This window comes from Calypte anna, chromosome 14, assembly GCF_003957555.1.
Source record: "Calypte anna isolate BGI_N300 chromosome 14, bCalAnn1_v1.p, whole genome shotgun sequence".
Lineage (NCBI taxonomy): Eukaryota > Metazoa > Chordata > Aves > Apodiformes > Trochilidae > Calypte > Calypte anna.
This window is the reverse complement of record NC_044260.1, coordinates 7,054,367-7,176,910: the sequence shown is the minus strand read 5'-3', so window position 1 is coordinate 7,176,910 and position 122,544 is coordinate 7,054,367. Positions and strand designations below refer to the sequence as shown.

At 38.5% G+C, this 122,544-nt stretch overlaps 3 protein-coding genes across 3 annotated transcripts; 1 reads left to right on the top strand and 2 right to left on the bottom strand.

The window, feature by feature from the left end:
• Positions 1-891: 891 nt before the first annotated feature.
• Positions 892-26,759, bottom strand: TECPR1 (tectonin beta-propeller repeat containing 1). Its single transcript, XM_030459931.1, has 25 exons — positions 26,549-26,759; positions 23,843-24,075; positions 22,002-22,184; positions 21,380-21,502; positions 20,581-20,706; positions 18,948-19,122; positions 18,752-18,852; positions 17,244-17,345; positions 16,709-16,854; positions 15,372-15,892; positions 14,362-14,507; positions 13,284-13,439; positions 12,640-12,789; positions 11,851-12,008; positions 10,485-10,612; positions 10,102-10,204; positions 9,345-9,441; positions 8,880-8,959; positions 8,508-8,564; positions 7,010-7,184; positions 5,552-5,687; positions 5,066-5,158; positions 4,268-4,374; positions 3,687-3,806; positions 892-2,972 (listed from the first exon to the last, which is right to left on the bottom strand). The coding sequence occupies exons 2-25, from the start codon at positions 24,071-24,073 to the stop codon at positions 2,775-2,777; spliced, it is 3,612 nt and encodes a 1,203-aa protein (XP_030315791.1). The 5' UTR covers positions 24,074-24,075; positions 26,549-26,759; the 3' UTR covers positions 892-2,774.
• A 3,693-nt stretch (positions 26,760-30,452) lies between these two features.
• BRI3 (brain protein I3) lies at positions 30,453-42,530 on the top strand. The gene is made up of 3 exons (XM_030460008.1): positions 30,453-30,745; positions 32,332-32,449; positions 42,140-42,530. The coding sequence occupies exons 1-3, from the start codon at positions 30,580-30,582 to the stop codon at positions 42,270-42,272; spliced, it is 417 nt and encodes a 138-aa protein (XP_030315868.1). The 5' UTR covers positions 30,453-30,579; the 3' UTR covers positions 42,273-42,530.
• Positions 42,531-43,745: 1,215 nt separating this feature from the next.
• Positions 43,746-81,841, bottom strand: BAIAP2L1 (BAR/IMD domain containing adaptor protein 2 like 1). Its single transcript, XM_030459920.1, has 14 exons — positions 81,742-81,841; positions 73,302-73,377; positions 70,181-70,267; positions 53,023-53,084; positions 52,856-52,927; positions 52,399-52,536; positions 51,004-51,156; positions 50,387-50,554; positions 49,498-49,648; positions 48,125-48,332; positions 47,777-47,851; positions 47,268-47,433; positions 44,999-45,039; positions 43,746-44,513 (listed from the first exon to the last, which is right to left on the bottom strand). The coding sequence occupies exons 1-14, from the start codon at positions 81,790-81,792 to the stop codon at positions 44,438-44,440; spliced, it is 1,524 nt and encodes a 507-aa protein (XP_030315780.1). The 5' UTR covers positions 81,793-81,841; the 3' UTR covers positions 43,746-44,437.
• Positions 81,842-122,544: the final 40,703 nt, after the last annotated feature.

Here is a 122,544-nt window from a genome sequence, read left to right as displayed (position 1 = left end):
CGGCTGCACCGGGAGGTCGGTGTGTGGGGAGAGGAGGCTCTGGCTGCACGGCCGGGGAGGCCCAGCAGCTCTGCGGCCCTGCAGCGGCACCGTGCCGACCCTCTGCCCCAGTGATGGGTGCTGCTGCCCGGCTGCGGTCTGCGGAGACCGCCTGGAGCCTCAACCCCGCCGTGCAGCAGCGGTGGCCTCAAAAACCCCAGCCGGTTGTTGGGGAAACTCCTTCCCTGGAGGTGTTCATAGACTGACTGGACGTGGCTTGGGGCACCTAGATGGTTGCTGACACCAGAAAGAGTTGGACGAGGTGACTTTCTGAGGTTCCTTCCAGCCTAAATTCAGTGGTTCTTGTGTCGTACAGTAAATAATAAGTAAGCACGTGTAGATTACGGTTTTGGTTTGGGTTTTTTTTTGGTAGAATTCTTTAAAGGTCATTAGTCTTCTAGATCAGTGCATTCTAAGGGAGATATAAGAATCTTCAGATTCTAAATGTCATCCTTCAAATGTTTTCGTTGTGTAGTTGTGTTTGAATTGCTGTTTGATAACTTTGGCAGAGGAAAGAAACCAGTCAGTTGGAAAAACAGTGTTTTAACAGTGCCATTGGAGAAGAACAGCACATCCCTTTAAAAAACAATTTGTGATACTACTGTTACACTGCTTGTGGCAGTCTGTTTCTGACAGGACATCCTGCAAACAGAGGTGTTAAGCCAGAAAGGGCATGTAATATCCAGCAGAGGAGATACTTTAAGATTACCCCTGCTCTGAACAGTCATCCTTTATGATAGTGAGGCATTGGACATAGGCATTTCAGTGGAATGGCAATAGTATGGTATTTTGCAACAAAGTGCTACTTCCTTGGGCATGTCAAAATGGATTTCATCAAATGCATTTTTTTCTGATAAATTACTTTTATTTTTCAAAATTACTTCAACTTAAAGTCACTTTTCCTTATTTTAACTAGCCCCAACAATGACATTTTATTTTTAAATTAAATAATTTTCTAAATAGTAGTTTCAGAAGGCAGGTATTTAGTATTCAAACAGTTTATAATTTATGTTATGCTCACTTAAACCAGTATTTTTACAGTAGGTCAAACTTGGCAATGTCGGGAAAAATGCAAAGGTAGGTTATAAAGAGTATTGTATGAAATCAGTTTGATTGTTGGACATGTAAACACTGACTATTAACAGAAAAAACTTTTTTATATGATGCAATGAAAACACAATCCTAACAATTCTCAAAAAATACATGTAGTAAAGTTTCTTATTTGGACAAGATGCTGTGCAAGTTATGCAAAATCTATTACGGCAATTAATGCAAACATATTGTTTATGGTACTCTCAAAATGTAAGTATAAACCAGAAATCTCTCATCCACATACTGGAAAGATCAACAGGTTTGGGGTTTTTTTACCAGTAAAGCATCTTGAATCTTCATTCACATTTGGACTTTGCAACAGTGCTTTCCTTGGCATTAAAATACCAAATATATTCTTTTAATACGTGCAAACAGAAGTTTTACTTCTACAAATACAGTACTGAGACCACACCACACTTCTCATCATATAAAAATAACTCCATGTACAGTCACACAGGGAGAAAAAATGATTGTAAACTGCTGCCAGAGAAAAAACCTGGTGCCTTCCTGAAGGTATTGGGAGTGGCTTTTACAACACTTCCCATGGGCTGGATTTCAAATAATAATTTCACATCACAGTCCAATTATAATAGATAAGACAGGAAGAAAAAGCTGTTTTTGAGAATAAAAAGTGGTTTCTTGTTGAAGAAGGGATAGATCAATCATTTAGTAAATCCAAAGTGCTTCGTTCTGAACCCGTGTTAGTCTATACTGGCAAACTCAACTGATATTGATAAAGTAATTTTGCATTCTTACCACTGTGAAAGCAGAATATGATTCAAGGCCTCCTCTTACCTTTTCAACTATGAAAGCATAATGTGCAATGACCTCAAACACAGCCTAACTCCTCAAGTGTGTGGTGCCTTCCAACCTCATGAGGTAGGCACCTGTATACCTTAGCTACCACAGGTAAGAATGAGAGACAAAACATCATTTACCATCATTTGGGCTGGTAATTTAGAATGAGACTTTGTCAGGTAATTAGACTGAAAAGGACCATGCCCTCCAAATAGTCTTGCTGAAACCAGCAGTTCCACTTCTTGTTTAAGATATTGCTCAGTGTGAGCAAATACAGCAAAAAATGGCCCTTGCTGGTAACTGCACCCTAAGCTGAGCTGTATAGAATTTGACTTTACTGATAGAAGCAAGAATAGCATGACCCAGGCTCCATGCCTGTGTAAGCAAGACTGACATGAGCAGAGTTATGTGCGTGTGTGCTTGCACAAGCAGTCCTCTTATGTTTGCCTGTAATTCATTTAAATAGATATGACATCTTCATCTCTACTCAAATATAAATCCAAAGAGTAGTGTGCAAAGCGTGTGAACAGGAACTGTAATATTCACAAAAAAAGAAGGAAAGATGTTCACATTTGTATGGCTGTGTAGCAGCTATGGTGAAAGGTCAGATGGTAGCTAAACAACTTGCCTGCTTTCACAAAACTCAACTGACTCTATCCAGTCACATTTTACTCATGATGTAGTAGAGGAGATCAGTATTTAAAATACTCCATTGCAAACTCCCGTTCAGGGAAATATATTAGTAGCACAAAAAGGTCATGTTTTTCGCTCCAGGCAATAGACATTTAGCTTCTTTTTAAATTATACTGACTGCAGCATGTTTGCAACATGTAGCTGGTGACAACTTAACAGTTAACAGAATGTCTGTCCAATTCTTCACTTTCACTGACCATCAGAGGGGCTTTAGAGTGTTCTGTTTCCCCTTTACCCTCCTCATCTTCTAAATCCTTTGACACTGCAGGGTTTTCATCAGAAGTGTCATGTGTAGCAACCCGAGATGCTTCAGTTGCATTTCCCCTGACTGTAATGTGCTCCCATCCACCCTGTAAAAGATTGATTAATATAAAAGGAGAAACAAGTACAATATCTGATATGATGCTTTATGCACACTAGTTTTACAGTATTTATTATGGGGGTATTTATACAGTATGTATTCATATAATTCCAAGTAATTCTGCTCTGGGCTGAATCAGAAAACAGGCTCCTTGTAAAACAAAGCACAACCCAACGTACCTCCCTGACAGTGAGGTATGTAGGTAGTAACCTTGAGAATTATTTTTATTCAGGGAATTGAGATTAGTAGGGTCAGGTATTCATAACAGAACCATCACAGGTTTTCCATCAACTTACAAGGGGTCAAAACCTGGAAAGAGCCTTGCTCAAAACATTGAAGGTAATACAGGGAACAGTAATGATGAACAGTCATATGCAGACTAGGAAGGAATCAATTTTTTAGAAGATGGTACTTATTTTACTATTTTTTTCCATTATAATGCTTAAAGTACCTATTTAAAAGTAATACTTATCAAATATAAGTAAATTAATTCCCAGCTTTAATTGCATAACGCATTACATTAACTTTAAAAAGGAGCCTAAAACTTAATAATAAATGTCAGTTTCCTGCAGGTATGAGCAAGGTCTAAAGCTTTCCTTTAGAAAGCTGTCCAGCTGGAGCAGGATGGCACTTTCTTTTCTAAGTATGTCTGTGGGTATTTGGATATACATCCTCTAGGCAGTACTATGTCCCCAGCACTTACCCCAATACCATAATCCCATGATTGGCCTTTAGGTTCCATTGGCTGAACACCTGTCCGATGGCAGACTGTCCCACAGCTCAAACTGTGACTTCCTTGCACTTTGTCAGCTATCACCCAGACCTCAAGAAAGCAAAGAGGCAATAAAAGGTGCTCTTTCCATACAGGAACTGTCTGACCACTTTCAGAAATCAGTCTTGATCTTGAACAGGCCAAAAATGCTCTAATTTAGTCAGAGAGATACCCCAAAAATGAGCTAGATAGCAGTATTATCATTAAAACATCGCAAAACAGAAAGACTTCAGGAAAGAGATTAAGCATATAAAATAGCCATGTTAAAAAAAAAAAAAAAAAAAAAGAAAAAAATTAATGAGGCTTTTCACAGCAAAGGGCTGCTGGCTATACTACCGTTTCATGGGCATGATTTGTATCTTGCTATCAGCATTCCAGCATTTAGACAGTGCTGTTGTGGAATAAATAAAACTAAACAGAAAGAGTTCTGAAGAAAATTGAATTTAAATACAAAGGCATGTAAAGCATAATTTAAAATAAACTAATGAAATATAAGAAAGCTTAATACACACCTGGTCCAAGGGTCCTACGGACATTTTACGGATATTATTTGAAACATGATCCCAAGTAGATCCTTGAGGGTAGCTTGGTGTGATACCTTGCCGGTACCAAAGATTACCTATAAAATAAATAGTCCTGGTTACAGCTCAGGAACTGCACTTTGTATAAAGTGCTAGTAAACAACAGAACAAATCAGTTGTTTATACTTTCTGTATTCTGTGGAAATGCATAATGGTTTTGACTAATTTGTGGCTGGAAAAGAAGTTCCTACTTTGGAATTTGTATTCCTAAAGGCAGTCTTTATAACTTTTCTGAAAAAACAGGAAATACTTTGTTTTGCAAAGTTTCTTGGGAAAAAATGTTCACATAAAGAACTATGCACTAAAGAAATAAATGATATTAAGATCTCTGAGAGAGACAGGTGTAAAAGCCTTGTTTCTGGGTGCTTCGTTATTCAATGACTCAGAACAGGAAGGTATTCTCTTTGCATGTTTTAGGGTTTCAGACAAATCTTTCTATGCAGTTCTCATCTTTTGATATTCATCCATCTCCTCCCCCTGCCCCAAAACAGTAGCATTGATGCTGGATTGTTAGTATCTAGGGCACCATCAGATGTAACAAAACTCATGTCTTCAAAAGGAGTAATTAAGTGGGCTACCTACTACATATCTTTGAACATGAAATATTACTCTTCATGGAGCAGCAGTCGTCTGTCTGCAGCTCTAATTTAGCCTCTCCTTTTTACATCAATCTGATGGATACTGATTTGGTTTTTGCCACACTGGTAAATAATATTAAGAGATCCTTACCATTTTTATCCAACACAAACACAGACGTTCGTCCTACTGAGACTTGTTTTAGTTTTTGTTTTTGAGGTGAAGGAATATGGTACCAACAGTCACCTAGAAGTCAGAAATACTTGAGTAAAACATTGAAAAAACAGAATTATGTATGAGAAGTCTTGGAAATGTCTGCAGCTGAAATACAGAGCTGTGTAAGAAAGCTGTTAATGACATTGCATTCAATATATTTTTAATAGCTTGTTTTTAGAAACAAAAACTTTAAATCACACAAATGAAGAGCAAATTCACTGCTTTGATTCACTGCTAATGAGTATAATGAGTATTCAGTGCTATGATTATAATGATTATAATGAGTATAACAGTGTGCACTGTTTTGCACAGCTATTGCTTAGGACTCTGCTAAACAGTTTTGTCATTTTCAGACAGGGCGGTGTAATTGAGCTTACATAATGCAGAAGATGAAGATTGTACTAAAAAAGTAAAAGTACTCACCTGCAGGTTTTTTTGGAGACACTGAACCCCGATAGAAGGCAGAACCATCTCTAGCAATAGCCCACACTTGGTAAAATGCTCCAATTGAAATGGAAATGAAGGGCTGATCTGTTCCCACATGCAGCCAGGATGTTCCCTAATAAACCATGAAAGATGAATGGAGAAGCAATAGTTAAAAACTCCACAATAAAACATTGTTGGTTATTGCCATATAGTGAAAATCCTAGACAGTGAAAAAGACCCTGGGGTGTTATTCTTATGTAACTTTACTACTGAACAGAAACACGAACCTCAAAGGCATTTGGATGATTCTCAAGGATGTTTGGGGATGCAACTCTGAAAATAGCTACGTATACTGTAAGAGGGTCTTTCCTTTTGAAATCACTGTAATTTAGGCACCTCCATGTCCCTGAATAGCTGAACTAGAACCTTTTAAAAAAAATTAATAATCCCTTGGTTTTGATTACACAGAACAAGTCTCACAGAAATCAACTGATCTGGAGCTTCAGAGCTCAGAGACAGTAATTCTAGTTCTTGCTACTGCAGTGCCTTACAGAGCTGTGTAAAAAGAGAAAAAAAAAAAAAGAAAAAATCTACACATTTTTAACCTCTTGCCATATTTCTCCAAACATCTCGAAGTATACTGTTAAATTGTTTTTCCTGTTGTAATTATGGCTTAAAATCAGTGTCTATCAACCCTCAGATGGTGTTTCAGCATGTATGTATTAGTAGGAAGTATTCGTATGGCAGTTATTGGACTCCTTGTTCCTTTCTGCATACCTTCGGTATACTGAACATTCATTCGTTATTTCTGTCCCAATCCATGAAAAAAAAGTCAAATCTGCAGATTAGCCCACACCCACCTGTCTTAAATAAGCTATAAGATATCCATTGATATTGATGGCCACTATATTTCAGGCATTGGAATGGGCTGCCCAGGGAAGTAGTGGATTCTCCGTCCCTGGAGATATTTAAAAAGAGACTGGATGTGGCACTGAGTGCCATGGTCTAGCAACCGCAACGGTGGTTCAAGGGTTGGACTCGATGATCTCTGAGGTCCCTTCCAACCCAGCCAATTCTATGGTTCTATGATTCTATATTGGGACCATACTTGAGAGAAATTCTACCCCTCAGCTGTTTAGATACACACATTATCAATAGTTTAAACAAATAAGGAAAGGAACCGTGCTATCAGTGCAGAAAGTGGAAGTACTTCACAAGGAGACAGAGGTCCTGAGAAGAAGGTTCCTGCAAGTGACAGGGCACAAGCTAAAGTAAACCTGCAGCAGAATTGCTGCTTTAAGAATGCAGGGAGCAAACTGTTACACTTTCAAATCTGGGACATAAAAGGGAAAAAGATACCATGGTGCATTGAGGGCATGGCATGATTGTGTGTATGTACTTGCAACATACATGAAATACATCAACAAGGCAATACAAATAAAGAGGGAGCCTTACAGCTGGGTTTTGCTGTGTCACTCCAAGCCTGCAGAGCACGTCGCCTTTGTCACTGATTGCCCACAGTGCTACTGCTTCTTCATCATCTGCATCTGAACTGGGAATTATGGAGATGTCCCACAGGGTCACAGGAGGCACTTCCAGCCATGGCCCATTGGTGACTATCTTACATTTTCTGAAGCAAAAAAACCCCACACTAGTCAGAAGTACATACTTGCTATAACTGAATTTGTTTCCTGGTTCATTGTTGACTTCAAGTATCAAGTTTTGAATTTTTGACATACATAGCTTTTTTTCTCACAGCTTTTGATTTTAAAAAGTTACTTTACAAAATCAAGACCACCCAAGAGGTCTGTAGCCTAGCTGTCTAAAACTCACCGGGCAAACAGCAAGAATGTTTGACCCCCAAATTCAGTTTGCTCCTTCCCCTGTCTTGGATAAGGGAATAATTTTAGAAGCATTTTTTTGATTGAGCTTTTTAGAAAGTTATGTAGCATCCTGAGGTAGGCAGAGATAAGGCAGATTATTCTGGAAATTTTTCTATTTCTTCTCTGGAAAATGCAAGGAAGTCATGCTATCTATTAGGGAAATTATGTTAGGTTCTATCGTGCCAACAGCAATTTCCTTGTATGAATAATACCCTAAAAAACTTGGGACATTCCTCCTTCCTCCAGTTTTGAAAAACTGTATCCTATTTGTTTTCAGTTTTCAATTGATAGTTAAAACTAGAAGAAGTATTTAGGCTTGAGGGAGTTTCTCATATCCCTTATTTTAAGCCACCATTTTGATTGACTGGATGCTGTTTGCTTTCTGGCACATCCTGTAACAACAACACTGATGCTTAAAGACTTTACTTCAAATGTTTTTGTACAAGGGCCAAAATACCACCCTTGTAGTCTAAGTAACATACAGGGCAATGTGAAACTGTAACTTCTCAGCAATTTGTTAGTATAGCTGTTAGATACTCTACCACAGAAACATAGAAAAGCCGGAAAAACAGCAAATGCACAGAGTTTCACTGCTTAATAGAACAGACTAGAATATAGTGGCAGTTTGCTGTTTTCCAGGTTCCACCAGAATACTGTGTACTGTGATTTAAATGGGATTGGGATTATCTATTGCCTACTCTGCAGTATGCAGACTTCACATGTTAAGATTATTAATATAAAAGATGTATTACCAGTTGCTAAAATGGTCTAGTACGTGGTACTACGATTCTTTAATAATTTAACATAAGGAAAATCAGATATAGAATAGCTGTCTGACTTTTATCTATGGATCCCACAAGTTCAAATAGGGTATCTACCTGTATTGGCTTAAGACTAAAGCCTCAATGCTAAAGATTATCAGCATCTCTATTGGAAATAGGACTGTTTAATGCAGGTTTATTTACTAATACTTTTGTTGATGGGGTGAGGAGAATCTTCCCCTCATAACTGCAGGAGACTTTAAGGGAACACTTGGCATTTAAGTTGGAAACAAAGTCTTAGTTCCTCACCTCGCCCAGCGCCTCCTTCGGACAAAGTCTTTCATTGTCTTGTGACCATGGTAGGACCTACCAAAATAGATTGAAAAAAGTTTCATGAGGCTGCCAGAGCAACCTCAATGTCAATGCCAGCCTGAGAGCACTGTCTCTGGATCTGCCCACCAACCATCCCTGCTGACTTTAAAATGCTTGGACTACAAGCTCACCTTGCTGCCTAACCTCCCCACAGAATTTCAGCATTACTATCCCCATACAAAGAGGGAAATCAGGGCACACTTGCTCCTGTTAAAACACTGTTAATGTGCTGAATAGGAAAGAAGAGGTAACGAGGACTTCAGTATTGCATTTGCCTGCTAGAATTTTAGGTAGAAGGTATCTCCTTACGCTGGGAAGTCTGATGCATACTGCCAGCCTTCCCGATCAGTTCCTCCTGAAGTGTTGAAGTCAATGTACCAATCAGACACCTATTGTCAAAAGGAGACAGTAAGAATAACAAGCACAATCAACAACTAATGTATAATAACAATAACCTCTTCTGCTATTTCACTCAACTTTTGGAGTGCAATGACCTTCTAATACCTGCAATACAAATTTATACAGAGGTTCCCAAGTCTTCTCAACGGGAGAGAAAAAGATTGCAACAGAAGTCAAAGTCCCACTAAACAAAAAATCCCACTCAAAGCTTAACATTCTTTTGATGATGAAAGATTATTGCTATCATATAGCTGGGGAAACCAAGGTTCAAGCTTACAACAGATCCACAAAGAAAATCTGTGTCACTTGAGCCCAAGTCTTGTACTTGCTAATCTTTTCCTTCTTAGTAAAAAGACTTTTAAGACAAAAATTTACCCAAGACCACTGTGGAGAAGGAGGTTTGGTATTGACTTTTGTACATTCCTGCAGGCCAGAGGCATCACTCCACATGTATCTGTCCGTGGGCAGACCTCTGTGGTGAAACAGTGTACAAGGAATTCAAGGTCATTTACAACAGGAAATTTCAAAGGTGAGGGAAGAAAAACCTATTTGTAGTGCTTCCTACCTTCATACATGAAGCAATCTTTTTTGTCATTAATCTCTATTTAGAAATGAGTGATGAAGATAGTAGGAAAGAATCTTCACAATTGCTTACAGTTACACCAAACTTCACAGCCATATAAACTTTTCTTTGTAGAGTGATATTCCTCAATACTGTTTAAAATTGCAAGGCAAATCCTGAGTTTCTCATATATTTGAATGTTTTTTCAATACTTCTATTCAAATATAATACTCAGGGACCCAATGTATTTAGCACAATATGTATATGAGTATATAGATCTTAATAAGAACTTTGCTGTATGGCCTTAATGATGCTGCAAGCAGGGGTTTTGTGCACTCATCAAGCACAAATTTGTAATGTTTTGCTACAAATGCAGTTAGAATTGGTAATTACAAAACCAGAAAATTGAGAAACACTGCTCCTTTAATTTCAGGTTAACAATAAATGTTGGAGGAGACTACAGATAGAGTAACTGTAATAACTATGCTGAAAAACTAGAATAAACCCCTTGTTTCTTTTGACAGTAGTAAAAAATTACAGTAAATAAATACAATCAAGTGAGTAGATAACCTGCTGCTGTATCCAGTGACTGGGTTCCACCGTTGGTTCTCATAGATGTAAACACATTTCACATCTGACTGGGTATAAATGTTATCAGCACTACTGGCCAGTCCTGTGAGAAACAAATCATTTGGAATATGGTAAAGCTAATCTTTAAAGACACTACATTTAAAATTCCAATAGCTACAGTAATATTGCTGATTATCCTATTTCTCACTCTTAAACTGAAAATACAACTATAAAACTGCAATACCAATTCCTTCCTAATGTGTGGCACTGTGTAACTCTACATGTTAGGCTAAAGGAAGGACAGCTGAAATACCTTCAGCAGCTAACCCAGTCAGGAAGATAAGTAAGAAATGCACATACCACAGTAGACCAATTGTCCATACCTTGAATGAAGCCACCTCCATATCCACCAGTATAAACCCAAGCTGTGTGATCATATCCTATGCCCCACACTATGCCTCGGTTATTGCACTCTATCATTCGAAGATGACCTCCAACCTGACGCCAAAACCTGCCAGAAAAAAGACAACAGACATGTAGTTTGTCTTCACTACACCACAGGCTCTCCCCTCCTACAATGCAACAATCTCAAGGACATACAGCTTGCTTGTTTGATGTCTGTGCAATCTCTAAGTTAAGGCAATTGTCACTTGAAAGCATTTCCCTCTGAACAACTACCAGAAAGTCAGCTGGAAGGAACCTGTCTGCCTCCACTTGGAACTTTCAGTCCTTGAAGTATTTTAATATCGTTTTATTTTTTGGCTTGTATTTTATACTTATATGCTTTTTTTAAACACTAGTTTAAAACACTAGATCTTGCTAGAATCTTTCAGTCTTAGTGGCCATCAATTGTCTCAGCTTTAGCTTCATCCTCATTAAAAAAAAATCTACGACTTACCTTTATCTAACAAGAAAACAAATAATTTATATATATGCCAGAAAGGCTGGTAAAAGCAAGGGCTCCCTATTCTCCTAGTCTTTGCAGGTTAATCCTTTTCTGAGGCTTCACAAAGCCAGCTGGCCATGGTACGTTTATGGGGAAGAATGGGGAAAATAAACAGATTGTAGAAGATTATTTTGGCTATCAGAACAGCAGGAGATCATCTACGTCACAGATCTCCCATACTACATGTAAGAAAACATCAGCTCTGTGGTTTTTCAGATGTTGAAGCTGTTCTACCCTGAAGAAAAATGACTACAGGATTTCTCAGGTATTATTCAGACACTTTGTGCAAGTATCTTGGAATTTTAATTGAAGATTGGTCTTTAATCCACCAGTTCTGAGGCTGGTATTTTTTTTTTCTTTTTTTGCTTGAAGAGTTTGCAGCACTACATTGTCCTAGTTGCAACAGAAACTGTAAAGGAACTGCTTTTGTCTACGAGGACTATGAGGACTGGGAACTTCAGATTTCCTGACAGATGAAACTGAAAGTTCAAATTACACTACAATTACAGTGATTAGATTTACTTTTAGTCTTGACCATCTCTTAATTAAAATAATTATAGCCTTAAAGATGCAATCACAAGAAAAAGGGATCTCAATGGCAAAGACGTTTGAAATTGCATGAATAGGTCCAGCATCTAAGAATTAAAATATGATCTGGTGAATGTCTTCAGATGTAATTATGAATATGAAGGCAACCATTAAACTATACTGTGACAGCCCATCATAGCCACTGAGTTGATCTGAAATGCAGTCTTTGCTGGATGGCATCCCAAGCAGAAAGAGCAGCTTCTAAAACCTCTTACATTTGATCACAAGGCATCAGCTGTGGTCCAGCCTCCAGTTCAGGACTTGGCTCACTAACAAAGATGTCTCCTTTACAAGTAACTGACCAAATGGCATGGTGAGAAGGAGGGCCTTGAATCTGTCTGCTTTCACAACAAGACATGTTCAGCAAAGACAGCTACAAAACAAGAAGCAGAAAAACAAAATCTTGCCTTTACGTTGAGAACAAAAAAATCCATAGAAGCTTCAGTATTACAAAACCAAGTTTTTACCTTTGTGGGTTCTTACAAATCAGCAAAGTGAATTAGCAGCTTTTTCTCAAAGGCAGAGAAATTCAGTGTTCTAGAAATGAACACAATCACTGGAACCAGAGTGGTTTGCAGTGTCTGATCATTATGAAGCGTCTCAAGTTTTCCATTGCTTCAGTGTATACAAGCCTGCCTGCCCATACCTAAGACTTGCTACAATGGTGAAAACACTTAACAGTTCTACCAGTGCAGAAGAACAGTAAGTGAATTAAACTCCTCGGTAATGTGCAGCCTAATCAATATCTGGAGATAAAAAGGGGAGGAAAACCAGCATTGGTTCTAATGTGGGCAACTGCAGCAACAGAAAGTGTGGAAACTCCAGAGGAGACAGGAAGCATCAGGTGCCTCTAAATAAATTGGAACAGACTTTTTAAATACCTAAATTGTAGAACAGGTAAGTAGCATAGATACTGTAAATGTAATGCTGAGATTTCAGAGAACTTTCAGCTTTTATGTTTTACTTCAGGTTGCCAGCTTGAAGTGAAAAATTCACAGAATTACCCAGTCATGCATTTCTTGCTCTGTTGTGGCTGCCAGGCGGATTGGCCATCGCTGCTTGGTCCTTTCAGGTGTATACAGTGCAAAAGAGTGTTTGGCTTCATTCAGAACTTCCACTATAATAGTGACTTCATTCAGGAACACGTGGATATACTAAAATGAGAGAAAAAAGAATTGTGACTAGGACAAACTCGGACACCTTCCTCAGTGCCAGCATTTTTGCACTTCAGGAACTCCTGTAAAGCATAGCAAAGAATTGATTCTTGGTGCAGAAGGAATTGGGGCTCTATTTCCAGTCCTGCACTACCAGATTCATACTGCTCATATGTATTAACTATGAAAACCCTGGCCAGCCAAGCTCAGCTCTTTCTTCACGACCAAGAACACTGTGAACTTCCAAAGGAATTCCTTATTGCATGGTTTAAACAATGTGGATGGCTGCTGACTGTGTACTTCTGACATAGCATCAACACAGCTACAGCTTAGAAAAGCCTGCAATTTGCTACTGCCCTGACTACATTTGAATTTGTTCCCAACACTTAGAACAATAACATACCATAATTTTCCTCTCTTAAGAAAACTGTTCTACTTTCAAGGGTTTTCCTTTGCCTAATGCAATGCTCTCAAGGGTTTCCAGCTGAACATACCTTTTTCTCCTCATGATACATGTAATAGATGAACAGGATGCTGTCACGCATTCCATCACTCCCAGTGAACTGCTCAAGGGCAACTCGAACATCCATCCATTTATGTGGCTTCCAATTCCTCCACCATTGCAAGGTCCCAGTTTTAACCCAAACTGACTGCAATGCAAACACAGATTTACAGGAATAAGGAAACTGTATGAATCTTTTTATTTCTCCCAAATGCTGTTTTTGTGACCACAAGAAATCTGCTGCAGTTTATTCCGTACTGAATCAGTTGTCAGTTGTCAGTATGTCAGTGTTCACAACGCTGAAAGCAAAATGAAATCTCACAAAACTGGACAGAAAATCACTGAAATAGGATGTGTACATCAGTATTCATGTTTTTCCTCTACAAGAATGCAATAGCACACAAAGAGGAACCTATTCTAGCATGCTCCTTGTTATAACAATTTCTGTCTGGCCTTAAAGACCCTTGACACAATCTGTTAAAAACTGATTAAACTCTGAGATTTTAAGTGTTTTTAATCAAATTATATAATGTGGCAATTACCAATGAAGGGACCAAAATATGAATGAATCTGAAAAGAGACAAGGAGTCATAGCAAAGGGAGCATTATTCAGAAGTGCTGCTATTGATGTGTTTACATTATGGCTTTATTTATGCAAGCTGCATTAATGCCTTAATGGTTATAGAGAGCGAAAGTTCACCTACTTGAGCCACTGTTTCAACTAAGAAGCCTCATCTTCTGGTGGAATAATTCATATAATGCTCTACTGTTGCAAATGTTTCTCTGCTTATTTGAGGTTTCATTGTACTCAAATAACACTGACCAATATTTGCTCCTATACAAAACTATCAGCTAACATTTTTAGAAAGACTGCTGCTCCATGTCTGATAAGCTGCTAGTTTCTAACAGGGAGCTCAGGCAGTGATAATCCAGGAAGTCACAGACAGAAATAAGGACAAGAATATAAAGCTGGCAGTTAAGCTTGGATCAGTACATCAGAGATATATTACTGATGTTCAGCATCACTAGATGTGCTTAGCAGATAAGATATAAATGCCCTCATTGCTTACCTGCTCTATAGCCTGTTCATAGTGCCTAAAATTCTCCAGTTCTCGCTTTGTCCTTTCACTGAGCTGTTGAAAAATCTGCTTTCGCCAGGCTGCTGTCTGTGCTGGGGTGATAGACAGAGACAGAGATTGCACAGAGGATGACAAACCTAGAACAGAATCCAAACCAATAAACTCTGGTGAGCTTTGAATACAGTTATGTCAAAGGTAAAACACTGCTTTGAACACTGGACTGAATCAACCCAGTCTAACATGACTTTTCTAATTATTATACTTTGGAATCAATGTATTACAGTCAAACGCCATAACTGATGCATAGAAATAGGACCACAAGATGATTACATAGAATCTTTCAAAGCTATAGTGTTTGTTGTGAGTTTTGTCACTGTACTACAAGATAATTAGGTAATAGAATGCACTAAGTTACACTGTCATTAAATACTGGGATGCCAAAGTTCATGGTTAGTTTTGAAAACAGTTATATTCCACTGTCTTTCAAGAATATGAATTCCAACCCCACTCAGTTATCAGCAGGGCTTCTTTGCACAATGCCTCTTGAGGAATTTCCCTATCTTACCCTTCTCTCAATAGGAAAGAGACAGTTATTTGTGGAAGTGAGGCAGTTAATTGTGGCATCTGCATCTCTCAGCAGAACCTTTTCACTGCTCTCAGTTACTGTTCAGTTGCATTACGTGTTTTTTCTAAATCTGTATTTACATTGCAATTAAAGAGAGATGCAGACCCAGCACAGATTATTTTACAAAATTCTTACAGAAACTCAGAGAAAATATCACTTTTACATTTCTGTATCTCAGTCCTGACATGCTTTGCAACAAAATATTCATGACACTGCCCTCAGACATGAAGTGTATTAACAAACTGCAGTAACAGATAATTGGTTATCAGACATTTAGCACTATGGTTTTGTTCAAAAAACCAAACCAACGTTCTTCTTAAAGAGCATACTGAACTGTGATTGGGAATTAGTGTCTGTTGTGGTGACTGGACAGTACCTGATGGAGCACTGAACCATTTTAGTGGGCTGTGCAAATCTACAAGACAGCCTCCCCCAGACACCCAGGCCCACAGCGGGTGCTCATCGGCTCCATACTGTTCTTCAGCTCCCACTGGGAACACACCGAGGGAAGCCAGGCTGGATGTTTCTGCAAAGGTGCTGACAGACAGGACTGGATGCTTTTGGGCCTCCTTCAAGTCAATGTTTGTCCAGTGCAGTTCTGCAGAAGAATTTGGGTTTGCAGATTTATGCACTTCAGTATTAGGTTTCTCATTACAAGTTGAAGTGACAGCAGCTTCTCCTTGATCAGAGTCCAGAAGATCCACACACAGATTTGGGTGTATTTCTGCTGTCTGGTTGCCTGTGCTGTTACCACTGCTGGCTGCAGCTCCCATCGGGGGGGTGTTGGCAAGGTTCATGGGTACACTTGGAAGCTCTGTATCAGAGGAAGTATCTGCATCACCCTGAATGACTGCGTTTGTTTGGTTCTGAATATCATCAGTAAAGAAACAGCCAGCACTGAAGGACAAACAGATAATTAATTATCATTCAGAGCATTCTAAATTAGCACAGGCCTTAGCCCACAGACATACAGAAATCAACCTAGCATTTCAGCTTTAGGGAGAGAAACATCAGACTTCTTTTTTAAAGGTCAAACTCTAGTCTTCCAACACAAATCCAGTTTACTAAATCTGAAATACAGAAGATACATAATTGATCTTTTCAGTCATTCAGTGATGTTGGCTGCCTGCAACTCTCAGGAAAACACTGAAGCAATACCACATTTTCTGAATATGAAAAAATACATTTTTAAAAGCCCATTATTAACTTTATGATTGTTGTTGCTAGAGTAGGCTTCTACTCAGAGCACACTGACTCAAACCAGTAGCTTCTGCAGCACTCACAATTTCATTGGTGTGTCTTGCAGCAGCCAAGAGGCCAGGAGTCAGTGGGGAGTTACTGATTTAATCTAAGAAAGGAGATGTACAGTGACATTCAGGAGAAGGCTAATTCCTAAGCAGAGTTCAGACTCCCTCATGATATTTCAAAGGTAGCATTTTCTCTTACTAGAGACTAATTCCAGATAGTTCCAGAGAAACACACTTTACTGGAAGCATGTGGTGAATTCCCAAGTGGGAGCTTCAGTTTCTGCTCCTGAGTGCAACAGCTGCTGCTTATTGTTAATGGCAAAAAATGCAAATACTTTTGGCATACAAAATGGTTAGCGATGGCTTCTCCAGTTCCCCTTGACTGTCCTATTTGAATGTAAAGAAGTATCTCCTAGCATTGAAACTCTTTGTTTACAAAGTTTCCAAGCAGATATTTTCTAGCTACCTGAGCAGACTGGTGGAGCTCCCAGTCTGAGATCTGTCACTGTCCCGGCCAGATACAATTGCTTTCCATGTCTTCCCACTCAGCTCACTTGGTGTGACACCTTGACGAAAATAAATTGCTCTGTCATCACAGCCAATTCCCCACACCTAGGGAAGGAAAGGGCATGGTGAAGGAAATAGCATGAGATCCAGGCAGATACAGAAAAGGTGCAGGGGTTGAAAATTTAGCACAAAAATCAGCTGGACATCATATTTCCTTTTGTGTTCTTCCTTAACGCTGATACTGTAGATTCAGTATAAAATTCTGTACCATGCAGAAAACCAGTTTGCACCTGAATGTGCCATACAAGAGACATGCTGGCTGTTATGTCCTGGTGTAGATTTCAGTCACACTCTCCTTCCTATAGCACATCAAGCACATGGACCTCTTGTTAAGCTGTGCATACTGGCAGTGCTGACAGACCTCACCACATGTGAACACTGCCTGTGCAAAGGGGAACACAAATATCCTCACAACTGGTATACAGCTGTCTTACCTGGTTACTTAAGCCTACAGTTACCATCATCATTTCTCCAAACATTTCAATCCAGCTTGTCCCACAAGGATTATGAGAATTCACTCCTCTTCTAAACCACACCTACAACAACAACAGCAGAAAGTCTAAATTTTCCTCCTTCTGCATTAGCAGGCAGGCAGCTGGAATTTGGTGCATTACTCTTGATCTCCAATATTGTTTTGCTGCATTGCCTTAAGAAGTCACCTAACCTCCCTAGGTCTTTATCAGGTAAAGATAAAATCATTCTTTTAATTGCAGTCAGACTGTATGTCCCTGTGATCAGCTACAGCCAGAAGGGGCCACAAGGAGACTTTTTGTTATGACTTTCTATGACATAGTTTGCATCTTAGCCACTGGAAAAGTATTGCTATTACATGTCAACTGTAGGCTATTCTTGGTGACCCTGAACAGACTTTTAAGTAGTGTTCCTGTGTTCACACCCCAAGAGTAGGGCTGATGGAGGCAACTGTCAGAGGGATCTTTTCAGTGGTATAGCTCTTTGAATTGTCTCCCCTTAAATTAGTTTCTAGCAATCAGAAAATGTCTGTGGGCTGAGTACCTGGAAAAATCTTCCATCTGTATTTAGCATATGGTCATATAATGGCAAGCAGCTACTTGAGAAGTTGGTAGAATCATGTAATAGACAGTGTACTTGACCATCCTGTGTCAGATCTGAAGAAAACCATGCCAGCTTATCCACATCTATTATAGTGGTTTTATTTGGCAGATGGAGCAGACTGGACACTGTGTTACTGTGGCTTAGCTGACAGGTACTTATTAAAGCAATTAAACAATTATTTAAACTGCTACCATAGACAGAATTCATCAACGTTTTTAATTCAGGATGAAGGGGTTTGATTACTGTGAGCACAAGAGCACTCTAGTACACTCTTCAGGACTTTAATCTCCCTGTGACGCAGCAATCCTTTGAGTTCCTTCCAACCTGAGATGTTCTGTGATTCTAAGTTAAAAGCCCAAGAATACACACAGAAAACCTACAGATAACTGATATGTCACTTAATAAATACAGAACTCCTACATTAAAAAGCTGACCAAGAGGGAACAGTTAACAGTGGGAAGATAAAAAATAGAAAGACACAGAGAAGTGTAGATTAAAATATTCCCCATCCTGATTTTCATGTTACCTTCAGGCTATGTGGCAACAAGACTGCACAGCTAGGAGTCCCTTCAATTTCAAGACTTAATATCCCCACCCACCTGCCACACCTGTCTGACTTGGATTTAGAAAATTTCTTCCAAGAGAAAATCAGAAAGTCTCTCTTAAATTAAAAGCCACTACACATATCACAAACTGCACAGTATTCCCATAACAGCAAGGGGGACTGGAATTCCCCAAACCATGGAGATAGTGAGCACAACTCCCCTGTCTTTCCTATGAAAGTGATACACCTGTGTTTGAGAAAAGCAGATACAAAAGGGGAGGTAAAAATCCCCCCAAAACAGAACCAGAGTATGACCCCTCTTACTTTTTTATCTTTTGTAACACACCACACCACATCAACACCCACAGAGACGTGCATAATCCCATTTTCAGAGCTTGGAGACTCCACAATACTCCAGGAAATTCCTACAAGACACAAAACACAGAAGACATTATAGGTTGGTTTCTTATTCAACACTGCACAAATCAAAGGAACTTCAGCTAAATTTAAACAGCTTTACCTTGAGGGTTATTTCTGTCAATTCCTTCTCTCACAATAGCTTGGCCTTCCCAAAGTGTTGCCCAAAGGAGGTCATATGGTCCACAGCTGATCTGTACAACTTCACCAGGAGTGGTGATTAAGGACCATGTGGAACCTTCTGGATTGTGATGGCAGACATTTTCTCTGTACCATACCTAGGCAAGTTTAAAAAAACCAAACAAATGAAACTTAAAAAAATATTTCTACAACAATGAAACCATTGAGACAAACTGGAAAGAAAAGTCCTCCTGTAACAACAGGGTTTTTTAATGCAGTGTATGCCCTTTGACCTTTTAAAGGTATTTTTTGATGCTGATTATGCAGTTAAAGACTATTTCCTTATGTACTAAGGGAGGAGGCTTTTGTACAGACCAGCTTTCATCCTGGAAGCAAATCTGGATTGGGTACAGTAACCTATTGCTGCAACTTCTGTGTATATTTAAACATTCAAAACCACTTCATTGTATTTCAGGGCATGTTACATAAACCAAGGATGAACAAATACGTAACACAAAAATGGTACTGTTAGATGATAACCTGACCTCACTTTCACTAAGCAGAGCTTGCTACAATATGGGTAAAAAATTCCACTCTCTGTGCAGCCTTCACTGAAACCCAGTCCATTTGCTAGTCTTGGTTCTACTGTCAGTGGACTTTTCTATAGACAACAGCCAAACCAGGAAGGTCAAACAGAAAGCAGCCTGTGGTAGTCAGTCATATGAGTGCTCCAGAACATGACTGCTGAGTGCTAAATTGTCATATTTAAAAAGACTTTACTCCTCTGGGGACTTTCACTTGAGAAATGAAAGCATCTTACAGTGTCAGTCAAGGATGCCTGTAGAGTGGGATGCTTGTCCCTTATTACTGGGAAGTATGAGGCAAAGGACATTCTACTTTAAAGAATTTAGCCAAGATTTCTTGCCTCTCCAGGTAGTGCCAAGTATGACTGAAATCTCAGGTTATCTGTTAGAACTATTACTTTCTTCCCTGTGAGACCATAGGGCAGAAATTTTGTAAGAACAGGAATGTCAGACACATGCTGTAGGGATGAAGGAAGGAAAGCAAGAATCAAATCTCTACAGCACTAAGCAATAGAGAAGAGACTTTATGGTAGGCCTACAAACCAACTAACCAAACAAAAAAGGTTTATAATTTTAAATAGAAGATAAAACATTCCAGAGCTGGATTCCACTCTGCTAAGTCAGGAGGTTGTAATTTTATGATAAATAAGTCTTAGAAAATAATTTTGTAAACGTCACTGAATCATTCCTGACTTCACCACCAAGACAAGGCACAGTGCTTTTTAAGAATCTTTATCAGGTTTATCTCTTTGTTACCAGTGCTCTGCATTCTGGGCATTTTTCAGGATTACTCAGCCCAGGTTTTTAAGATTCACAAATTGATAGAGGTTCACAGATTCCATAACACAGCAATGAGATATTAAGCCCTTCAATTTACAACACTAGGTTGTAATGTAGTCCAAAAACAGCTTTTGCACGAACAGCCTATTTCCTTACCCACATAAGGCAGTAACAAACCTTCCTCATTTTAAAAGCACTTAAGACCTTTTCAGTAGTAATTTATATTAGAAAACCTAAAGAACATGCACATACCCTTCCTTGTAAAGAAACTGCCCATACTGATAAGCGGCCAAGAGGCTCATCGGTGATTTCCCATCCTCCAATGGAGATATCATTGAAAGGGTCTGGCAACTGCTCTGGATCATCATGTGATACAATCTGAAGCAAAGAGAAAGGAAGTTTGGGAAGAGAAAAAGAGACACCACAAACAGATAAGTGATCTGGCTCATGGCCTAACTTGTTTCTTTTAGATTGGTTTATGCATCATTCAATAAAGAAGCTGAGCATGGAAATTCTTCCTCTTGTTCAAGGCTGTGCACACAAAGGGAGGGGGAAACACTGCAGAGGCAGCATGAAGAAGTCTCTGTTTCATCCCATAAATAAAGGGAGTTTTTACTCACAGAACAGTGCATCCAGATGTTCTCTGAACTGGAAAGCTGGAACATCACAAATTGCAATTTTTGTACATTCTTAGAATGGAAAAACCATTCCTGAAGAATAGTTATTTATACAGATAAGCAATACAGCTGGTGAATGACAGTAGACAGGTGCTACCTCGAGAGAGAGCATTTTGTCTAACAACTAAGGGAAGGTAAAAAGTTGGTTTGAAATTTGCAAAGGAGATGAGCATCTCCAACTGCATCACCATGAGATCTGGCATCTTATTACCACAGGTTTCTATGAAAAATCCCAGCCTCCCATTTATGCTTACAAGTCAGAAGTTAAGGAACCCAGGTTCAGCCTACACAGCACTGATAAAATGAGTTTCCCTGCACTTATAATTTACTATTTCAGGAAATCAGTTTATTTAATATTTTAAAGAGAAAAAAACCTTTGCCCAGACATCTCGTGATTTGTATCTCCTGTATCTGATCCACCTCCTGCGTCTGACACAAGAATTCCATTTCTTGTCCTTTGTGTAGGTGCTGGGGAAGTCTATGGCATAAGTCCAGCCCTGCAAACAGAGGTATTCTTTTATGAACATCAGAACCAAGGGAAAGCTTGAAATAATAACTCAGAGCAATTCTGCACAAATCTCTCCTACAAATACAAGTTACTGTGCAAATCTACGCAACCTTGATTAACAGATCAGCTAATTCCATGAATAATTTATGAATCATGTCCAAATTCCTCTGTAGAATATACACAGAACAAACAAGATACAGTAAAGTATTTACTTTCTTCACAGTAAAGATCTTACATAACAATGGCATCCAGTTGCCAGCACTTTGTGGCATGATCAAAAGTAAAAAGCTTCTATAGAAGCTCCTATAGACTCAAAAGCCTTTAAACAAGATCATTCCTTGTGTTGTGTTGTATTATAGTTGAGCTACTTCCCAGAAAGAAGTAGCTGTAAGAAGTTTAGTGCCTTTTATTTTTACAGACCATTTACACTTTTATTTTACAGACTAAGGATTCCCAGAACAGATCTCTTTTTGGTATTGTTCACCTACCCCTTTCTCTGTTGGTTCCCCTCCAATATTTTCATCCACATACCAGTCAGACTCCCACTCCCAGTGTGGTGAGGGCAGTGTGAAACTATCAAGCTGCTGATGTTTTAGCCCGCTCACATCACTCCACTGCCAGCGGTCACTGGGCAGTAATTTCTCACAAAAGCCACCAACAGGATTCCAGCGCTGCCAAAAATAGTAAATTAAGCATTTTATTTGAGATCACATCATCTCATTGTACATCTAGTCCTAGATGATGCGTGTATTCTTTTTCTGCAGGAGAAGAGGAATAAATTACGGGGCTGCATTGAGAAAGCCCTGAGCTAACAAAGCTTTGGAGGAAGCGTTTCAGGTATCTAAGGGCTGACTGCAGAGCTAGACCCAACCCAGTCACTGACAGCCACATAAATAGGAACATCTGACGATATATTTTACTACTAGCAGTGCCATTTTCTTTGGCATTATGATAATGCTGCACACATGGCCTTGGGATCTCTAATTTATTCCCCATGAGAATGATGACTAGCTTCTTGCACTAGAAAAATAGCAGTTTCTTACCAGATACCACGTCAAGATAATTGCATCAGTAAATCTTCTTACATTCTGGTTTGGTTTTTTTTTTTTCTGAATTTGGCTTTACTCAGCTACAAAGCAAATAACTTGCTGAGGTTTTCACCAATCTGTTTGGTTTTTTTTTTCTTCCACCACACTCTTACCTACTGTAGAAATACTGGCAAAAATTGTCATGTAATACTGTCTTACATTTTAGGGCACATGGAAAATTAATGCTTTAAAATATTTCTGTAATTTTGATGCAATATATTATTTACTCTTTCTAATAACCTGGCTAAACTGCCTTGCTCATTATCTGTAAACTGAGGTTAATTTTGGGTTTTTTGGTCCTGATGAATATTTCCTTTTGGGCTTTCTAGTATTTTGTTTTCCATTTTTTTTCATAGCCTAGAATTAACAGAAATTTTAAAATAACAAGTAAAATGAATTTTAGAGTTTTGCATTTTTAAAGAACATGTTTACCTAAAAAAACCCAGAGTCTTAAATAGCTGGAAAGTAGTATCAATATCAACTACTGTGTAAAATTAGGTTTTTGAATTTTTATTTGTGTAAATACATTTGTCATTTCTCAATTAAGATTTATTCCATTACCTGTTAGAAACCACAGAAATGTGGTCAAGAAAATTCTTCAATTTTCTCTCTCAAATAACTTTTACTTACCTTAAAAACAAAAATTTCCTTTAAAACACTATTTCATAGACACTCTTTTGCAGTGCATTACACAGGAAGGATCATCTTAACATTTCTGTGCAGAAAGGCTGGAAACATTGTACTTCAATGGAGAAATATGCCTGGGTTAAAGAAGTCTTTGAAACACTACAAAGAATATTTTTTTTAAGAATACTGTATTTCTGGTAACATTCTTTCTTGCTTGACTGTTACACTGGGCATCCTTCTAAGCAGACTGTGTATTTGTCACCAAGAAAAGAAAAACATCAGGTGAAACAGGTGAACATTTCAGTCTGAAATGGCTCATACAAAACAGGCCATAGTACACACTGGCATTGCTTCTGGTAAGAGCAAGGAAGTAGAACCTTCCATTGGGAATCAAAACATTAAAAGAATAACCTGCTATTTGGCACACATACACACTTCAGAAACACCTGATAAAAAAATGAAAACAAATAAAACCAAGCAATCTTCCTGTGAGAAAAAACAAAACAAAACAAACAAAACCCAAACATGCAGAGACAGCTGATGCATGGATTTGTTATCATTCCTTTCTGACCTGTACCTGGCAGGACAACAGAAGCAACCATCACACATCGTACCTGATTCTCATAGGTTTCTTCCTGGTATCGAATGGGAACGTCACCCGAGAGCACGTAGGTGTACACCTGATGATCACAGGCTATTCCCCAGCAGCACTGTTTGACAGCAGAGACCCGTTTAAATTCCAGCTGTGTGTCCTTACAGAGCTCCCAGTACTGGCCAACAGTAGACAGAGTGTAAACCCTCCCAAAAATGTCAACGGCCCACAAAAGTGAACTGGGCATGGCCATGTCTGAAAGGCAAGAAGGGGCTATTAATGGAAATGACACTTTTAATGTAAATAATGACCTTTTAAAGAGAGCCCATACAAAGCTGGCAGAGCGATCTCTTTCAGTCAGAGCAGTTATACCTCTCCGAAGGCTCTGAAAATCTGTGTGAAACACCTTGCTACAGGCACACTATTGTCCATCCTACAGGAGCTCACATTAATAGGACAGCTTTGACAGGGTAAGGACAGAAGTCAACACTAAACTGAGATGAAGTGGAATAGACCATGCTGTATCAGAAGGCTTCGCTCTGAAATGCTGATATAGTGCTATAAAGCATTATATATTATATTATAAAGCTACAAAGCTCCACAAAGCCCTAATATTTTCCAGTATCTCTTCCTCATCTTCTTCTTGGCATATGCCAACATAGCTACACAAGCACAACAGAAAAGATGTGAAAGAAATCTTCTCCATAAGCATGCATCTACTTCTAATCCATGGACACATTACTTGCCTGCCAGGAAACAACTTTCCAAAGCATTCTGGTGACCACTTTGGGATCTTATCTTTAATATACATAGGTGTGGCATTTATTTAAGTATACAGAGAGTGTGGTTTGACAGCAGAGATCTGGTGGGTGCCATTCCAGTCCTGTCACTTAATAACCTGCCATTTCTGGGTACTGCAGCCCTACCCTTCATGGAGGGGTCAGCATTTCATGTGAAGTGGTTGTATGTCAATCTTTTTAGAAGTCTGAAAGGCAGGCCTGAGTATTTCTGTCACTTGGCCTTCTGGGTGCCATTAAAGTGAACAAATTTTGGTTGTTCTGTATGTCTGACAATCAGAACTACTGATAAATATTTTGACTTTGCCTCCAGTTCTATGAACAATGCAGTGGGGTACTAGGAGGGAAAAGGCTGAAAAGAGGACTTGGAGATATGAGCAGAGAGAAAAGAGGAATTTTTGCTTGGATTCAGTGTGGAACACTGATTCTTCATTGTCAAAATGCAACTGTGCAGTGTACACAAGAGCTTAAGGAGACTTGTGTGCCTGTGTTCTGGCTGAGAATAAGCAGTGGTGTAGAGGGACCAACTGGTACAAATGTATTTGAACAGCAGAGGTGAAACTGTATAGAATCTATGTCAAAATCAGCATAGTGAGTTCACACGGGATCCCAGGGAGGATATTTCAGAATTCTTTTATTTCTAGAACTGCTGCTGCTAAGTACCAAAATGGATCCACCAAGTGAATAACAGGAAACAGAAAGAAAATTTATAGCAGCAGGGAACAAATGAGGCCAGTGGAATGTCAAGAGCAAAGTTCTCCTGTTAGCTGTGGCAGAATAACCACAATGAATCTTCCAGGTTTTTTTCTGTTGGTGTAGTTGGAGCAGCTAGCTGTTCATCCTCTTCAAATCCAAAAGGCTTTTTCTACATTACTGTAAGTAGGATAATAAGGAAAAGATGGAGTGAAAATGAGATGAAAATTATCATGTGAGTAGCACTGGGAAAACAAAGGCTTCAGCATTAGCACTTAAAATTTTGCAAAACAGTCTTAATAACAGAGAAAATGTTGTGCATTTAACCATAAGCAACAAGAGTGCCAGTGAGACTGGAGTACACACAGAAACACAGATAATGCAATGAAGGTATCTACCAAGCTAAAAAATACATAGAAGTTGATGCTAAGGTGTGTTAAAGGTGGGCAAATATGTAAGTGAAGGCCTATATGTGGAATGACAGCCCAAGCAGGCAGAAAAGTACCTGGAAGACCAGTGAAAGTCCCAAAGATTATGAAGTTAGGAAAATATATACATGTGACAGAATTAAGATAATCCAGGCAGATGCAACTGGATTACCTCCATTTCCACGGCACACACTTGCCCAGCTGATCCCATTCTCGTACGAAGCAGACATGGACGCGCGGCTTTACATCCGCGTAGACCCCAAAGGGCTTTCCCAACTTACCGAAGCGTCACGGGCACCCGGGAATCCCGCGGTGCGCAGCGAAAGGCGGGCAAGCTCTAAGGCCCCCGTGGGGCGGGCGCCACCTGCGCGGGGCTGGGGCCCACCGGGCATCCCCAGGCCGACACGGAGGGTGGTCAGGGCGCTCATCGCCCTCCTCCACCCCGCTTCCACCCAGAAAGGACCCGATCAGCTGCGGGCAGAAGACGGCAGCAGGGTCTCCGCTGACGGCGGTGCAAACCCGCTGGCCAAAAACGCCCTACGGAACCCCTCACGCCTTCCCCGGGGGGGGGGGGGGGGGGGGCTGCGAGAGGTGCCGGCACCTCCCCAAGGCCCTGCCTCGCTCGTCCCGGTGACACCGGAGCTGGCGGGGGTGGGGAAGCAGCAGGGACACCCCGAAGGGCTGCGCGGGGCCCGGCAGCGGCCCTGTCACCAGCCGCGCTTCCCTGCCCCACTCCCGGCGGCTGGACCGCTGATAGCGAGCGGCTCTGCCAGAGCCCATCCCACCCCTGCCCCCCGGCTCTCCCCTCACCTGTCTCCCGCGGGCCGCGCCTCTCCTCGCCGATCCCGGCGGAAGGACCCCGCGCAGCGCAAAGACCCCGCGCAGCGCTCCGCGCTCCTCGCCCGGGCAGCCCAGCGGAGGCAGCCGCGATCCCAGTGGCTGCGCCGCCGCGCGACCGTTCCAAGCGCCGCCGCCATTGGGCGGGGAGGAGCCGCGGCCGCCGCCTCCGGACGCGCGGGGTCGCTCTGCCCGCGCAGGGCAGCGGCTGAGGGGGCAGCGAGGACGGAGCAGCTAGTGGGGGGGGGAGCCCCGGGGACACTTCAGCCGCGGTGGCTCCGCAGCGAAACTCCCGTCGGGCCCGGGCCAGCGCTGCTGCGCGGCTGCAGCGTCGTGGGGCTGGCCCGGGCTCCGCGTAGGTGCGGGCGGGGGTCATCCCAGGTCCCCAGCGTTGGGGGAGCGCCGGCGCCGTTTCTGAGGTGAAACCACCAGATCCCAACCCCCCCTTCTCCCAGTCAGGCTGCTGCGCCCAGAGGGTGAATGATTACAGTCGGAGTTAGGAAAAACAGGGGTTGCCTGAAATGGTGTTTACTCGTGATGCATCCGTCATCAAAGGGTTCAGAGGAAAGCAGGAGAGGGACTTACGAAGTGATAGGACAAGAGGTAATGGTTTTAAGGTTCCCCTCCCCTGGAAGAGGGGAGATTGAGTTTAGGCATTAGGAAGGTGATTTTCTGTGAGGATGGTGAGACACTGGCACATGTTGCTCGGGGGAGTTGTGGATATGCCATCCCTGGAGGCGTTCAAGGCCAGGTTGGATGGGGCTTGGAGCAACGTGGTCTAGTGGGAGGTGTCTGCCCACGCAGGGAGGTTGGAGCTGGGTGATCTTTAAGGTCCCTTTCAACCCAAACCATTCTGTGACTTCATGTGTTGTGTGAATTTTAAGGAAGGAGGCAGCATCATGGTAGCAGTACAGTAGTAGTCCTACCCAGAAAGACACCAGAGGTGCCGCTTAACATTTTTTGCAGGTCACTGTGTGTTTGCCATGCTACAAAATGATAACCTCTCTTTGAAAGTGCTTGCTTAAAAATCTCAGCGTTTGCCATCACATTTCTGTTCATTCTGAAGTGATTCAGAAAATCTAACAAGAATTTCTATGCCTGTCCATTCAGCTAACCAAATGTGAAAGAGATCTGCAAAGAAAAATTGTCTGAGATCTTTTTTTATCTCAAAGGGGCAGCAAAGAAGGGTGGAAAAACAGTTTTCTTTCATTCAAGGCCTTTTTCAAAGGGAACTGGCAGATAATCATGGAACCATCCTGAAGAGTTTCTAGTTGTTAAAGAGAATACACACGCCTTGTTCTTGGTTCGTGGTTGAGATGGTTTTGCTGTGCAGAAGGTTGTGGTTCAGAGGATTAATGTACACAGTAACTTCTCTAGAATGATGGTCATGTGAGGTGAAACCATTCTGTTTGGGTTGACTCCCTTGGAGTCCCAGGACACTTGAATCATGCTGCTGGGGTTTGGTAGCTTGTGCAGACTGGTGCCTACCTCAATACAGAATTTTTGCTACCTATTAGTGTTTCGATGGTTTGATCATTGTAGTAAAACGTATAAAAAAAAGACCAAGACTGTTTAAATGCTGGGATCCAAATAATTTATATTGCAAGGTTTGTAGGGGTTGTGACTGATAGATTTGACATGTATTCAATCTAGTTGCGATTTAAGCAGGTGGAGACAAGACTTCTGTTTTCAGTGGCAACTGGATTGCAGAATAATTTAAAGAGCATTTTCTGGGATTTTTGAACCACAGTCCTATAATGTTACAGGATGGCAGCATGAATGATTGATTATGCAAGAAGTTAGTGTGGTAAGTCATTTACAGCCAGTATAGTTTTCTTATGCTTAAGAATGATCTTAAAAGTCAAACCAAGTGAACCTAGGCAAGGCTAGAGTGCTCAGAAATTAACTTGTGGGTTTTAAAATCTCTTGTTATTTCAAAAGACTTTGCTCTGTCCGAAGCACAGTAGATTTTTTAGAATCCTGTTTCAATGTTTTGTGGCTTTGTCCTCATGTAGTCAGAGTCAGTTTGTGTGGGTGACTTCCCTACTGTCAGCTCTTCCACACTTTCCCAAATCTCACTTCTTTAAAAGGAGGATTTTTCTTCATCACTTGACACACATTTTAGGGAAGTCTCTTTTCCCTAATGAGGAAGGTCTGCCTTGCCTTTCTGCCTTAAGATTTTTATTTCAAAAACCTCATTAATATTTATACTATTACAGTTACAATAAGCAAAAGCTTTCTTCAGAGTAGCACGGTCTGTAAATGTCACTGCAAACCGTGAGCAGTGCTCCTTCCAGATGAGTCAGGCACTGCAAACTGGGGGGAGGAGGTGGAAAGCAGGAGGGCAGGGTTCCTCTCACCGTCATGTGATGCTGGCACTGGCTTGGATTTTGGGTCGTGAAGTCTCAGTCCATATGTATTTCAAGATTTTGTTTGATTTTGAGGCAAACTGTCTAATCTCTTGCCTTTATGTTTTCTTCCCCCTCTCTGTGAAATGGGGTTAAGCCTTCCCTGCTGCTCAGGGGTGCTGTCATGGGAGCTGCTGTTTGCCATGGTGACAGGGGCTGTGTTGGTACCTGCAGTGAAGGACAAACCTGTGCATATTTAGAACACAGAAGTTCTGCTGAATCAGACAGCTCAAGAATTGAAGTGTGGAGGGCAGAGGCTGGAGGTTTAATGGTAATAAAAGACATTTGAGAAAATTTCAGCATCTGGCCTGTCCAGCCATTGAGAACTTGGATTTCAGCAGCAGCTCTGGAACTCATTTGTTTAGTTTGCTGTGCAGGAGAAAGCAGCAACCCTCTTACCTTTCTTTTACTTTAGTGTTCATTGAAACCATGTAAGATACTCTTTATTCCTCAGTCTTTTTCAAAAACTTCCTCCTTTTACAGCATTCCCTTTCTGTGCCACTGTCCCTAGAGCTTGTTTTTCACTTTTAACACTCAAGTGCTACTCTTCTCAGTGGGGACCTACGAGTTTGCAGAAGTCACTGCAGAACTCTGCACTTTTTCCTGACGTTTCTTGACTTTTTCTCAGGCTGGGGGCACAGGACATATATAAAGACACACACACAGTCTCACTCCCTTTCCATCTTCCCAAAGCTCAGCTGAAGTCATTTGGATACTACGATTCAGAGCCGCTCTGGGCATTATTACAGGTCAAAAATTGCTAATATTTTCTACGCCTCTGTTAATGCTCCCGGGTTCTCCCCGCGTTCAGACCCTCCCGCTGCACCCGGCTGAACCGAGATCTGCGACCAAGCCCACGAGTCCATCCTCGTCCTGTTCGGCCGGCCAGTTTCCAGCAGGGATTGCATTACGGGAGAGGAGCACTTGAAGGGAGGGCGTGCGGAATGGGGCCTCGGCGAGCACGTTAAAATCTCATTACCGGTTTAATGAAGAAACCATCTACAGGCCCGGCCGCTCGCCGTAGCGTGCAGCAAGCAGCCTGTCCCGCTGGCTGCGGCTCTCCCCTCCGCACCCCTTCAGCAGGCGGCGGGCACCGCACCCTCCCAGCCCCGCTGCAGTCACAAGGCCGGGGGTGACGGGGGAAGGAGCGGCGGCTGCCGGGACGCGGCCCCTTTAAGGCCGAGGGTTTCCTGCGCCTCCCGGTGACTCCCCCCGCGCCGTTGGGGAGCGGCGTCACGTGGGGCGCGGTCTTGTGACCGCCCGCGAGCGCAGCAGCCGGGGCCGCCGAGCGGGGAGGGGCCGCCCGCGCGCCAGGGTCCGCTCCGCCGCCTCAGACCCGAACCCCGCACCCCTCCCGCACCCTTCCCCAACCCCCGCATCCCAACCCCGCGCCGGTCCGGCCCCGGATGCGCGTGCAGCCGCCACTAGGGCGCTCGCGCCGCTGCTGAGGTCCGGCGCCCCCGGGCGGGGCGGAGGGGAGGGGCGGCGCCCGCCAAGTTGGGCGCTAAGGCGAGGGCGCCGCTTCCTCCTCGCCCTCCCGGCCCTCGCCGCACGGCTGCACGGGCAGGCAGCAGCTCCGCCGCCCCCCCCCCCAGCATGGACAACAAACCCCTGCTGCAGGACCGGCCCCCCGCCTACAGCCCCGCTGCCCAGGGCGCGGGCTACGACTACGGGCAGAGCAACTACGGCGCCATCCCCCCCCCGCAGCCCGGTTTCCAGCCGCCCCCACCCTACCCCTACCCGGGCGCCGCGGCTGCCGCAGGTGGGTCTGAGGCGGCGGGGGAGGGCTGGCTGCTGGCTATGAGGGGGGCGAGGGGCTGCCGGCGTCTGCAGGAGAGCTTGAGCCCCGCTCCCCCCTTCCTTGGGACGGGAGGCGGCTCTGGAGAGGTTCTCCCCCCGCGGGGGATCGGAGGGGGCGGTGCTGAGGGTGCCCCGGGGCCGCAGGCCGGCGGCGGGCTCTGGGAGGGCCGTGGCCTGCGGTGCTGAGGGGCTGCTCGGCAGAGCGGGAGGAACTCTTGTGCGGGGCTTCCCTGTGAGGAACGGAGCGGTTGGAGCCTCTCAGTTTTCATGCTTCAAACCAGCGCAGGGAGGAGGGTGCGCAGGTGTTGGAAGGCGTCACCTCCCTTTCCCTCCTTCCCCAGGTGCCTCTGAGGTGTTTGTGCTTTGTCCTCCCTAAAATATCGGCCGAGTTTGCATGCATCTCTGTGTGTGGTTTTACCACCTCAAAGAGACACAGCTGTGCTAGCAGTAACACAGCCCCCGAACTTCGACTTTCCTTTGCACGCTCTTCAGTGTGCTCTGGTTAGTTTGGTTTTTTTCTGATACACTTTAGTAGTCTTGGAGAGACTGAAGCAGGTGAGTAGATGCAGTGCTTTTGTTAACTGAATTAACGCTGGCTGCCGTCCAAGAAGTAGCCTCTCAGGCAAGACTTGGTAGAGTTAAGAGAGTGTTTCAAAAGTTAAAAAACCCCAAAACTTGACTACATCAGACACAGGCCCCAGTCATTAAACACTGAATCTTGGGGACGTGGATTGGTTTCCTGCCTATAACTTGTTACATGTTTTCCTACAGTTCAAACATTGATGACTATTTTCAATTTATTTTTAAGTAGTGAGGTTTGTGGACTTCATAGATGCATAACTTGCAAATGGGGAACTGTGCTGGGAGGGAAGCTCAAAGCGAGTTACACCTGGGCAGAGTGTACTTTGTGTGATTGGACTGCAAACATCTAACCATCCCTTTAAAAGCATTTTTTTAAAAAAATATGCAGTAATTAAAGGCTTGTGTTTGCTAACTACAGCTGTTAAAATGACAAATTCACTAGCTAACAACATGGATTTTCTGAAACTTTTTTTTTTCTGCTCCCTTTCCACTTGGATCTCACCATTCCTACCTCTCTCTCCAGTTACAAATAGATTTATTATATATAAATTTAATATGTGGACGTTAGGCTAGAAACAAAAGGGAGATGCATTGTTTCAACTACTTTTTCTGCTGGAGTGGAACAAAATGCAATACAAAATGTCCAGGAGTGAAATCTGTGATCATTGTTTGTTTAAGCTGTTTTTTCCTGCTGCACAGATAGGGTTGAAACAAATTCTCAAAGTTAATTATTAGCTGAGTGACCTTTTTAGATGGCTAAATTGTGCTAGATACTCAGTTATGCAGTGGCCTTGGTATCAGCTGTGCCAAGCAGTATGTTCCAGCTCTTGATTTTGGTAGAACTTCTCCAATTGCTTAATCAAGACTACATTTCTGATTTATTTTTTCCTGTGTTTTGTTTCTATACTTTTTAGTTCTTATTTTTTCTTACCTCTGGTGATTATTTTTTTTTTTCTCTTATTTTAGGTTATGCTGTTCCTCCACCCATATCACAACCAACCTATTCCAGCACGTACACCATTATTCAGCAGCCTGCTACCACCACCACATCTGTAGTAGTGGTTGGTGGCTGTCCTGCCTGCAGGTAAAATAGGTTTCTAGTTGGGAAATAAACTCAGTCTTGGGTTTTATTTTTTAAATTACATGTATCCGTATGTCTTTTTCAATAGTTTATGTGTATATTAGAATGGAAATAACTGAGAAAGCACTAATATTTAGCAGTGGAGTTTTTTAATTTATGTAGTATAGGCTTGTCCTAATGGACTTGTGGCAGCTGCTATTATTACAGTAAGGTAAATACAAACATAAATCTGTTCTTTATGATGGAGGAAGATCTGTCAGTGGTATTTTTAATGAGAAGATAGTTCAGTCACCTATGTAAAATGTCATTTCTTGGGGGAGAGTATGACAGGATTTCTTTTCTAATATGTTTATAACCAGTCATAGAGAGCAGAATGACTTTATTGCAAAACTTTCTGTAACATTTGTCCATAGTCACTTCTCATCAATTGTGTGGAAAGGCTTCTGCTGTTGTGGTGTGTGTTCCCATTCCCAACATCCAAACCATGCAAAATTAGGGGGTGTTATTGTCATTACTGGCTGAAAACAATATCTTAAGGCTTTAAAATATCTGCTAATTTATAAATTCTTTTACTGCAGAAGAGCAGGGAGATTAATGGTTTTGATTCAAACTGTTAATCTGATGAAGTGGTGCAAATCAGAAGAAGTGGTCAGCTGTTAGTTGGAGTTGCAACAAGAGAACAACTTCCCCCTCAGAGATTAACATCCATAAAAAAAGGGAAGGAGGCATTCTTGTTTCCACATCAGTGGTGTAAGTCAGCTGTTGGTCCCTTTGCACTTCTCAGTTCTCATCCCAGGATATTAACTCATGGGTGTGGGCAGCCAGATTACTGCTGCCCCTGGCCAGCACTGACTCAAGTGCAGAATCATTCCCCTTCTGTTAAAATGTCTGGGAATTACCCTTGTGGTGACTTGCAAGGTAGGCACTTGCAGGTCTGAGCCCTTGCTTACCCATTTCAAAATGTGTAGGAAACAGGCTTGCTGGAATAGCTGAAATGCTCCCAGGTTTCAGTGTGGTAAATGTCACAGATTGACATTGTGGCTGATGCTTTTGGTTTTGGTTTTGTTAGAATTGGTGTTTGAGAGACAGTGCCTGCATTTGAAGGTAGATTCAAATAAGTATTTTGTGGTGTTGTGTAAAAACAGATGCCTGCTGAAATGCCACTAGTTATGGCTGAAAAACCTGCAGCAGCTAGAGGTATTGCTCTAGAAACTGTAAGCTTTAAACAGTGGGGGAAAGTGATCACTGAGCTGCTCAGAGGATGTGGTAGATCCTGCCATCAGAGTAATTACATTGACATGCTTATGTTTTAGCTCAACCAGAAGACAGGAAAGATGTTGTGCATTGCTTGGTAAAGAGCATGCAATGTGCTTTTCCAGGCCTTCTGTTCCTAAATCCAGTCAATCTCAACATCTTACTATGGCTCTAGTCTTTGCAGTAACTTAGGTTGGTAGGTTCTTGCTGCTATGCTTAGGATTTCTTGATTTTTTTTTTCTGTTTGTTTTGTTTGTTTGGGTTTTTTTGTTTGTTTGTTTGTTTCCCCTTGAAGCTACTCTGGGATGCTCTGTGAGATACCTGTGAAACAATCGTTTCCAAGTATATATTAACTTCTGACAAATTTGGGAAAATGGGTGATCTTTTGTAAGGTGTCTTTAAGTAACTTCAGGAATAGTTTTCTAGAATCTTGCTCTGCTGGAGGTACCCAGTGCTCTTTTTCTTCATAGGAAAAGTCAAAATGTCAGGGTAGGAGGGGGAAGTCTGATTGCTTGTCTTTTAACTAGTTAAGAAATTAAGATAGTCTGGTCCTTCAGAGGAAAGACAGGGAGGCTGGGTGGGAAGCATAGTGTTAGACATTCACCACAACCTGCAGGGTCAGTGTTTGAGTTCTGGAAGGTCACACTGGCTGCTTCTCTTGGAGAAGGAACTTGTAATCCTCTTTGACTGCTCAAGACCATAAACACAGTTCTAGTTTACTCTTCTCAGCCTGGAAACCTATTTTTCTGAAGAATGCTACATGCAGCTGTACTCTGAATACAGCACTGAACAGAAAAGTTGCTGAAAAGGCATTGATAAACATAAAAAGCTATCGATGGTACATAAAAACCATTATTAAACTGCTAAGTCTGTTACACTCCTGATATGATGTGTTTTTAAGAGAAGTCCTGCTTTGGATCATGAGAAAAAATGCATTGTCTGTGGCTGTGGAATAGTGTAACATACAGAGCAGGCTAAAGCCCACTGAGAGGATTTTGCCATCAGAATTACAAACCAGCCTTTTGCACTTTGGCAATTTTAAATGTGTTGCTAATTGGAATCAAACCCATCTCCAACCTAAAGTATATGGTGTTGAGGAGAAATGTGCAGTATTGGTCTGTTACATGGTTGGGAATCTGTTCTGTTGCAGTCACAAATGATCTTGGGATTAATAAGCTGGCTATGAAACAATTTATTATTAGGCTTGATTTATGGTATGAAGGCATAAAAAGTACAAAGTATCTCCATAGGTTGTATGCCTATGGTCACTATGTAATTGCATTCCTTCTGAACTATTGCTGGTTCTCAGGGATGACTCTCCTGTCTTGCAAGCTATACCTCTTGCCTAGAGTTATTAATTAGTCACATCATCCTTATTCATCACTGGTCAGTGTTGCTTTCTAATTACAGACTTCAGAGTTAATGTATGTCCCATCCTTCCTTGCATCATTAAAATGTCTGGGGTAGTTGTAGTCCTGCACAGAGAATTAAGCTGTGTTGTAGCACCTTGTCAGCTTTATTGCTTACAGCTGACATCTGTGGATTGGTCAGCTCCTGCTTTTAAACAATTTTATTTTGCCAAGTACAGATTGAATCATTACAGCCTCTAATGTTAGAGATCCAGTCATGTAATTATCTTTTTAGCTTGCAGAATGCAGTCTGGCTGCTTCTCTCGTGGTCACTTTCATTTTCTTTTTCTCCATCTTGTCTTGTTGAGTAGAAGAAACTGCAAAGGGATGTGTGCTTTCTTATTACTTAACAGAAGAAAGATCCCTTTAAAAGTTACTAAAATGTTCCCTTCATCTGATGTTTGCTGAAGCTGGTTCTTTCAAAACTGGGACAGACCTTGTGATGGGCCCTGTTGGGTTTTTCTTTTCCTGTTTAACAAGTACTCAGTTGTTGGGAGAAGGGGTGAGGGAAAGGACATAGGCTGCTGCATTCTGGGAGCTTTCTTTTCTGACAGTTGCAAAACTTCTTGAGAAGTCTTGCAGTTGGTCCCAAATTATAATAATACTCATCAAGCTTCTTCCAGGACTGGAAGATGAGACAAGTTTGATTAAAATTGTATTCTCAAATGTTTTACAAACCTTGTCTCTGTCATACTGGTTTGTTATGTGAGTGTGTTTTGTTAGTGTTTTTTTAGGGGTAGTAGGCTGGCTTTGTTCATGTTTCTGGGTTTTTTTTTTTTTTTTGTTGCTGTTTTTGGTGGGGTTTTTGTGGTTTGTGTTTTTTTTTTTTCTTTGTTTGTTTGTTTGGTGTTTTGTTTTTGGTGGGGGGTTTTTTGGTGGTTTTTTGTTTGATTGTTTCATTTTGTTTGGTTTTTTTTTCCTGACTAAGTATCAGGTTCTCAGGTTTTGGTTAAAATTTTGTTTTCATCAATTAAGTGCATGTCTCCTGAGAGAACAAACTCTGGAGAAATTGCACTCAGGTGATAAAGTTCTTCAAAACTTCAGTCTGCTGATTTTACCTCAGTTACTTCAATCACAAAAGCTGTGTGTGGTTTGGCAGAAAGCCATTCAGGTTATTGGTTTTCCATGGTTATTCACAACAGCAATATTTAAACTTTTGTAACTATTCCTAGTATAATGACATAGTATGTACTGCTGAAATAGGCAAGGAATTAAAAACAAAACTAAACAAAACCCCCTGGCTATTCAGAGAGCATGTCTGATACTTTGAGGAGAACCTGCAGATTTTTGGTTTCTAGCAGCAGGCTGATGTGCTAGAGATCCTTCTGAATCTCAGGAGTGCAGCCAACTCTGAAATACCAAGAGTCTTATAAGGAGGAATAAGGAGGAATGGGAGCTTCTGATGCTGCTTTTTGTCACAGAGCTGATCAGCCTTTGCTGGGAGCAGCCTCACTCCTTGCACTCCGGGTTGCAGCTTTCCCAAGCGTGTGCTGTTGAGGCAGATCAGGGCGTTCATCCCCGTTGTGCAGGAACTGGGTGGCTGGAGCAGTCAGGACATGAAATTCAGCCATGACTTACGCACGTGACTGCCAAGGAGAAAGCCTTGGTGCAGCACACTTGAGCAGATGCCATGACTCTGCCATTTAGAATTAGTGACTAGGATAGCAAGCACACAGCTGCTTAGTGGGTAGGCAGTTACCTAAGCCCAGAAGAGAAGGTGGTAAACCTGTTAATAGGGTCCAAAGTGAGAACAGCATGGATCTTACTGTTTCTGAGGATTTTTGTGCTACTGGTCCGAATTGATTTGTGGACAGTAATCAAAACACATTTTGCTAATTAATGAGACTTCATATAATTGTTACAGGAGGAATGTATTGCCTAGTTGCACCTGATGAAAAGGATAATCTGGTCCCTAACATCCAGTCTGTCACTGGGTCTGAGTTGATGGCTTTTTTTTTTTTTTAATTATCAGTGTCATCATTTGTCTTGGTGTCTGTATTCTTATAATTAGGATTTATTTGTAGTAGTGACTTGTTCTGGGTGAAAGGAGAAAACTGATCTTGTTTGTTGGTAACTAGAGGTAACATTGTTTTGGCTGTGCATGCAGATGAGTGAGGAATAAACACATCAGGTCTCAGTCTAGTTCATCATGGATACAGAGAATTTAAACTGGCATGCTTAGCCTTACTGGTGAGGCCAAGTTGTTGCTGGGAAGCCATGAAGCTTGTCTCTTAATTAGTGTGTTCTCAGAACGGGAATGAAAGCAGTGGGGTTGCTGCAGAGGAGGAGGCTGTGATTTGTAGGCATTTCAAGAAAGACAACAGCTAGATACAAGCTGTTCCCATTGGCAGCATTTTTCCAGCTCTGCAGCCAGCCCCCTGTATAGGAAGTGGGGCATAAAGCATATGTTCAGATAAGTCTGCACGTACTGTGATGTCTTCTACATGAAGGGCACTTTTAAGAGTAATTGCATTTACATATATGTACAACTTAGACTGAGGAGGCATAGCCAGTGGCTAGGTATAGATTCAGGCTTCTTTATGGGATTATAGTTCAACAGCCATTCAACCTCCCTTCAAGCTGAGGCTAGAGGAGCTGGCACCTCTCTTCATGGCAATTAAGATTGTAAACATCCCTTGCCTACTCAGTACTTGCATATATAATTGTCTGTTCCTTTTCTTCTCTTTGCAGATGAAATTTAAACATGCTTAACCTAGCTGCAGTTGTTGCATTAGCTAGAGCAGACATAAAGGAAAGCTTTTGTTTTCATGTTCAGAACAAAAGATCTGGTGTGCAGCTTCCAAAGTCCATACTTGTCTCTGGTCTGATATTGCCACTGAAGTCTAAAGCTAAAGACTTGACCAGGCTCAGGGGCAGGAGATGGGATGCTGATTTCAAAATTCCACTCGGTTGATTGGTGAGGGAGTATCTGGGTAGAAGGCAGTTTATACATCCTTAAGTGAAGTACAGTTTCTTTTCAGGTCTTGCAGAGCTTGTCATCAACCAAGCTGTCTCTGATTACCTGGGCTGACCCTTCAACTTTATTTGTAGGGGATGAAAAATGCTGATAAGCATACATTGAAATATTGTGATTTAGCATTAGGTATGAAAATACACGTGTGCAGTAGTACTGAGGCTGTGTATGGAAATCTCATCCTGAGTATTTGACTTAAGATAGTAATGTATTAAGACTTATTTTAAAGAAGGGGGTTGTCTGAAAATTAATTTGGTTTTAAATACTTGTGGGAATAATTGACCTTACTTCATGGAGTTGGCAGCTGCAGATATAGCTTAAATCCAAGACACTGTTTGCAGTATAAATAAACCTTTCCACTTTATTTTTAGATTGGGAGTGGTGCAGTTATAATCAGCTTTTATGTAGTTTATGCTGTAGGACAAAATTTATGTTTGGTTACATTAGTGAATCTACAATTTTGAATATGAAGTCTCTAATTACTCTGTAGTTCAAATAAGATGCACAAGTAAAAACTGAAATATTCTGTGTTCATATGAAGTATTGCTTTTTTCTCTTGCTGTATTTAGTAACTGGCTAAGCAGCATTTGGGTAAGTGTTCATCCAAAATTAGGTGGTGACACAAATCAACAGAAGCCAGAAAGTGTTTGTGTAGCCAATGCTGTAGTAGTGGTCTCACATCCATAGATGAGTTGGGAACTGGCTCTAAAATAAGTTTTGGTGGAGGTCACACAGATACAGTTCTGGCAAGCTTGCCAGGTGACTCCCTTCGAGCTGACTTGGTCTGCTGCCTGGCTGTGCTGTCCCTGGTTTTCCTCTGTCGCTGATGCCATGGGGCTTCCTGTGGCTGCTTTGTTCCTCACTGGTCCTTTTCCCTGGGTCTGCTATTGAATATGGATGGTGATTATTTGTCTGTTTATTTTAAGTTGGTGTTTTGCATCACCAGAAAACACTCCCTGAACAACAAGCAAGGGAGTTTAAAATAAATGCTATTTAAAGTGTCAAGGAGATCTGCTGACCAATAGACTTGGGCCTTGCAAGCTGATTAAGAGGGTTGATTGTAATGGGTTAGACAGCAGTCACCTATACTTGTGTTTGTAGCTACTCAGGGCTGACCAGAAGTACCCTGATTGATCCCTCTCTAATGTTTATCAGTGTGTTTATTTTTTAAAGTCAGATCAAAATCTGCTTACAATTTTAACTAAACACACTGGCTCACATGTCACACAGGTAGGCTTCAGGGCAGGAGCTGAATGTGGAATTTTCTTTGAGAGACAAGAAGATCTAAAAACACCAACAAAGCAAGCATGTTGCAGGAAGGGAATGCTCAATTATTGCAAATGAAAATGCTGGCATTAGTGTAACAGCAAAAGAGGGCAGGAAATACAACAGACTTAATGTGCTCTATAGTGCACATAGTGTATGTTTTTGGTGTCATTGAAATGCCTGAAAAATGGACTTTGCCTTTCTTGGATGGCTCTGAAGTATTAAAAACTTCCTAAATCTGTTAATTACTCAGAAAGGTCCAGATTGTGTCTAAGTCTCTTGGTAAACATAGTAAGTTACTGTGTTAACCTGGGGTCTGGGGAAACGGAGAAGCCTCATCTTTTGAGCTTCTGCTGTTGATTTTTATTTGGTCTGAGGGTGCTCAGCATTTAATGTATTGCCACCAGTACCAGTTGACATATTGTACTTCTGTGTCCAGGCTTCCCATTTTTGGTTGAACACTTCTTTCCTTTCTATCACTGTATCTAACCAGTCTGGCCATCAAAACAGTTTTGAATTGATTTGCATTTTAGTCCTATTAGCAGTTTCTTCCCAGAAGATGGCTGGTAGCACATTTTTCCCTGGTGAACTTCTTGTTCTTATCTCTCCCCACACAGAGATGTCAGCATTCCAGAGTAATCTTGCATTGTTGTGGTAAAACAAAGTGCTTGCAGATAGATGGAGCTCTGGCTGTGTGCCTGCCTGGCTTAAAAGGGTCAGAGGGGTGATGTTAATGCTCAGTTTGTAGGAGTAGCCACAAGGAACAGCACAGGCTGCAAAAGTCTGAGCTTTGGGACACCAGTGTGCTGAGCATAGAATCTGTATGGTGGTTTGCACTTTAGTCTACATCTGTTAATTTGTTGTCTTAAAAGGAGTATTATTGAGGATTTGAAACTAAAAAACTACTGCTGGGATCAACTGTACCTTGACAGTACCTTTATACCACATACAAATTGACTTCTAACACAAGACCTTTGCAAACAAATACCAAGTTCATCAAAAGGAGGGGACTGATGTTGAAAGTTTAATGAACAGGAAATTGTGTGTTTGGATTTGAAGTAACTTCACATTTTTGGATTTGAAAAGCCTTTGACCTCTTACAGTGGTTGAGGGGAAGGAGAATGGTTAAGTGCCATCAGGTTGTAACGTTTTAGCCACTTGCAGTAAGGAAATGGTCTGTGAGTCTGCAGCTTTCTTCCTTCAGTCTGTTTACATGTACAATAGGCTGTGGCTGTTCTGTAGGGAAATAACTTGTTGGCCTTGGCAGCTTGCTTGTAGTGTGTATTCCAAGGTTGCTCAGCTTTGTTTCTGTTGACCTTCACTGTACCAGGGAATCCAAGAGCACACATCTTGCTCAAGTGATTTGTTAAACTCCAGATTTTGACTATTCAGTAAAGATGCTCAAATTTCTTCTGTCTGAACACTTAGAGCTTTGCTGTCCGGCTTCATTTTGGGGGAGCATTTAAGAAAAAAGTCAGGGACTGAATTTCAGGTCAATTTCTGTTGTTACAAAACTGTGCTGTGAAACAGAATTTCTCATGTGGGGTGGACACTCAGTTTGGGACTCAGCTGGAGCCAAATGACATCAATAGTATATTCTTCAGTTCTAAAGTGACATCAGTTTTTGAAAACAGAAACCCTGAACACCTACTGAAGGTTCTTTTTAATAATGAAGTGTGTTTACCCTTTGGACTTCTCTAGCTACCATTGACTTGTTCTCATTTCCATAGGAAAAAGCTGAGAAAAAAGTACCAAATCATCAGATCAAAACAGGAAGGAAACAAGAATTAGTTTTTTTTTCTGAAAGAACTCTGGAGTTCATATATTGCAGGAGACTTGAGGTTGAATGAACTGAAAGGGTTCACTCCAGGATAATTGTGGAAACTTAAGTAGGCAAAGCATATGACACAAGTGTGGCTGCTGCCTGTTGTAAAAGTCATAAAAAAGTGAGAAATGTAGTTATTAGGTGTGTAATAACCAATATAACAGCACTGGTACAGTGCCTTAGCCCTGTATCATTCCAGAAGAGTCAGTAAATTATTTTAAAAGCAGGCTGCTTTTCATTTTTCAACTTTAGTGACACCAAGGTTTAGTTCTATAAAACTCTGTCCTCACTTATAAAGAAACGCTTGACCCCAAGAAGGGCGAGCAAGGAGCAGTTTAATACTTGCTTATACTCTTTGTCCTGAATGAGGGTTCTTTTATTCCAGTGTATTTTCTTGGCAGGGCTAGTTGAGCTGGGATGCAGGGGTACAGAAGGGGAGCATGACTTCAGCTTCTGTAGGGACCAGAGATGGCTGCAGAGGCACAGATTAAATATGGATTAAAGCTTTCTGAATTAAGAATGCGTGTGGTTTGTTCCCTCTGTAGAGCAGGTGCTACACCTGTGTGTGTTTTTCAGTGTGCTTGCATTAACCACTATCTGGAGCTGACACAACTGCTCAGAGGTGCAGTGGCTGTGTATTGTTGTATGGACCAGTCCTGGATTGCAGAGAAATGGTTGCTGTCTGGAACTTAACAGCTAGTTTGAATTACAGCTTTTAAACTTATCTACAGTCTGATCACCTGTAAATTTCCTGGTTTTAATGTAGTGTAATCAAAGCCTTCACTTGTAAATTATGAAAATAAAAGCCTTTCCAAGGAAAAAACCCAATAACAACTCCAAACTCTTTGTGCTTTATCTTGCTATAGAAAATTGTGGGTTTTTTAGTGGCTGCCAGATCACAAAGTGGCAACTTTGGAATAAACTTGGTGGGTGTCCTTGACTGAGTCTGTTTTCCATTTTTACAGGGTTGGCGTGTTGGAAGACACCTTCACCTGTCTTGGTGTTTTGTGTGCTATTGTGTTCTTTCCAATTGGGATTCTGTTCTGTCTTGCACTGAGGCAGAGAAGATGCCCTAATTGTGGGGCAGCTTTTGGCTGAGGGGACGAACGTGGACGTGCTTGTGGGAGCTACAACTGTTAGCATACTCTTTCTAATGTAAATGTCATGTACAATCATTTTATTTGCTTCAGACCTGTTTTGTAAAGTGTGAAAAAAAATTTAGTCTCTTGCATGTAATTTAAACATAATCTTTTATGAGCATGTGCATTGCAAAACATGAAAACCCAACTTGTTTTCCATGTTTAGTGGCACCTGTTGACAACTAAATAAAACTGCTTTTCCTTTTGCAATCCTCAATTTGTGGCTGGATTATTAAGTATATGACTAACATGTCTGATAATGTGCAGTCTGAAAGTAGAGTTAGTAATCCTAGCTGCAGAGAAGGATAACATTTGTTAGGATCCTCATGATAGAAAAAGAGACCTGGTTTAGGGCTGTAGTTATTTAAGCTCATCAGATGCTTTTGAGGAAAGTTGTGTTGTGTGTGTTCTACCACTGTGAATGGCTGCTCTGTCTTCTGAAGGCATTGGTAATAACAAACAGGAAGAGCTGTGTTTTAATTAGTGAAGATTTTCTTGGAGACACACACATGCCCTCCAAGGCAGTGTCCTGTCTGCTGCAGCAGCAGCTTCCTGGCACTGTGGAACAGGTTATTACTTCACAGAGCACTCTGCTGTAGAAAGAGCAGCTGTGGCACTGCCATCTAGGAGCTGGCCTGTGTAAAGGTTTTTTGCATTTCAGATTATTTATTGTGATACTGAATTACTGAAGGTTTGTAGAGTCTATGCTGATGAGTCTGTGCTGTGCCTCTTCAGAAAATGAGCTCAAGTGAAAATATGTTGTTTCAAAATAGGGCAGTGGATACTTATAAAAGGTTCCTTAGCAAATGAAGTATCCTCAGCCTTGAACTTTAAAGGCAGGGTTGAGAGGTGGAATGAGTGGACTCTACCTCTGCAGCCATCACATGCTCATAGACTATTTTTTGATACTAAGTAACTGAAAGGCATTTCACATGACTTGAATTCACTGTTTATAGTAGTAGACGCAGGCACAACAAAATCAATATCCATGGGATACTGTAGGCAGCATGTAGGTATGTAAAGCAGGATGATTTAGAGAAAAGATTAATTGCTGACAGTAGTCATGATACACACTTCATACAGTGGGTGGGAAACAGCATCTGAACTGCCCAGTGATACAGCATCCAGTGCTGATGCAGAGTGAGAGGTCAGTTTCTAACATTCTAGACTAATTTCTGAGATTATTCCTGTAGGGGAAAAGTCTTCCAGACAAGTCAGTCCCTTTGCATTTAGAAAATCTGGGCCTGAGGTAAACTGCAGCTTTGCTTGTGCCTTAAGCTCAAAGCTGAATTTCACTGAACTCAGATGCTGTACTGTGCTGGTGTTCACGCTGTTGTTAGGTCCTTAACCACTCTTCTCAATCTGTTTTTCTTTTGTGGAAGGCTGCAGTAATGGAGTAATTTCAAAGGCAGCTTTTTGTATTAGCATTTGAGGAAAAAATCATGGCACTTGTTTTATTATGACTTGCTGTAAGACTAAAGCTTGACAATGTGTTTTAAAGAAAAAATTACCCTTGAAGAATGTGCTGACAGTACATTAGACTTAAAATATGTTTATGTTAACACTTGAAAATTGTTACCTGAACATTAAGCAAAGCATTACAAGTTGTCTATTCTGAAAGGATAAATATTTATTTATAACCTAGGGCATCTTTCTTAAACAAAATAATGTATTATCACTTTATACAGGCAATTCTCTATTCTGGAATAAGACAGTTGTTACATTGGTTTGTTTGGAAAAAAAAAATCCTTTTCTTATTTAGTATGTGATATATATGCAGGTGTATAGTCTAGAACTTACCATTGCAATTTCCAGATAAGGAATACCAAAGATTTGTGAGCTAGTAGTTACATTGGTTTACTAGAGTATCCAAACTATCTCCAGTATTTTTACAACTCCTACTACAAAAAAGGCATACTGTAAAATCAAGCCAAAGTGCTCTAACATTAGTCCAAAGCAATTACCTTGTTAGAAAGTATAGGTTTTTTAAAAAAAATCTATTCTGGGTGGTTCTATTGTACAGTAATTACATTTAAATAAATTTTTAGAACAAGTTCAGATAGTAATTGTCATTATGGAAAATGGTGTTTATAAGGAGGAGTTAGATGTGCAGGGACCGTGTGTTCACCGAATAATTGGTGCTGATCTGTCATTTGTTACTGTTGGTCTGAGTTTCACAGTTGCAAAAGGGTTTTCGCCACTGAAAAGAAATGCACAAAATTACTCCAAGTTTTGTTGCAATACAGAGATGAATTTAAACCTTTTGGGTTCTTCCTTGGTTATTAGAAGACTGAGTTAGGGTTTAGACTTCAAGATTCTGTGTAACTCCTATTTCAACTTGAACTTTTAAGAGAGTTTATATATGAAAACTCACTTTGCAGTGATCCAAAACTTTGGAAGTTAACTCCTTGTTAGCTTGTTTTTAACCATCTCCTAGTGTTCAGATTTTTAATTTTTTTTTAACCCTTAAAAACAATTTAAATCCTGCTCCCTGACAAACTACTGGAGAAAAGCTTATTTTTCTGAGAAAGGCCTATGCATAGCATGCCACTCTTGAGAAAAGTGCAACCAATTTTAGCCATGATGCTTTACCAGTGCATTCTTATTTCCCCTCATGATCAACACGATAATACAAGCCAATATAAAGATCAACACAACTTAGTGTAAAAGCTTAAAAAAATATACCTTAGAAAAGGTGGTTTTATAATGCCATTCATATCAGGTTTCTGCAAAAGAAAAAGATATTTATATAGATTTACAAAAACATGCTGCAGGTGATCTTGCTATTTGCTGTTGCTAATGCTCCTTTGTAATGAAACTGTCAGGTCTGTGACTACAATCTGAAAATCCTGGTTTTTATCACTACAGTGGCACTGCAGCTCTGTGATGTACCTAAATCTTGTGAAGTGAAGCTAACCCCATGGGTGACAGTGTCACGTCACAGTGCTGCAGGATGCAGTGTTTCAGGTGTGATAAAATGGAAAACTTGCAAATTGTTGCTCTTTGCTGGCCTTGTAGGCTCCATGGAAGTTTTGGCAAATAGTTAACTATTACTTCCTCTCTTAATGTTTAGTAACGATCTTACTTGCAAATGACATTTTGCAATCTGCAAACTAATCCCAGTACTTCTCATTGAAAGTAAAAATGTGAATATATTTCACATAGCAGCAGAAATATACAGTCACTTATGTAGCAGCTGGACTTGTACCACGCAGTCTGTAGGGGCATTTTATTTCCAATAGTTGAAATCTGAGTGCTGAACGAAAGCCTGTAGCCTTTCCTTTCCAGGGACACTACCAGAAGTTCCTAGCTACCACATTATCAACACATGATGTAGGTGAAGAAGTCTGTGTTTATTCAGGATCTAATTCAGCAGAGATTTTAAGCATGCTCTTGACTTGCAAGTCCAATGAAATTGCCCATGTACATCAGTTATAAGTAGAATTAGACCTTGGAATTAGGCCTAATTAGCCCTTAAATTAATTAGATTGAATACAGTACCCTGTAGTACATGCTACTCCTTACTGAACACCAGCACTAATCAAAGCTCCATCAAATACCAGGTCTTTTTTAGTTGATACTGTAGTACTGTCCTGCATAACCCAGCATGGAGACTTGAACTGCAAGAACCATTTCTCTTTCCTCCTTGAAAACCTGAGCCTTTTCCCTGTGTATTCTGGCAGGAAGATGTCTCAATGAATCACCACCTCCTTCTGCATAAAAGGCACTGTAAGCATATGCTGTTTTACATGTATGTAGATTCTGTAACTGTCTACAGATCAGTCTGGTGTAAATAATGTTAAGCTTATTTCCAAAGCCTTGTGGTGGTGTGTAGTTTGGTGACTTGCATGCAAGTGCAAAGAAGACAAGGAAGCTCTGCAACTTTCAAAAGAATGGAAGCAAAATTGCGACATCGGAGCAAAACACTTGAGCACAAGTGCAGCAACTCTCATCTGTGCTTCTCTTCCTTCCTGTGTATGGTAACAGGTAAGAGGAATCATGGGGTCATACTAAAAAGGGAGCTGCTGTGAGTTGTAGGGTAGCTCAGCAAGTCTACTCATTCTATTCTACTCTAGAAATCTTAATTTAGTTTTATTTTTACCTTGCTTTCCTTCTAAAAATTCAGAATCTCAAATATCTGTTTTCCACTTCCAAGAGACTATAAGCTCTTGGGTTTTCAGTTCAACAAGAATGCTGGTCCACAAGCCTTAAATTTATTCTTATCCCCCCTGAACTAATGCATCATAACAAACAAAAGAACCCTTAAGGTGACTGACTCTTGAGGACTGACTGAGGACAGCCATACTAAAGACAGCAGCACAGTACAGTGATACTGAGACAATTTAACAGATTCACTAATTTTAAGTCACCTTTTACTTGTGACAGGGCAAAGATCTCACTATCCTGCTTGCTTGGCAATATCCACAGGCTGATACATCTCTTAACCACTGTGAGCATGATTACATTTGAAGGACATGTTGTCCCCACAGCTCCCAACAGCTAACCAGAGGATAAATGAACCAATTTATGAACCTGACATTACATAATTGTTAAGGCTCATTGCTTCTTTGTTGAGAAATGAAAACTGCATCTATATATCAAAATGTAGATGCTTATCTTAATGACAATTTCAGAAGTTCCCAGAGATTTTATTTGTAAATGACAGAGGACTAAAATGTAGATGTTATTTCATGCACTGGAAAAGTTTGTATGCTATGCAGAGTAAGTCTTCTAGAAGTCTCAGTTACACCCCTGAACAATTCTTCTCCCTTTCTGTTACTACAGATGGACAGAAATGCCCCAAACCCCATGGTACTCCTTGAAGCTGCATCAAAGGGATGCTGAAGTCAGGTACAGGTGGCTAAGGTAGAATTCCAGGGCCTTATTTAAGAGCTCAGCTAAGCAGGTCAAGAAAAGCAAGCAAACATTTGGATTCCTGGTATCAATTACTTACCAGACCTGCATTTTCTGGTCTGTCAGTTGGTGTTTTAGCAGTAGTGCCTCTGGAAGACTCCATTCTTTTATCTGTTTGCAAAGAGCCCAGATAGTCAGGTGGTGGGAGGACAACTTCACCTTTTTCCACAAGATTTACAGAACTAATGCTTCGGATTGGTGCAGGGCTGCAAGACAGAACCCAGCAAATAAAATGTTCAGTTCCTGTAATGCATCAATCTCATCTTTAGCCCCAGGAAAGCACAAAAGTGCACGAGTTGAAAGTCAGAAAGATGTGCAATCCCATGGAGGTCAGCGGGACTTGAAAGTTGGGGTAAGTCTAGTTCTTGGGTCTTTGTGTAAGCAATAAAACATAATAATGTAATCAAGGTATCATACTACCAACTTTTGGAAAGTATTCACTCTGTACATTACTAAATAACAATATGAGCAGAAGAATAACAATTTAAATTAATGTTGTATTAATGTTAGAGAAAATGTGGGCATCTCTGAATCCACCCAAAATGTTACCTTGGCACTGGGGCAAATGTTTTTTCTTCTGGTTCTTCTAATGGTCTGGTATATGATGATGGAAACCATCCTTTTCTGTAATGGAAAAGATTTTCAGTTTCATTTATAAAATTGGAAAGATCTTTCAGAAGACTACAGTGGACAAAACAGTAGATTTATTTAACTGAGGTTTAACCTTTAAAGACCCGATTTCTGCCAATGCCTAATTAGTGTACAGAATCTCCCTAAAATAAGTGGAGTGTTTTACCTTATTGTAAATAGTGGAAAACAATTTACTAGTATCTGCTAAATGTGATGAGATACATCTATCCTTCAGGTTCTAATTGGATAATAAATTAATTATCTTACACTTTAGTTGAGTCATGTTCCCCATAAAGCCAACCATCCTTTTCTTCAGCTACAAGAAGTGTGATGATATCCCCCTGTGCAAAGCTGAGCAATGTCTTGTTATTTCCAGCAGTATGTGGGAAAATTGTCTTTACTTTTTGCCTTTTCATTATATTTAGTCCTGTAGCAACAGAAGTTGAACGAGACAAACTGGCATCCTCTGAATTCTCTGTTGGAAAAAGAAAAAGCATAAAAAGAGTAAAATTACCAACAACCTAACAAAAGTAAATACAATTAGTAGTCTGACAGGAAAAAAAAGTAGATAAAGGAACACTCAAATGCAAACTAAATTCTGAGACTTTATACTACTTTGATTTCCACTTAGACACCTCTAAATAATCTGCCAATGTTATGACCATGAAGTTCTTAACAGCACCTGCATTTATACACACACAGGCACAAACACAGTAAAGCTGATAGACTTTAAAAGTTACCTAAGTTTTAACTTGCAGCTTTCCTCTTTTGGCATGAAAAGTGCTACACATTCACAGCCATAAAAGACCTTTGAAATTTTTCCATTCTCAAAAAAGGTAACCATATAAAATCCAAGCTTTCATTTTCAGATGTGCCTAGCACTAGGCCTCAACTGAACTGGTAAGTGTTGTAGATACTTGGCACTTGCAGACACCAGATGTTCACCAGAAGACAATGTAAAGGAGGTCTCAAAATTGTGTGTTGTTTGACCATTTGACCATTACAATATTGCATGAATGCATTTTTAAGGAAGAAATCATAGAATTGCTATTATCACATTGAAGAGTTTCTGCATTTCTTATGTTGTGATCTAGGCTTAGTTCTTTCCCTTCTGTCTTTCCCTTCTTTCCCTGTCACAGAGAAAGTTAAAAAGTCAATGCTAGAAACATAGAAAAAAAAAAAAAATTTTACATTCAGGAAAGAAATACAAGACTCTGCACATTTTGTCCCACGTGCTTTCTTCCCAGCTGCTACATTTCCCTTAAAGGAAATCAGAGTGAGACTTTACTAGTAGTTTATGTGTGTGCACTGAAAAAAAATCACTCAGATGGATCTTGTTCAAAATTATAGAATGCATTCTTTGATAAGATTGGAAGTCAAAAGATCAGTTAGGCTGGGTTAATCAGAAAGTGATTAAAATAGAATCTACCTATCTTGTCCTGCACTTTACTGGAAACAATTCTTCTCTCCTTGTAACACATACTCCTCCTATTTGGTAATGTATAGAAATGCTTTGTAAAGACCATTTTCTGCTCTTCTGTACATCCTTGAATTCTCATCATAGTAGTCAGGAAGTGTAGATAATTTTGGACACTACAGTATGTCATTTACACTTGTATAGTTTGCAAAGTGACACTCACCTGCTGAATGATTTAGTTTTTCAGAAGCTGCCTTTGGAACGGCTGCAGGATTGTTAAACATATCAACCAGTGGACTTGTGTATGCCCTGCCTGTGGGAGCAGGGGGCACCTTTGATTTGTTCTCATGATGAGGATAAAAATCATTTCCAATCTGGAGTTACAAAAACAACAGTATCACAATACTGAGAAACCAGTGACAACTTATTTGCAACATTAAATTCTAGGAAGTAGTGGTAAATATTCACAAATGACACGTCTTTAGACTCATCAGAAAGTCCTCATATTCTTATGGAATTGCTGACTAATAGTTTGTGGCTTCTGTCCCTTGATAAACATTTGTTGGTGAGAATGCTATGACAGCTCTTTTTTCCTCAAGTAGCACAGTTACACCTAGATAACACCCAGATTTTTTTTTTAGAAGTTTACAAATATAATTTAGGAATTCAAAAGTAAAGTGACACAATATAGAGGTAGAGTTTAGTATTTAACCTGTACTCTAACACACTAATAGGAATAATAGAGGGAAGAAGGGAAAAAAAAAAGTGTTTTGTTTAAGTTTATATTGAACTACTGAGTATGTAAACTTAGAGATAAGAATGTAGGAAATGGAGTGGTTAGAACACACAGTCATGAGGCTGGGGTCTGTAGAGAAAGTCCTGGGCACCCAACTGAAAACCAAGCCTCGTTTGGATGCATGCTTCTGCCTACTGCACTCTGTATTTTTCCAGCAGCAGAGGCTCAGCTTAATGGTTTTCATACCCAACCCCAGGATATTCCAGCTGAGGTACATTACAGACTGGATCCAAACACTTAGGTACAAAAGGAGCACATGAAGTCTCCCTGCTCCTCTTTGAGAGAGCAGGACCTTAGCCATCAAAGAACAACATACCATGGTGTTTCTCTCTATCATTGGTGAAGGCTGTGGAGTTCCAGACACTGGAGTGGAACCCGGGGTCCTTATTTCGTCTATCATCATTCTGACTTTTTCAGGCACTTTGGTGGCATCGCTGCAGATCTCCTGCCACCCAGGCAGCTTGGATTTTAGGAAGTCCGCGCACTGCATCCAAGTTTAAAAGGTACTTGTCAAAAGTATGGTTTTTCATCACATTGCATAGATCTACTTGTTAATTTTCATTATACCAAAATCAGAACACAAGCACAATCAAAGTATTTTCAGGGATTTCCGTAAGTAATAGCTCTTTGAAACAAGTAAAGCATTGTGAAAAGAGACTGTCCTTTTTCAGAGCCTGATACTGGAAATACCTGATCAGTCCATAAATCTTGATCTTTATGATTTTTAGTAAGTTGCAGTAACCTGTTAGTGGTTTTAGTACATTTAAGGGAATATTGCATGTCATCTTCTATGAACTGATCACAACAGTTGTCTGGCTCTATGGCATTTTTTAGCTATTTATGGCAGTCTCATATAGATATTGAAAAAGACTTAGGATCTCCTGTATAATTAGATTCAGGAGTTTGAGTTCTGGGTACACTCATGTCACTGACCTGGATGTGATAGAAATGCATGTGCTGAGTAAAGCTGCAGTGCTTGTCAACCAGAAAACAGAATCTTCTTTTTTCTTCAAGGAGGGCTTCTCTGCAACCTTCTGCAATAAATCTCTGAATATCACTCTGTCGAGAGCTCACGGTTTCCAAATACTAAAGAAAAAAAAAGTAAAAACATTACATAGATTCTCTGAGTTTTATTTGATATTTGTGTCCAGTTACTGAAGCAAGCTACAAAAGCCTTAGAAACAGTTTAGGAAAGGTGGGTGGTGGCTGAGCTCTTTCCATCCATGCACTAAACTTCCCTAATCTCATCAGGTAAAAGTACAGCCTTGCATTACAGGCAATCCATAATGAAGAGGGGGGAAAGTGAGGAAAAACAAGAAGCAGTCCTTCAGCCTCTAAAGAAAATGGTGCAGTAAATAAGAATGTGACATCAAAGCAACAACTTTGCTGAGTAATTTTAAAGCCATAGGTGTTCTAATTAGACTAATTATCTTCATCTGCTCCATAGCAGTTATATTTATGCTCACAAAGCTATGATGAATTTCAACTTTGATTTAGAGAGGGGAAAACTATTAATTACTAAAAAGACTGCACTCTGTTTGTCTAAGGTTATGAGGATTCATGGCTAAACTGATTAAATGTTTGTCTTTGAAGTCTCAGTCCAATACCTTAAGAAGAAGAGAACAGTTATGAATGCAGGTTAAAATGCAGTAAGAAATTGGAGGTAGTACTATTTATGCTTCCTGTGCTTTTGTTATGAGCAAAGCTTTCTTGCAAAAGAAAACAAAAATAGAAAAAATGGCTGAAAAAAAGTACATATGCTACACAAAATCTAAGTATTGTGAGTATAAGAGTAGCAATGAAAAGTATTTTCTGAGATACATGACAACCAGAATATGACTTCAACGGGTTGAAGTTTCTGTTCATTGTGTTGCCATTTCTTATTTTGCCTCAAGATGGCAATGCTGGTTTAAGATTGGTAGTGAAGGCAATAAATGATAAGAGATGTTGTCATTAGCCTACTTTGGGAAATTAATTTATTGCAAATTAATACTGAATTTGTCTATCAGGGCTCCGTGCAAAACTTTGCATAAAGGTGTAGTTACAAGGTTACTTTAAACAAAAATAACAAAAATAACAAGAAAAAATCAAGTAGAGGAAGAGAGGAAACCTAGAAACTGAAGCAGAAGTCCCTGCCCCTTTGAAACTGTAGCATTTAACTGTTGTCAACAAGTTAGCAAGGAGTTACATGCATTATTTGCATGTACAGAAATCCTGGTAAACTTCAGAAGTCAAGTTTTAAAATAGACTCTGATGTGATCTGTATTAGCTTAACATTTTCAGGCAGCCAGTTCTCACACAAAGAAACTTAGGAGACAATACACTGACCTCCATTTCCTTATGCTCATATTTCATGACATTTCGTGCTCCTTGGCTTTTCCTTCTGATTTTTTTCAGCTCAGCCTGTGATTTCTCTAAAGAATCTAATTTGCTTCTGTGTTCGGTTTGGTACCTCTTTAAAGTTGCCTGCAATGAAAGCATTTAAAACATCTCATGATGCAGTCAGCAGTGTAACTGGATTAGTGACTAAAAGGCAATACCAAAATATGAGATCTCTCTAATATATACATCAAATTGTTTTTCTCAACTTTAGTTTTAAAATGTTTTTAAGTTATGCCTTGGTTCTCATTTAACTCAAAATAAGCATGAAAATTTTTGACATGTTTATGTATCTAGAGCTGGACTCTAACATATTTAATTAACTGTTAGGGAACAATTTTTAAAAAATTATTTGACTATCAGTAGCAAAAAAACCCCACAACTTTTAGAACTGAAATGTACTTACATTCATATACTTCACATCCAGGTCTGTTTTCTTCTCCAGTTCAGATATAATTTCTTTATGAAATTGTTTGAACTTTAAAAGCAAATGAATGAAAGATTAATAAAATCTGGCAAAAATAATTAATAATTTCAAAAGAAAAGTAATTTAAAAATAATTGTTTAACTTACACTCTCCTCTAGACTGTCATTAAGTTTCTTGTGTGTTCTTGAAATTTCTATGAGAACTTGGCCTGTGGATAAACATACAACCTTATTTGTTTCTTTCACAGAGTTCTGTAGTTAACAAATGTCAGTAATAAAATACACTTAACTAATATACTTATTATCTAGAATATATTGAAGAAGAATGGGAAATTTCTTGCTGTTGCTCATCACAGCAGTTTAAAAAACTAACTAGATTCAGCCACAGACAAGCCAAGAAACCCATGAGTGATAAAAGAATAATCATACATTATTATGCAACAGGGACATGGGGTGCCAGACAAAATAAGTACTTCCTTCTCTCCAGAACAGCTCATATTAGTTTAGTAATAGCCTCTTTTCTTGCCAAGTCAGAGAATAGAACACAGGAACTAGAGATAGTTTTTACTACCCAAATAGCTCCTATCCGGTTTTAGTCTGAAAATGAAACCTTAATGTTCATTAACTAACCACACCTTCAGAATTAACAAAGTAACCTTTCACATTCATTCACAGCACACCTGCCAAAACAGATCTGATACATATGCTGATTAATTTCGCATGCTGTTTTCTCAGCCATTACAGCCTGGCTGTACAGCATTAACAGTGAAGAAGCAGCAGATTTCTCAGCATCCTGTAAACAGCTCCTAAATGTGCCCATTGTGCTCTTCTGTCTTCCAGCATGAAGTTACACAGCTGACTTTTAACCACGAGCAGTTAAAAGCTGAACTGTTTTGTTTTCCTTTAGGAGGTTAAAGTGGAAAAATACCTCAGTCCTTTGGGTGTGGTTCTGAATGCAAACCAACGTAAACTCTGCCTGCTGCGGTCCTGCCCTGTATGCAGACAGCCACATCATCCCTGCTGCCTTCTTTGTGCTGGCACTGCCACACTGAGGGTGTGCCAGTCCTGTCCAGGAGATTGCAACACAGTGCTGAGAAAAGCAGCTGGAAGTGTCCTGGAGTGCCCAGTTTGACTTCACCCAAATGAGACCTTGTAGCCTTTTACCAGATCTCAACCAGGAGCCATTACAAAACCTGTAAGTTTTGTGTTTATGACAATATGTGTGTGTGTGTGTGTGTGTGTGTGTTCAGGACACTGTGTGCATGCATTGAGAACACTGTATGTGTGTGTGTATGCGTGTGTTTAGGACACTCTGTGTGTGTGTGTGTAGGACACTTTACACACACAGTGTCCTAAAAAAACATACACACAGTGTCCACTCCACTCCACACAGTGTCCACAGAGACCTAAACATGTGCGTGTGCACACACACACACACAGTGTCCTAAATACATGCACAGACACACAGACACACACAGACACACACACATGTGGAGTGTCCTAAAGATGCACACACAGTGTCCTAAACATATACGCACACACGCATGCACACGTGGAGTGTCCTAAACGTGCACATGCGTGCACACATAAACGTGGAGTGTCCTAAATATGCACACACACAGAGTCCTAAAGATTTGCACACAAGCACACACAGAGTGTCCTAAATATGCACACATACACACAGTGTCCTAAGCATACCATGCACACATACACACAGAGTGTCCTAAAGATGCTTGTGCACACACACATGGAATGTGCTAAATACAGACACACAGAGTGTCCTAAACTCACTCTGTGTGTGTGTGTGTGTGTGTTTAGGACATTCTGTGCCTGTGCACACATGCGTGTTTAGTGTTTAGGATACTCTGTGTGCGTGTGTTACCATATGGGACTCATAGTTTCCTTTTGTCAAAGAAAAAAAAGAAAAAAGATGCATTACCAGTTCAACAAAATGCTTTACAGATCTTGTTTTCTACCATCATATTCTTTCAGAACCCCTCCTTTCTCATCATCTCCCCAGCCATCAACTTTCTCCCCACAGTGCACATTAGTGCTTTGGTAACCTTCCTGAATAGCATCCATGCATTCCCCTAGTGACTGGTTATGTATTTTCAGCCTTCTCCTTCTCTGTCATTCTCAAGTCATGACAACTCAAAATTTTAGTTTCTTTGAAAAGAGAACCTTATCTGCTCTCTTGCAAAGCAATATTACACAGCAGATCTTCAACTGAAGAATGTAAAATGTGGGTCTGCATTATTGTTCATAGAGAAATATGAAGGGGTTCAGGAACAAAAATTCTCTCCTGACTTCTCAGGAATCCCTCTTCATGCCCCGATCTCCACCTCTGTATCTCTGTGCAGGACAGGCCACAGGAGACTTGGAAGAAGGAATCAGAATACAATGAGAACATTCAAGCCCTTGATTAGCAAGAAACAGGAATTCACACACAGGACAGGGAAAGACAGAAGATTTTTTTAAAGTTTGTTTGTTTGTTTTTAAATTGTTTTTTAATATATAGTTTTGTTTTTTTTTGTATAGTATATTGTTTTTAAATATATAGTTTTTCTGAGTTCTGTACAGTTTACAGGGTGCTTTTTTATTTATTTATTTAAAGTAGCTGGTGACTATAGTAATATAAATATTATGAGAAAGGTGCTGTAGTAATTAGTTGCTCATATTCAACAGAAAAGTACATACAATGTAGCTACATCAACACTTCAAGTAACAGACATGAGTAAGCCACCTTGTTATTTTAAGGCTGTATAAGTGAATGTACTTTACTCCATAGTGTTTTTGTTTCACCCAGCTCAAATGAAAAGATACCTTTGAGACTGTAATGGCTCTTTAAAATTAGAATAATTTTATAAACACTCATCTGCAACTTAAAAAGAAAAATAAGTGTTAAAACAGGAAAAAAATAATCAAGAAATACAAATAACACTACAATATATGTTTGTTTTTAAATATGCAGACTAAAAAGCTATATGGGAAGTCAGAGAAATTCAAGGTGAGTGTTAAAATACCCCTCAAGAATAACTGCCTTACAGATTTTTGTTCTCTTTCAGAACGAACTTACTCTCCCTCTTCGTAAGAAGCACGTCCCGAGAACCCGCTGCCAAAGCAGCACACTCAGCCAGCACTTGGCAGCTTTGAGGCAGCCACCCCGAGTGTTCCAGGTCCTGACACAAATCCAACAACGTCGGGCATTGACTCAGCTCTCCCAAGCCTCTTCCCCACTCCCTTCCTCCGGCCTGCCCTGCCCCCGCAGTGTCAAGCAGCCCATTCACCTGGTGCGGCAGGAATGGAAAACCTGACGCTCCCAGGCTGTTATTTTTGTCTCACACAGCACTTGAGCTGACTGCAGCCTTCAAGGCTTTAGGCTTCGAATGCCTGGTTAGAAACAGGCTTTTTTTTTTTTTTTTTTTCAGCCTTATTACAAAGAATACTGCCAAAATGTCCTGAAATTAAGAGAAATTAAAAACCTGTGCTTCCTTCTAAATGCTTTGTGCCGGATTATTTTACAAGTTTACTTTCGAGTGTTCTAGAACCCTTTCAAGTGGTATTTTTATGTATTAGTGACCATTTCTATTGTGTTTTCTTTTCCTCTCCTCTCAGCCAAAGACTCCTTGCCTGCTGTGCATCGTGCAAAACCCATTTTCTTCTGGAATCTCCTTACTGCCACCGGTAGTCCACAGGCACAGTATGTACTGGCTCACCCATTTCATTTCCTCTTTCATGTTTTGAATCAACATTTTAAAAAGAACCCATAGTAAGCACACTCTGACCTAATTAAAATTTAAGTATTAATTTAAATTATAGGTCAGATTCTGCACTTTGAATAAATGGAGAACATTTTAAAAGTGAAGCCATATCATGGCCTGTTATTGCCAGCTTGAGACAAAGGGTTTGCCAAATCTTGATGTCCCTCCCAAACAAGTTTTGCACAAGGAGACAAGATTTTGTTTAAGACTAATCCAGGAAAGGCAAAACAACTCCTAGCCTACATGTAACAGCATCCAAGTAGAAGGGAAGTTCCACAACCTTAGTATGATATTTTAATTAAATGACAATAGTCAAGGATAGAATAGCTTCAAGAAAGAGAGTGGGTTATTCTGGATTATGACAGCGTTAGCCAAGGCCATGCTCTAGTGTTCTCTAATTATTCATGTAGTAAAAAAGTACAAAAAACCCTAAAAATATTCTGCTATGTATTGAGTTGCTTATAATCAAATTATTAACCTAAAATATTAACCTTGTCAGCATGATGATAAACATATCTATTAAAATACGTGCCTTTTAATGATTTTCTTTTTCTGCTTTCCATTCCCCCAGACCCTGAAGGTGTTATCTTTGTGGGTAAAAGATCAGAGGTAAATTTAATATTACTAATTTGCTTTAGAAAACAAAACCATACTTGTAAATGTCCATAGATACTTGTTCTGTTATTTTGCTATTACCTCATAGAAGTGCACTACTGGAAAGATAAAAACTCTTCCAGATAGGGATTTCTGGGGGAACATGTTAGTTACCTTAAATAACTTAAAAATAAACCAAACATTTCTCATGTATGGTTCTTGAAACAATGCTGTGTTAATACATCTACAGTCTGAAACATGACCATGAACAGTCATGCCAGTGGTAATTTCCATGGTAAAGATATTTTAGTTTCAGATAGGTTCAGTGCACGTGTAGGAAGACCTTATTAGCTGAAACTTCAGGAATTTATGGTATATCTTTAGACTTAATCAAGGCTGTTGGTTATATTTATTTTCTACTGAGAAAATCAGACTAGAATTCCATTAATGCCATTTATTTTGTTACCTAAAAAAGAAAAAAAAAATCACTAACCCAAAATATGTAAATTATTTCCCCATACACAACATCCCACGAGCAATAAGACATCCTTAGAACACTGTCTTGACAGTGGATGAAGGTCAAGGAGACCAATTTCCATCAAATACTCATTGTAAGGCCAGAATACAAAAGTTTTGCAGCAGTTATACTCCAGTCTCACTGTTCAGAGTGACTGATTATTTACTTTTTAGCTTGACTGTTTATATGAGTAGAAAACTCTTAAGAATTAGTTCAATCAATAGAGTTCTGTCATAGAAGCAAGTATTAACAGCTACCAACAAAATCACTTAAGATTTAAAAACACTAACTAACTATTTTTGAAAAACTACATCACCTTACTTGGTGTGTACTTCAATTTTCTTTTACTTAGAGGAGGTCATTTTTGAAAAATTTCAAGTCTTTTAATAGAGACTTTCTTAGATGTCTGGCAATAAACAAAGTGCTTAATTATATCACTTATTTATCTCCTGTTGTCCCATTTTGTATTCAGGGTAGGTCTCATAATTTAGTGTCTTAGAGTGAAACCACATAATTATTTACATTAAAGAAGAGAATGAAAGGCTGAGTCAAAGCTACACACAGAGGCAATGCAGAGCACGTGTATTATTAGATGCCATTTCTGGCAAGATTCTCTTTCTTCCAAATTACCCTTTTCCCAGAAGAAAGGCACTTTATGACAAGGAAGAGGTAGAAACAAAGTCCTTTGAAGCCAGTTGCCCCTGGAAGGTAGTAAAATCAGGAAGTTTCAAAGAAATACAGTGTAATAAATAAATACGATTGAACAAAACATTAATCCTGAAATGTATTAAATTTATCATTATTTAATAGGAGGGTTTATTGCAGACAGATTTAATTGTGCAACAGATGCTTTAAATAAGACAAAAGAAGCCCTAGTGACATTTAAAAAAGGATATAGTTTATATATATATTTATATATATCCTTTAAAAAAGGATATAGTAATGTAAAAACTTGCCAAGCACTAGCTATATGTTACTTTTAATACAATTTGTCCAGAATGCTTTAGATCCCCCCTTCCAATATGTAGAATTAATATTAATATGCACATAAATCAACAGGAAGAGGTCAAGTCTGCCTTTCCTTACTGCATGAGTGAACATGAAATAGGAACCAAAAAGTAAATCTCTCTGTAGCTCATTTTATAAAATGGCATTGACATATGACCATTCAGTGTCATTTTGTGAAGGTGACTACAGAAGGTGAATAATAATAAAAAAGAATAAAACTTACAACAGAGAAAAGGATAAAGAGATTTCAGAGTAGAATAAGTATTTTAAGTCCACTGTACATGCTAGATGTACAGCCCTCAAACAGCACCTCCAAATAGATAATTGTGTTTTGCTAGAAAACAAATAAATAAAAATAATGTGGATTAAAAAAATAGAAGCAAGAGAACTTAACATTCTAAATGGCTTTCTCTGTTCAACTTATATTTTAACTAGAGTTCTCACTAAGATTGTGAACAACAGATATGTTTCTGCAATACAAAAGCAAGTTAGTTAATTTAAAACAGATTAAACATGGGTCAAAGGAAAGGAACAAAACCTCCACAGCACAGTGGCTGAAATTAGTATATTCATGTACTAGTCCAGTAAAATAAAATCCAAGTGATATTGATTATGACCCATAAGGAATGAAATTGAACATTATGATATTATTTGACATGTAAAACTTAAACATAAAACCTCATTATGCAAAAAATTTCTGTCTTTGTACAAAGGTAGAAGTTGCCATGAAGTCAATGAAACTTTTTTACAGTATTGTGCAGTTAAAGGTATATAAAAATATAAAAATGTGGCCCCATTAACAGCATGTGTTGTCAGAGCTGTGTACAGTAGGCTCCCACATGAAATAAACTGCAGCAATTACTAATTTAACATATAAATAGTCTTATGCTTTCAGCCCCTCTTTAACAACGTAAGCATTTTATATGAAGCTGCTTTTAAAGCATCATTTCTCATCTAAAGTTAGCTCACAATATTTCAAGTAATTATCTGGAACCAATTTAATGCTCAGAGTTAAGAGGTTTCAGTTGCTACATACCTCAGTTTTATCACTATTTCTTCAGAAGTTCCATTACTTTTAAATGTTTTAAATCTTTTCAAGTATTTCACAGTCTCACTGATATGGAAGAGAGAAACAGTATTGCAAGTTCCTAAGATCCTGGAAGATGCCTAAGAAAGGATCTTCCCTCCTGGTCCAGACAAAACTGGTAAGCAATAAATAGGATTGTGCAAGACACTGCTGCTAATTTTGTGAGTTGGGCACTGATGGAGTTAGGCTGAACTCCTGGTGCTCTGCTTTCTCCTTCTCATAGGGCTTCAGTGCCTGTGTTCCTTTTGTGACTGCCTAATGAAGAAAGTATTCTAGCCCATGCACGGAGCTGTCAGGGATACCTGACTGCAAAGTCAAAACTTCATCAGCTTGAAGTTCAAAATCCAGCTGGGCAGGGGCTGATAGGTACAGCAGGGGCTGATAGGTACAGCAGGGGCTGATAGGTACAGCAGGGGCTGATAGGTACAGCAGGGGCTGATAGGTACAGCAGGGGCTGCTGGTACAGCAGGGGCTGATAGGTACAGCTTGCTTTCTGCTATTGGAAGGACCTTTTACTATTTCATTTTTGCAGCAAATGCACTGCATTAAGTACTGTGTTTCCCAAAATATTTGCTTTATTTTGATAACTGCATATTTATATATACATATATAGCATATACCTACAAATATCTATCTGTATCTCACTGTCAGCCTGCTCCCCCTACACCAGAGCCAGGTGATATCAAGGGGAAAAACAACAGAAAAGAAAGGTAGCTTAATAAACAGGCTGCCATTGCTGTATTCTCTTGGTCATCCTCTCTCATAGCAAGATTCTTGGACCCAGTCAGGAGTCTGTAGTTGGATATATTGCACTGGTGGTGACAGCTTCACCTCCTTTCTTGAGGACCTCTTTCTTCCAGTCTCAGATTTATTGCATTGTGGAACTGTCTGGAATGCATTCAGGACCAGTTATGATTGCTGGGATTTTACACAATGCATTTACATCTCTAAAGGGAAAACCAAAAAGCCTAATCACCAACTCTCAGTGGCTCAACTGTATATTATTTGGAATAATATTTGCTAGAACACACACTTGGCAATATTCTCTTTAACATTTCCCCTGTTGTTAAGATTACACATTGCTCTCAGTGTGAGGGGCATAATCAGAGAATCCTGCTATTCAAAAATCCTCTTCCCATTTCATAAATACAGTGAAGGGATAGAACACAGTTCGCTTCTACTGTAGTAGCTCGTATTTATGACAGCATTTTTGTTTGTAGTTCAGGATAAAAATTATGTAGTGTCTGTTCCTTGTCCTAAAACTCTGTCAGTGATAATGTAGAAGAAAGTGTAAAACTGCATAATGAAGTATTTTCCCAAAACATAATACAGAATTAAAATGACCTGAATTTAAATTGTTTTCTCTTTATGTTTTTAATTTCTAAATATTCTTTTGAATATTTAAGTGTTAAAAGATACAAAGAACTCCTCAGTTTTTTATACCTCAAAGTCTATGACAGTTTATAAAAGAAGCCATATTCAGCTAAATACAAGGATCAACTTGCTTTTTAAAATATACTTACACTAAAATTAATGCCAAATTCTTTCAGCTTGACACAAGTGATTTTAAAAAGAACTACAAAATTCATACCATGCACTGCATGCTATAAACTGGGCTATAAGCTGCTCAGGAATCAGCTATTCCCACATAAGACTTTACAAGAGTGAATAGTTTGGAGATTATTAAGACCATTAAAATTTTCAGTTACTTAGAATTTGTTCTTGGTTCTGATGCTCCTATTTTATGATTTTAAACAGAAAAAAAGATTAGTTTACATTGTGTTTCAAAAAGGAATGCAACTTTATTACAGCTTTAACAAAGTTCAGTCTGCTAGACTAATTCCCTTTTCTCCCCCAAGGTATTTTGATCTCTTAATGAAAAAAATTCAGATCAGAATTCTTTAAACCTACTATATCATTGAACATATGTTAATTAACATGAAACATTCATCTTGTTTCAGGTGATTGGTAAGCACAATAACTAAATTAAATTTATGTGGCATATGCTTTTCCTTTTTTTTTTAGCATTAAAAGGGAAAGGAAAAGCATATGCCACATAAATAATGCAAACTTGTTTTTCCACCTGTTACTCTATTACTAATAAAGGCTGCTGCAGGCATTTGTTTTTTTTACCCAAACATATAAAACACAATATACTGAGGTATGTCTGTCAGAAACTGATCTTTCCTAGCACCTTGAAAGCCCTGTATACAATAGCTTTTCATACTTGACCTGCAATGCTGTAATTCTTAAACAAGCTGGATGCAAAGAAATTAAGTTACAATACAACCACAAGCCTGAACTTGCCTGAATGAAGCCCTGCTGGTTTTAGGCAGATTAATTTGGGAAGATCATAAAACTGAGTTAATCTCTGTTTTTCAGCAGGACTGGAACAAACAAATCATGCTAAACAGCAAAACTCAAAATTCTTTGTGCGTTTCCAGCATCAGAACAGACAAATATTTCAGTTATCATTATAAATGTTACATGAAATTAAATAAAACACAAGGAATCAGTATAATTTTTATTACAGCACTTTGGAATTGCCACTGAGTTTCCCAGTCTTAGCTGTGTCAGGAAAAACAAACAATAAAAACTGACACCCAAATTGAGCCAAAGGTTTTGATAAAAATCTTTTTTCTCAGAAGTCCAAGACAACTGGTGGGTTCCTCACCACCTTCCTTAAGAACATTAATGACATCTACAATTGATACTGGATTTTTGTTGATTAGAAAAATGACCAGGAAGAGCTGACTGCACATTTGAAATACAGTCAGACCTTTGGTTAAAGGATTTACAAGCTATTTACACATATGATGTCACTTTCTTCACAATGCTCTCATTTACTTTCCTTTACCCATCTGTTTTTCTCACTGAGAGGACAACTAAATATATTTTCTCTACACAGGCTTTGAGGCTTATTCCTTTGCCAACAGACATACCTTGGGGTAATGAAAAACTATGACTGCTCAGGAAAAAGCTGTGATTGCTAAGGAAAAACTGTGATTGCTAAGCATCAGCTGAGAGAGGACAGCATCCTGCCTGACCAAGCACCTCAGGACTGATCTGTGTTTGGGTGAGTACAGAGAGCTGCTGGGTAACACGCTGTGCACACAGTGGGGATCCAAGTGACTCTTTTCTAGACAGACATTACCCACAATCTAGAAAACATTGTGTGTACACAGAGGAAAGCTCAGGGAATACTTTCCAGCATTACCACTGCAAGATGAAAGAGGTCTTTGCCAGCTCTGAGACTCATGTGAAATGAATTGCACCAATGTAGTCAGAATGCCATTAAGGCTGCCCTTTCATGGCACTTTCACTCTTTTCTCACACCTCTGATGCACAGAATGAAGATATCAGCTCCATACACTCCCAGTGTAGGTGTTTTGAATATCTCATTTTTCCCTCGAGGGAGTGCAGTCAAAGGTGTCACTGTGGATGTTCCTGTGCTGAACTCAGTCACAGCAGACAAGTGTGCTGTAACATAACCACAACACCTGACCCCTGCCTCACAAGGAGCAGCAATGCCAGTGCTACCTGCACACTGCTTTGTTAACCACCCTGAGAAGTCCAGGGTTATAGTCTGTAAGAGTGTTGTACCTTACCACTGACTGCAATCAGGAGAATCAACTTCGTCCTGTAAGTATCTGTTGCGTTCCCTTCCCCTGGTGCTAGTAGTCTGCAATTGTTGACCCAGACCCTTGTGTATTTTCATATTCTGTTCCTCCCTTAAGCCATTTATAGAACCAGAAAATTTGCACCTTATCTGGAAGTGTTCAGAACAGAAGTTACAACAACACAACTGTATACAAAACAAACTTTTTTTTTTCTTTTTAGTAGTCTTACAAGAGTGAACTACAATATCCATTTTTAAGCATCTACATTCTTTATGTTTAATAACAAACACCTCTTGTTCACTCCAGTCCCTGGTAGGAATATTTCTGTTTTATATTTTAGCAAGGAAAGATTATAGAATTTAAAAGCTACAACCAGAAGATCTTAAGCTCACAACTGTTTGTTCAGCTTCACTACATGATGCCACCTGATCGCTCATTGTCCAGGACATGTTTTGCACAAACCTTCACTGATTATTTACTCCTTTATAATTTCTGTTTCTTAATTACAGTTCTGGATATCAACATGGTAACAGGTTTCTCCTGCCTTTCTTTTTGGTTTTTACTAGCACAGTGCCAAGTATTCCTCCCTGTCCATGAACAGTGATTGGTCAGGTCACTAGCAGGGCATATGCCTATGCATATCTGAATAATTAAGTTGATTTATAAATCAGTGAATATATACAGCTTTCCATAGCTCTGCAACAGATGGTCAGGCAACTTTTTAGATGTGGAGCCAACTTGTTCGTATTTAAGAATCTATGAGTCAAGTTGGTTTTTTTTCTTCCAGCAGACTTTTATCAGAAGTTTGCACTCAAAATACTGAACATCAAAAGCCACAGTACTGATTATAGAGAAAAAAAAAAAGTTATCAATAGTTATTTGCCTTGCTTTAACCTTAGAAATGATCTTGAAAAGTAGAACAATGAATAGTGAGAAATTTCCACTAATGCAGCCACTGTTTTCATCATTAGAAATCACAAAATCATATCAGAGAATAATTTGGGTTGGAAGGGTCATCTAGTCCAACCCCCAGTGTATCCAGAAAGGGTGGCTCATCTCCTTATAGCTTTCTTATAGCAAACTGGAGGTCTATATAGCACAAACCCAGAATGTTACTGTAAAATCAAAGAATACAAAACCTCCTTAAAAAGCACACTACTATGTATTTCCTTTAAAAGATAGCTCTCTGTGTACTTTCCATTTGGAAGAAAAGAATAGAGAGCATTCTGCCAATGCAATCTCATTATGAATATCATAGAAGAGGGTTTTATTAATGCTCCATAGCAAAAGCAATCCTGACCTACTAAATACTTAAATATAGCCTTTAAGCTAGTTTCCCAGAAGTTTCCACCAGATGAGGTGCTAAAGGGGTTCTGTAGTTGCTGGCTCACTTCCCTTCCTTTCTGTCCAACATAACTGATTCTAAGAGCATTTGTACTATGGAGGAGATGACACTGAGGCAGTGAGGTGGCACAGCATGACAGATACCTTTTCATTAGCTTAAAAGAGTGGGCGAAGTGAAGGATGCTTGGTGTCATCTTTCTAAGGCAAGTGAAATAGGATTCCAGTTGAAAGGGTCAATTTATATGCTGAAGTAAACCAACAACTCTACTTGTCCTACCCCCTTTTATTTATTTAAATTACGTGCAAATAACTATAGTCATCCTAAAGGATGGAATTTTCTTTTTTTGGCTTAGCATTATCAGTCATTGGAATGATAGTTAAGTGCTGTATCACAGAAGCAGCAAAAGAGCTATAGCTTTGAAAGGTACCTGCTCACATGGCAATTGTGCTTATTAATCAGGAAGGAAATAGGTTTAAATTACAAATACTTGCAAGACTGTTTTAAAAAAGATGGTACTGTTATAGTTAAAATTATACCATTTATGAGGAAACCTGCGTCTTGTGAATATGATAAAATACTGTCTTTTAGACCTTAAGCACATCCTCTCCCTTGTGCATGGCAGGGGTACCAAGTTCAGGGCTCATCCTTTATTAGGAAAGAATTCCGTTCACTATGTGCACCATTAGAAGATGTTTTCATTTTGGCACCTCTCCCTGTCTTGTGACAACCACAACACACAGCAATCTTTTACTTCAGTACTCACTTCTCTAGATTCCTGTCGTGGTTTTTAACCAGAAAATTTCTCCTGAAAAGAACCCATTTTTTTCCAAACTGTTACATTTCAAATGAGGATAAGCATTTGCACTCCTGTTTCCTGATAAGTTTTAATGGAACAAGACTATGAAAAAGATAAGCCTATGACACAAAGTTATCTTTAAATAATTATCAGTCTTGGTTAGATTAGGGAAAAGATTTTGTCTTCTCTGATTTTCCTTTTAGCATGCTGAATTTCTGCAGTCAAGCCCATGACTATATCTTGCTATTTGGCTTTTTATTGTTCGACAACCAACAAACAGTTTACACTTGTCTGTTCTTGAGCAGTAAGGTAGAGGTGCAGACCCATAATGTATCTGTGGGTGACAGCTATAGATACTGTTGCCACACAACAAACAAGTTGGGACTTTGCACCCACAATAAAGTAAATGAGCTTCAGCTACAGTAACTGGCAGGTGTTAAAGAGGGTAGCTGGGAAGATATGAGAAGTAATATCAGGGAGAGAACAGGAAACAGCTTCTTGGTTCCTTGAGCAAGTGAAGGCTACAAAGACAGCCTATGTTACTAGAAGATAGAGTTTATTAACATTATAAGCACTAAAAATCAGTAAGACAGAGCCTAAGAAACACAAATTGTGGACAAGACAAAGATGAGCTACAAATAATGAAAGCCACTATTTCAACACCCCTCAGTGGTATAATATCTATGTGAAATTATTCCTAGTGCACTATTGAAACACTAAGATCTATTGTGTTGATGTGGTATGCTGAAATTTTAATACTATGAAATCATAACATTTTAAAGCGTGCAGTTTCTTGTTTCCTATCTTCTCTTCCTAGTGGGATTTTCAAAAGGTGCCTAGGAAAGAAAGAGATGCAAATTCCATATTGCAGAATAACATGAACTACTTAAATTCAGTTTGCTTTCCTAAATGCTCATAGCCAAGTCTGAGGGACTACAAGCTTAGAAATTTAGGGAAATAAAAAATGAGAAAGAAGGTTGACCTACATGAACATATGAATCCTTATGAATAAGGATTGTGTTATGAATACAGTATATTCTTCTGCTTTCTCATCTTATTCATATTAAGGTTTTCTGTATCAAAATAATTCAAAGAGCTTCAACCAGACTTGAAAGATACAGATACTTAATACAAAAGCTTGGAATCAGATGGAACATCCAGGTTTCCATTTCATTCTCTTGTTTCCCTCTCTTGCTCCAGTTTCACTCAATAGAAGAATGCACTGTCTGGCATTTTACTTGATTTCTTGCCCCACTTCTTCCCTGCTCTCAAGGAGTTTTACCATCTACTCCCAAAATTTCCTTCCTTATTTCTTTTCCATTTATGTTTCTACCCTGCCCATGTGGTTGGAATCCATTTTATGGTCTCATTACAGGAAAACCATGTTCTGTGTTTCCTTATAAGAAGGAAAGACTGACTGTCTTTTTGATACAAATCTTTACATCACACTTGGCAGTAAATACACTCCAGGTCACCCAGCAGGTTTGGGTTTGAACTGCAAAATGACTCAGTGCAATATTCCAGTATTCCATAAATTGTAAAGAATACTGTGTTTTAGCCATCTGAGCCTTGTAATTCTTTTGTAATTATGTGTAAGAAGTTTAATGCAACACAGCTGAATTTAGAATAATACATTATTTTTCATTTGCCACTACTAAAGGTGAAGTTGTTACAGGAGAGCCTTGAAAGCTTGGTTCCTGCTTCACTCCTCTGTTTATTATTCAGAAAACTGATTTTATTATGAACTGTGTCTGAAAAATACAGCTTGATTTGCTATCTGAGAACAGGGATAAGGAGGGAAAGCTTGTTTCTAGCAGCTTCTTTTGCAGTAAAAATGTACCTAGTGGCTGATGGGTCAAACACAAAGCTAATGGAGGAGGTAAAAAAACCCAGCACTGTGGATTTCTGACTCCTATGAAGTCTTGCCATCCATAAGCCAATTGTCCTGACTGTGGTTAAATTGGTAAGCTGGGAGAGGAGGTAAGGGGCTTGTTTATTTTTATACAGATTAGTTTCAATCATTATTTTAAAAATTTGTTTTCATTGTTTCAAATTTTTATTACTCAAATGAAAACATTTACATTTTCTGGCTTTCCAAAGACAAACATTGGAAATCCAGACCATAGCACCTCAGTTTGTGCTCAAATATTAAAGCATTCCAAAAAACTTTAAAACTTGGTCATTGTTGGTCACTGTGGGAATGTTGCTTTTGATTTCAGTTAATACAGCATACAGGAAGAAGCCCTACAGAACAATTTTAAACAGGGAAAAAGTAAAAGGTTACAGAAATATTCTAAACATCAGGTGATTCACACTTAAAATTACAGAAATTGCTTGTCTGTGCTTCTTTGCCTGTCACTTTCAGACTGTTGATTTTATAAAACAAGGTAGTGTGTCACTTCACTTGATGCTCCAGAGAATAGAGTCAGGAAAAGCAGTTAGTTCACAGACATCACAAAACTTAACTGATGACTGCTGACCTCTTTTGGCAAAGGTAACAGAAGGATTATGCATAATTGAGTTGTCAGTGGTCAAAAACTTGCCTTTTGGCAAGTCTAAAGGAACTGAAAGAAGAGGCAGTTCCACAGGGAGCTGGGCCTACAGTAACTCTGCTGGGGTTAATAGAGTCCATAAATGAATAAGCCACAACAAAGTTTGATTTGGTCTCTACATGTGCAGGAATGCTCAGCATGAATCTCCATGTTTTTAAAATAGTAGAAGGTGCAGTAAATTCTCTTTTTCTTTTTAAGTAAAGTTACTTTCAGAGACGTCTGGGATGTATCATATTTCTTTACTAAATAGGTCAGTATTGTAGCCCAGCTTCAGAACTATTAGGACTTTCTAAAGAAAATGCAAATAACCCCTCACAGACTCCTAGTAACATTATCCTGCCTTTTCCAGTGTTCACTGACTTTCCTTATCTCTAAAGTAAGTATTGTATCAGAGAGTGTTAGAAAAAATCTAGAGTTGCTATTTTCCTTAAGAAGAAAAGATTTTTCTGCATTAGGGGTTTAAGTTAAAGATGAATAGAAAGCAGTGTTAGAGGTCTGACCCTGAAGAAGGCTGTTTTTTCTCAATACAGTGTATCTAGAAAATGGTTTATAATTGCAGGGAATAATTCATAATTAAACAAAAATATATTTCCAGTTACAATTCTGTATCATCCCAAATAACAGGGAAAAACAGTGATTTTCCCTGGAAAACAGCTGGAGACTGCCCAGTGACAGTATTTTCAAACAGTATCTCACAGGCATACATAGTTCAATGAGTAGATTACCTCTGAGCATGTGACCAACTGTTTGATTGCTAAAATTACAACTATGCATTTCTTGATATTTTTGTGGGATTTTGCATATTTATTACTTTTAACTTTCTCATACTTTAGTTACATAGTTGGAAAGCAGCAACTCTCCTTCCTGTAAACAACCTGCAAAGCAAACACAGAAACCGACTCCATTAGGACTGTTTGCTCTGCAGTGTTTGCTCTTTGGCCGCTCCCAGCTTTGAACACAGGAGGTTAACACTCACACAGAACAAATGGTGCAAATGTATGCAGGCACACAGAAGCCAGTGACCACCATTCAAAGAGGGGCCTTCCCTGCAATTCTGCTTCAGCAAAACAATTTAAAAAGCACTTACTAAATGCATCCTTTTAAATCAGCTGGATTATCATACTAATTTGAGTTGCAGGAGCAGATGCATGTTACATCATCAAAAGAATCCTCCATTGCCCATAATCAAAAGTTCAGGGACAAGACACTTGACCAAGTTATTTTTACCAAGTCAAAAAGCAAATCAAAGGTTTAAACAAATGTTTCTTCTTCACAGTATAGTTCTGTATCTTTGTTTTGTAGAGATATTACAATATTTTGTCAGAAATATTACAAGTCCTTTGGATGACAACTTCACTTTTGTGGATTAGGCAGTATCATTTCAGTGCTATCAGAGTACAACCCTAAGTCCTGCTGCTCCAAAAATTCAGAAATCATTTTCAGGAAAGTTCAGAACTTGGGTTGCTTTTACAGTGATGTATAAGTACTGCATCTTTGAATCTACAGTTTGTCTTTCAGAACTTCACCTAGAAAATAAATGTAATGCATCTGAGAACTTTAAGTGATACAACTGATCAAACACTGTGAAGTAGAACTGAACTCTTCACGGTGGAACTCATGCAGAAAATTGTTCCTCGTTTAGTACTGCTGTCATGCACTAGGACTCCTTGTACCAATATTCTGGTGCAGAAATATTTCAACATTTATCTCTGTACTAAAAATAGCCACACATTTTTACATGTTTCTTGTAGAATTATGTGACTTTAAAAATTGTGTGCTTCTGGATGCAGCAACAGAAATATGTTCACAAAAGTAGGAAAAAAAGGTGATTTTGTCAAAACATTTTAAATGTCTTGAGAACCAATATAACTTAAAGGAATCTAATGCCCTCCATCTATGTTTTACTTACGAGTAAAACACACTTCTTCTGATCCTTCTTTAATTCATGTTCTTTGAACAGCCAGCAGGAAAACAAAACAAAAGCTTGTCATTTGAAGTAATTTTAAAAAATGAGATTTCACTTACCTAATTCTTTAGAAACTGGAGAATCAGCTGATATATCCCCAATCTTTGCAAGGCTATCATAATATGCTCTTCCAGCCACTACCATAGCTTGATGGGGTGGATAGGTGGGCAAAAGGCAGGAGGGGAAAAAATGAAAGCATTAGAAAAAAAATAGAAGTATTTTCCATTTTCATTACTCTGTGGTCCTATGAAACTTTTAAATCCAGGGCACATCATAAGAGAGGGAGAATTACATAGCAATAAGGAAAGCCTGCTGTCAGACAAAGTTACACAAGTCCCTGTGCTACCTACTCATCTGGTGGGTAAACTGCCTCCAAAAAATCCATGATGAAATACAGTTTGTCAAGTGTGATATATATATATAAAGAAAACACTGACTTTTCAACATAAAGACATTAAGTCTGGGAGATAAGCCATGTGGCATTATTTTCTTAATTTTCAATATACCACCAGTGTGCCTGAGATTATTATAGATTATATTGTTCAGCAATTTAGGGATCTTAAATGTTGAAAGATCTCTGGTTTCTTGGACAGATGTGGGAAATTACCAGTGCTATATGAGATTTCAGCACAGAGTCATTCTGGCACTCCAGGACTCTGCCTGCTTTTATCATCACTGGACTTTGGATGGCAGAGAAATGTGTATTCCAAGTACTTGAAACAATAAAAACTTCAGGCAACAGTGCATACAGAATTTCAGAAGAAACCTGAAGGTTTAACGTTCCCAGCCAAAAAGACAGACCCCAGTTAACACTGAGTGCTCATCTTCCCTCCCCCCCTCCAACAGTCCCCCTCCTTTTATTGTTCATAGTTCAGTTCCAGTTTTACAGGAACCAATAAGCTCTTAATATATATTACTGAGGTTTCAATTATTCCCAGTTAATCATTTCCTGGTTACAGCTGATTTTAACAGTGAAGCCAGTTTTGCTAGAATGAACATAAAACCATCAAGATTCAAACAGCAGGGAGGCCACAGTGAGAAATATTTTACATATGTAGTAGAACTACACCACACAATGATTGCCTTGCATCTTCACAGTAACTAGAACTGATCTGCACACCACAAGGAGAAAAACTGGTAAGGTTTTATTGTAAAAGTTGGTGAAAAATACTTACTGAAGTAAGCCTTCATAATTTTTTGTAGTAGTACATTTTTAACCTAAAGAAGTCAACTGTTGACTTTTTTTTTTTGAGAGGAGTATGATCAGTAATTGCCAGTGATAGTATTTTAAGGTCTGTATTTTACAGTTTTTATTAGCAAAGGTGAGAGCTTTGCTTACCTAACATCATGTTCACTGAGAAGCCTGATAATTCCAAATGAAACAAAGCTTTTTGAAGCTCCCTTGCATTACACAAGGAAATTCTGGCTAAGGTACATCTTTTAGGTGCTCTATATTAGATCACTCTGAACTGAAGAATTACACTGCTGCTAGTACTATAGCAGTATACCACCTGTATGCAAAGATTTTATGCTGTTTCTGCTCTTCCTAACTAATGCTTTCTCAAATAGCTGATCTTTTATCCTAATACAGGCACTAAAAAAATGAAGAAAACATGGGTTTTGTCCTGTGTTAATATCAAGCTAAATTAAGAGCTCCACTGATATAGTCTCTTCACCAGTATTATGGCTAACAAATTACTTTTGCAGAAGTTTTGAACTTCTATCCTCAAAATGTATAAAAATACTTTAGAAACGTATCAGAAGTTCTTGTAAGTTTTATGTTCTTCATCAGCCTACTCTGACTTGTTTCGAAAGCTGCAAAGTATTTGTTTAGCAACAGAGTATTTACTTTTTGTTACAGGTCTATTTACACAACTCAGAAATTATTAAGAAAAGATTAACAATTTATGAGAGCCTGAAGATGACTTTAATGTACTTTCAACAGTTGTTGTTGTAACCCCGTAATCATTTATTCACTTGAAATTAAGCATTCATGATAGATATGCTTTATCAGCCAGTGTTAAAAGGCAAATTTGCTAGAACAGCTATCAGCCTCTGCACACATATATTGTGAATTACTAATGACAAACTGAATTTAAAGAGAAGAGGCAAAATTTAACATAACTGTCATGTATTTGAAAAGCAGAATCCTCTGAAACTGGTACAAAAATCTTTGAGCCAAACATGGGAACAGTTGTCATTACTTCTGGTAGTACCTATAATCCCTAAGGTTATGTATTAGGTAACTAAAATGTTCATCCATCACATTAGGCATTATTGCAAATAAGTCAACATTTTCCTGTTTTCATCTCCAGCAGGCTTTGCTTTTATCTTCTTCTCAAGCCTGGTCTAAAATTTGCATGAAGAGAGATTTCAATGTCTATTTGGCTATGCACTACTTCTACAGTATCTCATTTCTCAGAGTACTAGATTACATGTAGGAGAAAGATATGCCCTAGACTTGAGGCAAAATAAGAGATTTTACATGGCTTTAATATGGTATCAGGCAGCTCAACAGGTCTGCAGAAAGGTAATGAAGCAAGCTCTAACAGGTCTTACAATGAAAGCTTTGGGAATCTGGAGCCCAGTCTTGGAAACCTGTTCTTAGTTTCTGTTAAGTCAATAATGGAAGCAAACAACATTATAAAATGACTGAGAAATTGGGTCCTTAGGTTCCAATTTATTAATTGAGATTTTGACTCCATTAAAAAGATCCCACCAGGTTTAGTATGGATAAGAAAAAACCTAATCCACTCCAGTAATTCTTATGCATTCAAGTTACTCTATTCATGGTGCAAGAACAGATCTAAGAATGTGAAACATTTTGGAAGGCATTTCCAGGGGAAAAAAAGAACACCTAGCATAACTGCTTTTTTCCATTTATATTATTATTATAGCTTCAGTTATTTACACTTTACATTTAGTATATTTTGCAGTAGCTCTGTGCATAAGTGTTTGGGATGCAACTTCTGCAGGACAGTGAGAAAAAAACAAAAAAAGGGATGGGGAAAAGGTGCATGATATGTCTTGAGTGTTTCTGATTTTCTGCTTTTTTTTTTTCCTTCTGAAATTAAATGCATCCAAAGTTCAACTTGGAAAATAAGCTTATACACAATCCTCTTATCAAATATGTATATTTAGATGAAAATTAAACATTCTTTCTTAACTTAGAAGACTTACCATTAACAGCTTTTTCATAATTCTTCCCCAGATTGATTAAATTCCTCAGCCCTGGATTGAACTGTTCCATAACATTCTAGTGAACAGAAAACAAAATCTGTGTTATAACCAAGCCAACTCAACAGTGGGTGAAAGTATTTACCTCAGTGTCACTTAGATCTAGTTTTATGTTTCAGATATACAGCATGTATCTGAAAAGTCTGGGGATGGATGAAAAACAGAAGGCTTGGGATGAAGAGGACAGCAAAGGATGGAAGGGAGAAGAAAGTGATCATTTAAGATCAACAAATTAGGAAAATGGAAAAAAAAAAAAGGTAAACTATTTCAGTAGGTGTAAAAAGGAACAAACTTTCTGACAATGGTCCAAGAGCCAAATTCTTCCCCCTGGCCCCATACTGAAAAAAAAAAAATGCCAGGAAAAGGAAAAATGAAAAGAAATTCACCAGGTACCTGCTGAAGGGTTGACTGGGCACTTCACTCATCTAAGTTACAGGTAGCATTTATTTTTAAGGTTTGAAAATGCTGTGTTTTATTGCACATTTTCAGAGTGCAAGAAAATAGCTATACCATTAAAAGTTTAAGTCTTTGCAAAAGTAGAAAATAAGTTAAGCCATGAAGTACAAGTACATATTTGAATTTTCTCAGTGCTAGTGAGTGAATTAAAGAGAACAAGATTTTGCCCATTCAAAAAAAAAAAAAAAAAAAAAAAAAAAAAAAAGGAGAATCACCCACAAATTGGGTTGTCCCTACTCACAGGAAAGCTTCAGTTTCCCTTCTTCTGGTCAAAGACAGCAACTCTCCTCCCTGTCCTCCAAATATTCAAAATTAATGTTACCTTGTTATAAGCAGTGAAAAAGAATAAAACAAGAAGCTGACATGCTGATATAAGTGCAGTTGTTACTCACTGCTCAGCAGCATGTTGTTTAGAGTATCCTGAACCCATGTACCATAAATATTGGTATTCCAAAATGTTAGAAAATGCAATTACTTTTTGAATGCTAAATACACTTGAAAGACAGCTCTCTGAACTTCACTTATTTGGTGGCTTCTTAATTTCTTCATGTAGACTCACAATCTGAATTAGACACAGCATGTTTATTTAACAAAACCCCCTTTGTATGTATGTAAATCATTACCTCTGAAAAAGTGTTCTAGACTTTGCCATATATGTCTGATCATTTAATAGTTACACAGCCACAATTTTCTAATATTTTTTTTCTCTATCCCACACAAAATAGAATTTCATGTAATACCAACTGCCAAGTCTCAAGAAAAATTTGATAATGAGTATTTTGTTTTAACAATGAATTTAATACAAACTCTTTATTTCTATAAAGGAGAACCTTAAACATTTTTGCAGATTCCAGATTTTTTCCCCCCAGACTCTTCCTAACAAAGCAATAGCTATAACATTAGCCATGACATTTAATTGTCATGAAAGGAAGACTGAAGTACCTGAAGACATCATTCTGTTATTCTTACTATACATATGAGAATATTTTTGAGAACTCATATCTTTCTAGATATTATTCACAGAACTTTAAAGTTCAGTGAATTCAAAACAGACACTTCATGTTTACAAGAAATACAAGTAAAATAATATCAACGTTTTGTCTGTTATACTACTAGCATAATGAAAATATTTATATTTAGTGCATGCATGGACCCAGAAAGAACAGGAATACCATCACATTTGTCTTCTTGTCAGAGAAGGTCATTTGGACAGAACTTTATATTTCCAGTATACTGCTATACCTGACCTCCAGTCAGTTGAAAGAGTGAAGAAAAGTATTACCACCAGATTTCACTAATAAAACTTTAGCAATCATACTGAGTAAAAGCTATTAAAAAAATTATATATAAATATGTATATGTAAATATATATATATACAATTATTAGGTTCTGATACTGCGACAGTATATACACTATCAAAAGCAGACAGAACAATACCTAGCCCCACTGCCTTTATTTATACAAATTAAATGCAACTGGGATTGTTTTCTGGTCTATAACACTAAACTTCTACCCACCCAAACATGATCTCTGCAACCTATTGTCCCCAGGCCCTTGATTTGTGTTAACTCGCAAACCACATCCAGAAATCATTTGTGAAATTGTGTTTCAGGTTGGGCCAACAGTGCCATGGGCTATTCTGACAACTTAACAGTATGGATTTTCAAGTTCCAGAGTCTGGGAACATCCCTCCTTGTGCTCCAGCTCTTTTAATGTTGCTTCTCTGCCTGTGCTGTCCTCCCTGTAGCTGAGGCAGAGCAACTGTGAGACTTTTCTTCCACAGGGTAAATTGTCTCTTCCTATTCCAACTTTTTGCTATTTCTTCCCAGCAGTGTACTAAAGGTGATGGTTGTTAGCATACGTGGAGTCGGTGAATCATACATTAAAAAAAAAAAAAAAGTGAATCAGAGGATTGTGTTAGAAGAGAGTCCTGTATTCCAAGGGTATGAGGAAGCAGAAAAGTGTACGTGATGTAGAAAATATGTATCCATGGCAGGTAAGTCTCGAAATACCACCTTGAATTGCTGCATTATATTGAAAATAATATTCTTGAAAATTATTTCCTGTCCCTGTTCTGTCCCTGTTTATACTGCTCCTTGCAACAAGGACTTAACAGAGTAAAACCCTTGCTGCCACATACCCAAAGATTCCAATGGTAACATGATAATTATGGGTCTTGAAATACTGATTTTTGGAATGACTGTCTTAAGGATTCAGGGATTAAGATTCTAGTTCTTTTGGTGTCTTCTAATTCAGATTTCAAACAGAAAAAAGGGATTTCATGTGTGTCATTAGTTACTTTCATTTATGAGAAAGGGACCAAAACCCAGCAAAAATGCTCTCAGCAGCTCCCATCTCTGAAGCCAGACTCCACAGCAATTTATTTTCACCAACTGACTTGATAGATGCATCAGGTATTCACTTACAGCAGATACAGACCATGCTGTGGAAACACAACAGTTCCACTGAAACGGAGAACTCTGAGGAAGAGCTCCAGTACATCACATCTGTTCAAGGCATATGTAAAACTACTGGGAAAGATAAAGAAACAGTTTATAGCTCAGTGTCTTCAGTAGCTGGGAAGCATACAGCTCATGGCCCTTTTCTCCACTAGACCAAGCTGTCTCTGGAAGTATTTCAGTCCTCCTGCTGCCACAGTGGTTGATTGTTAGCAGAAGCCTCTGCACCAGTCTCCAGACGGGAACTCCCAAGAAGCAGCAAAAACCTTCACAGTGGAAATTCCCCTTTGGAATTTTCTGGGTTTAACATAGAGTATGGTTAGCTGATCCTCACAGCACTGTGCAAGGCTCATCTACCTTCCTACTGAGGAGCTGCATTTGATAGAAAGCCTTAGTGTCTCCTCCTCCCTTGCTAGGTCTCCAAAGTGATCTGATGAATTAGATGAAAATCTAATCCCGAAGAGAGCCAAATCATCTAAGAAACAAGCAATATACGTATTCTTTTCTTTCTACTGAAGAGTAGATTCTCAAAGCAGGTAAAAACCTGGCTTTGTTTCTAGTGTTCTTCTTACACATTTAACTACTGTTAAGTACTGTGAAGTACTGTCCAGAACGAAACATCCAGAGCACTTTTTCACAAAGGGAAACTGTCATTGGCAACTTGTCTTCAGATTCAGGTATACATTTGATACTGTCAAGACGAAATAAAGCTTTTGCCTTAATCCAAATAGACATCACAGAGTAAGGAAAAAGCTGGGAGAAGCAAACACACGATTTGCCCATATAGTGAGCAACATAAACTCTGCCTCCTAATTGCCAATCTAGTGTCCTATATTCCAGTGACACACTACCTCTCATGAACAGAATAATTAACTAGAAGAGAAGAGGAGGCACGTGATCAGATCCTACAGCTTTCTATTATTTAGGATGAATGGAAATAAAGGGAAAACCCTTCCAAATAGGCACTGTGAACCATCTTTATATGCAGAGAATTAAAGTTGGCAAAAGCGACCTTCTAAGAAAAAGTGTAAGAGAAACCTATTTTAGTCATTCAAGTTATTAAATCCTAACATAATCCAGTATGAAAGTTGTTGTGTACCTTTTCACTACATGAAACCACTGTGACTTAACCACACTGGTAGCAAGGAGCTGAGAAGAGGAACAGGCCTTGTATTTCCACTTGTTGTGTATAGGTATTATATCTTCCCCAGTTCCTGATAGTCATATAAACAACATTAATCTTCTAAACAAATGACAGCCATTGTAAAAGTGCCTTCCTGGAAATGCTCAGCTTTGCTTTTTACTTAAAGACACACCTCGCAGAACAATAGCTCAGCAGGTATGAATACAGCTAAACAATGCATAGAGTCCCTGTAGTTTCAAGTTTACATCCTGCAGGCACTTTTGCAAGAGAGGATAACAATGTATTTGGGTAGAAATACAAATTTATATATATATATGTATATATATATATATATATATCACAGAAAAGTAGATCTTGATGTCTAACATTACTCATTTTACTATCACTATAGCTATTCATAGATAAGCTTTGTATACCTATTAATAACTGAGTTTAAATTTTTATTCCTTAGTTTGGAAACTAGTAAAACTGTACTGGTTGCAAGTTAGTTTAAAATGTTTTAAACCAGGCTTAATAGAATAGAAAAAATAAAAATCAGGCTGCCAGTGTTTATTCAAAAAGACGAATTCTTATGACTAATTATTAGTCAGCTTGAAGGAACATTTCTTGCTTTAGAGAAACATTAATACATCATCCATCAGTGTGTTTCAAATACAAACTTTTTCAGGTTATGAATACTTGCCCCAGGATAGATTCTGGGGAGGCAAAGCTCTAAGTAAGGTCAAGATAGATAATTTGCACTAAGATAGAAATGAACTTTATACACACACAAACTCCCAAAGGCTCCTCTGGCCTCAAATTAGATTTGTATTTCAGTAATGCAAAACAACAGCCCTACTGCAGCATGTGCTAGGACCATAGGTGAATTTTAATGTTGGTAAATAAATCTGGTAGCTTAATCTAATTGCAAGTCTTTTAAAAATACAGACACATGGAATTTAGGGCTTTAAGCTGAATTTATCAGATATAATTCCATAATAAAGCCATATAGCCTACCAAAATAATTCTACATGCCTCTTTAGAGAACAAACATCCCTCAGAAGAATACAAAACCCCACTGAACAAAGTTGCTTGTTTTTATTTAAATTACAATTTGATCACTAATCAAGATTTCTGTGTAAGACTTACTTGAATACTGAGAAATACACCTTTAAAATCCAAGACTACTAACACCAATGAATTACAGCTATCATGCTATTATCAAGAGCTCTGGAAACCCCAAACCACAGAAGCAATACGCGAGCTGCCTTCCCAGCCTGAACAAAAGGAATTACAGGTCTGTAACTCTACTTTCCCGGTGTGTCCCCTTTCCTCTGCATTGTGTCTGTTGTAGCTGGAGATGCCAAATAGATTTTGCTCATCAACAGGCAGATAAAATGTAATGATATGAGCATCAGTGACACACCAACACACAACTTTCCTGGGGTGACTGACTGACATAGTCAGTGTGCAAGGGGCTCACACAATGTCCCCTCAGTGCATGCCACAGCACTGCAGTGAGTGACAAGGGCAGGGCAATGTCATACCAGTGAACCTTCCAGCAGTTCCTTGGCAAAAGGGAGGCTGTGGCCCTCTTTAGTCATAGGCTCCCACACCCGAAGGCTTCATTTTGCACGTGCCATTCCTATCATGCATTAAAGTGATTCTTCAGGTATTACATAAAGAGTAAACGTCAGCCTTGATTTTTGTGTGCGCACACACGCACGTATTTGTGGATTAGGTTGTTTATGTAGTCAGGTTAGCTGAAAAATGTTGAGATATTCATTTTCTGATGTTGTTGCCAACAAAAAGGATGAACAAAATAAAAATACAAGGGCATTACTTAGCCACCTGATGATGTCTACAAGTACATTCTGAAGCTTTGTATTACCCAGGTTACTATGTATTTAATAAATCCAATGGATTAGCACTGCAAGAAAGAGGAGACAGACTGGCAAAGCATCCAATTGAAATTTCTATTATTTTTTCAGGTCACCCAAAAATTTTTGTTTTTTTGAGAAGTTGAAAGCCAGTGTTTGACCCTGCAGCCCACAGATGCCACCACCATGCTACACTGAACTGGTTTCCTCAGACCAAGTCTTCCTTCTTTCTGGTAGGAGAAACACAAGCACTGCTCCTGATTTTATCAATACCAGCATGGTGTTTTCTGTGCTACATTGCCAGGATGGCACATAGCAAGAGCAGAAGTTAGGTGAGCACTATTAAACAAAGCAGAGTGCTCACCGTGCAGACTGAAGCCCCGCACAGTTCATTTGTTTTAGATGAGGGAGCTGTGATTACAGCCACAGCACAGTCTAGTGCTCTCTGTCCTTAAGAGGTAAAAAACTATTTTCAAGATTTTAACTTTGATATAGAAATAACTGCTTTAAAGTAGACCCAGAATCCATTCTCTATCTGAAGTAGCCTTTGTACCTTATCTGGATAAAGTTTCAATTTGTAATGAGGGCAGGGCAGGAGGGTTTCCAGGCCTCTGAGTACCAGCTATGTGATGCAACATACCAGACCTCTCCAAATACCCACACAGAAGTCATTTCATTGCACTGTCAACATTAACTTTGTATTACTGTGTTTTTGCTGTGTTTTTTTTTTTTTCCAGCTTGATGTATCTCTTAGATTTAGTTTAAAAAACAAGAGTAAACCTTCCCAGGAAATAAGTACTAAATAGCAGGGCAAATTTTTCTTATTTAGAGGTCTGTCATTACTGTAAAGCCCATTTTATATTATATCCATTAAAACACAAGATGTTTTCTTCCCTCTCCCCTCTGTAAAACTGTTTTAGCTACTTTCTGGAAGTCAACAAACAGGGTAGGACATTCCTTTGTTGGCACAGCCCTAAAGAGTCAACTTCCCAGGTTTCTCTTCTGCCAGACTGTGTTTACAGGCTGCTCTCCTGAGAAAAAAGACTTCATGTTTGCTTATGGCCTTGCCATGAACACAGCTGATATCAAAAAGCACCAGACCATTTAAGATGACCTGCACAGATTCTAAAGGACAAAATTCATAGCCAAGTCATTCCATTTTTCAGTAGTTTTCCATGAATACATCCAAGTCCAAGGAAAATAAACAGCCAGAACATGACAGCAATACAAGTGGACTACTTGAAGAACTGATGTTGACTTAAGTATACTGGGCAACAGCAAATTTAACAGCAGAATACTCCAGTATATATATTTTTAGAGACTTTTAAATGATAGTAACAACATCATGGGAAATATGAGAACATTTAATACTGAACCAGCAAGACATAGTAAAAAGTAAAACAGAACAGTCCTCCAGAAAGCTTTCCTTTGGGCTTGAAAATGCAAATGCACTGCCACTGTAAGTTCATTTGCATGATTAAATCCATTTGCAAAGTGCTTTCTCTAAAACAACTCACTGTCCAGAATGAAAATTACAGATCCAAAATTGCCATTGCTCAACCAAAAGTATGGTTCTTCATGGAATTTTCCCCAATTGAATTGTTGTGTTTTGGAAGAGGTAGGTTTATAGAGAGAAAAGTTCAAAGCAAGTGTCTAGAACCCACATGCTAAATATTTTTAATTCTACAAATAACGAGGCATTTTGGAAAGTGTAAAGGTCTCCTGACACAAACTGGACTACCCTCAGTCGGTGTTTTGAGGCGAACCATCAGAACCATAGGGTGAACCATCAGAAACCTGATCAGCTCGGGACATAGGCAAGCAACTTAATTCAGAGCTAAGCCATTTTTATTTAGGCTCTGGCCCGTATGAAGAAACGGTTTCAGCAGAGGACCACAAGCATCAAGATCTCCAAACTACCTTATCATCAAAACACACTGAGGGAATTATGGCTCGCTGGAGAACCAAGCCTGGCAGAGAGGGAGAAACCAGTCTTAAAGCCCGCCTTGTCCCGCAGCTGTCGCTCTCAGCTGTACAGCGGCCCAACCCCTGGGGCCGGAGCCGGGGCCGCCCGGGGGAGCCGCAGCCGAGCGCTCCGGTGGCGGGAAAGCGGCAGCCGGGCGCTAAACGCCTCAGAGCGGTGAGGGGAGCTGATCCCCCCCTGCCTCCGCCCCGAGCGCTTTCGGGTTATTTACAAGTGAGCACCGAGCAGTCTTGGACATACTGGGTTGGGCGAGATCACTCATATGGGAGGGGATGAGGAAAAAAAAAAAAATAAATGTTTGCTTCATTTCTGTGCGAGGAGTTGAGGCTGCCCCGAGTCCTCCCGCCGGCCTCGCCTGTGGAGAGGCGGCCGATGGCCCCCGCCGCAGCCACCTCCGGTGCCGGCCAGCGGGGGCAAAGGTGGCCGCCGTCTCCTCAGGCGAGGCGGCGGTGGGCAGCACCCTCTCTGGCCCGTACTCACTTTATAAGTGCTCTCCGTCAGCTTGTTCACCTCCTCGGGATTCCGAGACATGGTGCCGGCGGGAAAGGGGCCGGTGGGAAGAGCTTCGTCCTCCGAAGAGCGCCTCGGCCCCAGTCCAGCGCCGCCCCAGCAGCCTCGGCTTCTCCCTCCGCCGCTAAGAAACTGTCAAAAACTTGTGGAACCAGCCGGGCAGCGCCGCCGGGGCGGGGCCTGCGGGGCCGCGGCTGCCTGACGCGGCAGGACTGGCTCGGCGGGCGGGGATCGCCTCACCTCACCTCGCCTCAGCGGGAAGAGCGGCTCGCGCCGCCTCTACCTGAGGAGCCGCCGCCTGCTTCGTCCGCGGCACCGGCACCGCCTCCTGCCCGCCTCCCGCTCCGGGTGCTCCTGCTGTGCCTCTGCTCCGTGGCCTCGAGACTCCAGTAGCTGTGGCTCTGTGGAGCACCTCGGTGTTTGGACTATGTGAAAGCTTTTTCAGGAGGCAGCTCTACTGTGAGAGCCTAGCGAAGTCGGAGGTAAACTCTTCCTCCCACCAATTAAGTGAGGGTTCTGTAAGAATTAATTCATTAGTCTTATCAGAATTAATTAGCCTGGCCCTAGCGGAGGTAGCGATGCTGGGAATGGTCCCTTTCCCTACCACAGCAGTCCCACGTGAGGCAGAGCCGTGGGGGTTTCCTCAGCGCCTCAAGCGAGGACAAAAATGCCTTTCTTTCTCCAGTGCTCCCTCGGAGCTTCGTGCTGCATGCTTAAATTTTCTGTTTCTTTTAAATACACACCAATAGAACAGTGCTTCAGTCATCTTTCCTCTGGGAAGTGACTCATGAGGCCTTCACGGGCAGAAGAGGCTGGGGGTAAGCTATAAATTTTTGTGGACCATAAATTGCCTTGATATTGAGATTAATTTGAAGTATGCTAGTTGGAATATCTTTCCAGTAATGAAATACCAGCACTATCTTGAAGGACCTTGTGGGAAGTTTATAATCAAAATTCAAAACTCAGGTGCAGTGCTGGGTCTTGAGTCCGTGAGGCACAATCAGCATTGCTACACATGGGCCATCCTTCACTTGGTTGCTGCTGTTTCCCCCTCGTTTATTGCAGCAATAAAATAAGAGTAGGCATGCAGCAAAAAGTGGACTTGGAACAGAACCCTAGATACAAGACTCTCGAAACCTGATAATAGCCTGTAAAAATAGTTTTCTTCAAGCACGTGGAAGTGTTTATACCTTTAGAAATACAATTTCTGGCAAAAAACGTGGGCACTTAGGGTGTGTTCCTGAATACAGCTAAACCACTAGGCAGAGTGAGAGCTTTGTAAGATTTCACTCTCTCAGGTAAAGTCTTTGCAGAGTCACTCTGTTTATTCCCAAGTCTTTTGTCTGAGGAGTTTTTTGCAACTCTGGAAATAGGCTATGCTTTTGTGTTACCATATGCTAATGCATGGAAAGGGTGTTCCTCCTTAGCAAGCTGGCATTCAGATTTGAGGAAGCAGGTACCCAAAAGAAGTTTTAGAAAAAGACTTTTCCTTTCCTGACTCCTACTAAAAGAGCTGGGAGTATACTGTATAGCAGGGAGTGTATTATTCCTGTTAGCGGCAAAGTACTTTTCTTACTTTCTCTGAACGTTAAGGAGCTCTGGAAGCTCATCTAGAATTCAATGTGCTTATTTCTGTGAAGTAAGTTAGTTTTGTAAGTATCAATGAAATATGCATAACTGAAAGAAATGATATGGATAATTAATGTAGGAAGACTTGTTTAAAAATGTTATGTTACTTACCCTATTGTGGAGTTGTTTGACAGTTCAAAATACTAATTTCCAAAGGTCTTTTTACTTTGTAAGCAAGTAGCAAGGAGGAATCCTTAGTTTAGAGTAATGATTGCTTCTATTAATTCAGCTATGTATACATTAAAATGAAAATGACCATAGTTAGAACAATGAACACAGGAAATTAAAAATGCTCTCTTCAAATTGCTGAAATGACCATTAGAAGTAATAATTTTCAGAACCATTATGAGATTAGCTTGTGTTTACTGAGAAAAAACCCGCTGTCTTATCCATGAAATTAGGTGCTAATGTAAAAAGTGTGGAAATTAATTCTTTAAAACCAGTGATATTTTGATGTGTGATTATTTTCTGCAAGTGTCCTTTTTGTGCATCAGCAGCATATTCAAATATCTTTTGGAAACAATTTATGAGTGTTTTAATGACCCATTAATGTCAGCTCATCATTAGATCTCTAGCATGTGTTTTAAATAGCTTAATATGACTGTAACTAATTACATAAATTGTGTCTAAGCAGCAATTGCATATGCATGATATAGCCAGCTGTGGCCTATTACATTCCCTGTGGTCATTAGCAGGCATTTAACCTGATTAAGAAAAAAAAAAACGTACACAGAATGTTATTTAGTGATAGCAAACAACATTTAGAGTCAGAATAAAATTTTCTGTGAAGGAAATTAATTTGATTTTACCAGCTTGCTTTTCTTATTGATACATATATTTTGTTCTCAGCACTTAGAAGGAACATTTCAAGTATTTTAATTCACTTCAAACTGACTTGACAAAAACACTCTAAAACTGGCAGTGTCGTTCAAAAGAAGCATATAAAACTTCTGAAGTATTATTGAACCTTTTGGTCTGATTCAGCTCTGGTTAGTTAAATGGGATTTACTCCATTTTTAAACTGATGCAAACAACCAAAAAATCAGTTTGTTCCCTGCTGTTCATTGTCCTGAACTGGTATCAAAGAAAATGAGCTCTAGCTCAGACCCACAGGTCAATTCATTAAGATACTGACCTCTGAGACCAAGGAAGATCATAGATGCTTAATTTAAACATGTAATTCACTGTACTTTGGGAGGTGGGGGGGAAGAACCAAGGAGATGCATGATGCTTTTAAGAATTCTTCTTTCTCCAGACTGAAAACAGGATGATGGTTTTATCTTGGAGCTGAATGCTTTGGATGTCTGTATTTTGTGCCTCAGTTGTCTCGTATTGTAAATTATTTTGACAATATCATAAGAATACTAATCTGCTTTATTCATTGTGGTGTATTTATTGAGACTGGAAAGAATGTATGGAATACAGGAATTAATTTTTAAGGAGTTTTTATTTGAGATTGCCTAGTATTTGGAACAAAATTGACCATTTAGGGGAATATAACAGGCAGTAGTTACTTTAATTCATATGCTGTGTTTGTCCACTAGATGGCAAGCAAGCTATGCATGATGGAACAAAGCAACCCTGCATATTTTTTATGCTGAAGGCTTTCTCAAAGTGCTTTATAATGTAACAAAGCAGGTATTAGTGGTAAGCAAATGGAACAGCCTTTATATTGTTTAGTGGACAGTGGACTGTTCTGCAAAGACAGGGTGATGGTGGTTAGGCTAGACTGGCAAGGGCAGTTCTGGAGATTTTGATGGAAAGGATTATTAATCTATTTGTCTAAAAGGCTACAGGGTGAAACTACCTCATTTCCAGTTACCTTGAGATTGGGAGAATAGTGTAGTTGGTGAAGTTAGAGTGATTACAGGTGGCTTTTCAGCTTCTGATTAACTGTCATCATTGAAGTCCATACAGTTTCTATGGATTTGCTAAAAGTTTGGCTTGACCTTCATAACTTCTGCTCAGCTTTCTCACTTGAAAATAAAAAGGTGTAAACTGTATCACAGGGAGTGATTCCTAGCCTCAAGGAAGAGTGGTGTGGGATGGCTAAAATTGTTCTTGCTGGGTTTGCTCTAGGGCATACTGAGTGCATCCATGCTGGCCAACACTTGGTTTGGGTAACCATTGGGCTCTACCTGTAAGGCTGTCAATGCTTAACCATTATCTTTGTTTTGTATTTGCTAGTTCAAAGTGGCTGAACTAACCTGAGGGCTGCTGTAGCTTGCCTGACCAATATTTGCATGGGATGAGACCAGAGATTGGTGCATGCCCTGGGGCTGCCAGGAGGGTTGTGAGAGTCTGAGGATGGATTGAGCCCCACAGCATTACAGCAGTGTGCTGAGGGGAATGGAGCAGTGTCCACTGTGATTGTACATGTTTTACTTTCAAAGAGGGTCCTTGCAGTCTGCTTTTCTCAGGGTGCAGGTCAAATTTTATTTGAAAGATAACATAGCAGCAAAAGAGATCCTGCATGTAAAGCAGTGTGTTATGTAGATCAGGGGGCTGGGCTCTAGGAGTGAACTAAGGAGCTTATTTGTCATTTTCAGCTGACATGTGGCTTGCCTTCCAATAACTGAACAGTGGGCTACTGATTTTCAGTAGTGTTCAAAGGTATAATTCTACAGTAATATTAAGGCAGTGAATTATTCAAGCTATAGGTAATTTATTAGGTAAGAATTGTTTGTGCTGTGATAGAGTATAGACACAGCAGTTGCTCAGCTTTATGGCTTCAGGGGAAGAAGCATTCTGCTATCTCTCCTGTCCTTTTCATGTATGGACTACAGTTTCTGGGATTCCTGGGGATCTCTTAGAGCTAATTCTGTCCTGGAACCAGAGAACCTTGTGTCTGTGTGCAGGAAAATAAATGGAGTTGCTTCCATGCTGCATGTTACTGTCATTCCACTCTTGGGGACCTGGGTCTGTCCCCCACAACAGACTCGGCACCAGCCCACTCTGTTGGACAACTGCCTGCTGGGCACTTCTGCACCACCGACTCTCCATGGGTTCAAGTGCACATGGATTGGCAGATTTTGCATGTTCAGCACCATGAACTAGATTCAATGAGACTTTTTGGTTTATTTCAGTGAAGCTCAGCTTTCATTTTTATTTTCTTGCTTTGTGTTAAAGCTTGAGTAATATGAACTTTGAAGAGAAAATGTGTCTTCAGGAATTCTTATGCCAACAGGATCTGTGAAACATAATTTGATACTGCTTCCTCCTTCTTTGTTAAAATACCAGGAGGTAGCTGTTGTACGTGCCACGTTTTTATTGACTGCTCTTCATCCATTAATTGTGCTGTGCATGGAGATGGAATTTCTTTGTAAAGCTGTTTTTCAGTGGTATAAAGGAGTATACATACTTTGAAGCTAAAGGCTTTATATAAAGTTTAATCTCTCTGCCCACATTGTTACTATTGTAATACTGCTTAGCAACTAAAAGTAAACAAAAAGAACAACAATGGAAAAACTCTCAACCCCCTTCTACAATAGAGGGAAGATCTCTAGCTGCAAAACTATGATTTCAGTTTGGATCTGAAATTTCCAGAAGTTCAGGGATCTGACATTGTATTTATATTTTTAAGTGTGAAAAGTTGTCAAGGGTGACCTGATTCTGCTTTTGGATATTCTGTACATAGCACTTAGAGATCAGGACACATAGATGAAAGAGAAGTATTACCATACACAGTAATGAATTAAAAGAAGACAACTATGATTGTGCCCTTTTTTGGCATACCCAGAGAAGATGTAATATTTTACTGAGAGCTTATACCAGATCAGTATACTAGATCCCCTTCCTCCCCCAGCTGACAGAACAGATGGTTCATCTATTTCTTACAATTTCTCAGTCTTCTGAAATCTACACTGTGATATAGGTCTTTCTTTCAAGAAGTCCTAAACCTCTGGTCCATTTTAATCCTCAGTTTCATGACTAACACTTCAAGTGTTAGCATGTTTTGCTGATTACTCTGGAAATTTCTGAGATGAGATGGTGTCTAGAATTAATACTGCTGATGACAATATCAATACAAGTAGTACTTCTGCAGGGGAAATGTACAGGGAGAGTATCTTTCCCCCAAACTTCTTTATACAGTCCTGTAGCCTTTCAGCAGCAGAACTACTTTACTGTGGGAGCTGCATTCTGAGGTGTGTAACCATTTGAGGTCCCTTCCAACCCAGCCAATTCTATGACTCTATGAATGTCTCTTTAGGCAAAAAAAGGATATTGCAAATTGCAAAGGTAACAGTGCATCAAGAACAACATTACAGGGAATGCTTAGGGAGGGGATGATATCTGGGTTTATTATGATTGGCTATGTATTCATAATGGAATAATATTTGTAAAAAGAATAAAAGCATACTTGACAGACAAGGACCAAAATCTGTACTCATGGAAAACAAAATGCTGACAGGCAGCATTGTAGCAAGTGGATAAGGAGATCTAGAAACACCTTTATCAGTAACAACAGTTAGTTGAATCCTATTAGTTAGTAAATCCTATTAGTTTTAATAGGATAAAACTAATTACTGGAATAACTGGAATCAAGGAGAGGAAAAAGGATAGGTAATATTTATTTATTTATTTATTTCTGTGGGGAATTTTCCAAGACTTAAGAGAACTATGGCAACTACTGAGTGTCACATCAGGAATAACAATAATTTAAAACCATGCATTGCTTACATTGATAGATAACTTTTTAGAGAAATGAACATTTTGTTATGGTGATGCATCAGCTAGCAGCTGGATATTTTCCCCAAAATATTCAGAAATATTCAGCTCAGTAAATTCAGCTTAGTACCCAACAGCTTGTGCTATTTGGGTAGTGTTAATGGGTTAATATAAAAATGTATAATATTTTGTTAGCTCTTAGTTTCTGGACAGTATGGACCAAAATCACATCTCTTTTTGAGGAGCAGCACTAAGTAGTTGAACAGGCAAAGTGGATAGGCAGTTGCACCTACCTAGGAAAAAATCCCTCAATAAGTGGCAACTACCATAGCAGATTAAGTTAGACTTTTCTCCAGTGTCCAATCAATTGAAATTTCTGAGTAAAATAAGACTTGGAAATTTTTTTCTACTCCTGAGTTAGTTTCAGATACCAGCACAGTCCACCAAGAAAGTGGGAAGCAGAATATGAACTAGAGCAACATTGCAGCTTGAATTCTGTTTGATGTTAGCACTGGTCTGACTCACAGTGGGATCTGGATGTTACCAGAGCTGCTGTGGAGTTTGAGGTCCCTGCCTGCCACCCAGCCCCTACTATCAGATGCAGCTGGAACCAGGTACACTTCAAATTCTGAGCTTGTTTTTTGCTGCCAATTTTGAATCAGTCTCTTAATCTATTTCTTTAAGTTCTGATTTCTCCTGCCTCACCTACAAGTACTATTTACCAATATAATGAAATCAAAATGGTGTATTAAATAACCCACATACACACAAACTAATAGAAGTCCTGTTCCCCCTTTTGCAGATCTGTAATGTTCCCTTTCTCCGTGCTTGTTTTATATCTCTTCCCCATCTCAATTTCTCTCTGCACTTGTTGATTAAAGATGTAATATTTCCCATATCAAACTCAAAGCTATAAAAATAGGCTGTAGTGCAGAAATATTTTAGAGAGAGGCTGGTTTAGTCAGAAGCTATGTGTTGGAGAATAGTGACATGTTAATTTATTTATCTGCAGGGAATTGTTAGTGATACTTCTTGTTTATGACCTTTTTCTCTTTCTACTGATTCATTCTCACCTGTTTTCCAAGATTGTGGTGACCTAAATAGCTCAAATTCATTAGATTATGATTGTCATGAAGCAAGATGGATAGCAGATACATTTCAAATGAGAATGTAACTTACGTAGCTCTTTATTTTTTATGAAAGTGTGAAATTCAAGTTACATTTTTATTAAGTTAAGGCAAGTGGGTCACCAGCATGATTCATGTACCTGCTCTACATACAGGGATGTGAAATAATCTGGAAGTGGCATCCTTCCCACTACTCCTCCTGCTCTTATTGATTTAAGTGAGGCACTTGGGTATCTGATCCTGATGCCTGAAGATTCATTCACATAACTCCCCATGCATCAGCATTATATTATAGCACTTGTTCTCTGGAGGAAATAATTAAGTGAATTACAAACGCATAAAATGTTCAAGTTAAAATGCTTAAATATTCCATTTGATACAGTTATATATAGCTTAATGTAACAAGTGCTGCATCTTCTTAGTCAGAATGTTTTGCCTTTCATCTCCATTAACTGGAATACTAATTAGCAGTTGATTCAAATTTTGTCAAGGTTGCTGTGTTGTATTCTTAAACAAGATGAGAAGGTGAAAAAGTGGCAACCTGTATATGAACCAAAAGCAATCATCAGAGGTCAGTGCAGTTGTACAAAATGCAGACTTTGGGATTGCAGTTATAAATACTGTGCTGCCACACAGGGTTTCTAAAATGAGACAGGAACTTAATCCATTAATCTTTGACTTGTAGCAGAAATTGCACCTGGGGAAGGCAAGTTAGTTCATCTTAAGTAGTTATTGCAAAAAAGTGAGAATAATAACCAAATACAACCAGTGATGAAGCAGAGAATTCAGTTTTTTGTTGAAGGATCTTCAATGAAAATGCAGTTCCAGAAGAGTTGTAACACTCAGCAACTAGTGGATGGACAAGAAGTTCTGAGTATCTTGGCCAAGAAAGCCACTAAATGACTGCTATTGACAGATGGAACTGTTAACTTTTTAATTTTTTTTTAAAGTTAATTAATTGAAATTGGAGTTTACATGAGAGAGAGTTTAAGTTACGAAAAAAACCTTTTTCTAGATTTCTTTTTTTTCTAGAAAAATTCTAGAAATTCTTTTTTCTAGAATTCTTTTTTTAGATGTTATTGATTACAGTGAAATAAAATCTTTTTTCTGTTATGTTTTAATTTCTCATGATTGTTTACAATAGGATAAAAATCCCTAACAAATATTTTGAAACGTATCATGGTTTTTTTTTCCTAGGTACAGTTCTGTTCAGCTAAGAACAGAACTATCAGTCCCTGATTTTCTTTTTTATTTTATTATTTTTAAAATTTTATTTTAATTTTTTTCCTTTTTGTATTGTTTCACTGTGGAAACAGGCATTCTAACCCCCAAATCTGTAGTGAAAATACAACTGAAATCCTCCTTTTTATTGCAAAACATGTATGGGTGTTTGTGTATTATTCCACTAAGTCATCACTGAACACAAAATCCACTTCTGGTATTAATCCATCTTTGTGGTTCCTGCTATGTTGCTTTCTCTCTGCACTTAGATATTCATGTAAGGGCTTTATTGTACTGGAAATTGAGAACTGACTGTGGTATGAAAGAGGACATGAAGAGGAGGAGAAATTTTTTTCCAGCAGAGTGGTCTATGAGCAGATTTCATGGTGCAGGTGCCCATATCCTTCACAGCACTCATTCAGCACAAAGATATTTGAGACATTTTTTTCTGTTTATGTGAACTGGTATCTAACTGCAAATCTCATCCTTTAGAATTAGCTTTTCTTTAGAATCTGATAAGAAAATTCAACATATAGTGGCTGTGATTTCTATTTGCTGGGAAGGAACAAATGTCATCAAATCTTGTTGATCTGTTGTCAGCATTGCCTTCCTGTGGCAGTCATAAAGCCTCATGTACTTCAGAAGTAAAATGTATTGAAACCATCCGTGTTGGCATTTACTCCAACATTTTTATACTTGGGCTCAGAGAGGAGAATGAAAAATAGAGCAAGCTAAAGTATATTGTTGATTCACACATCCTCCCTACCAAGTCTTCATATAACACATTTTAAAACAGATTCTCTGCTATAACAGTTTCACAGCTCAAATCAATTTAGCAGATTTACACAAAGTGTGAGAAACTAATAAGTTTTGTTCATCTTTTAAATAGCTCTTGTGTCATTCTGTCTGTCCCCCTGCCTAATACGTTTCTCACCTTGATGCCAAGGATGGGCTTTAAGTCAGAGAATCATAATGGTAAAGGATTTCTGGTCACAGAGAGATGAGTGAATGTAAGAAAAAAAAAAAGATGTGCCAAGTTGATATAAAATATTAAAAGTAGTGATGCATTACCAAGGTATCTTTCATGTGAATATAAAGTAGGACCTTTGATTTTATCTAGAAATGAAATGGATAGAGCTTCCAACACCTGGAATTACAGTTTAAAAGTAGTATGCAGCTTGAATATTTGTGTAAAATAGGAAAATTATTTGCATAAGAGAAGAGATGTGCTGCTGTTTTTGGACTAGAACTTGAAAAATATTGCAGTATAACAAAAATACGTAGTGATAACGTATATACGTTATTTCCTGTTGTTTTCCAAAGCTGACAGTTGTTTTTTAACACTTAGTTTTTTGCAGTGCTTGCTTCTGTGGTTGTACATGTACTGAAGTCCACTTTGCACTGTATCATGTCTCGAGGCAGATTATTTTGCTTCAGCCAAGAAAGGCACAGGATATAGCTCCTAGCTGTGGTTACCTGCAGCCCTTTCTTCAGGATGCTGTTTTGTCTTGTGGTTTTGTCCAAGACATGGAATTTGTCTGATATATTCCCTCAATCCCCCAGCCTTGTGACAGAAAACCAGGATGAAGGGGCTCAGGTCTACACCCAGGTATAAGATGACACTTGCTGTAACCTTGTTCTGTGACCTACATCTCTTGTTCTTCAGTCTTTTTATAATAAAGTTAAGTATAAATGTTTGTGTAAGTATGAACACATGTAAGGGTTGGCATGATGTAGATTAAAACATGTAGGTGGCATTTGAGGGTGAGATAGCATCTAAAGAACCTGAAAGTGCACATCCATGGAACCTGAAAACGTCCATTCATGGCTCCTGAGGGAACTGGCAGAAGAAGACCCAGGGAACTACAGGCCAGTCAGTCTCACCTCTGTGCCCAGCAAGATTATGAGGCAGATCCTCCTAAAGGCTCTGCTAAGGCACATGGAAAATGTACCTAAGCTTACTATAGTAATATATTATCTTTTATTTCTTCGGGACCTGCTGCTGTTTTTTCCTGCACTATTTCTAAGCAACATATTAAGACTTCTTCTTCACATGCTTTGTTCAGCTGTGATATGAATAGCCTTCAAAGTGGTGTAAATTCAGGGGAGTTTGATTTGGGTGAAGTTTGGAAAATGAAGCTATGAATTGTTGGAAAGCATTTGAACTGAGAACAGTGTTTTAAGTTTCCCCTGGAGATTTAAGTCTGATTAACTTACAGAACTGAATTACATTTTTCAATTGATATTCAAACAATGTTCATTGTTATTTTCTTTATTATGGATTTTTAATAACTCCAAGTGGAACCTTTTTCCACAGCTATCATTCCTCTTTACAATGAGCCCAAGCATTGTCATTGACCTTGAGTATTTGCAGGAGAGCAGAGCAGAGGCAAATAAGTGCAATATCAGCCCTCATCTACCAGTGATATTTTAGTATGCCAAATGTCACAACTTCACTAACTTTGGAGAACTCTTGTATTCAGATGATATGAAGTCTATATATGACATTTATTTTCAATGTGTTATAAAATGACAGTTAATGCATTTCAGTTATTCAGGAACCTGTCAGAGCCAAAAAAGATTCTAAGCTGAGTAAATTTAGCTATAGTGTAGGCTCTCCTGTCTAAAATTGTGGTATGAAAACTTCCAGAGGCCTCAACTTTAGGACAACTGAAGTTGCAGTTGTTTTGGTCAGAAGTGCCACTATGCATGAAAAATACTTGAGATGGATTCTTAACAAACATAAAGATAGGAAGAATTGGATTGTAATATTCCAATGATTCATCTGGGAGGTGAAGAACCTTCTAATCTAAGCCTTTTTATAGGCATATTCCTGTATTTTGTTTAGTCACTTGATGCTTATTCTGTAACTATTTTAAAGGAAATACAGGAACAGTCAGTACTCTAAATGAACATAATTTTCTTGTGAGACACATCAACTGTAGCTTTGAGTTACTTCACCTTGTGGCAGGACTTGAACCTGGATCTGACATATGTTGGGTACGAGCTGCAAAAACTGAAACTGGGATGAGCAGTGTTTCCAACTATTTTTTTTTTCTTTTCAAGAATGTAAGCAGACTTTTTTTTTTTCGTATATTTTTTTGGAAGAAAGACAGCAGGATTTAGGTGATAGCAATTCTTTGAACATATGAGAAAAGAACATGAGAATCCGTAACCTCCATAGCTGTTTTTCATTAGTAGGGTGTAATGTCATGTTCCTATTATAAATGTTTGTGGCTGTAGCATTTTGCAGCCCCTTTTTTTAGACAGGGATAGCACCTACCCTTGTGGATCTCGGTGTTTTGTTCTAGACAAATGCTTCAAGAGGTGACTTTAGGCAACTTTATGCTTCACAGTTCTGCATGCTATTTTGAGGGGTCTGACTTACACTTTAGTTTTTTAATATGGGGTATATATCACTCCTAAAACTATGATTGGGTTTTATGTTCCAGAGTCCTTAATTGCATCATTTCTGCTTTATTGTAGCCTGTTTTATAGAATGGCACTGTTTTATATTTTCGGCTTACTCAATGTTAAAATAACAAGTGTAGCATCTGTCATATTTGTTGTTCTGAGGAATAATTTGTCTAACAGGGTTTTATAGTGTTTAAAGACAACTAAATGTGCTTTTTATTGCTGACCAGCATGTGTAGGCATCTGTCCTGTGTTATAAAAGACTCTATCTGTACTGCTGTTTTCTAGCAAGGTGGTGTTTGCCTTGCCATATGTTTGCAGTTTCATTTAAAAATTTTTAAAATTTAAAAAAACCAGCATGATTGGTGGAACTTTCTGTGGCTGGAGTGAAACTGGGAAAAGAGAAAGGAAAGACAAAGTAAAGAAATTAGGCTTCAAATCTATATAATGGTAAATTTCTTGTGGAAATTTTGGTGGAAATTGTACAGGACTTTTCAGAGTTACAGTTGTGGCAAGACTGTAACTTCCTATTGCCAGTTGCATCTGTGCCAGAAATTGACAGGTACTCTGGTTTGCAGTCCTCCTTTTAAGAGACAACAATTCATCATGGAAGAACATGAAGAGCTATTGTTCAAAGCCTGGAAAGCAGTTGAGAAGATCATAAAATATTACAAAAATCTATTATATATGTATTTATGAGTGACATTATATAAAGTAATTCAAAGGATAAATCTGCATAGCTTCTATAAAGTTAAATGATGCCTTTTCAACTGCTACAAATTCCTGAAGGTTTTAATGAAATGTTGAACAAAAGAGAACTCAGAGCTATAATATATTTAGACATTTGAAAGGTTTTTGCTAAAGTAACTCATACGAAATTATTAAGGAACTAAGGCATGGGGAAAGTTTTGCCAGTCATGCAAAATGCATGTAGAGGTAGGAGCCATAAAGAATAAGATCTCTGAGAAGGAACAAGATCTTGGACTGGGAAGGAGAAGGACTGGAAAGCAATCAAACATAGGGGTTATTTGGGTCTTTGTAGCCCTGCTGATACATTACTGTGTTATATGTGTAGGGTAATGGTGACAAGCAGGATGTCAATACATGGTAATTTCATGAATTTATTTAAATTAGGCAATATTAGAAAAGATTACTAAGAGCTTCAGGAGAGTATAATAGAACTTGGTAATAAAATGTCAGATTAAATTCCATTTAGATGAGTGCATGGGAATTAAAATATGAATCACTTCAGTGTGCACAGTTCTAAATTAGTCCTTAGGAGAAGTGCAGGATTGCATATTGGATTATTTGAGAAACAATGTTTTGATTATGTAAATAAAGTTTATAGTGAAAAATGCAATAAAGGCATAGTTTTTTTTAATTGTATGGGCTATATTCTTGCATTGCTTGATTATTGATTACAGTGCTTCTATGAAGTGTTCCAGGTGTATGAAGTTGTGACAGATTTGAGTGGCTTGGAACAAACGTAGAAGTTGGACAGCCTGGCAAACTTGCAGATTTTAGAGTAAAGGTTCGGATGTTAATATAAATCTTTTATATTTGGGTTTTTTTGTTTGTGGGGGTTTTTTGTGTTTTGTTTTTTTTTTTTTTTTTGTTAGTTGTTTTTTTTTTTTATTTGGGTTTTTTTGTTTGGTTTTGGTTGCTTGGTTGGTTTTTGTTGGTTTTTTTTTTGCTTATTTGTTTGCTCATTTTTAGTTCTTCTCTCGAAAAGGAAAACAAGGAGACTGTGTTTCAAACATGGGATCAGTTCTTGGGTGGACAGAGGACATTAGACCTTTCAGACCTTTCAGTCTGTAGACTTCCAAAGCTAAGAAGTAAATACATCACCTCACTGGTAAAACCTTTAAATGCACAGATTGTCATAATCTGTGAGCCAGAAAGATAGGTCTGTTCTGTAAATTATATTTGTTTTCCAGTTATGCTAACTAGTTACAATAATAGGCTGTTTCACAGCTCCCCAGATCAGCAGAATTTAGATGCAGATGAGGATGTTGCAATCTCAGGGTGTGGGCAGTGTGGTGAGTAGGCAGAGGGCTATCTTCCTCAGTCTACTGAAGCTGAACCACCATGGAAAATGGGCCAAGAAGGAAAAGATAAATGGAAAGACTTGATTTTGCACTCTGTTTGGGAGTTGTGTGAGCAGGGAATTCAAGGAAGCACAAATAGTCCAGGGATCTGGGAGTACAACCAACATCTTTCCCCTCCCAGCTGTTACAGTATGAAGGGGACTCCTGCAGAGATGTAGGCAGAATGGTAGCATCTTTACATATGATTTATGAATCTTAATTATGTAGGAATAGGCAGTGAAATGCTTCTGAATGTATCTGGGTGTTGGTGGCCAAAATGTGGGTGTTGATAGAATTTGGGTGCTTGTATTTTTCAAGTATTTCTGGAGAACAGGTTTCTAAGTTGTATTGGATTTAACCAAGCCTGGGGAGGCTATTTCCATAAAGATGTGCAAGCTCCAAAATATCAAGCTGCATGAGGAGGGTATTACCACTACAAGTACATGGTAGGACTGTAAGCATATTTTTTCACTTTCCAAAAGGAAAAGATGTCTGAATTCATGTCTCATGATGCTGAAAAATAGCAGCTCTTAAACCAAAACCAAGACTGGGATGTTTCAGCCCACCTGATAGAAATCTGTATTTTCCATCTCTTTTTAATTCTGCTGCTTTCCTGAAACCTCTGGAAGCACTGCTGCAGATGGTAAGCACAGGATATCACCTGCAAGATTGAGACACCTGTGTGTTACAGTGAAAATTCTGATTTAATCTTCCTCTTGTGGCTGCTTTCAAGGGTGTGCAATACAAATGCTTACAGCTCATTAGTTGTAGATTTGACCCTAAGTCTTTTCTGAGTTCTTTGCTAGTATGTAATGTAGCTCCTCCAGAGAGCAAAGGTGAATCCAATTTAAAATCTTTTCTCTGGAATGATCTTACCTTTAAAAAAACCAAACAAACTATACAAAGATATGTAGGTAGCATTTAGCCTTGTGCTTCCTCATTTATGGTGCCTGTTGCTGCGTGCTACATTAAATATTTATATAATGAGGAAAGTATTTTTAAGTGAACCAACACACAGATTTGACAGGACTATAATGATCCCTCAGGTTTCAGATGGAAATTTTGGTATTGCATACATGTTGGTATTGTGTACATGGTTATTTGCCATTTTGCTGTTCCAGCATTTAAGGAACTGCAAAAGCTGCAGAACTGGAAAGTTACCACACACAAACATGAATAGTAAAATGACACAATCTTGTTTTTTTTAAAAAAAGCAAAGAGCAGACAGTTACTTATGTATTCCCTTTGATTTCTGGTTTGCAGTTGTAGGATATAGATCTATTCTAGGTTTTCCCCTACCTGTCACTTATTGGTATGGACATAATTCATAGTAAACCTAAAAAAGGAAAGTATGGAGATTTGACAGTATTGCTGGCATTTTGTTGGTTTTCCATTTTTAGTATACTTAATTAACTAATATCAAACAGTCTATAGAGTGAAGCAGAGATGATATCATATTTACAATAAGGAAACAAGCCATAATGAAGGAAGTTAAAATATCATTAATTTGGGAGTTAATATTATTAAACCTAAAGTGACTGACACAGTAGAAAAATCAATTTTTAGTTGCCTTCAGGTCTTTGAAGATACTTCTGTCCAAAAAACTCTGCATAATATACCACTGATGAAAAACGTAGTAATTTCAAAATATATTTGCTTTTGTTAGAACCTTCAAATCTAAAGCTCCAGGGACAGAATAGCTTTTCAATTTGTAAGCAGGATGGGAAGAAGCTATGCTGCTGACCTGATTCATCAAGAGATAACATAAAGGAGCAGAGATAATTAACAGAAATACCACTTTTAAACATTATCTTGCAAAAGTAACAGCTCCAAAAGGGAGAAAAAGGTTTTGATGTTTCTACAATGAAAGAAATGACTGTTTAAAAAAATACTAATGTAAAATCATACATTCAGAAAGAAATTCCTAAACATTCCTATAAATGTGGCTGAGAAATTACAGTTTTTGCAAAATCTGGGACAAGAACTGTATCTCTTTTTTGACATTCAGCAAAAAAATTAACTGCCAGCTCTGTTTTTCCATCTGATGCCTCTGCTGCTTGTGTTTATCATCAAAACACTAATGCAAAGTTCAAGTACAGTACTGGCAGCCTCAGGCATTCTGAAGCAAGAGCTACCCTCTGAAAATCAGTCATAGGATTGTTTTGGTTGGAAAAGCCCTTTAGGATCATCAAGTCCAACTGGTAACCCAGCACTGCCAAGTTTGCCACAAAACCATGTCCCTATGCACCATATCTACTCATCATTTAAAATGCTTTTTTTAAAAATACCTTTTAAATGTCTTCTTTCTCTTCTCATTGCTGTCAAGAGAATTATGCTTAGTCATGGCTGTTCCATTTTGGATGTAGTTCCAGATCCTTATCCTGAATAAATTCAACTTCTGTTTTTGGTTTTCACTGAATATTTGAAAAAATTTCAAACAGTTTTTTAAAGTAAGATTTTTATGGCATCTTAAATAATATTGGTAGCCTTTTCATGTAATTTTTATGGAATTCTTTACTTTTGTACTTTTTCTCACCAGCACAGCTAATCTGTCATTCACTCTCAAATAACACATTAACAGCTTGCTTTGCAACACCAAGGGTTACTATGGACTGCAGGTTTTCTATTACTATAGATACAGGTTTTAATACTGGCAAAAGAAAGTTTCTTCTCTTTGTGTTTTCAGATGCATTAAAACATGTTACAGCTTCAGTCCTTATACATTTTATTCCATAAATCTGTTTTAAAGTTCTGGAAGCAATAATATCTTTAATTAAAATCCTTTGATATCACTCCTTAGGATGTCCTGCATTGTGCTGTTATCTGCACGTACTCAGGAGAAAGCCTGTTCTCATAGTTTCTACAGTCTTTGTCCTTCAGCACTGTGAATCTCGTGGCTCCCAAGTTTTTTCCATGTTGTGTGGTCCCTTCTTATGCCCTTGTTATTTGCTACATAGCTACTGTTTATTTGCTACTGTTCTTCAAGGAGGCTGCAGAAGTAACCAGAGTTTGGCAGAGTTCTTGTGCCAGTGGTTGCACATTTATCTTTCCAATGCAATCCTTGCACTCTGCTTGTTCTCCACATACACAGCCTCTGGCTGGGGGTCAAGGTGTTTCAGCTTTTGTAGATTCAGACAGAGAGGTGCAGAACTTTGCTGTAGTCAAGTGTTGCCAGTTCAACCTGTTGAGGAAAAAGACAAGTTTCTCCCTGAGTTCCGAAGGGGAACCTTGTGAGGGGTTTTTCAGATTGAAAAACTGTTCAGGATTTATGCACAAGAGGTTTTAAGTTATCTGAAGCCTTACGCTTAAGAAGTTTCTTTTTTGTATTTGTTTTTTAAAAAATGAAGATGGGGCTGCTGTAAAAGTATGGCATGTGCATGAGATCCTGCTAGGAAGTCATTATAGCACAACAGTGTAGGCAGGGGAGGAATTTCTTTCCCTTTGCAGTCTCTTTGAGTTTGCTTTTTTTGGGTAGAACAGAAATGTGGCTCTATATGTTACCAAAACAATGTGTTTTGCCAACAGAATCCAGATAGTAACTGTAATTTTGAAAGTTGCATTGAAATGTGAGCAATAAACTTGCTATTCAGATGCTGCTTATTCTTTGCAAGTTTCTTTTCCTGTAAAAAATGCCATCCTAAAACCCTCCTAGAGCATTGTGAGAAATAAAGCATAGTAAAAGAAAATACCCAGTAACTGGGATGGAGACGACTGCCCAGGGTATTATCCTGTTTATACTGCTATTAAGTCACTGAACATGACTGTGGTGAAATACAGACTTATATTTACAGAACTCTGATTAGTGTCTGAGTTTCAGACTTATGTAGTTAACAAAAGAACCAATTCTTTTCAGATACTTTGAATTCTTATTAAACTTATAATTTTCATTTTTAGGCAGCAGGCACCTACAGACTGGAAGCCTCAGGCTAAAGCAAAAAGAAAAGGGAACTTGTATATGTTTATAAGGACAGTACAGAAAGGAAAATTCCTGTTTCTACTGCCAGGGCTTCAACTAACTTAGTTGTAAGGGGGAGGTTTTTCCCTTTAAGAAGGGCAAGTAAGAAATACAACTTTAGCAGGAAATAATTTTATTTCTGGTGCTCTCCAGTAATGAATGTACTTTTAATTAAGAAAAGCATGGATGGGGGGAAAACATCAGCTTTTTCTTAATAAAAAAATTTTATCTCCAGCACAAAAAGCAAGAGAAATCCACTTGAATATTTCCAGTAGAATTAATGAGATGAGTTGTGGAAGTGAGACTTACTGTAAGGAATGAAAAACCAGGTCTCAATTAATAAAACCTTACAGTAGTAATATGTAGCAAATACAAAAACTTCTTGTTTCTTTCATAGGTTGAAGACTAAGTCACAGAGAAGTCATATGACTTCTTCTGTCCCATTTAGAAAACAGGGTTTTTTAAAATTCTTAGGTATGGTAAAATCAGGGAATATTTGTGATAGAACGACACGTAGACAACATTGTCGTATTTCAGAAGCAGAATCAAATGAAATAACACAATAAACCTGCATTTTAAGTAGGAAGCTCTTCACAGCAGCACGAATATACCTGTAAAACTTACTAAAATCAGAGTTTTTTTCTTCAGCGTGATTCAAATAATGTATCACTGAAAAGATAATGTGAGTGTCTGCTGTGGGCTTTCAGGTTGATTGCTCCCATTGCCAGGCAAAACAGCTCTCCTGAATTCTGCATTGTTTACTTTTGCCTAATGAAATGCCAGTAGTATTTCCTCATGGAGGCAATTCCCCTATAACAGAAGGTAGGAGGACATCTGGAAATGGGTGTTTTAAAAGTGCTCCAGCTTACCTGCTGCTGGGTGGGAGAAGTGGCAGGAAATTTAACATCAAATAAGTAGGAAATACAAATGTATCCCTGGCACTTCTGTCTAAGGCTGAATATTTAATTGGTGCCCAGGACCACAGTGGTTCTTGAAGGAGCTGCTGCTGTGAATGAATGCATGTGAGGGTATTCATCTAGAATGCAAAACTTAATAAGTATTTTGGAACCATATCACTGACATATGGTACCACAGTTTAAATGAGATGAGATGAGCAGAATCATTGTTCTGATAGAGACTTCAGTAGCAGAAGTAAAACTCATGAAAGGTGCAGAGCCTTATGGAGTGATTTACAGAGAAACTGGGTGTAACAGTGTTATTTTAAAAAAAAACAACAAAAAAACCAACAAACCAGCCCACAAACTAAAACAATGGGACAGCTTTTCCTTAAAGTGTAATGATGAAGACAAACAGACGAATGTAGGAGGAATAAAATAAATCAGCTGTTAACACCCATTATGAAAGCACTTTTGAAAGAGAATAAAATTTATTTTTTGTGCTTTTTAGAAAGACTTGAAAATTGTCATCCCTTTAAAGAGGAAATTAAAGTATCACTTGATTCTGTACTTACTAAAAGTTAAGTGTTGCTCAAATACGTAAGCACTTTTGCGTCGTGGAAAGTGTTACGTCCAAATGACAACTGTTTGCTGTGAAACAGGTACCCTTCAACACTATTTTTTAACAAGTGCAATAAGATATCTTAGCAGCTATCATGATTTTGTCCCCCAGTCCTAATCCATTTCATGCAAAGTTCAGAGCTGCTGTTTGTTCTGTCTCAGAGTTTCCATTTTCATATTATTCAGTGCTGTATATTATCCTGAGATCTACTTTCTACAGCAAATGGCTTTTTAGCAGTCTGTTACAATAAGCAGCAATAAAATGAGGTGAGTTTTCTAAGCTGTGTACAAAAATTGTGCCATTGATGGTTTATTGAAAAAACCATTTAATTACTTTTTAAAGGTTTTTTTTTTTACTCCTCTTGGCAATATGCAGTGTGTAGAAGCTAAGAATATGTGACTCAGGAGAAAATGTGTTGATACTTGTTTTGGAAAAAGATCCAACTGTATTCATGTAGAGCCTGAGCTGAAACCCAGAGGAGCAAACAGAAGACTGTTCATTACATTACAAAACCTGTAGTTGGTGTAAAATTTTGTATCTCAGTTTACTTCAGTGAATTTGTGCTGATTTACAGGAGCTGAGTATTTTTTTCACAGTGATGGTATTTTCTTCAATCACTTAGAAGCCAGCTGTGCTTAATATTGCACAGAACAGCCAAATAATGTTACCTGACCTGTACCCCATCTTAGGTGAAGTTTTTATGGATTTAGATTAATCAAACTAGGATCAGAATCAGGTTCAATCCATGCAAAATACCAAGAGGCATCTCTATCTTATTTTTTCTCTTCTTACTGCTTTGAGCCACTTTGCTGGATCAAAGCTACTTAGAAGCTGAGCTATCCAGATGGTTGGGGATTTCCCCATTTCCTTGAGGAAGACTGTCTTGGGGAGACCTTGAACTAGGAAAGAGGATTACTCAATTGCAGAAGTACTGAAAGCCATTTAGCCATTTAGAGTTTTGTTGGGTGCAGGTGGTTGCAAACTGGAATGTCCTGGAAGGCCTGGCATGATGTGGAGCATCCCTAGATCTGTCCTTCATTGCACTGAGTCTGAGATGGCTGTGGGAATGTGCCCCTTTCCCCTAGCTATATGAGGTGTATCTCAGCTGCAATGAAAAATTTACTCTCTGAATTATAATTTTTACTTCAGAAGCCAGAGTTTCATATTTTCAGTTTGAGGAGTACAGTTTTATATGCAAACCTTCTCAAGCATCAAGCTGAGAGTATTCTCTAAGGTGTGTTACTGCTGCTTCAAGTACTTGGATTTGCAATTCATTAAACTCTGTTCTTTTGCATGAAAATGTTAGTTCATATAAAAACCTGTAATGCACATGTATAAAATGTCATGTATATCCATGCTGCTGTACATCTCCATTCATTGCATTTCAATTACTGTGTAATTTGTGACTTCTAAAAGCATTACAGAAGAAACAATGTCCTATTTAGTGCTATTGAAACAAACCTGTAATGTTTCAAATTATGAATATTTCTGTTTTATTATAGTATGCCCACAACTTTTTCCAATACAGAATTATTTAGGAGTTCCTCATATTATTTTCTAATAGTTTAACTGGCTTACCCATTAAATCTCTTAAGCCACAGTAGGAATTTAACCTACAATGACTCTGAAGTCCTTATGGACATCACCTCATTCTCCAGCAAACATCCTGAGAGGTGAAATTTTTCAGTGGTTTGAACAAACAGTTACCATGTGAAAATGGGAGGCAAGAAACTATTCAGTCAGAAGCCCCTTGTGTCTGAACAGATGATGTGCCATATTGGGGGGAAAATATAACAAGCAGAAATCTGACATATTTACAGAAGTTTCTCCACATACCATTTGCATTATTAAAAATTATTCCTAAATTTAGATGGAATCATCCTGTACTTCTTTATATGAGTGTAAATTGGCCCAGATGTGATAGCCATACCCTATATACAATTATCAGAAGAAAGAATGGAATGTTTGGTAATTTCAGTCAATGTAATTTATAAAAGCTGTATAAAAATGTAGTCCCTTTGGGTGCTGCAAATATTTAGAGGAAATCTTGGCCAAGAATCTTACTTGGTGGTAGAAGATGATCTTTAGAATAAGGATTAATATCCATTTCAATATTTATTAATATGGGTTTTCATTTTTAATTTAAGCACATACTCATAGTTACAGTCGAAATGTCTGTCTTAATATTAAATGAAAGTGCTTCTGGTTGTTAAGAAAACAGTGTTACAAAACGTGAGGATAGAATAACCAGCTCTCTAAAACAGCACTAAGAAATTCCCTGCATGGAGAAAGACAGATTTATACTTGCTTTATCTTATGTGGGTGTAAGAGATAATAATTCTCTGTAGGATAATAAACCTATAATTTCAAATGTCGTCATGAGATTAATGCCAGAATTTTCTTTATTTTCTTTTAAAATTCATTAGATTAATATTTTCATGTGCACAAGTCACCTTATCAGTCAAAGTAATCAACAAAATAATCAGCTGAACAACATAATCTAATTATAGGGTTTTTAAATTTTAAAAGATTTTTAGATTTCTGTTTGTAGGAATAGAATTATTCCATGACAATTTTAGTGTAAACTCTTCAAACTCAGTTTTTATTTAGTTTCCAGGGACTTTTGAGTAGGTATATTTTGTGATACTGTTTTTAGTTGAAAGAAGAAAAAAATACGTAAATATTGAAATTTTTCTATTATCAGTGTTAGCACTGGTTACCAACATGCAATAAAAATATAATAATTTTGTGATGAGTTATTTTGTATTATTAAGCCTTTTACCAGATGTTCATACTTCTAAAAATAAAAGTTATTGTGTTAATGAACTCTGTTCAGACAGACTGCACACCAGAAGCCTCTTAAAGCCCTTTATTATTGCATTGTAAGGAATGTTGGAAGGCAGTGTAATTAAGGGTTTGGTTACTTAACTAAAACTGAGGTCACTCGTCCTGGTTCTCCTGAGTGACTTGGCATTTCACCTCAATTTCTGTGTTTCACTTTACTAAGTCCAAGTTAAGGGCAGCAGTACAAAGCTGTTTAAAGATCCCAATTGATCCTGGCAAAAATATGTGTTACAGGATGCTGTTCTATAATTATCTGGCTAGAAGTTAGTGTTCAACATGCTTGTTCCAATAAAACCATCCTGTTCTTATTTACCTGCTTGAAAATATTGCTTCTTGGTGCATAAGAATAGCCTAGGACAAAAGGTTCTTGTGCTAATTTCACCTTTTTGAACCTTGGATTACTTATTGTCTGGGTTTTTAATTATTTTTTATTATTATTTTTATTTTCCCTAAAGCTTTGCAATTGGATTGGATTAGTTTTCTTTTTTAAGATTGAAAATGGTTTCTCTTAGAGGTTAAACTTTCACATTAACTCTATAATTACACCTGTTCTAGAACTGCATTTTTATTTCTGATTTGAAAATAATTTCCTTTGTCAGGAAACCATTTAAGAATCTTCTCCTACATGCTTTGTACATGCCATGATTATTCAACCTACTGAAATTAAAGAAATGTTCCAGGATTTTCTGGAATTTGTTGTGATTTAAACCTTTGTTATTGATATGAGCATGAAGTGTGCTGTGATACCTTTCTTAAAATCTTCTGCTGTGAAGTCAGAATTTTAGGTTCTTTAATTTTACAAGTTTGTAGAAGTATTTCCTAAATACCCCTCAGAGGAAATGGGTGCATGAAACACTCTGCAAAACTTCAGTGATTCCAGCGATTGGGAAATACAATTTGCTGTCCAAGAAAACTTTGCTCAATTATTACTTGTGTTTTCAAGCTTTACAGAGTACACAGAGCCTTACTCACATCCCCTCTGCCTTGCACCGTCTTTATTCATCACATGGTAGCAAGAATGTCACTATTTTGGAAACCAGTTGTTAACAAAATAATCATTATAATCCAGTTCCAGAGAAAAGAAAGGAACTGGGCAGTCTTTTTGTTTTTCCACTTAATGAAGACACTCTCATAACCTTTGCAACTGCTCCTAAGTCAACAGCTTTGTATACAGCAGAAAAAAATAGTTAAAGTTTGCCTTTGATCCTGAGAAACATTACAGAATCCAAAAAAAGGTTGAGATACTTGACAGAAGTGATGTGAAAACAGTTTAAAGATAGCTGATGTATTTTGTAAGCTGCATTATTGCACAGACAAATATTTGCCCCTCAGAGGTGAGCTTATGTTTTATGTAACTTCTGGCAGAGCTCAGTTAATAATGGAATTTAAAAAATGGAGATGCCATTGGAGGCAAATAAATCCCTTTAGCCTTTTCCTAAAATGGAGGATGAGAATACTCCGATCTGCTTTTTAAGCCTAACAGATGTACTTTGTACCCTGTGTCCAGGGAAAAAACAGACTTTTTATCATTGCTACAAATATCTACTATAATATGAAGTATTTCCAGAAAGATGCTTTCAAGCAACATCTACAGGGTTTGAAAATTTTATTTTTTTCCTAATTCTTCAATCCATTTCTGGTTTACAATTTCAAATTGGAAACCTTGGTCTTTTATTCTTTTGTTCTTCTATCTATTCTAGAAATGTGTCAGAAAATAGCTGTCCTTTCTTCAATCTGATAAAAATTCTGAAACATTTTCTTCTTTGGTAATCTTAAATGCTGAGCTTTTATGTTGTACTTTAATGGTAAAATAAGCTATGTAAAAAGTTAATTAGGGAGAATTTAATGAATAACATTTGTTTTCCTTATTTCTGCCTCTCATTGTGATAATTAAAAAGTTTTTTCTTTTATACTGTGTGAAGCCACACTACATCAAGGCCAAGAGAATGTTTACAAAGAAGTGATATATGAGCTCTCTGTAGCCATAAAATAAGCTGTACAGCAAAATAAGCTGATGTTGACTTGGCTCCTGTAAGATGCTGTCAGTACTGGTTTGTAATTTTACTTGGAAAATTGTGAAAGTTTATTTATATAAATGCTGGTGATGTTGTTAACAATTGTGTTCAGCATCAGTGTAGTACATCATAGGTCAAATCCATTGCAGCTTTGTTTTAAATCAAATGTGAGAAATTTGACAAGCTCATAGCTGTCTGCTATAGATTTTTCCCCTGATATGCTCCAAGTATCAAAGTCAGAATTGCAAAAACATTAAAGACCCAACTCCAGTTTTCAAATCTATCAGTAAAAGCAACAGCAGCATTAAGATTGATGTAAGCTATTATAAGACTACTTGGGGGAAACTGCACAAATTATTTTTGTTGCACTTGTTATTTATAGGTTATATAAGCAGTGACATTCAGAATAATGACCACCTAATACACTTCTCTACAAAACCACAGATGATAAATTTCAGCTAATGGTTCAACTTGCAAATTGGTAGCTACTATTATATACTTACTGGTGACAATTCTGTAGGTGCTTTGAAGAGTCAGGAATTACAGTGTTTAATTTTGGCGTTGCAAGCCTTGTATTTGGTTGTTTAAAAGAACCCTTTTGAGTTCAGCTCACAAAGCAAACTGGATTGTTGTATTATTGCTCACTCTTTTCTATTCCTTCAATCCCTGTTTCTTTTGCTAACATTGTCAGCTTTAGTTTTATCTTTGTAGTGAAAGAATACATTATAGCAAGGGCTGAGTATCAGTCTTCTAGGTAGCTTTTCACCCTGCATCATTGGTAATTACTTACTAAGAAAGTATTTTTCAGTTTGATGTTGTCATATAACTTCTGACTATTCCCGCCTCTCAGAATCAGAAACTTTATATGATATTGAGTTCAAAGCCTAAAACATATTCAACAATATCTTTTTAACAGTTTCTGTCATTTGTTTGTGGGAGTGTTTGATCTAAGAGTTATCATCCCCTAAATCTTTTGAGTGCTATAAAATATAATAAATCCTTTAAGAGTAAGTAATAATCTTCACTCAGATACTGCGTGACTTTCCTTGAAATCAATAGTGAGGTGGGTGACTCATAGCAGTGTAAGACTCACTATTTACTCCTTTGAAATATTGACAAAAGAATGAAATTCTTTCAGTCCTATGGATTTTTCCAAGCTAGATTTATTCTGAGGGAAGCACAGCTACATTCTGAAATTCAATAAGCAGGAAAAAAAAAGGATCTGGAGACATGTCTAAGATACTATTTGTCTCCCAGTGGCATTCTGCAACAGTGGAGTGAGTTTAATTGGACTGGGAATTAGTGAATTTGTCTAGGAAAGGATTACTGGTGAGAGTTGGCTGATTGTGCTGTGGTACTCGGAACTTGTTGCTTCTTTGATGGCTCCATAACAGTCTTGTGACTTTTTTTGAAATGCAGCAAAGTATCTATTCAACTGGGCTCCCAGAACAATCTGTGCTCTCTCTTTCTTGTTAGAAAAGATTTGAATATTAATTAATTGACAGGTTTTTTTAATATTAACATTGGAAGATTATGTTGCCATAATCTTATAATCTTAATTGTCTGGGTTCCCATTTATAAGCAATGAGAATAAAATCTAAAGAAGAAGGGGAATAATCCTGAATATGCAGCTTCTCTAGACTTCCATTATTCTCTCTCTCTTTTTTTTTTTTTTTTTATGTGTAGATCCCCCAACAATTCAGTGTTATAGGTTACTCCTTTATTGTTGCATTTCTGCTGATAATGGTGTGCTGGGTTATTACTTCTTTGCTTCCATCAGTGAGGGAATGGTGACTTTGGAAGGAGCTCCCTTTTCTTATACCTTGAGCACTTTTAGACATGAGAGCTATAGACACTTTCTGATAGCATGTTGTATTTGGAAGCAGCCTTTTTCATCCACTGTTCATGCAATGGAGGGGTAATAGTTTCTGAGTACTAATGAAGCCAAACAGAGTGTTTTCTCTTCATAACATATCATCCTTTTTGTTCCCCCCCCAAGGAAGTATTTCACTTCCATCTTTCAGTTAGTCCCTGATGCCCAGTGTAGATTTTGCTTTCCAGCTAAGTAAAATTTGGTATTGGGCCAGGAGCATAGATATATGTAAAGTACTGTCTCAGACTTTTTAAAGAGATGCTTTGGGACTGTGTTTCTAAGCTTCATGGAGACCATACCTTATTAAGTGTGGGTTTTTTTTTTCACTGCCTGAAAGCTGTTTTTTTTTTTTTTTTTTTTTTTTTTTTTTCCAAAATACATCAAAACTAGAGCATGACAGGACAATTACTTTTCTAAAGATTTATTCAGTAGTAATCTCATACCCACTCAGTGTGTTTCATATATGCATTTTGCTTTTATGGAAGCAGATTGCTGTCAAATTAGAGGCTTCAGCACCACTAGCAGGATCTCTTCATTAGATTGTACTGACAGGAACTTGATCAGTGTTAGCAGAAGCTGTGGCTTTGGCGATGCTATTCACTGTAGGTAATTGTTGGTTCCTCCAGCTGATACTAACTGGCATACAGTTAGCCTGTGCATGATAAATAGCCAATGTTAAAAGAATTTTCAATTTCTGTTCAATAATTTATATAAATAGTAGTGTTATGTTTGCTTTTTCACTTTTATCTCTGAATCCTGCATCCATTCTGAGTAGCAGAGCAATTGTGGTACTGGAAAGGAGTATGTGACCTCCACAACAGTCACAGCCTGGGAACTTTTCCTAGGCTGGTGGAACATGTGTGGTTTGCAGCTTTTCAGGCTAATGCAGGAATTGAATCTTAATTCTCCTACTATTCAGAAGAGTTTTCTGATCTCCAGGCTATTATTAAAATGCATCTATCAACAGAAGTGTTTTATCTATACAAGGAAAACCTACCAATTCTCTATCATTCTGGACACAGGATGTCTTGAACATTACCTGAGATCAGACCCCTCAGCAAACTAGATTTTAGAACTGCTCCAAGTGGGTGTTCAGAGACCTTTAAGGTCAAAAATAAGTGCCTGAGAAGCAGAGGCTCATTGTTGATTGGAAGGCAACTGTGGCAAGGCTGCAGGTATTGTCCTGAATAGTATAAACTTTTATAGAAGTTGGAGTATTCCATTACTAACTTAAGGGTCCCAGGAGAAGACACAGTAGTTTAGATATCAAGTGGTTTTCAGCAGCCATTATCTCTACTAAGATATAGTTGAATGGTTGTCAACATTGTGTTGAAATGCTATTTTCTGTGCAGCTGAGTGCATCCATAGTTTTGGTCTGTGCGTTTTGCTGCTGTGTCTGATAGAAGTATAATACAGGTTATGCAGGCAGATTTTAAAACAGCTGTGTGGTTTTCTGCAAGTTTGATAACTTTTATCTGAGCCAAACAGATAACTTTTTAAAGTTTATTGTTGACTTAGAAGGGAGCTCTGAGGTGTCACTCGCCATGTGGCCACAGCCAAGACCCTTAGCCAGGTTTTTGTGTGAAAAATCCAAGCTCTATATATTGAACCATCAGTTAAGAAGAGAGAAGTAAAAGGCTTTATGGTGACTTCTGTGTTGTAGAGTGGAATACATTACTCATGACACCAGGCTGTCTTGGCAAGCTTAAATGTATTTCTAGTACTTAACCTCATATATATATCCATACCCAGAAATTATAGTGTGACAGCATCTACCACCTTGATCCAAGCATATCTTAATAAGCCTCTCACATCTCTGTCAGTCACTAGAGAAGAAGAATGTGACTGGCTTACATTGATATTACTGGATTTGAAGTTTACTGAAGAAAGAAAAATCATCTTTGACTGTTGCCTTTCTAATTCATCTTCATTCCACATGGCAAATGTGTTGGTAGATGTGAATGAAAAGCCTCCAGAGTATAAATAATAAATTCTTCTTCCAGCTGTAGAGTGCTTTACAGTTTTGAAATTATGCCAGTATATTTAATTTTTTTTTTCATTTTAAGTGAATTACACACTTAAATAGTACTACACTTTCTGTTAGGCTCTGTGAAAGTCTCTATCTGTGTTCATAACTGTTGATTTTACATAATTACCAGCACAAAAATCATATGCTGCGAAGTAAACACAAACAAAAGAAATGAATATTCAGGGAATTCTTAGTGGTTTGTGGTATTTGGTATGAGCTCAGTGCAGATGTTGAGGAGTTTCTCAGTTCCCAACAAGTAATAGACAATTTGGTTCAAAGTGTCTAAATTAGTAATAATGTGTTTTCTTATTAGGGTAACATTTGTGAATTTATCTTACCTGTGTTATAATTATTATATTAGATCATCAAAATGCATCCTGTCTTTCCACCCCCATCTCCCCTGGCATTCCTAGACATATAACTAATTCAAGATGTCTTCTGGCACTGACTTCCATTCCTTTAGGAGTCCTTTATCCCTTCCAGTTTGGCTTCCTTGATGTTTAAAGTTCATGTTGGTATATCCCAGGTGCAAAACAAAAGTATAAATGAGCTATCCTTCATTAATTCCTTTGAAAATCCCAGTATGAATCTTTACAAGGTTCCAGCTCACTTAGGAGACAAACTCTGAGTTTTTTAAGAGTAAAAAACATAATGCCTGCCAGTAAACCACAGATACTTGGCAACTGCTGCAGTATAATTTTTTGCAGAGATCTGAGATGTGGTCAATGGTGGAAGTAACTTATCTTTATATTTCATGGCTGTGGTATCAGTACCTAATACTGAATATGCATAGAGGATGTTCAGAGAAGGTAATATGGTAGGTCTGCTGCATATAACAATATGGGCATTGCAAATTTAATAAAGGGGGAAAAAGAATTATTTTGCCAAAGTAGTTAGTGTGTGTGAGTAGTCTTTTCAGAAAGAAATTCCAATGGATTACTAGAAACCAGTATTGCCTGTCAGCATCTTGTTGAGATATAGTTCAAAACAAAGCATGTAAAGTGAGTGCTAAGTTTTTGTCCTTAACTGCTGTTTATTCTTGGTATGACTTGAAAAGAGGTAAGAGAAAAATGCTGGATGTTGGAGAATATTTTGTAGGATTCATAAAGTAACCGAGTAATACCAAGATTAGCTTTTGCATGGTCTTGCCTTTTTTACTGTAAATAAGTCTGTTGCTAAAGTACTGTCTGCAGTTTCTTCCCTGAGCTGTCTTTGTTTTAACACATGGATGAAATTCCAGCCAGAGACAGTCGCCCCCATTTCCTGAATGCATGGTCATATAATATGACCATATATATAGTATCTGCAGATAGAAATTTGATAATGGCACATTACAGACTATTGTCCCATGGAAGTAAATGGATAGTTGAGTCATCTGTATCACTAGAAATGTGATAAGGCAAAAGTGTAAAAATTTCTTGAAAGGCAAAGCTTCAGTGTTGAATGAATATTCTTAGGTGTCAGAAGGCATTTGATATACAACTGCATGGTGATTTCAGAGCAGAGATTTGATCTCTGATTTAATTAGATTTCCTTTAAAAGAAAAGGCTTCCTTCTTTCTTTACGTATAGGAAATTCTCTTGAGGAATTGATCATACTTAGACTGCAGAATGATGTGCTCAGCTGCTGTTCTGCTGTATGTGTTGCTCTCTGGACATGTATTGCCTCAGGCTGTTCATTCTCATCTTACCAAGATATTGCAGTGCTTACAAATTCTTGTTTCTTCTGAGGGCAAATGCAGTGTTCTGGCCCGTTTTCATCATCATGACTTAAATCCTCTTCAGACTCCTTCAAAACCTTAAAGTCTTGGCACAGCAGAACTTTTGCAGCTGAACTGTGTTGTGCACCATGAGTGCATCCCTTGTTCTCTCCAGGAGCTTTCTGTATTCCAGCATGGGTAGATCTGGAGAAGTAGCCAAATCTGAAGAGAGCTCAAGAGTAAGTGCAGGAGCTATTGAAACTAGGTGGCAATTGTGAAATAAAACCAGTCAATAGATATAGGTAACAAAAGAATTGTCTCTGAATCTGTGACTTATTTTAGGATTTGTCTCAACAAATGGAAGCAGATGATAATTAGGTTCTGCACTGTTGGTGCAGAGGGTAATGAATGAACGTTTACTGCTTCTGTTCTGAGAATCCATACTGAGTTAGCAGCAGCATTTGGATAACTTGGCTTTGATTTTATTACAAGTGTCAGGCGCTCATGTCAAGACTGCTGCTTCTGCAGCTAATTGATCTCCAGCATTTGATATGCTAATTATTTCTTTCATAATATGCTAATATGTGTACAGTGAAAAACCGCCTTTTAAATGCTACGAGGATATCTCAGAGGCATATTTGGAAATGGAAGGTAAGACCTATAAATCTTGATTTATATCAGCACGATATACAACTGACTGAGTGCTTATAGTTGTGGGAATTTAGCTTCAAAATGGGGTTGTTAAGGCAGATATTGCTTAATCACACAGTGACTCTATAGGGCATGTGTAACAGGCTGTCTTGGACAGCCCAAACAGGTAGAAAATTGGTGTGGGTTAGGTAATATACTACTCTGTTCAACAAACTTAATAAACCTCGACAATTTTTTTGCTGCTACTAGATAGAGGTTCTTCTTTGTGAGGTCAGTAATCTGGACATCATACTTGATGTCATATTTCCTTTAGTTAGAGAACAAAAAACTAGTAGAAGAGAAGTGTAGTTGAGTCAGCTCTGAATTGTCCTTCAGGAGAGCACATACAGGAGAGCACAATAAGACTGCCTCTCCAGGTAACTGCATTACTTGCTGGCTCTCTGTGAATTCCTACCATTTGCCTACTCAAAATGAGATGTTACTTTGGTGCTTTCTGAGATGGGCTTGTATACAAGATAGTTCATTCCCTGATTTTTTTTTTGTCTTTTTCCTTTTTTGATTTTTTTCACACTCAGAGTACTTCTAAATTACAATTTGAAGTGTCTCAGTGATTACCTTCTTGTATCTCCATGTGAAATTAGAATTGTGCATGTTCTTCATCTTTGAAAGAAAGGCACCATCAAGGAGAGTTTTCACGCACATTTTGTCTGTCTCCACCCAGATTCTTTGAAATATCCCTTTATTAAATACATAAAGACATAAATATTTTTGACTGCTGTCAAATCAAGTCTACTGAAGTCTATTGAGCAGGACAGAGATGGAAGAATACATCCTTAATGTAGTACAGAGGCAGACCCGGGGTCCTTACTGGCCTTTGGAGATCAGCCATGTGTGGCAACTGAACAATTTAATTTTAAAAGACATTTTAAGGGAAAGCTGCTTGATTTTCTTTCATACATACACCTTTTGCATAGACTAATAGGCTGTGCCAATGCCATTAGGTAGATAGTAATTTGATTGCTAATATGTACTTAAAGTTTTAGATAACAGGAAAATGTTTGATCTGCCTTTGGCTTCAGTCCCTGGCAGCAGATTAGCTGAACACCTACCAAGTGTTGTAAGTGCATGAGCAGATTCCACAACTGTTACTGGGAACAGATTCCATGTCTGCTGTAATAAGCTTATGTGTATGCTCAAAGCCCTTGTCATCCTCTCCTGGAGGAGAGAGGGCTTTGATGTTATCCATGTGGTTGTAAGAAACTGATTATTTAGCTCTGCAGACAAAACCAACCCAAATAAACCCATCCATTCATGTTACAGAGGGAAGTGAGTGAACTGACTGCTGGAAATGAAGCCACTGGAGCTGTGCTTACTGGAGACCAAAGCAGTAAGTCAAAATGCTTTCTTGTGCCAAGAGTTATTGTCTGCAGTTAAATTCATCCAACTATAAAGTCCTGCAAATTATGTGGAATCACAGTAGTGTTCTTGGCAAGGAGGGGTATATTTTTACACTAAAATTTAGTGTGTTACATTTAGTTTCACTTTGGGTTTCTTCAGAACTGAGTCAAACCTGGTGACAAAGTAGGATTTCTCATCCTGGCACAAGTGAAAATGAGAAAAGGATCTCCCATTAATGACATACATTCCTTCTTGTTCTGGTACATATTCCTTCTTGTTCTAGCTAACTTTTCAAAAATTTAATTTTCTTCTTTTGTAAAAATTATTTTTGGAAGCAGCAGGTTCCATACATCCTGAATCTCTCAAGCTGGAATTCTCAAGGGAATGATCTTAATTGAAATTGAAGGATATAACGTATTTGTGCATTAAAGCAAGGACTCCTTAGTATATCTTATCTGTGCTTCTTTATTCTGGTTCAGGAAATAATTTGTACTTGAACCCTACAGACTTGAGAATTAATATTTGGATTACATTTTGGGCTTTTTTGTCTTTAGCCCAAAGAATTACATCTGGTTGAGACTGTGTAGTTATAATATAACTGCTCCTTTGACACTTTATTGATGAGGTTAAAACCTTTGCCAATTTCATCTCTTTGCATAATGTATTACAAATGCCACATAAAATAACATTTTAATATGCTTATAGATTATTCAAATATAGCACACAGAGGTGTTATTGATACCTCTTTAGGCAAGGCCATACTTTGAGTGGTTAGGTTATTTAAATACACTTTAATAAGGGATAGAATTAAAACTTTTGATTTAAACAATGAAGTGTAGTGACTACACTACAAAGAAATGTAATGTGGTTCAGAAATCATATATATATGATATGTATATATATATATATTATAAATTTCATTCTGTTGACAAGAAAAAGAAAACATAGCATTGAAGAATTAAGTCAGATGAGTCAAATTTATGATGCTTGGAAGGAACTTCCAAGAAACTTGGAAGAAAATTCTCAAATTGATCATGAATAATTCAGTGGGATGAGGAGAAATGACAGATCAATGATTTTGCATGAGACCAGTGAATGATCAGGGAGAAAGAAATCATGAGTAGAGCATGAATTCCAGATCAGACTTGTGTATGAGGAGTTAGCAAATTAACAGATGGCTAAAGGGCTTTCAATTAAATGTGGAAAAATGTTCTCCAGAAAGATAATGTATAAAATATATGCCCCCTTATTATGAAATATATTGGCTTTCAGGTATTAACATGCCCTACTAAAATTATATCAGGTTTCTCAAGCAGCCACATCCTATGTTTAAATGCAAGGTGCTGTTTCCAGGGTATTTGTTATGCAAGCAATACACACACACATCGGCTGCTGGATTAATGATACTCAATGGATTAATTAGAGGCTGCCACTGCTGTACATTCAGTACTTTCTGACAGTTCAGTAATGCACCTAGGATACATTAGCCTGCATCCTGTGAAACAGATTATTCCAAAATAATTTTCTCATGTGTGATTTTTAAATAGTACTTGAATTTTAAAATCTTTCTCAACAAATGCTCCAACATACTCCAGGCTAACTTCAAACAAATTAGCTCCAATTGAGCTTGGAGCAACCCTGCTGTTCTTATCCTCTGTGTTTAAGTTCTTCCAACATATTTTGAGAACTGTATACAGTATACTGAGTTATTTTTTGAAGACTGGGGTGCTTCTGGATGAATAGCACTAGGTAAATAAACCATAGTATAAAACCATGCACCATACTAAGATACCTAAGTTAGATTTCTAGCTTGCTGAGTTGGCCTTGTAGTGACATGTTTGGTGACTGAGCCCAATTCAGTATGTTACAAAGAACAACTCTGAGTTGTAGAACAGTGGCAAGTCAGATAAGATTTTAAGAATATTTTCTTCCCCTTAATTTTAGTATTCCCTCAAGGCGCTCTAAATCAAAAATGATATTTTGTCAGTGTGCAGGATGACACAAAATTAAATGTGGATGCAAATTAGTAAGTATTATTGCAACTTAGTATTTGTGTCGCTTACAAAAAGGTTAAAAGTATTCTTGCAGAAAAATCAATGTTTCCCATTTCTTCATATATTAGGGATTCCAAAAATCCCCTTTTGGTTTTAAGAATTTCAGATACCTCTGCACAGCATGGTGATGGCATCTCAAGGTAGGCACATCTGTAACTTGTGGCATGCTCCTGTGCCTGCTGCATTTCACTTCCCAGCTCAAACAGCTATGTCCTCTTTTACCACTGCTCTGACTGAGTGTGGTCTTTGGCACACAACCCAGGATCAGGATTTGAACTTACATTTTTGGATTTGTAGCATTTCCTTGAACAGCTCTGACACTAAGCCTTTTATCAGATCAAACAGCAGAAAAGAAATTCCTTGAGTTCTTTGACTCTGGTAGGTCAGTGGCTCTGTATTGAATTATTTGTCATTGATCCAGACTAAAACAGCATCATACTTCTGAGTCATAATTTTTGGAAGGTATCTGATTGCTGTCATTTTACAAGAGGAGAGAAGCTAAAATGATTCTCTCAGTCTCATCATTAAAATTTTAGCAGCCTATGAAATTATATTGTACTTCCATAATCCCAATTTAAAATTAGTTTGTATGCTTAATGATTCATTGAGTTACTGAAACAAAGAGATGACTGAGGCTCTTAGAATTATAAAAACATCGATTGGCCTATGGTATATAGACATCTAATTATTTTTAAAATTTGAAAGTGCTGTACTTTATCTTTGTTTATCTTTACAATTAACATTTTTGATAGTTTTATGAGATCTTAGAATTTGATGCTTTAATCCTCAATTGTTTTTTAATAATTTCATTTAGAAGGGTTTTAGCTTCGTAAGAGCTGCTGAAAAAGTGATCGTTAGTTAAACCTGTGAAGTGAGAAACTCATCTGTCAAAGCAGATGTACAACATGTCTACTGCTAATATCTCTTTGGCCTTTAATCCTATTTTTCTGGTTTGTGTGGGCATTGACAGTTAACTGAAGTTTCAATCAAAGCTGGACTAATAGGATTTTTTCCTTCCCTACAGTCAGCTAGTCAGACAATCAGTGATTTTTTTCACACTATTCACAGATTCATTAGACCTTTGTTCAGACTGGCTGAGGCACAGCAAGGATGTAGAACATTCACTTTCATAGTCCAGGATATTTTTCACAGGCTGAAGATTAAGGATTTATAAACAAAATATTTTCCATTTTATTTGAAAATTCTGTGTAATTTGCAACTGAGAATTTTGGACATGTGTCATAGATTTAAAACACTGAATGCCATTCATTTCATGACACTGAAAATATTGCTAACCACTTAAATCCAAAATGTTGACAATTATTATATTGCATTACTGCTATTTTGGTGTATGTTTTCTAATTAACATCCATTGGTCTGCAAAGAGAGAAATACAGTCAGTGGCATCATTTCATGATGACATATTGTGTGAAATATGTCACTTCTCCAATGATCTTGTCATCTTAAATGATGAAACGTGCAGGACTGATAAGTTAAATCTGCTATTTATTTTATTTTATTTTATTTTATTTTATTTTATTTTATTTTATTTTATTTTATTTAGATCTACCCCTCTGACAGTACAGTTACAGCTCAGCCAAATGGAATTAGTACAGTGACAATTAATGCATTTTCAACATTTGTAATCTGAAAAGGTTTGGGCTGGTTAATTCATCTCACACACAAACACCTCTCAGTGCAAGAGCCAGGGGTTGAAATACCCTACTCAGGTCAACAGTGGAACTGCTGTTGCTTACAGTAAAGCTAAAATACTTTACAATTTAACTTCTAGTGTAAATAAATGATTTCCAGATTCACTTTCAGATCTACAGCCTGGCCCTAGGTGATTTATCTGAAACATACTTGGTACAGAATCCTCAGCTGAAAATACAGAACCCTTTATTTGGTAATTTTCTGGTGTCAGTCTTCTTCCATCTGTGTGCATCCTGGCTTCTTCCAAACTACCTCCACAAACAATGATTTTTTTTACTTTTTTTTTTTTCTTGGCCTACCAGAACTCTATGGATCCTCTTAATGGATCATTACTTTGTCACACTCATTAGAACTTCAGATGAGACCTTTTGAGATAGGAACACCAATTGGAACACCAGGTGATTTGCATTTCACATGTCATATGGGTCAAGATCTAACAGCATTTCTAATTGTCAGCAACAGAATGAGACATGAAAACCATGAAAAGAGAAGGGAAATCCCTGTAGGGAGAACTCAAGGTTATCACTCCACTTCTGGCAGAACTGAAAAACTAATTTACTGACATGAAAGACTGAGCTTCTTATATGGTAATGTTCCCTCTCCCCTCTCCCCTCTCCCATTCTTTGTCACAAGATAGGTACACTGGATTCTGTTCTGTGAGTTCTGTGAGCTCTAAATCCAAGTGGTGATTTGTGGCGGGTTGGCTTCAAAAACATATTTAATTTAACATATGTAGGTGTGTGCATATACCTAGTGTACACATGCTGCAATGGAAATGTCTGATATAAACGTGTATCTGGGGCTTATCACAGAAAGAAGACCAAACTTTCTGATTCCATAATGACAGTGAGTCAGCTGGGCAAAAGACACAATTTCCCAGCCAGCCAGGGAAACTATTCACTTGCTACTGGACTTTAGTCTGTAGACTAAAAGGATTTCAAGGGACTCCCATGAACTTATGGACTCTAGAAACTCCCCAAAGCAGGCCCAAGGGGGGACTATGATAATTATCTGTACTGCAATATTTTTGAGATACAACAGGAGGTAATTTTTCATGCTCCTGTGCAAAGCCCTGAGACAGCTGCACTGGAGTTTAATAACTGTGTATCATAGCTACAGCACTGGAAGCTGTCATCCATGTGGAAGAGGTGCTAATGGAGTTTAGAGAGGAAATGCATCTCACTGGCTACGGAAAGAAATGCAATATTGTCTTTTCAGAGTAGCATCTTATTTTGCAAAAACGCCAAATCCAAGTGGACTAAGAGTTTTGAAAAGAAACTTGAATGATAAATATCTCATTCTGAATGTGTAGAAGCGTTTGATTCATTGCCATATATTTTTAATATATGCAGACTTGAAAATATTTTATGTATTTTGATTTATCTCTTGCTAAACCCTGTGTTTTGTATTGCACTTGGAATTGGGCAAAAGTCTTTGAACTTCATGGAGATATGCATTAATAAGGACTGCTTAATAAAGATAAAGGTCTCAGAATTTGTTCTCCATGCAACTAACCTATTCCTCTTCTGAAATGTATTTCCAAGCCTGGTATTTTGGGCTGAATGTCTGTATAGTACCAGGAAGATAAACAGGTCTTGCAGTGGCTGCTCCAGTGTTCCCCTGGTTAGTCATTAATATCATGGAAAGAGGCAGCTTGTATATATTCCTGGAAAAATATCCTATTCCTGTCCTTTAGTCATCAGCAGCATATGGAAATGCTGTAGGCAACAAAAGTGTCTGATATTCTTGGAAAGCTCTCTCTTACCAAGTTAGTTTTAACAGTGAGTACCTCTGCAGTAAGTTCTGTTTTCTTTCTGCTAGCAGGAGGATCATACTAATCAAAGATTCTCAGAAAAGTAATGTATTATTTAGAAGATTGGAGAAATCCTGAATTTATTCACATCAGTGACAAAAATCCAGTTGACTTAAAAGGGAATGCATTTTTCATTTATGATTTTCGTAGAACAGCCTACGATATGGAAAGAAGCAGGGAGTGTGTCTCTTAGTGATTGGTTTCTTCTAATATTCTATCAGTATTTTATTCATAAAAGCTGTATAAGATGGGAATATTAAGAACATCTAAAGTATGTTGCACAAATCCTTATGCTGCAATATCCCTGTGTGTTTTAGCTTCTGTGGGTAAACCTGACTTTTCCTGTAACTGCTTCCTTGCCTTTCTTCCCCTCCTAAATATCCCGATACCAGCACTTGCCAGATAACAGATATCAAGCTTCTTGAAACATGCTTTAAGATTTCAGAGTTCAGTTTTGTGGCACATCTCTAGTCAGTAGCCAGGAGACTTTATACAGTCAGAAGTAATTATTAAAGATGAAGTAAAGGGTTTGTTCACATCTGATTACTTCAGCAAAAATGTTATGAAGGGAACTGAATGAAGTTTGTGGCTTCAGGGTCCATTGCTGATGAATAATTCCGTAGTTTTGCTAGACTCATTATGATACAAATGAAATTAGTCTTTTTTGATGAAATGATACATTCTCAAGGAATTACCCAAATTGTAACTCTCTCAAATTCAGAGTTGTAATGGCAGACCAAGGACCATTTTCTTAGAAGCAGTTGGGTTAATAAACTAGTATAATCTCACTACTAAAAACACTACTCTGATACAAATAATAATCATCAGCTGAGACTGTCCCATTGTGATGCACAGACAAACAGGAACTGATAATTTCAGGCTGGTGAAGGTTTATAACCTGAGAAAAGCTACAGAAGAAAGGGAATAATACATTCATTTTATAAACAGAGAAAGGAGGCATAGAGAAATTAAAAATAATCCTTTCAAATTAAATTCTTTTCAACTAGATGCAGGCTGTAGAGTTTAGGTACTTCCTGACCAAGTTAGCATGTTTGAAAATTTCACTAGGCAATTAAACCCTTAACTTCCATTACCTGAAGACCTCAATTTCTGCATCACCTATAAAAAGGTTCTGAACCTGGATCTGTAGGTCCAGGCTAAGTTGAGTCTTTCAAGATAATTAGGCCAACATTTCACTGAACATCTGAATAATGAGTGGAACAAACCCAAAGTACATTTAAAAAAAAGCCTTTCATCTAGTATCACTTACTGCCTTTCACATGCTTAAGCTGCCCTTTAAAACCAAGACACAGTCTCCTAATTTATTTAAAAGTTTTTGCAGAATTGTGTTAGTGGTAGTGTCCAGACAGAAACGTGTCAGAGAAGTTTTGTGTCAGATCTTCTGTATTCCAGATCTTCATCCTAACTACAAAAACCTTGGTATTACTGAGAATCCAACTGCATTTCACACACATATTGAAGTTTCATTATTAGATAGTACAGATGTGCATCAAAGATAAAGATAGATAGCAGCTAGCATGCAAATGCTATTTCCAAAGAGAATAAAGCCCTTTTGAAGGCACTAGAAACTGTCAAAGTTAAATTAAAAATTAAAAATCCATTCTGTGGGCTGTAGAGATGCTGCCTGACAGCCACAGAGCCATGAAGTTTAAAAAAGCCTCTCAAATTCAATAGTAAGTTATCTGTACTCACTGTGCTTCCCCCCCTACCCCAATCAACTTTTATACTACAGTGAAATACAATCACTGTGCCTATAAAGTGTTCATCTTTGCCTTAGGGGAAAAAAGCCCTCCTTGCAACTATTTTTTAAGCATCTCAAATTATGAAGTATTGAAATTGCTTATGCCTTCACATGTAATATATTGTTGTTGTAAAAATTATAGACTTTCTCAATTTTTAAATAACTTATGATTCATTATTGATGATAATGTACTGCTGCATGTAAATCATTGAAAATGAAGATTGATATGGCCCTCAGGCCTTTGACATGAAAAAACACTGGCTACAATCACAGCAGTGTTTTGATAAATTGCTACATGGATTACCTTTAGGTCTCAGGGTCTCAGAATCTGCAAATAGGGTAATTTGTGGTGTTTGAGTTGGGTTTTTTTTATTTGTTTGGTTTAGTTTTTTAATGCACTGAGGTAACATACTGAGGATGATAAGGACAATGAGTAGTACCTGCTTTTTGCCATGTCGGTCCCCCCCTTCCTCAACATTTCATAGAATCATAGAATTGGCTGGGTTGGAAGGGACCTCAGAGACCATCGAGTCCAACCCTTGAACCACCGTTGCATTTGCTAGACCATGGCACTGAGTGCCACATCCAGTCTCTTTTGAAATATCTCCAGGGACGGAGAATCCACTACTTCCCTGGGCAGCCCATTCCAATGTCTGATCACCCTCTTGGTAAAGAAATTCTTTCTAATATCTAATCTAAACTTCCCCTGGCACAACTTAAGACCATGCCCTCTTGTCTTGTTGAAAGTTGTCTGGCAAAAGAGACCAACCCCCACCTGGCTCCAACCTCCTTCCAGGTAGTTGTAGAGAGTGATGAGGTCTCCCCTGAGCCACCTCTTCTTCAGGCTGAACAGCCCCAGCTCTCTCAGCCTCTCCTCATACGATCTGTGCTCGAGTCCTTTCACCAGACTGGTTTCCCTCCTTTGGATCCGCTTCAGGACCTCGATACCCTTCCTAAACTGAGGGGCCCAGAAAAACTGAGGGGCCCAGAATAAAGGGCCCAGAATTTATGCCCCCATTGGGCAGTAGCTGACATTTCTGAGTGTCTTTGGGGCTCTTTCCTGTTTTACAGACTTCCCCTATCAAAAAGAAACAGCACAGTAAGAAAGGATGCTATTTCTGTTGTCATGAGCAGTTCACCACCATATACCTTACCAACCCCTAACTTCCTGTGATTCTGTGATGAGGCAGATGCAGTTTATTGCTTGCTACTGCCTGTATTACTTCTCAGCATGCCTGAATAAGAGATTATGACAAAAAGCTATCTATAATTAAGCAAAACTTTCAAACTCTACACTGCTTGA

Bases quoted from the DNA above. Each gene is read 5' to 3' on its own strand.
- TECPR1 (XM_030459931.1), bottom strand. From the start codon at position 24,073: ATGGCCATGCCCAGTTCACTTTTGTGGGCCGTTGACATTTTTGGGAGG. The intron at 16,855-17,243 runs GTAAGACAGCTG...TTCCTTCCCTAG, and splicing joins CTGTAGGCTTAAGTAACCAG to GTGTGGGGAATTGGCTGTGA. The intron at 2,973-3,686 runs GTAAGTGCTGGG...AATCTTTTACAG, and splicing joins CATGGGATTATGGTATTGGG to GGTGGATGGGAGCACATTAC.
- BRI3 (XM_030460008.1), top strand. From the start codon at position 30,580: ATGGACAACAAACCCCTGCTGCAGGACCGGCCCCCCGCCTACAGCCCC. The intron at 30,746-32,331 runs GTGGGTCTGAGG...CTCTTATTTTAG, and splicing joins GGGCGCCGCGGCTGCCGCAG to GTTATGCTGTTCCTCCACCC. The intron at 32,450-42,139 runs GTAAAATAGGTT...CCATTTTTACAG, and splicing joins GGTGGCTGTCCTGCCTGCAG to GGTTGGCGTGTTGGAAGACA.
- BAIAP2L1 (XM_030459920.1), bottom strand. From the start codon at position 81,792: ATGTCTCGGAATCCCGAGGAGGTGAACAAGCTGACGGAGAGCACTTAT. The intron at 70,268-73,301 runs GTAAGTCTTCTA...CACCCCATCAAG, and splicing joins TTATGAAAAAGCTGTTAATG to CTATGGTAGTGGCTGGAAGA. The intron at 47,852-48,124 runs GTAAGATAATTA...TTTCCATTACAG, and splicing joins GAACATGACTCAACTAAAGT to AAAAGGATGGTTTCCATCAT.